This window comes from Suncus etruscus, chromosome 5 (genome assembly GCF_024139225.1).
Source record: "Suncus etruscus isolate mSunEtr1 chromosome 5, mSunEtr1.pri.cur, whole genome shotgun sequence".
Classification (NCBI taxonomy): Eukaryota; Metazoa; Chordata; class Mammalia; order Eulipotyphla; family Soricidae; genus Suncus; species Suncus etruscus.
The window spans coordinates 151474640-151605857 of NC_064852.1; the positions used below are offsets into that span (position 1 = coordinate 151474640).

General features: G+C 44.9%; 3 protein-coding genes, 3 non-coding genes and 1 pseudogene across 6 annotated transcripts; 3 read left to right on the forward strand and 4 right to left on the reverse strand.

The window, feature by feature from the left end:
- Positions 1-21165: 21165 nt before the first annotated feature.
- RNF19A (ring finger protein 19A, RBR E3 ubiquitin protein ligase) lies at positions 21166-53164 on the forward strand. Its single transcript, XM_049773872.1, has 9 exons — positions 21166-21926; positions 31436-31644; positions 35868-36012; positions 37172-37334; positions 39820-39934; positions 40396-40557; positions 48491-48704; positions 49674-49817; positions 51000-53164. Exons 1-9 carry the CDS (start codon positions 21253-21255, stop codon positions 51676-51678), a joined length of 2505 nt encoding a protein of 834 aa, XP_049629829.1. The 5' UTR covers positions 21166-21252; the 3' UTR covers positions 51679-53164.
- Positions 53165-57843: 4679 nt separating this feature from the next.
- On the reverse strand, positions 57844-57948 carry LOC126009839 (U6 spliceosomal RNA). The gene has a single exon (XR_007496029.1). It is a non-coding gene; the product is annotated as a U6 spliceosomal RNA (small nuclear RNA).
- Positions 57949-60011: 2063 nt separating this feature from the next.
- Positions 60012-115902, reverse strand: SPAG1 (sperm associated antigen 1). Its single transcript, XM_049772954.1, has 17 exons — positions 115757-115902; positions 111803-111962; positions 110391-110519; positions 106492-106559; positions 104656-104765; positions 101045-101150; positions 99692-99822; positions 97124-97230; positions 77149-77692; positions 76939-77038; positions 71308-71460; positions 68817-68992; positions 67760-67892; positions 64573-64699; positions 62807-62971; positions 61454-61813; positions 60012-60958 (listed from the first exon to the last, which is right to left on the reverse strand). Exons 1-17 carry the CDS (start codon positions 115900-115902, stop codon positions 60776-60778), a joined length of 2898 nt encoding a protein of 965 aa, XP_049628911.1. The 3' UTR covers positions 60012-60775.
- On the forward strand, positions 70610-70713 carry LOC126010247 (small nucleolar RNA SNORD88). Its single transcript, XR_007496349.1, has one exon. It is a non-coding gene; the product is annotated as a small nucleolar RNA SNORD88 (small nucleolar RNA).
- Positions 71634-71732, reverse strand: LOC126009810 (uncharacterized; annotated as a pseudogene).
- A 5643-nt stretch (positions 115903-121545) lies between the features above and the next one.
- On the forward strand, positions 121546-121651 carry LOC126009859 (U6 spliceosomal RNA). The gene has a single exon (XR_007496041.1). It is a non-coding gene; the product is annotated as a U6 spliceosomal RNA (small nuclear RNA).
- Positions 121652-123021: 1370 nt separating this feature from the next.
- On the reverse strand, positions 123022-124804 carry POLR2K (RNA polymerase II, I and III subunit K). The gene is made up of 4 exons (XM_049773955.1): positions 124723-124804; positions 124426-124495; positions 124000-124092; positions 123022-123058 (listed from the first exon to the last, which is right to left on the reverse strand). The coding sequence occupies exons 2-4, from the start codon at positions 124484-124486 to the stop codon at positions 123036-123038; spliced, it is 177 nt and encodes a 58-aa protein (XP_049629912.1). The 5' UTR covers positions 124487-124495; positions 124723-124804; the 3' UTR covers positions 123022-123035.
- Positions 124805-131218: the final 6414 nt, after the last annotated feature.

Here is a 131218-nt window from a genome sequence, read left to right on the forward strand (position 1 = left end):
ATTTTCAAGAAAGATTACGTGATGCTTGGGTAGAATTGCATAAATCCGTTGAATTTATTATTCTTATACAACCTAGACATTTACAATACCCCATTGATCAAATTGCTGGCAGCCTGCAAGTAGTATTGAAAGAAATACATAACTCTCAATAAATGAAAATATAAAGAACCATCTTGATTCCTTTGGAAATATGCAAAGTCACTTCCAACTAAACCACCTGACATGTTTAGCCTTGGAAATGGTCAACATTTCTCTGACTCGTAAGGCTATCCAGCGCCATCGGAAAGACCACTGCTCCTTGGTTTGTTCCCAATTTAAACGAGACACACTAAAATAGGGAGTGAAGGGGTGATATATTTAGTTAACAGATGGCAATGGACAGTCAGTCTGTACAGCACTGATCCCATCCATTTTGGTTCTTGGCATCCCATGGAAGAGAGGCTCTAAATTGGAAGAGAAATTCTGTTGGAGGGAATGGACACGGTGTGGATTGAAGGGAGTCATTTAATTTTTATTTATTTATTTATTTATTTATTTATTTATTTATTTATTTAGTTAGTTAGTTAGTTAGTTAGTTAGTTAGTTAGTTATTTGGTTTTGGGTCACACCCGGCAGCGCTCAGGGGTTACTCCTGGCACCAGGCTCAGAAATCGCTCCTGGCAGGCTCAGGGGACCCTATGGGATACCGGGATTCGAACCAATGACCTTCTGCATGAAAGGCCTTACCTCCATGCTATCTCTCCGGCTCCTTTATTTATTTATTTTATATTTTTTAATAATTTTTATTTTGACCAAAGTGGATTCCAAATCATTCAGAGTCCAATTTTAGGTATTGAGTGACATTGAATCAGGGGCACTGCCATCACCAATGCAGTCCTTCCTCTACCCCTATCCTCCTTCTTTGCAGCCCCGGGCTGAGTTATTTAACTTTATTTTTCTTTTTAATAATTTTTATTTTCACCAAGTGGATTCCAAATCATTCAGAGTCCAACTTTAGGTATTGAGTGCCATTGAATCAGGAGTATTCCCAGCACCAAGGTTGTTCTCCCTGTAGCCCTGTTCCCAGCATGCATCCCATATCCTCCTCCTTTGCACTGGGGGCTGGACTCATTTAATTTAATTTAATTTAATTTAATTTTTTTGGTTTTGGGACCACACCCGGCGGTGCTCAGGGGTCACTCGTGGCTGTCTGCTCAGAAATAGCTCCTGGCAGGCACAGGGGACCCTATGGGACACCGGGATTCGAACCAACCACCTTAGGCCCTGGATGGGCTGCTTGCAAGGCAAACGCCGCTGTGCTATGTCTCCGGGCCCAAATTTTTAAAAGAAAACAAGAAAGAGTCAGCAGCCCGCAAACACCCGTCATACATATGTCACGCGCAGGGTCAAAGAAATGCAAAAGAGGGGCAGGCCGGGAGGCTTAACCCGGAGGGGCGGGGCCCGGCGGCTCGGGGGCGTGGCCCGCGCGATGACGGCACGACGCAGGGCGCGGGTGGGCGTGGCCTCGCTCACGCACGCGCGGGGGCGTGGCCGGGCGTGGGGGCGTGGCCGGGCGCGGGCGGGGGAGGATGGCCGAGGAGGAGGCGCCGCCGCCGCCCCCGCCCGGGCACCAGCGAGCGATCGAGCGATCGAGCGAGGGATCGAGCAACCGTCAGGGCGCGCCGGGCGAGCGCGGCGGGGCGCGGCGAGGGAGGGAGGAGGGAGCGAGGCCGTTGCGCCCGGCCCGCTGCGAGGCGCGTCGGCGGGGCCGCGGCACCGGGCCGGACGTCGTGTTGGCCGCGGCAGGCCCGCCGGAGGGGCTGGGCCTAGCCGCCCGCCGCGCCCGGAGCCCAGGTACGATCGGGGGACGATCGGCCGCGGGGGTCGGGGCGGGTCGGGCCGGGAAGGGGCCCCGGGCGCGCCTCGCCTCTCCGGGACCCGCCTGGGCGCGCTCGGGCCGACGCCCTCGCCCCTCGCCCGCTTGGGCTGGGCTGGGCCAGCTGGGCCGCTGGCTCTGGCTCTCTGGCTCTGCCTGTCTCTGGCTCTCTGGCTCTGCCTGTCTCTTCCTGTCTGTCTCTAGCCCTCTTTCTCTCTCTCTGCTCTCTGGCTCTCTTTGTCTCCCCGTCTCTGTGTCTCTGATTCTCTCTCTGTGCCTGTCTCTCTCTCTGGTTCTGTCTCTTTATCTGTCACTGTTTATCTCTTCATCGCTGTCTCTGCCTCTCACTGGGTCTGTCTCTACCTCTGTGTCTCTGACTGTCTCTTTATCTGGCTCTGGCTCTCTGGCTCTGGCTCTCTGGCTCTCTGGCTCTGCCTGTCTCTTCCTGTCTGTCTCTAGCTCCCTTTCTCTCTGCTCTCTGGCTCTCTTTGTCTCTCTGTCTCTGTGTCTCTGATTCTCTTTCTGTGCCAATCTCTCTGGCTCTGTATCTCTGGTTCTGTCTCTTTATCTGTCACTGTTTATCTCTTCATCGCTGTCTCTGCCTCTCACTGGGTCTGTCTCTATCTCTGTGTCTGTGACTGTCTCTTTATCTGTCTCTGGCTCTCTGGCTCTGCCTGTCTCTTCTTGTCTCTAGCTCTGTTTCTCTCTCTCTGCTCTCTGTCTCTCTTTGTCTCCCCGTCTCTGTGTCTCTGATTCTCTGTGCCTGTCTCTCTGTCTCTATATCTCTGGTTCTATCTCTTTATCTGTCACTGTTTATCTCTTCATCTGTCTCTGCCTCTCACTGGGTCTGTCTCTATCTCTGTGTCTCTGACTGTCTCTTTATCTGGCTCTGGCTCTCTGGCGCTGTCTGTTCCTGTCTCTAGCTCTGTTTCCCTTTCTCTGCTCTCTGTCTGTCTCTGTCTCCCCGTCTCTGTGTCTCTGATTCTCTCTCTGTGCCTATCTCTGTCTGTGTATCTCTGCTTCTGTCCCTTTATCTGTCTCTGTGTATCTCTTCATCTCGTCTCTGCCTCTCACTCACCGTGTCTGTCTCTATCTCTCGGTCTCTGTCTTCTGTGCCTCTATCTCCTTATCTTCGTCTGTCTCTGCCTCTGTCTCCCCGTCTCTCTCTCTCTCTCTCTCCTGTCACTCGCCTCCCACCGGGGCCGGGGCGAGGGAAAGGAAGTTGGGGTCCAAGTCGGGGTCCGACTAGGGCAGGCAGCCCGTCGGAGAGCCGCGAGAGCCTCGTCTCGTCCGTCTCCTCTCGGGGTGTCGTGGGGCGCCGTGCCCTGCCGGTCTCCGGAGGCCTCGACCCGCCGGCGGGTTGTGGCGGATCGGACCGGGGTCGGGAAGTGCCGCCGCCGCGTCGCTCTTCGTCGCTCTTCGTCTTGTCTGCGGGCGCCGCCGTTGCCAAGCCGGGCGTGGGCTGCAAACGCTGGTTTCGGGCGTGGGGAAGCGACGAGGCGGAATCGGGTCCCTTTCCCCGGCCACAAGTTTGGGCTTTCCCCTTCCTACTCTCTCTCTCTCCCCCCTCTCTTTCTCTCCCCCTCTCTTTTCCTCTCTTTCTCTTTCCCTCTCTCTTTATCTCCCTCTCTTTCTCTCCCTCTCTCTCCCTCTCTCTTTCTCTTTCTCTCCCTCTCTCCCTCTCCCTTTTTCTCTCCCTCTCTCTCCTTCTTTCTCTCTCTCTCCTCCTCTCCCTTTCTCTCCCTCTCTCTTTATCTCCCTCTCTTTCTCTCCCTCTCCCCTTTTCTCTCCTTTCTCTCTCTCTTCTCTCTCCCTCTTTCTCTCCCTCTCTCTTCTCCTCTCTCCCTCTTTCTCTCCCTCTCTTTATCTCCCTCTTTCTCTCCCTCTCTCTTCCTCTCTTTCTTTCTCTCCCTCTCTTTCTCTTTCTCGCCCTCTCCCTTTTTCTCTCCCTCTCTCCCTCCCTCTTTTTCTCTCCCTCTCTCCCTCTCTCTTCCTTTCTCTCTCTTTCTCTCCCTCTCCCACTCTCCCCCTCTCTATCTCTGCCTGTCTCTCTCTCCCTCTCCCTCCCTCCCTCCCTCCCTCCCTCCCTCTCTCTCTCTCTCTCTCTCTCTCTCTCTCTCTCTCTCTCTCTCTCTCTCTCTCTCTCTCTCTCTCTGCGAAACCGTAGTTGTCTACACCCCCCTTCCTTCCTTATTTTTTTAATCTAAATTTGTTGACCCTTTGGCTGCTTACACTTCATTTTCAGGCTTTGCCCTCCATCATAAGCACTTCTGTTTTGGATTCCGATCCATTACCATATTCGCTTCTTGGTTACTTTTAGTAAACAAACGTCGGGGCTGCATTAAAACGTAAATGCTGCCTTTTGGAAAAGGCGATGATGTCGGGGGGAATGAGAGGCTCCTCCTTGGCCACATGGGAAGGAAATTCCATGGAAAAGGTTTAGAACTCTCGGTCTTTGGACTTAATGCCAATTATGCAAACTCCACCCTCCACCCCACCCCACCCCCCAAGGGGGGAAAAAACAGGAAAAACGTTTTGTTCAAATAATAAAGTTTTCCTTTTCTTAATAACTGGTTTCTATTATCATTGAAGTTTTTGTATAACTGAAGTTTGATTCGTGTCCATGGAAGCTGTTTCAGTCATGAATGTTTTTCTGGGGGAAAAAAAAATCTACATTTGGCAGCTAACATAAGTAAATTTTCCAGTACCTTTAACTTTTAGGATTCCAGTCAGATTACTTTTGAAAATGCGATTGTTATTTTTAGGAATTGGAACACAACCCAATTCTAGTCCGCAAATTGCTTCGGGAAATATTGTTTCATTGGGGATGGCCCCAGTCAATCTTTAAAGTACAGATAAAGAGCTGTCCACTTTCCTCCTGTCATTTAACTCGTTTTACAGTGGCTCTTAAAGTTTTTTTGTGGTGATTTGCAGGATGTGGGTGCCTTTTCATTTGACAAAGAAAAGTCAAAAATTCTTCCAAAGATGAAAGAAATAGTAAGATTAGTATGTTTTCAAAGATTCCCTCCACTTAAAATGAATATAGGTGAATATATTATTTGTCCTTGTAGATTTATTCCATAGAATTAGATTTTGGTCTTTTGAAGCAAATATTTTTTGTTCGTTTGCTTTGCGGTCACACCCGGCAGTGTTTAGGGGTTACTCCTGGCTCTACACTCAGGAATTAACTCCTTTTGGCGCATGGGGGACCCTATAGGATGCTGGGGATCAAACCAGCAAACCTGGTAACTGCCCTCCTATTTTTCCAGCCCCTACATCTTTAAAATTGTATATTCTGGCAGATTCTGATTTTATCTTATTTAGATAAATATAAATCTTTTGGTTTCTAATCATCCTCTTAAGTTTTTATTTATTTTAGAGGGGTACTTGGTGAAGGATTGAAAATGAAGTTTTCTGAATTTTCCACAGGGAAGAGAAGGAAAGGAAGACATTTATTTGCCATACCCCTAAAAACATCCCACCACCTCAGAGTAAACATGTGGCCAAGAAGGAGCATCTCAAGTGAAGTATTCCCACTATGTCATCAGATGTTCCAAACAGAAGCATTTACATTTTAGTGCAGCCCCTTCCTTCTGGTGTTGACAAGCAAATATGATATTGGGCCCAGAAAAACAGGATACATTTTGTTGCGTTTACATCTGAATCGCATCTTTGGGGTACTTTCCACAAGTCCTATTTCTGTTAAGGCACATGCAAAAGGTAGGTCAGTAGCTCTGAGAGAGAGTCCAGAGGTTAAGGTACTTTGCTTTGCATGCGGCCAATTCAGATTGACCCTAACTTGATATCTAGTATAATCCTCTGAGCTTCACCAGGATTGATCCCTGAGTGCTGAGCCACTTTATAAGCCCTGAGTACTGTGAGGTGTGGCCCCAAACCAAAAATAATAATAGAAATAATTAAGTAGGCTGTTCGGAGCTGAAGACCAAAGAAAAGTTGATTTATATATTCTATTTATATTCAGATTTATTTTTGTACAGAATGACGTATTGCATTGTGTTTGATAAGCTAGTGACCAACACTGTAAGCTTGTTTTAAAAGGATCTTAGAAGTACTTTGGCTTAGAGACATTGGTTGACTCCTTTTTGGCAAAGAACTAATCAGGTCTTGTTTATTTATTTTTTTAACTCATAACCTCACATGTGCAAAGCAAATGCTGTACCCACAAAATGCTAACCTATAGAGAATAGTGAATAAATAGTGAATTTTCCCACGGGTCATTTCCTGCCCCTTTCTTGAATCAGGAATAATTATTACTTTGATTAAGCCCTTAAAAATTATGACAAATCAATTCCTTGTTAGGTTAGAATTTGTATAGCCTCAAACCACTATGTATCTGACCACCTGTGCACTGCCAGATATTGAGGGATAATAAGTTTTTATTAGACACATCTGTACTTCAACTGGTGGTAGACTTCAACCAAAAAAAGGCAGTGGAATCATTTTGGGTGTTAAAATTCTGATAACAGCATTTGTTTTCTATGTCAGTTATATTTTCTGTACTGAAGTAGGAAAATCAGTACCTTCTGATAGAAGTTTTGCTTCTATTGCTCTTTTGTGCTACCAGTAAAACCTGGATAGCTATTTTGTTTATTGGTAAATGTTTTCTTGAAAGATATGTAGTTAGCCTTAAAAGCATTCTATGCTCTTCTCTTAGTGTTCCCCAAGTTTGTTTTAAAAATCTTTTAAGGATTTTGTCTTAAAAATACTTTAGGGCGGTGGTGCAGGTGGTAGGGTGTTTGCCTTGCACGTGCTGACCTAGGACGGCCCATGGTTCGATCCCTGTGTCCCATATTGTTCCTCAAGCCAGGAGGAATTTCTGAGCACACAGCCAGGAATAACCCCTGAGTGTCATGGGTGTGGCCCCAAAACAAAACAGGAAAATAATTTAGGAAAGAAAGGATGCAAATTTTTTTCAAGAGTCCTATGGAGAGAGTTCTTTTGTGTAATAGCCTCAGTGGACAAAGCTAAAAAGGAGTTGTTTTAGTCTACAAAAAAGTAGGTGCCTAGAATTAGGAAGCAAAATCCTGCCCAGAAATCCAGTGGCTTTTTTTTTTTTTTTAAATCGAACATAAATTCATTCTAAAAGAAACTCAGTAACATAGCCTTGAATTTAAAAACTGAAATTTATCTCATAAAATTATGGACACTTCACGTTTTCAACCTCTGTCATAGCTGCAGACCCCTGAAGGTATAAATATCTCTTCTGTGGTGTGAAAAGCAGGCATGTTGCCAGTTGAAGGGAATTCTGCTGGGAATGAGCCAGAAGGGGTGAGTGACTAAGTAGCAAACTAGTTAGAAGGAGCTGGAAACCGGGAGGAGCTAATAGGAATGGGATAATATTAGGCTCCCAAGTAAATGTTATGTAAATACTATATTACAGAAATAGCTAACTGTTATCATGAATATTCTAATGATGTCTATTTTGTGATTTCTACATCTGGGCATTTGTTCCCCCAAATGGTGTAATGTTCTCTAAATTGTTCTTATGCATTCTCACAAATGAGGTTATATCTATGAGATGTGGAGTTGATTCCGGAGGCGATAATAAACTCTGTGAAGACTGTTCTTTTGTTCACTCTTAAGGTGTCAGCACTTAGTGAAAGTAAATAATAACTGAAAAAAATCTTGACAGTAAGGCCTATCAAAAAAGCATTTTCTTACAGCATAAATTAGGGGAAATGTAAGTTGCCTGTTTGGCAACTTTTCGATAGCAGGACTATCTAGTAGAAATATAATGTGAGTCAGAAATATCACATTAAAAAAAAGTAAAAAGTAGGGGCTGGAGAGATAGCATGGAGGTGAGGCGTTGCCTTTCATGCAGAAGGTCATCGGTTCGAATCCCGGCGACCCATATGGTCCCCCGTGCCTGCCAGGAGCAATTTCTGAGCATGGAGCCAGGAGTAACCCCTGAGCACTGCCGGGTGTGACCCAAAAATCACACACACACACACACAAAAGTATAGATGTCAGCATACTACATTTTATTTAACCCAAACTATTTCTAAAAGTTTAATGCATATAATGCTATTTCTTTTTTTTCTGCCCCGCCCCATATAATGCCATTTCAACTTTACTTTGATTTTTTTTGCAATACTGTCTTTGATTCAGTATGCATTTATATCAATAATGTAACATTTAGGTTATTTTATATGATTTGTATGAGGGAAAATGTATTTTTTCCACAGAAATTCATTGTTTTTTTTTTTGTTGTTGTTGTTAATGTTGTTGTTGTTTTGGTTTTTGGGTAACACCAGGCAGTGCTCAGGAGTTACTCCTGACTTTGTGCTCAGAAGTCACTCCTGGCAGGCTCGGGACCATATGGGATGCCAGGATTTGAACTCGGGTTCATCCTGTGTTGGCCTCGTACAAAGTAAATGCCTTAACTGCTGTGCTATCGCTCTGGCCCCCATTGTTTTGTTTTGTTTTTTGACAGTTCTTTATTATTGCCATGTCCTTTGCCAACAAGTATAATAGTACACATGTAATTTAGTTGGAATTTCTGTAATGAGCTAAAAGATAGCGTATGGTTCCTGATTTTTGCTATTGACTTTCTGACTTCCCCAAAATGATTGCCTCTATCTTTACCATTCTTTAAAATGATGAAAATTCTACCATATGATGTCATTGGATTTGAATAACTTACGTCTCTGAAATAAGAATAATGGACCAGAGTACACTGCGTAGAGTGCTTGCCTGTACTTGGGTGACACAGGTTCAGTCCCAGGTAACTTTTATGGTCCTTCAAGCCCAACAGGAATGATCCCTGAACACTGCCTAGTGTGGCCCCAAACCAAATCAAATAACTTTGACAAGTCTATGACTAAAGAGTGTTTTTTGTATGAGTAGTTTGAATAGCAAATTTTCATTTAAAAAAAAAAAAGGAAAAGGGGCTGGAGAGATAGTGTTGTAGTGAGTGAGGCCTTGTACACAGCTGACCCAGATTCAATCCTCAGCACCACATATGGTTCCCAGAGCCTGCCAGATTTGATTCCTGAGTGCAAAGTCAGAAGTAAGTTCTGCACACAGCCAGGTGTTACACCCTCCCAAAAAACTTAGAACACAAAACCAAAAAAAAGAAGAGTTGATTGTATTTGAAAGTCCTCTTATTTCCTACATTGGAATCAGTTACAAAGAATAAATAAACAGTGCTCTTATAATAGCTAGAACCGACAGAGGGACCAGGTCATATAAAATACCAGAATTTAAATCTCTGGACTGTAAATATTGCCATAATTAAACTTAAATTGTATGAATAACCAATACTTTTGATTTTTTTGTTTGGATTTTGGGCTACACCCGGCAGTGCTCGGGTTATTCCTGGCTGTGCTCAGAAATTGCTCCTGGCAGGCACGGGGGACCATATGGGATGCCGGGATTTGAACCACCGTCAGTCCTGGGTCGGCTGCTTTCAAGGCAAACGCCCTACCACTATGCTATCTCTCTGCCCCCCTGAATAACCAATACTTCTTACATTTATGCCCTTGAATAAAAAATCATGGAGCTGAATAAATAGTACAGTGGGTAGGACACTTAACCTTGTATGTAGCTGGCCCAGATTTGATCCCTAGCCAGATATGGTCCTTTTGTGCTCACTAGCAGTGATCCCTGCATGCAGAGCCAGGAATAAGCCCTGAGCACAGCTGGGTGTATCCCGAAAATGAACAAAAATAAAGTACTAGAAAGAGTGTGAATATGGAGAAAGTAGGATAGTCACTTAGAAAATTTGTCATTTCAGGTTTTTGATGTGATAGTAACTAATTCTTTTATCCAAACCCTGGTGGTAGTAGTTGCTTGGTCACAGCCAATATAGACAGTCATGAATAAGTTTAAAATTAAAAATGAACTTTAAGTACCTTTTGTCTTTAACTTGCTTTACTGTGCCCTTAACAAATATTCTTAGAGTCAAGTTATATAGATAATGGGTTGAGTGAATTTATCGTCAAAAGATAAATCTATATTCTAGTCTCTTACTTGGGAAAAAGTCTTTGTAAGTGTAATTAAAATAAGGATCTTGAAATGAGTTGCATAATCCTGATTCTCTGAGTGGGTCCAGAATTCAAGGGCAAGGGGAAGCTAAGGGCAATTACAGAAAATGAAGTAATATGACCAGTGTGGCAGACATTGAAGTGATGTGACCATATACAGCCAGTGAATCCTTGTCCCCAGAAGCTGGAAGACGCAATGAACAGACTCTTCCCTCATGTTCCCTGAAGGGAGTGTGGTTTTGGTGGCGATTGGATGTTTATCCCCCAGAAGTATAAGAAAATAAATTGCTGTTGCTTTCAGCCACAAACTTGGTGGTACTTATAGCAGCCCCAGGAAACCAATAGACAAACAAAAGTCTTTAGTAAGCTAAAGCTCTATTCTTATCTTTGTGTGGAGCCTGCTTTGTGAATGAAGCTAGAAGTCTTAAGTCCTTCCTTTAGAATTTTAGTCTTTTCTTAGAAACACTAGAGGAAGTGTCACAATGCCCTAAGTCTCAACAGGCCTTAGAAATAGACCCTAACCCGTAAGATATTTTGTGGTTATGTCATTCCCTCAATCCCCATAGTTGGTCTTTTTCCTCTTTAGGATCTAGTTTATATATGGGGGAAAGGTGATTAAAATACTGGAACCAACTTTCTAGTGCCTTTAGTGGGATCCCTTTTTCTCCCTTAGATCTTGGTATTGGAATCTGTAGGACTCAGTCCCTATCTTCCTGTTGACTTCTTTGGTTATTGCATCCATGCATATGCTTTCACGCACCATCCATATAACAGAACTCACTTTTGTATCTCTAAGCCAGACTTCCGCCTGAATTGCAAAACTACTTGATTTGCCAAGTAGTATAAATACAATAGTTGTATATATATAAACATAGTATTTATATGCTTACATATGCATACATAGTATATATAACAGATACATGTGTACATATGGATAAATTCCTAGACAAGGTACTCAAAAGACACTTCGTATGAAGTGTCAGTGGACTCTTGTACTTAGTTCCACTCTGAAAGGGCGTTCTTTTCTCAGTATTTCTCCTCTTCTCAGTACTTCTCCTTTCCTTCTGCTAATCAGACCCAAATTCTCTTGGAATTACCAAGAAATGCCACCAGTTTTGCCTTCAGAACTTTCTTTAAAATGTATCTTTATCACCTCAATTGATTGTCCTCTTTCCTTAGATTATTGCAGTAGACTTCAAGTTTGCCATGTCACTCACTTCCCTCCCCTCCTTCCTGCCCCGTGTGCTCTTGAGGTATTTCCAGTAGCGGTAGGCTCTGTCCCAATGCGCAACCTGACTAACTTCCCCTGACCTCCTTTTGGTCTTTGCTTTATTGTCATCTTTCCACTAACCTCTGACACCCTTTAAAAGACCACCAGCACAGTTTTCCTTTGTTTCTAATTACTGACTTAGAATGATTTGCAGATATGAGATGGCAGTTGGTCTCTGGAATAGTAGAAAGATGAGCAGAGACGATGGAAAAGGGAGTATTTCAGGCAGAGACGATGAGGGAAGAAAACCACAGAAGTGACACTAGCCCAGGCTTTGTTTCATAGAGTGGTTTTTATAAAGGAGAGATGAGAGACTCCCATTATTTTGTGGAGGACTTGTCAGTGCATTTTACTATGTAGGAGGATGGCGAGAGACTGCGATTGTCTCAAGAAGGACTTTTCACAAAAGGAGAACAGTGAGAGACTAGCATTATCTTGTGGAGGACTTTCCAGTGTCAGGTTTGAGATGTATTTGCCTTTTGAGAGGGATGGGGATTCCTAAGAAGACCGTAACATTAAAGTGGATGATATTGTCCAAATACCCAGTGAAGGGGAAGATAGTCGTAAAAGGATCTAGACTGGCTCCATCACAGGAGCTGTGTGACCCACCACTCACTTCCTGGATGGGGGCTGTGTCGTAGAACTCACAGTGCGGGCCCCACGTATAGCCATTTGTGTGGTGACGAGTGAGGAATAAAATCTAGTTTCCAAAGTTTCAGTCAAACCTAAGTAGCCTCACGTGGCTAGTGATACTGTTAAGTAGCTCTAGTTCTCTCACTTGTAAAATGTATCAAGGCTTTGAGATTGAGTGGTGTCCCCATTGTCCCCCCCATGTGAAGAGTGTGGCCCTTGCTCCCCAGTGTCTTGACAGAGTACACAGTCATGGTGCAGCAGTGTGTCTCAGCTCCAAAAGTAATGTTTGACCACCTAGAAAGTACATGGGTACTATAGCAGCCCTCAGTTGTGTGTGCAGGCTAATGCATGGGATATCCTCCCACGCACACACATACTAAGCATAGCACCCTAGTATGTGGGACTCTGGGGTACAGGGATAGTGGTAGCAACAATGGGAAAAGAAGGGAAATCATGATGCTCTTAAATAAAAAGACTAAAGAAATATGGGCTTGGAAGAGAACACAGAACCAAGAAGTGAAAGTCCAGAGGTTAGATTAGAAAACCAGTGTCGGGGGCCGGAGAGATAGCATGGAGGTGCATGCGGAAGGATGGTGATTCAAATCTCGGCATCCCTTATGGTCCCCCGAGCCTGCCAGGAGCGATTTCTAAGCGTAGAGCCAGAAGTAACCCTTGAGCACTGCTGGGTGTGACCCAAAAACTAAAAAGGAAAGAAAAGAAAACCAGTGGCACCAGAAGATTTCACAGTCAAGTACATTTTATTTAGTCTTCAGAGATTGTAAAGGGGGCAGAGTGGTTGGAGCAACATGTGGCTGACCTGGTTCCATCCCCAGCATCCCATATGGTCCCCTGCACCCTGCTAGGAGTCATGTCTGAGCACAGAGCCAGGAATAATCCCTGGATACTGCTGGCTGTGTTCCTTAGACAAAAATTAAATAAAATGAAAATACTGAAATTCAAATAAGTTGACAGACTTGGTTGGTCCTGATCACAGAGTAGGCTAGTGCTTCTGTAGCAATAAATAGCCACCTGAAAAAATTTTTTGACTGCTATATATCTTTATATAGCCTGTTTTGAAACATTTTGTCTCTGCATAGTTCATATAGGCCACAACCTGCATGCATTTTTCACTGTGCTTTTTCTATCATTACCCTTTTGTTTCCAAAGAGTCTGGAATGAGTTAAGCAAAGTGCTTTAAATCTGTTTTTCTTGTAAAAATGGAATGGATAATGCTTTTCCTTTCTGCCACAGCATACGTTTTTGGTAATGGCTTGAGTAATGGATATTTATAATGACTATTAAAATTGCCTACCAGAGAATGGAGAGATAGTACAGCAGGTAGGCCGCATTGCATGCTGGGTTCAATTCTCTGCATCCATGTGGTCCCCTGAGCACCACCAGGAATAATTCCTGAGCACAGAGCCAAGAGTAACCTCTGAGCATCTGCTGCTATGACTCTAAAACAAAAATTACTATTGCATAGCACTATTCTGTACTACCATTCAAAGAGATAGTACAGTACAGTGGTTAGGGCATTTGCATTGCAGGTGGTTGCCCCTTCTACCCCATATGGTCTCCCAGCAATGCCATTAGTGATTCATGAGCACAGAGCCAGGAATAACCCCTGAGCACCAATGGTTGTGACCCAGAAACCAAAAACAAACAAACAAACCCCACTTAAATAGGGTGTGTTTGTGAATCTTTTAAGAGCTAGAAACTATGTTTAAGCTTGTGCTCAGTGGTAGTATAATTTAGTATAATTGGTAAGCTTTCATACTTTCCAAAATAATTGCAGAAAATGCATGCAAATGATGATTTGAAGTATCCCCAAGCGCTCTAGGTAGTTGAGTTGAAATTATTATTATTATTTTTTTTTTTTTTGGTGTTTGGGTCACACCTGGCAGCGCTCAGGGGTTACTCCTGGCAGGCTCAGGGGCTGGGGGAGGGGGGACCATATGGGATGCCGGGATTCGAACCAATGACCTTTTGCGTGAAAGGCAAACGCCTTACCTCCATGCTATCTCTCTGGCCCCGAGTTGAAATTATTTATCCCATTTTTAATATTAGAACCTTCTCTTGAGATAGGTTTGTAGCTATATCAACTTGAATGAACAGAAAACATTGTATTTGCCACAGCGAAATTAATGTACACTGATGATGAATTCCAGAATCCCAAGTTCTAAGAACTATTCTGATTGCATTAGAAAAGCCTTATAGAGCCAACAGTTGTTCATTTTATTTCTACTCTGTGATCTTCATCCTTTCAGAGGCTTTATCCAGTTCATAATTTATATGCATTTGTACCATCATAAATATTTACATGTATATTATTATAGCTTTTTAAGAAAGCCATTAAAGTGATAAGATTCCCATTTACAAAAGGTATTTTGCATCAGAGCTTATGTTCAGACCCATCATTTCTGGTACATTTTGTACTTATCTGATCAAAGGGTGGCTTCTTTCACCGTCGATGCTTTCTAGTCCCACTGCCTTAGGAACCTGGAGGGAGAAGCAGAGCAAAATAACCAGAAAATCAGCCGTGGAGAATTTTTCCTCTTCCTTAACTATATTGATTGCACACTTAACTACATTGATTCCCTAAGTCCTGCATAGTGAACACTTGAATATTCTTTCTCTCAGCTACTCTTTTGGTTAGCTAGCTAGTGATTTCTCTTTCTTTGGCTTAGATTGCTTGCTGTGTATGGTGTTAAAAAGCCATCTTTACTGTGAGAAAGTAAGAATCCATAGGTTATTAGAAAGCTTTCAAGTGGATTTTGAGGTGAGGTGGGGTGGGCCACACCTCAGCGCATAAGCTTTATTACTCTTGGCTATGACTCAGGACTTACTCCTGGCAGAACTTGATGGGGGACCATATGGGTGCTGGGGATCAAACTTGGGTTGGCCACATCCTACTCATTGTATTCTCTTTGGCACCCCTTTCATAAATATTTGTTGAGCTTTGAGATATTCCCAGTTATAAAGCTAAGATTCTTGTTGTGGTTGTTGTTGTTGTTGTTATTGTTTTTGGGTCACACCCGGCAGCGCTCAGGCGTTACTCCTGGCTCTACGCTCAGAAATTGCTCCTGGCAGGCTCGGGGGACCATATGGGATGTTGGGATTTGAACCACCATCTTTCTGCATACAAGGCAAACGCCTTATCTCCATGCTATCTCTCCAGGCCCAAAGCTAAGATTTTTTTGTTTGTTTGTTTGTTTGGTTTAGATGCACAAACATGAAGGTTCTGCAGAACAGGATCCTTGTTTATTTTGCTCACTAGTCTGTATCTACCATTTAGACTTCTGGAACATGATAGGTTCAGTGCCTATTTGTTGAAAAAGATAGTGAATTAATATTTATATTGGTTATTTGTGACCAAAAAATAAAAGGTCAAGAAATTTAACACATTTATCTAATCAAAGGGTGGCTTCTTTCACAGGCGATGCTTTCTAGTCCCACTGCCTATAACATTTAGTTATTTCTAGAAGCTGTTGCAGTCACAGATGTTAGATAATGCAAGAAAATCTTTTAAGGACTTTTTAAAAGCTAAGTGTAATTGATGATATTATAGCAATAACAAGTATTTAAGCTTAGTTAAGATTAGGCTACCATTTTCTGGCAGCATCACACTTACACACATCTAAGAATCTCAGCCTGATGAAAATATGAAAATAGTCTTTGAAAATCTGCCAAATGTACCCTCCCCCCCAATTTTATATAGCATTCCTCCCGAGGAAAAACATCCATATTGCTGAAAACTACACAGCCTGATTCTCCATGGTTTAGGATGTCAGGGTGGCATCTGGGACTGCCAGCCTTGCTGAAAATTGAGTCACAACTCTCAGGATGGAAGGCCAGGAGTCTGCTTAACAGAAGCTCTCAGGTGTCTGGATGACCTCTGAACTGTGCATGGGAGACTCTAAGGAGCTCAGTGGAAAATCAGCAATAATGCTGAAAAAGCTGTCTACAGAGATTTCCGATGCGAGGGAGACAGAATTCAGTGTTTGATTTCCATCAGGCTAAAGGGGTGTGGTTAAGCATTTGCGCTTTCTACAGTCCATTCTTTAGAAAGCACAAAAACAGGCCTCCACAAGCGCAGCTGGATTTGCCGTGATTAAACTGCCAGGTATAATAAAAATCCTCACTCATCACAAGAATGTAAAAGGCTCTTCTTTACTTGTCTTAAAGTCTCTACAGCATGCCACTCCCAGTATCCAGTTTGTAATAAGCAAGTACCCTCTACGTGAAGACTCAGAAAAATGTGGTATGTCAAGACCCTCCCCTCTAGAATGCTAGCAGGCCTCAAAATAGCAGACTTAAAATTAACTCACAGTTTCGAGGACTAGAAGGGATATACGTGTTTTCACAATGATGAAATGGACTATCTCAGTAGTGTAATAAAAACTAATAAAAAAATTAGACATTTTAGAACTGAAAAGTACAGAATCTGAAATGAAAATCTCACTCGTGGATTTAAACAGATTGGAGAAGGCAGAGGGAAAGTGAAACTTGAAGCTGAATTTGGCCATTCCAAAGAAGAGGGGGAAAAGATGACACAAATGGTTATTGAGACTGTATTAAACTAACATGTCCTTAGCGGAAGAAGATCAATTAGCACTGGGAGGAAAAGATCATAAGGAAACACAGGTGTGCCTTGGGTAATGCTAGAAAGTGAGATGCTCACTAGCCAGCAAGATCTGAAAGGACTTCGGAGATTCTCTGAATTTATTCTGTTTACTTCTCACCTTGGGGGCCAGAGAGTATAGGATTAAAGTACTTGCCTTGCATGTGACCAACCCTGGTCTCACCACTCCCAGACATAGCTCTTGAGCACCTCTCAGTGCTGAATGTGACCCTGATACAGCAGTGCCAGCAAGTAGTGTTGCATTATTATTATTATTATTATTATTATTATTATTATTATTATTATTATGCATTATTATGCATTATTATTGCATAAGTATTACATGTGTGCTGTAGTGATGCTGCACGTACAGCTGTTGTACCAAATCAGTAAAAGCTATATTGCAGGCTGTACGTACTCTGCTCTTCCTTCCTTCCTTCCTTCCTTCCTTCCTTCCTTCCTTCCTTCCTTCCTTCCTTCCTTCCTTCCTTCCTCCCTCCCTCCCTCCCTCCCTCCCTCCCTCCCTCCCTCCCTCCTCCTTCCTTCCTTCCTTCCTCCTCCCTCCCTCCCTCCCTCCCTCCCTCCCTCCCTCCCTCCCTCCTCCTTCCTTCCTTCCTTCCTTCCTTCCTTCCTTCCTTCCTTCCTTCCTTCCTTCCTTCCTTCCTTCCTTCCTTCCTTCCTCCCTCCCTCCCTCCCTCCCTCCCTCCCTCCCTCCCTCCCTCCCTCCCTCCCTCCCTCCTTCCTTCCTTCCTTCCTTCCTTCCTTCCTTCCTTTCGTTCGTTTTTCTCAATTCTGGGCCATACTTTATTCTTGTACCACGGCTGCTCCTGGAGATGCTTAGGGGCGATGTGCAGTACTGGGTATAGAACCTGCCTCCTGCATGCAAAGCTTATACTGCAGGCTGTTAGCTATCACTCCTGTCCCATACATTGCTTTTATACTTAGTATAAGTATGTGGTATAATGTCAAGAACCTCCCCTTCAGAATGGTAGCAGGCCTCAAAATAGCAGACTTAAAATTAACTCACATTTTTGAGGACTAGAAGGGATATACATGTTTTCACAATGATGAAATGGACTATCTCAGTAGTGAAATAGAAACTATTAAAAATAATTAGACATTTTAGAACCGAAAAGTACAGAATCTGAAATGAAAATCTTACTGCATGGATTTAAACAGATTGGAGCAGGCAGAGGGAAAAATTAAACTTGAAGCTGAAGTTGGCCACTCTAAAGAATGGCCATAGTATATGGACATATGGACTGGCTCAGAATTACTGGATTTTCTCAGTATTTTAATTTTAAGTGTGTATTTTGAGCCATACCCCAGAGGAGCTCGGGAGCTACTCCTGGCCTACTGCTTCAGGATTGCTCCTAGCAGTATTGGACAGCCAGTTGGTATCAAGTAGCAAACCTGAGTCTTCTGCTTGCAAAGCATGTGCAGACAGTCTTTTGAGTTCCCTTTATCTCCTATGTGTGTGGCCCAAAATATCCTGATTAAACACTACACACAGTCAAAGAAATATTTCACTCTAGAGCCATGCAGTCAATCAAAATGAAGGTAGGGGCCAGATTATTTTTTGGGCGGGGAGGTGGGAAGGGAGTGTCCAGTTGCTCAGGGCTTATTCCTGACTCTGCCCTCAGGGATCACCCTTGACAGTCTTGGGGGACCTGTTGCTGGGGATCAAACCTTGGTTGGCCACATGCAAGCAAATGCCCTCCCCACTGAAGGCCAGATCTTGTCTCTTTTGAAAATGTTTTTGTGTCTTTATAGTATTCTTATTATAGCATATAGAAATATTAGAATATAGAAGATATTCTATATAGAAATAATAGACATATTAGAGTTCTAGTATTCAAATTACTATTCCTTTAAGGCATATCTGTACATTCATTTGCACACTGTTCTAGAAAGGGTTCCTAAGTAGGTTGACAGTACATTGTGCTGTGTGTTCCTTAATCCTGTTGTGTCTTCAGTCACGCCTGCCAGCTCGTAGAAGGTTCTCATTTGGATAATAAGTTATGTGGGGAACAAATTTCCAAGTGTTTGTTTTGAGAAGCTCCCCAAGTGATACTGATGAAGTTCTACTGATCTAAAATTTAAATGATAAATTCTTAGAACAGATTCCCAAAATTGATTCCCTCTGCAGTTCTCTTCTGTGATACATATATTGAGCTCTGAATTTCTGTAAGCATTTTGAGTTGTGAGAGAAAAGAAACGTATATAATAGTGAGCAGATGCACCTTATTTTTAGTAAAATCTGCCCATCCACTGTGTGTTTTCCTCAGAAATAAGGGGAAGTGCTGCAACAATGAGAAAAAAATTAACGTATGGCTGTGCCTAAAGTTGGCGTGAGTGAAATGTTTTCCTAGAGTTTGTCTTGGGAAATCATCGATGTTTCTCAAGCATACGTGTGGAGAGCAGCTGGAAGCATTTTTATTTTCTGAACTTCAGTTGTAGTTTAACTGTCCAGAAAAGTGCTTAGTCATATGTTTGTAGGTCAGTGCTTTATAACAAACGGAACATTCTTGTGTAAATATAATACGTTTTTAAAATTCTTTTTTGTATCTCCCACCAAAATTAGTCATGGTCCTGACGTTTTTGTGTGTTTGTTTTTGGTCACACCTAGCAATGTACAGGGGTTACTCTTAGCTCTGCACTTAGGAATCACTCCTGCTGGTGTTCAGGGAACCATGTGGGGATACTGAGGATTGAACCCAGGTCAGGTCAGCCATGTGCAAGCCAAGTACCTAAACCACTGTATTATCACTCCAGCCCCTGATTCCTGACTTTTATCATAAATTAGTTCTTTCTGTTTTAGTGCATTTGATTGTATTTTGAAGGTATTTGAATATATTTAAATAGCATTTCATAATATGCACATTTTGGTGTGAGATTCATTTTTGTTTCGCATGTAGCAGTATTTTGTTCATCTTCATTATTTCTGGCATATAGATGTGAATAAATTGCGCCTGTTTATTCCGCTGTTAATGGAAATCTGTGTTGTTTTCAGTATAATGTTTTGGTTTACTATGGCCAATGCTGCCATTATTGTTTTTATCATTTTGATTGCATGTATGCTTTCATTTCCCTTGTATACTTATTTTTAGGAATATAATAGAGTAAGAATGGGCTATATTTTCAAGTTCAATATATATTGTTAAACAGTTTACCAAAATGGTGTGACATCTTACATTATCATCAGCAATCTACATCTTGGAAATGTCAGTCTGAATTTTAGCCATCTCGCTGAACAGCCTTAATGTCATTTCCCTGCTGGTTGATGAGATCAAGCATTTTTTCATTTCCTCTTGCAAAGTGTCTCTTAGTCCTTTGTTTAACACACATTGCAATTTTTTTTGCCCACTGGCTTAATACTGCATTTGGATTTAATTGTACTCCAATTAATCAGTCTTTTGTTGTTTTGGGCCAACCCTGGTGGAGTGCAGTAGGGTGAATATATGCCTTAGGAATAAGCCTAAGTAAAGCCTCTCACATGCAGTGCATAGGCGTTTTTACAGCTTTACTACATCCCTGCGCCCAGTTTTTTGGTGTTGGGCCAACCTGGTGATGCCTGTGATGGATTACTCCTGACATGCTGCTTGGGAGTTGACTCCTCACGAGGCTATGGATCTAACCTGGGTTTCTAGCATGCAAAGTACATTGCACATTTCAAACTGTCCCCTCAGCCTCAGGCCTATGGTTTTACTTTTTCACTTAGATCATGAGCCATATGGAATTGACATAAATGGGGTGACCAGTAGGTCAAGTTATTTTTTTCCGTGGCAACCAGTAAATAAGTACTGTGCTGTTTTTTGTTTTATTTGTTATATGTCAAATTTGATATGTGGTATCTGTTTGTTATCTGTTCTTTCTTGGACTATGCTCTGGCCAACTTTTTCTTTATGCCCATCCGTGTGATATGCTGTCTTCTAAATTTCTATACCTTTATTTTTATTTATACTTATTTAGTTATTGTTTAGGGGTCATACCTAGCAATGCTTAGCGGTTACTCTTAGCTCTGCACTCAGGAATTGCTCCTGGTGGTGCCGAGGGGACCAGGTGAGTGGGATACTTGGAACTGAACCTGGGTCCTCTATGTACGAGACAAGCACCCCACCCATCTCTCCAGTCCCGGCTGTAACTCGATAACAAGTCACTCTATCTGATAGGATAAGAATACTCTCACAGAAAAACTTTTTATTTAAGATTGCATAAGTTGTACTTGGCCCTTTGCATTAAATGTATGTTTAAGTGTCCGTTGAAAATAGATAAAAATATTTATGTCAGTCTGGAGAGATAGCACAGCAGTAAGGCTTTTGCCTTGCATGCAGCTGATCCGGGAAGAATGGTGGTTCGAATCCCAGCATCCCATGTGGTCCCTCATGCCTGCCAGGAGCTATTTCTGAGTGCAGAATCAGGACTAACCCGAGTGCCGCCGAGTGTGACCCAAAAACTAAAAAAAAAAAAAAAATGTAGCCAGAGGGGTGAGGTCTGAGTAATAGTATAGTAAAAGTCTGTGTACAGTTTTAATAATAAATAGGTCAGCTAAAATCTAGTCTTTTATTAAGATGAAAGATTGTTTTTGCTATTTCAGCATTGATTTTTGTATTCTCTTGTAGACCTGACTACTAACTAAATTGGCTTTGGCTTTGTTTAATAAAACTTAATAGCTAAAGAATAAGTTGTAGGATGTTTCGTAGTAAGTTTATAAGCTGATTTTTAATGCACACTAAGAATACAATTAAATGATCTTCTATTTATTTTTGTTTTTCAGAACATCTATAATAGTCTTCTGCACATCAAACCTTTTCAAGAATTTCTGACGGAACCAAATAATCTTTTCTTACATCATGGCTTAATCTGAATGCAAGAACAAGAAGTCAGTTCTATCTCTAAATATAATGAGGGGCTGTGTATAAGCACAGACCTTGACTCAATTCTAATGAACATTTTAGACATGAGTTTACATCGGCAAATGGGTTCAGATCGAGATCTTCAGTCCTCTGCTTCGTCCGTGAGCTTGCCTTCCGTCAAAAAGGCACCCAAGAAGAGAAGAATTTCAATAGGCTCCCTGTTCCGGAGGAAAAAGGATAACAAGCGAAAATCACGGGAGCTCAATGGCGGGGTGGATGGAATCGCAAGTATTGAAAGTATACACTCAGAAATGTGTACTGATAAGAACTCCATTTTCTCTACAAATACCTCCTCTGACAATGGATTGTCTTCCATCAGCAAACAAGTAGGAGACTTAATAGAATGCCCTCTGTGCCTTCTGCGGCATTCTAAAGACAGATTTCCAGACATAATGACTTGTCATCATAGATCTTGTGTGGATTGCTTACGGCAGTATCTGAGGATAGAAATCTCTGAAAGTCGAGTTAACATTAGCTGCCCAGAATGTACTGAACGTTTTAATCCCCATGATATCCGCTTAATTTTAAGTGATGATGTCTTGATGGAAAAATATGAAGAGTTTATGCTTCGAAGGTGGCTTGTGGCAGATCCTGATTGTAGGTGGTGTCCAGCTCCAGACTGCGGGTAAGAAGTTACTGTTTGACTTTTCTTGAGTTAATTCTTTTTCCTCCATGGCTCAATTAAGATTTATTGATTATTGTTAGAAAGAAAAATCTTATTGTGCCAGGACACTCATTTGTTGATTCATTAGGCAAACATATATTAAGTTTGTCGTATGCATCAGGCATGGTGAATGTTGCAGGACTCGTTATGGCCTATCACGTACGAGCATTTTCAGAAGAAAAGTATCAGATCAGAGAGTACAAGATTCAGTTGTAAAACAGAACTGATTTTCCGCATTGATTTAGAGGACATTATTTTGATTGAACAGAGTCAATATTCAGGAGGTTATTTTGGCTAATAGGAGAGAGTATTATGGTTATAACCTTAAATAACTAATAAAAAAATATCTTAATATGTAAAGTGTCTGTGTTAATATTTACATGTTGATATAAGCATTTGCTAGTCACAAAATTGAATTGACATAATCCTTTACTTACCTCAAGTTTTTAAATTACAAATACCATTTTTCCCAACATCTAAAATAAAATGACTTAGCTCATACATTTGATTTTTGTGAATGGACTGTTGGTATTGCATTCACTATAGATGGTTGTCAGAATTAGAAAGAAAAAATGATAAGTGCCTTAGGAACAATAAGCCAAGGAAATGGCTCAAATGATATGCATGTACTGTGAGGCATATTATGTTGAGCCCCAGCATTGCCTGGCCCCAGAACCTATCAAAAGATAAAAAGCTGCAAGGATGAGAAATTACAGATTTTTTTCTTTATTTTTGATATTTATTAATAAGGCCTTTCTGTGCTAGGAATAAGTTGTACTTACATAGTTCTTAATACAGTAGGAGAAAATGCTCCTTTAGAGCAAAATGGAAAACTGACCTGATTCCTGTTTAACACCTCTCAGGGTTTCTGACACAATTGCCTGTCTGCTTTATTGTGGGTCAGGCAGAATAAGCTTGTCTGAAGGCCAGTGTTTCTAAGAGATCCTGAAAGTCAGGTTGGTTTGTAGTATGTCAATGGAGCTAGAGCTAGCCAGACTGCTTCTGGAATATGCCTGTTTATACGGTTTCAAGAACAATCTTACATGACTGGGAAGAAGGATTGAAGTGAAAGAAGCATGAAGTCTGTCTTGGATAATTCTCTCTGGTCAGTAGTGCAGCCTTCTTTGTGCTTTGTAGACAAAGCAGATGGCAAAAAAAGTGGTCCAGTATCCCCAGCACCTTACACACAGAGAAAAGTTTAGTGTTAGTTTAGTGTTAGCTACTATATTCTGATATTTTTTTGTTGTTGTTTTTGGGGGGGCCACACCTGGCTATGTGCTCAGAAATTGGTCCTGGCTTGGGGGACCATATGGGATGCTGGGGGATAGACCCATGGTCCGTCCTAGGCTAGCGCCAACAAGGCAGACTTTTTACTGCTCCTCACCACCGCTCTGGCCCCTATTTTCTGATATTTAAATGATTTAATTCTAGCTTATTCTGGGTCCCCGGAGGTAGCCCCACAGGACAGCAGCTCATGCTTAAGTATGCACACGAATTTGATCCCCATTACAACATGGCCTCCTCAACACTGTGGGGGTGTCATGCTGGTGGCCCCTAGCACTACTGGGAGGACCTACCAAGAAACAGCTTATTCTGATAGAAGAGACTCTTATGGTTCCCCCAAACACCCAAGGCGAGTACTCCATCGCTGAGTTACATCCCCAGTCCTGTTAATGATTTTTTGCTGGGCCATAGATTTGGGGACTAAAGAAAATATTTTAGTATTCTAGCTACTGGACTATATGAGTTTCAATCTGCAGAGAAAGACTCTAGCTTTAGCTTTTCAAGTGCCTTTGACATGCTGAAAATGCTTTTCTGGCTATTTGTTTTGAAGTGTTATACAGGTGACTGATTGCGCTTTGATTCTCTTCAGAGAAAACAATGTATGACTCAGAAAAACAGCAGATTTTGTGTTAGAGGAAGCTCAAATGAATCAGCTAGGTTTCAGGGGAAGTTGTCTTTCATGACTGTTGGTAATGTACATGTCTCACAATAGAGTCAAAAGCATTCTGAGTTAATAGCTTAAGCCGAGAGTTTAAGAGCTTGCTCTCTTTATTCTTTCGAACCGTGACATTAGTCTATTTCAGTACAGCTAACGTATCCTATCATATTGTAGCACCAGAGTTGTTGATGCCAAGACTTACCTATAAAAATAATATTCTTAGGCTGGAGCAGTGGTGCTTCGTACGCACCTACCTAGGATGGACCTCGGTTTGATCTCCCAGCATTCCATATGTTCCCCCATGCCAGGAGTGATTTCTGAGCATATAGCCAGGAATAACCCCTGAGCATCACCAGGTGTGGCCCAAAAACCAAAAAAAAAAAAAAAAAAAAAAAAAATAATGATAATAATATTCTTCTCCTCTCACTCTCCTTCAGAACAAGTTGATAGATAAAACACAAGTGTCAGCCTTCTCTACTTAATCTGCTAAAGAATGTGGCTTTGGCAGGCTGCAGATAATGGTGTAGTGGGTGGGGTGTGTGCCTTGCATTCAGCTGAGCTGACCTGAGTTTGATTCCAGTACTACGTAGGGTTCCCTGATCGTGACCAGAGTGATCCCTTAGTTTAGAGTCAGGAATCAGCCCTAAATACCACTGGATGTGACCCAAAAACAAACAAATGGAATATGACTTTCGATTTGTAGCCAGAAGGACTTGCTCACACTCCCCCAAACTTCTCCAGAGAGCCCCATGTGCTTCTCTGCAGCTGTCAGCTTTCCTTTCAACTTGAGGTGAGCAGAACAGAATGCATTCTTACAGGAAAGCAGAGCCTGAGGAGTCAATCAGAGGGCGAGCCCCTCTTCCAGAGGTCCCCAGATGTACTTGGCCTCTTTTGATAAACAAAATGATCACAACCACTGGCATTCTACCTGCTTTAAGGAAACAGAATGCTCTCAGTTACTTACCACCTCTCTGGATGGTTCCAACACCCTGTAGAGGAATGGCTTATGCTTTCCCGAAGGTATTAACCTAGTTAAGTCAGTCCTTTCCTTCTGGGTCCTTAGCAGCTACTTTTAAGTGTGGCAGTGTGAATGTAGTGATTTTGGTATCAAATTTCCTGTTTTCCATTTACCAGATCAAATCTGCTGTTTCATCTTATATTTGTTTAGTTCCTTAAAGAGTTGTTTTTTAACAACAACAACAACAACAACAAAGTTACCTTTGTTGCCTATGTAGTCATCATTCTTTTATCTCAAAAATAAAATGGAATTTAAGATATAAAGCCTAATTTGTGGAATTTCAGGAGTTTTACTCTGTGCGTCTATGTGTGTGTAGGTGTCACCACCTCCATACACACAAAACGAGATCTCTCCCATATGTTGCTTAAAAAGGGAAACACAGTAAGGGAACAACAAATGGTCAGAGTCATTAGAATGGAAGATTTTGTCTACAGAACTGAACTCACATGGGGTTGAGAGGGTTGGGAAGGGTCCCTGGACACTGGTGGAGAGAAGTAGGCCCTTTTATTGTTGGTGTGGCATTTTCGTGTGTACATGAAAAGTACAAGGAACAGTAGTTAAAGTTCTGGCACCTCAATTAAAAAATTTGGGAGGGCTGGAGAGATAGCATAGTGGTAAGGCATTTGCCTTACATGCAGGACAGTGGTTCGAATCCCAGCATCCCATATGGTCCCCTGAGCCTGCCAGGAGCGATTTCTGGGCATAGATCCAGGAGTAACCCCTGAGCACTGCCGGGTGTGACCCAAAAACCAAAAAAAAAAAAAAATTTTTTTAGAGACCGGAGCAGTGGCGCAAGTGGTAAGGCATCTGCCTTGCACGCCCTAGCCTAGGACGGACCGAGGTTTGATCCCCCGGTGTCGCATATGGTCCCCCAAGCCAGGAGCGACTTCTGAGCACATAGCCAGGAGTAACCCCTGAGCGTCACTGGGTGTGGCCCAAAAACCAAATAAATAAATATATATATAATTTTTTTCCAAAGATGTCAAATTTAAACTTAAATTTTAAACCCAGGTGAGTTACTGGAGTCAGAGTGATAATACAGCAAACAGGCAGGGTATTTTTCTTGCCTGTGGCCAACCTGGGTTCAATCCCTGCATCCGATATGGTCCCTCAGAATTTCCTGAGTGTGGAACCAGGAGTAACCCTTGAGCTTTGCTGGGTGTGGCCCCAAAACAAAACAAAAGGTGAGAAACTTTAAAAGCAACAAATCCATAAATGTAGGAACATCTTGACACATTGATCTAAGGAAGCCTTCTTGACAGGAGATGTGTGGTCGATGCAAAGACAAGAGCAATGTTTTCATTCTGTGGCAAAATTTTCAGCTTTGAATATGGCATATAATAGGCAGTAGGCAGTATGAGTTGTACTCAAACTTATTTTGAAACAAGTGTATAGTTCTCCTTTTTTTTTTCTTTTTTTTTTTTTGCAAAGACCATATGTGCCAGGCACTGGCTGCCTGGGCCGGGGGTGTTGTCGGAGGTCCACCAAGGGACACCAAACTGTAGTGAACTGAATTGCCTCCTGAGCTATGTGTATGTGTGTAGAGGAGAAGATGGAGAGAGAGAAAAGAGGAGAGGAAGAGATGGGGGGAGAGAGAGAGGGTAGGAGAGAGAGAGGGTAGGAGAGAGAGAGAGGGTAGGAGAGAGAGGAGGGAGGAGAGAGAGAGAGAGAGAGAGAGAGAGAGAAAGAGAGAGATAGAAAGAGAGAGAGAGAGAGAGAGAGAGAGAGAGAGAGAGAGAGAGAGAGAGAGAGGCACCTGTGTAGATCACAGCTCTTCAGCTGGGAGGAGAAAGGGATCTGTAGCTGGTGGAGGTGGAAAGAGAGAGAGGAGTCGGGGAGAGAAAGAGGGAGAGGGAGGGAGGGAAGGAAGGAAGCATTTTGCCAATGCTTTGGCCTGGGCCTCTTCTCAACCCCCATCCCCCATCAGCTGTCTCTGCTTTTTTCTCTGGGTCTCCAATACCTGCCAGGCTCTCCTTTTTATACTTCTGAGGCAGTTGTCACTTAAAGGGAGAGGGAGTGTCCCAATCCAACTGCCTTTTGGGAGGGGTGTCCATCACCCCTTAACGGTTCATTGGCTCATTCCCTTAAATATATCAACACATAGGCAGTGGTAATGATTGAGCCAGGGCCTCTGGCATGTAAAAGCATGGACTCGGCCTTGAGACTGGGTTCTTTCTGCAGCCCTAACATTCTTAATTAGGAAGTTATAAGATAATTGTACTTATAAGTTATTCTAAGCCATACAGAGAAATTCTGTGTGCTCGTCACAGTTTGCCCCAATAGTACCTTTTCTGTAGAGTTTAGAGTTTTAGCACAACCAAAATATTGGCATTGATTCAATATAGTGGTGCTCTTTCTGTTTTTTTCAGTTTAACTTGAGTGTATTTGTGTTACTGAGTATATAGTTGTCTGTTATCTTAGCCCAAGTCTTGGTGCGGAACATCCTTCAAAAAATGTGCTGTCAGCTTAATCCTAATCACTGTCAAATCCTGCATCCATTTCCAGGGCCACAGAGGTCCCTTTCTAGACAAAGTACATGCTTCATATGCATGGGGCACTTTATTTTTATTTCTTTGTTTTGGGCGGTCACACCCAGCAGTGCTCAAGGGTTACTCCTGGCTCTGTGCTCAAAAATCATTACTGGCAGGCTCGGGGGACCTTATGGGATGCCAGGATTTGAACCACCATCTGTCCTGGGTCAGCTGCATGCAAGGCAAACACCCTACCACTGTGCTATTTCTCTGACCCTGCATGGTGCACGTTTGATCCCTGGAACCACAAAGTCCCCCAGACACTTTTTTTTTGTGTGTGTGTGGTTTTTGGGTCACACCCGGCAGTGCTCAGGGGTTATTCCTGGCTCCAGGCTCAGAAATTGCTCCTGGCAGGCACGGGGGACCATATGGGGCACCGGGATTCGAACCGATGACCTCCTGCATGAAAGGCAAACGCCTTACTTCCATGCTATCTCTCCGGCCCCCCAGACACTTTCTTTCTTTTTTTTTTTTGTTTTTTTTGTTTTTTCAGACCACACCCGTTTGATGCTCAGGGGTTACTCCTGGCTAAGCGCTCAGAAATTGCCCCTGACTTGGGGGGACCATATGGGACACAGGAGGATCATAACGAGGTCCTTCCTTGGCTAGTGCTTGCAAGGCAGACTTCTAGCACCACCTCACTGTCTCCGACTCCAGGCACTTTCAGAGGCAAACCCAAGCATCTAGTTTCAAATAACTTTAACACTGAGGGTTGTGACCCCGAAATCTATAGCAAAATAATCAGCTGAATGTTTCCCATTTATAAACGCATATGTGTTTCATTTTCCATGTATTATTTCAAAACGTTATTAAAATGGAATCATACAGTATATGACTTAAATTGATTTAAGGGCCAGAGTGATAGCACAGCAGCAGGGTGTTTGCCTTGCATGCTGCTGATCTGGGACGGACCCAGGTTCAATCACTGGCATCTCATACAGTCCCCCGAGCCTGCCAGGAGCAATTTCTGAGCACAGAGCCAGGAGTTAGTCCTGAGTACTGCTGTGTGTGGTCCCCAGAGCAAAAACCAAAAAAAAAAAAAAAAAAGTTGACTTAAAATTATCCTGCATTTTCTCTTGTACCAAGTCCATACATAAGGAAATCTTTTTTTTTCTTTCTCCCCTATTTTTCTCTCTTTTTTATTTTTGGTTTTCAGACCCCAAAACACCAGGTTGCACTCGGGTTACTCCTGGCTCTACACTCAAATCACTCAGATCACTGGCTCTGGGGATCACATGGGATCCTGAGGATTGAACCTGAGTTGGCCATGAGCAAGGCAAATGCCCTATTTGTTGTGCTGTTGCTCAGGCCCCTCCTTTATTTTTCAATGAACTGTTCTATCTTCTAAAACAAATCAGCCTCCCAAAAACTGACTGGGCTACAAACTTGTCCCCTGCACCCCTAAAAAAGTTTTTCAGATTTCTCCAGTTGATTCGGTTTGTCAGGCATACCTTATTTTTTGGTTGGATGGTATTGCACATTATGTGTACCGTAGTTTATTACTCACCTGTTGAGGAAGGAAATTTATTTCAAGACACTGACATTTAGAAATACATTGCAAGCATTGTGCACACATCTTAAAAACGATGTTTTTATTTCTCTGGCATAAATTATGCCAAGAAGACCCAGAATTTAGGTTTCTCTTTCTTTCTTCTTGTTTTTTGTTGTTGTTTTTTTTTTTTCTGTTTCAAGTGATTTATTATACATTACGTTGCACAATTTGAGGCTGGCTAAATACGCTTGGTTTTCAAAATTTCTCCGAGTCTTTTCTAGATGATTACAGCCAGTCACACAACCAGATGAGCTCAGGAGTCATTCCAGTGGTATTAGGAGGACTGAGCAACGATGTGTGCAAAGCGTGCACTCCAGTCCTTTAAGTTATTTCCTGAGTTCTTGATTTTTTTTCTTTTATATGAAGCAAAAAACAAAACAAAACAAAAAATATTTCTAACTAAGAAACTCAGAAATTCATGTTATGTACTTTTGGGTCAGAGATTGTCAACAAAAACTATTTCTGTCATATCCCTTGGAAACAGAAATATAAGAATGTATGCATCAATAATTATTTTTAATAGATTGGTAATTTTTGTCTCTGATTTTAAAAGAAATAATTGCTAAGAAATAAAGAAAATCCTGCGTGAGGTTTTCGTCATGGATGGGGGGGGGGTGGATGGAACCTCCAGACGTTGTTTCTACCGCTCCTGTTTGCATGCAAAGAGTGGAGGCTGGGATGACCTAAGTGGGGGGTTCTAAACTTGCCCTAGCCCAGGTGGGGCCTTTGGAATGTTTTTGCACCTCATTGTACTGGTAATTTTCTAAGTTGCAAGTAAAATGTGTCAAACTTAAAAAATAAATAAAAAATGAAACTGGTGCTTGGAAAACTAGTCAGATTTTTCTTTTTTTGGTGTATTTACTTTTAGTCATTTCTACTTGCCTACAATAATTTAGAAAATTGGGCTCATACCCATGGTGCTCATGGCCTGAAGCAGGGACACATAAAGCCAGCCTCTCACTCCCAAACTCACACATGATGCATGTGCCTTACTGTGGAGCCACATCCTTGCCACAAATTTTTTTTTAGTTATTTAAACACCATGGTTACAAAATTGTTCATGATTGAGTACAATGTACACCACTAGTGCACATTTCCTGCTATGTCCTCAGTTTCCCTACAACCCTTACCCCTTCCTGCCACTGGGGCAGACATTTTACCCCCCCCCCCTCTCTCTCTCTCCTCTCTCTTCTCTCTTTCTTCTCTCTCTCTTCTCTTTTTTCCCTTTTAGACACTGTGGTTTGCACTATTGTTAATGAAGGGGTACCATGCATATCACTTTATCTCCTTTCAGCACCCAGTTCTTGGCCACACTGATCAGTTCCAACGATCATTGTCTTGTGGTCCCTTCTCTACCATAACTGCATTGCTTCACTATGTGTGGCAAACTTCCTTCTGGCCTTCATCTCTATCATCTCTGGATATTATTACCATGCTATAATTTATTTTTCTTATATTCCACAAATGAATGAGATTGTTTCATGTCTGTCCCTCTCTCTCTGACTCATTTCACTCAGCTAAGTATTCTCCATATCCATCCATTATAAGCTCACCATGAATTTTTATAAAATGGGCATCAAGTTTTGATATATAGAAATTTTGTTTTGGAGGGGCTGAGCAGTGGCACAGTGGTAGGGCATTTGCCTTGCATGTGGCTGACCTAGGATGGACTGTGGTTTGATCCCCCGGCATCCCGTATGGTCCCCCAAGCCAGGAGCAATTTCTGAGCACATAGCCAGGAGTAATCCCTGAGCATCACTGGATATGGCCCAAAAACCAAAAAAAAGAAAAGAAATTTTGTTTTGGAGCTACTTTGGTAGTACTCAGGGGTTACCTCCTAGCCCTGGGCTCAGTCACGGTCACTCCTTGACGTGCTCAGGGAACCTGATGGTGTTGGGTACAGAGCCCAAGACTACTATAGGCAGAGCACGTGCATCAGCCCTTTGAGCTCTTTTTCCTGCTCTATAATTATATACATAATACTATGCACATACAAACATTTTAAAATTAAACTTTAGAAATATATTTTGCCATTTTTTGGGCCACACCCAGTGATGGTGCTCAGGGGTTACTCCTGGCTTTGCTCTCTGAAATTGCTCCTGGGGCAGGTTTGGGGGACTATATGGGGTGTTGGGAATTGAACCCAGGTCCGTCCAAGGTCTGCCGTATGCAAGGCCAGAGCCCTACTACTGTGCTATCTCTCCAGCCCCCATTTTGCCATTCTTATGTCTTCATTACGGGTCTAGAGTTTGGGGGAGGGGGGGGTTGGGTGTATTTTTTTTCTATTTTTATGCTGATGAGATAATGTTAGGATTTAGGATGAGAATTCATGTGCAAGTGTGAAACTTTCTCAGAAGTGACTTTTCAGTTGGAAAATCCGCTTACCTCTTGTTTGATGCACACTAAACTTTATCTTTTTTTTTTAAGGTATGCTGTGATAGCGTTTGGATGTGCGAGCTGTCCCAAATTAACCTGTGGGCGCGAAGGCTGTGGCACTGAGTTTTGCTACCACTGTAAACAGATTTGGCACCCCAACCAGACATGTGATGCCGCTCGGCAAGAGAGAGCCCAGAGTTTACGACTGCGGACTATCCGCTCCTCATCTATCAGTTACAGTCAGGAATCTGCTGCAGCAGGTATTGATAGCTACTCTACATTTGACATGTATGTGACTCTTTTAGTTATTTTGGTTTGGGGGGTTCCATACCTGTCTGTGCTTGGACTTCTCCTGGCTCTCTGCACGGGGGACAATATGTAGGTGCTGGAACTTGAACCTGGATTGGCCGCATGCTAGGTCAGTGCCTTCCCTACTGTGCTGTCTCACCTGCCCATGATCACACTATTGTAGTGAATCATCAGTCTTTGCCTTTTACCTTTTGCCCTTCATCTTTTCAGAGATTTTCCGTATTGACACTTCTATTCCAGAAGTATTTATTCTTTCTTATAGGTAAAAGCATTGAAATTGGGTATTATTGTCCAGGAAGTGTGATTATGTAACTGATAGCAAAAGATGGTTTAAACTACATTTTTTTTTACTTTTTAATTTTAACATCATGATTTGCCAAGTTGTTTCCTAATATAGTCATTTTAGGCATTATATGTTTCAACCCACCGGTGTTCCCAATTTCATACCTATCACCCTAGACTGCTCCATTGCAGACACAAACAAACTTACTTCCTCTGTTACAACACAAAGCCAAATGGAATAATCAAAATTTAGATCAACAAGGGTCAGCTTGAAATAAATGTTCTATATCTCCATGATGCTACTAAAGTCAGTGTCTTAAAGATTGGGCGGTGGTTTGGTTGGTGCTAGCTCAGCCTTCTTCTTTTTTTTTTTTTTTTTGGTTTTTGGGCCACACCCGACATTGCTCAGGGGTTACTCTTGGCTGTCTGCTCAGAAATAGCTTCTGGCAGGCACGGGTGTGTGTGTGTGTGTGTGTGTGTGTGTGTGTGTGTGTGTGTGTGTGTGTGTGTACACGTACCTTTGGTCCTGGTGTGTGTGTGTGTGTGTGTGTGTGTGTGTACACGTACCTTTGGTCCTGGTGTGTGTGTGTGTGTGTGTGTGTGTGTGTACGTACCTTTGGTCCTGGATCGGCTGCTTGCAAGCAAACACCGCTGTGTGTGTGTGTGTGTGTGTGTGTGTGTGTGTGTGTGTGTGTGTGTGTGTGTGTACGTACCTTTGGTCCTGGATCGGCTGCTTGCAAGCAAACACCGCTGTGCTATCTCTCCGGGCCCCTAGCTCAGCCTTCTAATTAGGCTCACTGACAAAGCTATTTGTCTCTCTGTATTACAAGTATTTATAATAAAATAAAATATATACCCTTAAGTACCACCAGGTACAGAGGCCCCTTGAGCACAATTGGGAATGACTCTCTCTTCCCACAATGAATAAAACTAAAATTCTAAATCTGTTACCTCTAGAAAATTACAGATTTAAAACAATGCCATTGAATGCTTGTTAGTAAAGTTTTGGTGAGTACACTTTTAAATTGAGAAATATCTCAATATCTCATCCAATTTCAGATCAAAAATAAACACCCTAAGACCAAAGAGACAGTTCAGGGGTTAGGCTCTTGCCTTGCCTCTGTGGCAGATCCTTGGTAGCACTGAGTGGTCCCTTGAGTACTGTAGGGAGCAACTCCTCAACACAGCTGGGAGCAGCACCCAAGCACCGCCAGGTGTGGCTCCAAACAAACAAAAAACAAAGCAAATGGATAAACAGAATTATACTCTAGTGGGGAAGGCCCAAACAACTTTAAGTCATTTTTTTGAATATTCATGCCTAAGTCTTGAAATTTTTTTAATGAAGACTTTATATGATTTTGATCACTTAAATGATGATTTAATCTATCATGGGAGGTCACTGTCTCTGGATGTTGGAGTAACTGGTTTTCACTTTATTCAGGATAATGCTTCTTTGTTTGTGCTTGTCACTCATAGACTGAAAGGACCGCTGGATTGCTTCTTACTCTCCATGTTCTCCATCCATAGGAGTGGTCCTTCTCTTCCCAATAAAGAGCTTGGGTCACAGGGAGAACCGATTGTGGTTTCAGTTTCCACAGCTAATCTATCTGCTTGCTGGTTTCTTTTGCTAGTGAGCGGAAAGCTTGTGGTGGAAGTTTCCTCAACCTGTTTTATTCTCTTCAACCTTCTGTGGATTATTTCCTCTGGGATTGGGCCATCTTTCACCGGGAATTGTACAGGTGGTGCTGGGGAGCAGAGGGCTTCACCTCCTGACATACAGATCTAGTTCACATTCTAGAGATCAAGCCAAGCCTTGAGTCTGTCCCTGCATATTCCTTCAGCTTCTCAGAGTGCTCTGGACTGTAAGGAAACAAACCATGCAGGAAACAATTAAATATATAAATAATGATTTCATAAATATTGAGTATTTGTATTCTAGTAATTATCTGTCCTGATTTAGAATTAACAGTTGTCTCAAAATTGCTCAAATCATTAAAACACTATTAGGAGCACTGATCAGTTCTTAAGTTAAAAAACATCTTTACCCTCAAAGAAACCCTCCGGAAACCTAATTCAGTGATAAATCACGGGTAAAATTTGATCATAAAACTTTAGAAAGGAAGAGAGAATATGACTTAATGCTTATTAGATAATTGGCACAAATTCTTGAATTCAGTGGCTAATATATTAAATATCTTTTCTTAACTCTCTGTAAAGCTGGAACAAATAGCTAATAAAAGCAATAAAATCATTAATGGCTGTTATCTAAGTAGAAGTTGAAGTTCAAAATACTTGAGTGACTTAAAATAATTTATTCTGTGTCAGTGATTCCTTGGCATCTTAGTGTATTTGAGTCATATCATTATACTAGGAGCCATAGAAGAGCCTTTGAATAGTGAATAAAAGTGACAAATTATGGGCCCAGAGCAATAGCACAGTGGTAGGGCAGTTGCCTTGCATGCGGCCGTCCCAGGATGGACCCAGGTTCCATTCCCGGCATCCCATATAGTCCCCTGAGCTTGCCAGGAGCAATTTCTAAGCACAAAGCCAGAAATACCCCCCTGAGTGCTGCCAGGTGTGGCCCCAAAACAAAACAGGTTGGAGTGATAGCACAGCAGGCAGCATTTGCTTTGCACGTGTCTAACTCAAGTTTGCTCCCTAGCATCCCAAATGGCCCCCAAGCCTGCCAGGAGTGATTTCTGAGCTCAGAGCCCAGCACTGCCAGGTGTGCCCCCCACAAGACAAATTAAGTGTAACTAATTAAAAAGTCATAAGCATAACTAATTGATGTTTGCTTTCATCCTGAAACTCTTCTCCGTTGTTTCTTAACAGTAGTATTTATAGCTTATACCTCCTCTAAACTGGTACCTCTTTATTCTGGACATTTTTCTCTATTTCTACAGATAGCACACAGCAAAGAGCCTTCTTTTTGTTTGTTTGGGGTTTTTTTGTTTGGTTTGGTTTTGGTTTTGGTTTTTGGGTCACACCCGGCAGCGCTCAGGTGTTACTCCTGGCTCTAGGCTCAAAAATCGCTCCCAGCAGGCTAGGGGGGGACCACACGGGATGCCGGGATTTGAACCACTGTCCTTCTGAATGTAAGGCAAATGTCTTACCTCCATGCTATCTCTCTGGCCACAGAGCCTTCTTTTTAAAGACTTCTGTGCTGTAGTCTCCCAGTACTTACAGTTGAGGTTACTTGGAAGCAAACTCAGTGCTTGGTGTATAGAGCTTCAGATCAATGTCAGATTGATCTTGGTGTTCTTTCACTAATGAAAGAGTGAACAGATAGCTACTTTTTTTATTTTTTTCAGATAGCTACTTTTTAATTAAATGGAGATGGTTAAAAAAGATCTTGAACTTGAAGTGCCAGGCAGCGAAAACAGTTATGGAATACAGACAAAAAGAAACTTAGTGTACCGTTCACAGTAATCTTGTCCTTAGCTCTCCTTTATTATTTTGTGCTTTGTTTCTCCCTTGCTCTATTGTGTTTGAAAAATGGTTATAATTTTACATTTTCAGATTTTTTTTTTTTTTTTTGGTTTTTGGGTCACACCTGGCAGTGCTCGGGGGTTCCTCCTGCCTCTATGCTCAGAAACCACTCCTGGCAGGCTCAGGGGACCATATGGGATGCCGGGATTTGAACCACCGACCTTCTGCATGCAAGGCAAACACCCTACCTCCATGCTATCTCGCCATCCCCTATAATTTTAGATTTTAATATAAATTTTACATTTCATTTTCTTTCACAGAAGAGAAAAAACATGCCATATGTACTTAAAATTGCAGGCTAAAACGATCACAAACTATACATGTTAAGATTTGTAAGTTACAGTTGGAATTGTTTGCTAGTCAGTTTTATGTGCTTAAATAGGTTTCTTTCTCTCCCTAATAGCTGATGATATAAAGCCATGTCCTCGCTGTGCAGCTTATATAATAAAGATGAATGATGGGAGCTGCAATCATATGACCTGTGCTGTCTGTGGTTGCGAGTTTTGTTGGTTGTGTATGAAGGAAATCTCAGATTTGCATTATCTAAGGTAAGCTTTTAGAAGTAGTTGTGTATACCTAAATATAAGTTTACATTGTAAAATAAAATGATTTTTACTGAGGGAGAGATTAACCTCTAATTTTTCTTTTGGGGAAGTAGATATTATCTGCCTTTTGCACTGGGAGACGGAGAGATGCGGTTCTGGTATTTGGGATACTGGGGATTGAATCTAGGACCTCATGTGTTCTAAGCATGCACTCTACTACTGAGCTAAATTCCTGGCTTTTTAAATCTTTTGTTTGCTTATTTTTGGGTTTGGTTTTTTTGGGCCACACCTGGCAGTGCTCAGTGGTTACTCCTGACTCTGTACTCAGAAATTAATCCTGGCACGCTTGGGGAACCATCTGGGATGCCAGGGATCAAACACGGGCAGCATCGTGCAAGGCAAAAGCCCTATCTGCTCTACTATTGCTCCAGCCCTGGCTTTTTAATTCTTAAATTATAAGATGTTTAAAGAGATTCTTTTTCTTTGTTTCTAATTAAACAAGTTTAAAAGCAACCCAATTTATATTAGTGAGTTGGGTTTTCTAACTAGTCAAAAATTTTAAATGGAGATTTTAAAATAAAAATCCTAAGAAAGGGTACTGGAGAGATAGTGAAGAGATATACCTGCCTTGCACATGACAGATCCTGGTTCGATCCCTCGCACCATATACAGTCAGTCCCCAGCATCTCCAGCAACAATCCTTGAACCAATCCCATCTCTATGAGCAATACCTGATGTCAGGCATCAGCCCTGAGTACCACCCCTAAATGAAAAAATATTCTAACCTGAATCCCAGTTATTAGTTCACTTCAAATATAACTTCTTTTACTTGTTATTTACAATTCAAAGAAAGAAAAAAGGAAAGCATTCCTAAATTATAAAAATCTTCTTTGGGGGTCCAGAGGGATAATACAGTGGGTAAGGCATTTGCCTTGCATGCACTTGACCGGGGTTCCATCCCTGGCATCCCATATGGTCCCCAAGCACTACCATGAATAATTCTCAATAATTCAGTGCCAGGAATAACCCCTCAGAATTGCTGGATATAGTCTAAAACTTAAGTATTAAAAATAGTCTTTTTTAGCTACTACTTTAAGGTATTATAGATCTTTGTTGTTAGACATTTTGTAACATTTGCATTACATCATATTTTTTCCATTAGTCCATCAGGATGCACTTTCTGGGGAAAGAAACCCTGGAGCAGAAAGAAGAAAATCTTGTGGCAGCTGGGAACACTGGTTGGTGCCCCTGTGGGAATTGCTTTGATAGCCGGCATTGCCATCCCTGCGATGATCATTGGCATTCCTGTGTATGTGGGGCGGAAGGTAAATGGGGGCCTGTTCACTCACTATCTGATTCGAAATCCTGATTAGTAAGACTAATGACGGTAGCTTTTGATTATTTTAAAACTTTGTTTTGAAGGGGCCGAAGCGGCAGCGCCGGGCATAAGGCATCTATCTGCCTTGTGCGCGTTGTCCTAGGACGGACCGCGGTTCGATCCCCCAGCGTCCCATATGGTCCCCCAAGCCAGGAGAAACCCCTGAGCGTCACCGGGTGTGACCCAAAAACCGAAAAAAATTTTTTTGTTTTGAAGACAAAGGTAATTTTTAGTGTCCAGTGTAAACCAATCATTTTTTATAAGATTAATTTGTAGTGTTTGGCAAATATGTATGTATGCACAAGAAATACTGTTGCTTTAAAAACTGTGGATCTGTCTGTATTAGAAATCAGTTTTGGGGCCCACGCGGTGGCGCTAGAGGTAAGGTGTCTGCCTTGCCAGCGCAAGCCTAGGATGGACCATGGTTCCATCCCCCGCTGTCCCATATGGTCCCCCAAGCCAGAAGCGACTTCTGAGCACATAGCCAGGAGTAACCCCTGAGCGTCACCAGGCGTGGCCCAAAAATAAAACAAACAAACAAAAACAAAAAAAAAAAGAAATCAGTCTTGTTAAATTTAAAATATTTAAAACCATAGTGCTAATACAGCATATAAGGCATATATGCCTTGCACATGCTTGACCCAGGTTCAGTCCCTGGCATCCCATATGGTCCTCTGAGCACTGTCAGGAGTGAGTCCTGAGTATATAGCCAGGAGTAAGCCCTGAACATAGCCTGGCATGACCCAAAAAACAAATGAAGTCCCATCAAGGTGATTATAATAATTTTTCATGAGTTAACCAAAGCAAGCTTTTGCTGACAACAGAGCTGTTTTGTCTGGGTACTTTGAAATAGAAGTAGAAGGGAAAGAGACTTGTTCTGTGTGTCCCTATGAATAATTCATAAAGGAGAGATAATTTACTGTATTGTTCAAGTCTTAGATGCTCTTCCACTTGTTCCTACCCAGTAGTAGCAAGTTGATGCATTAATTTCCTATTGAAACTGTTGTTACGGTGTTTAGGAATCCACATCATGCAGGAACACCTGTTAAGTTGATAAAGAACCAAAATGCTAAGCCTTCATTTATAATAACAAATTGAAAATGTGGCAAGGAATGGTCAAAAATCATTAATTTGACCCAGAAATAACAGTAATGTGGTTTCTGTGTAGTGAACATTGGTACTTATTGAGGACATTTTCCCCAAGAAGGTTCCTTTCTCTTGGGAGCTTGTCCTTGCAAGTCCTCCTCTGTCTTGTTAGTTCTGGGTTTTTCTGCATTAGGCTGTTTTCCAGGAATGGGAGTGGGAGGAGACAGAACTGGCCTCAGTTCATCCTGAAGGGGAATAGGAGTGCCTTGGAAAGGTCTCTGCCTGTAAATAATTGAAGTGTCAAAGCTGGGGATGGTTGGGGGGGGGGGGTGCTGGAGAAGATGGTACAGTGGGAAGGTCACTTGTACATGGCTCACCTGGGTCTGAGCTCGGCCTCTTCAAGCCTTCTTTGAGTGATCGCTGTACACAGAGTCAGGAACAAGTCCTGAGCACTGCTGGATATGTCTTAAAAACAAAATAATAATTAAAAAAATGTAAAAGCTGAAAAAGATAGGACTTGAGCAGGAGACTGAAAATAGTCTTGTCCCAACCAGGCTTCCTCCACCTTCCACCCCAGTCTGTACTGTTCACCCTATCTCATGGGATTCATTTCATTTTATAGCCTTCAAAATGGACACATAATAACAGCAGCTTATTTATTCTACTTTATCTGTAATATTGTTTATAAGTCAAATATTTTCATTTTGAGATCACCTGCACAGTATGAGGCTATTCTTGAAACAGAAGAGGAAATGTAATAGCCTTATCTCTTGTAAACCATAAGAACAGATAACCAAACTATTTCTCAAATAACCTCACAGCTACTTTTCATAAATAGATTAATTTCTGTTTATTAGTACTGTTCCATATAAAGATGTTAGATAGATTTAACTCCTGTCTTCTGGAACATTGGTTTTTCTTTTCTACCTCTTCTATCTCCTTCAGCTTGTAAATGAGGGCCCAAGATCCCAAGTTATTTGCTATTTCTTTTCAGAAAGGAATCTAAGAAGAAATTGATTCCAGTTGTGATCTTTGGCCTATTAGTACTAGTTTTTGAAGGTTAATTTAAAAATGAACATGGGTGCTGGTAAGATAGGACAGGGATTATCAGAGTGCTTGTCTTGCATCCAACAAACCCCAGTTTGATCCCCAGTAATTCATGATCTCCCAAGCACAGCTGCAAGGAGTGACCCCTGAGCACAGAGCTAGAAGCAACCCCAGAGCCATACTATGTGGTCCCAGTCCCCCCTAAAATAAATAAACTTACTAGAGAAAATTGTAGAGTATATAAATTAAATGCTTACTTTCTCCTTAACCTTCACTCTCAATTTTATTTTTAATTCAAGATTCATAATCGATATGAAGGCAAGGATATTTCCAAGCACAAACGGAATTTGGCCATAGCTGGAGGCGTGACATTGTCCGTAATTGTATCTCCGGTGGTAGCTGCAGTAACTGTAGGTAAGAAAATACCTAAAATTATTCAACACCTCATAGTCATACAGACAAGGTTCATAGAGGAAGTTTAAAGGGCAGGGCATCACACTGTTGATGGTGAGAGAAATGTGAATTCTTTAGCATGGTTTTAGCCAAGCCTCTGGGAAAAGTCAGTCAATATGAGGAAAGTCAGTAACTGTCTGTTAAAAGTTTTATAGACACAAGAGCCTATTCCTAGGCTACAGCCTATTCTTGAGGGGAGGTGCTCAACTGTTCCTGTGTGTCCTGCTTCTTTCCCCATCCTAGCTGTCACATAAAAGGCTAGGCAGCAGTTTAGAATTTTCTCATGTTCCTTGACTGGTCTGACCCACGTTTGACAAGGTCTCCAAGCCCTAGGACTAGCCTTCATGCTCTTCTTTTGTTTTTGAAAAAGACTCCAACTTACTTTCTTTTGGTTTATAATGACTAACTTAATTCCTTTTTAGGTATTGGTGTTCCGATTATGTTAGCTTATGTTTATGGCGTTGTTCCAATTTCTCTCTGTCGAAGTGGAGGCTGTGGAGTCTCGGCCGGCAATGGGAAAGGAGTCAGGATTGAATTTGATGATGAAAATGATATAAATGTTGGTGGAACCAACACGGCTGTAGGTAAGTGCTTTCAGCAGCTGAAGAAAATTACTGTCCTTTTTAAGGGAAAGGGGAAGGCTGTGGATAACATGCAAGGCAGGATTTTGAATGCTGGCGCTCTCCTTTACTAGCCTTAAGGTCCAACCTCTGTTGGTAACTACCAGTGAAAGTCTGTGGGTGGGAGGGGCTGGAATAGGTTCTGGGTTCCTAATCTCTAAGTGAAATCAGAAATTCAAGACTTTTAAAATATGCCTAGAGCATTACAAATCAATGCTGTCAGAAAAGAAATACAGATGGCAAGTGAGTAGAAAGTATCTTTAATCCATTGTTATTTTTCAGAGGAATGGGAATTAGATAACTGACAAATGAAAGGCCCTCAGAATACAAGAATACAGTCTGTGCATGACTGTACTGTGTGTGTGTGTGTGTGTATGTGTGTGTGTGTGTGTGTGTTTTAGCCATACCTGATGGTGTGTTCACTCCTGGTGGGCTTGGTGGATGATATGAGATTCCAGGAATCTAACCCAGGTCGGCTATGTGCATGACAAATGCCTCCATGCTGTACTATCAGTTGGCCCCAATACTCTTGAATTCTTAATGGAATTTCTCTGGAGATAATCAGGCACATGTGCAAAGGGAATGTCCACTTTCTGATCTCTCCATTGCTCTTGAACTGACTTAAATCAGATCTCCGTTCCTGCCCCTCCACCAAAGCAGAGTCATCGGTGCCGTCTGCATTCCCAGATCAGGGCAGGGGGTCAGTTACCCATCTTCAGACTAGACTGCTTTACTTCTTGTATCCTTGATTTCTCTCTGTTTTTCTCTGTCTCTGTCTCTCTCTGTCTCTCTCTGTCTCTGTCTCTCTGTCTCTCTCTCTCTGTCTCTCTCTGTCTCTCTCTCTCTGTCTCTCTCTGTCTCTCTGTCTCTCTCTCTCTGTCTCTCTCTCTGTCTCTCTCTCTCTGTCTCTCTCTCTCTCTCTCTCTCTCTCTCTCTCTCTCTCTCTCTCTCTCTCTCTCTCTCTCTCTCTCTCTCTCTCTCTGTCTCCTTGATTTCTGTCTTGGGACACTCCTCAGACTTTTCTGCTGATTGGTTTTTCTCTCCTGACTTGTGAACTTTAGGGTTTTCAGGCTTCAAGTCTTTTATCTGTATCCACACCTAGACCTCCTCATCTATATATATTGAGTATAATGTAGGAGAACTGCTCTTAAATATCTACCTAGTCTGGAATTCTCCTCTGAACTTTGTACTTGTGTATCTGACTCTCCTCTTTAATACGCACTTACCTCAACAAGAATTTCAAGCCTCACCTGTCTGTAATAAGATTCTCCAGTCGAAAGCCTGTTATTCTTACTTTAATAAGCAACTTCCCCATTCTTGCTGTTGCTTGGAACTAAAACCATTACTTACACTGACTCCCGATTTTCCCCTGTTATATCTTGATCTGTCAGCAAAGTCTGCTTCGTCTCTCAGTGTGCAACTATGATCCAGACATTCTCATCTGTCCCCACTACTACTCCATTTGTCCAAGCAATTGTCCTTTTTTAGAAACTCCTATAATAGCCCCTTACCTGATCTGTTAGCTTCTGTACTTCAACTTAACTATTCCACAGCACAACTGAATTAAACTTCTTTTTTGGGGTTTTTTTTTTTTTTGGGGGGGGGGGTTAGGTCACACCCAGCCGTGCTCAGGGGTTATTCCTGGCTCCAGGCTCAGAAATTGCTCCTGGCAGGCACAGGGAACCATATGTGGCGCTGGGATTAGAACCAATGACCTCCTGCATGAAAGGCAAACGCCTTACCTCCATGCTATCTCTCTGGCCCCTGAATTAAACTTCTTTTTTTTTTTTTTGGTTTTTTTTTGGTTTTTGGGTCACACCCGGCAGCGCTCAGGGGTTACTCCTGGCTTCATGCTCAGAAATCGCTCCTGGCAGGCTTGGGGGACCATATGGGACGCCGGGATTCGAACCGATGACCTTCTGCATGAAAGGCAAACGCCTTACCTCCATGCCATTTCTCCGGCCCCTGAATTAAACTTCTTTTCTAAACCATATCCATTTATAGATTGCTTGGTCTCTGGACCACATCTGGCAGTGCTCGGGCCACTCCTGGCTCTGCACTCAGAAATTGAGTCCCCCTGGCAGGCTGGGGGACAACATGGATATCGGGAATCGAACCTGTTTCTTTCCAGGTTGGCTGAATGCAAGACAAATGCCCTATTGCTGTGCAAATGCCCTACCTTTGGCCCCTGAATTAAAATTCTTAAACATGGGCTTGGAGAGATAGCCCAGCGGCATTTGCCTTGCAAGCAGCCGATCCAGGACCAAAGGTGGTTGGTTCGAATCCCGGTGTCCCATATGGTCCCCTGTGCCTGCCAGGAGCTATTTTTGAGCAGACAGCCAGGAGTAATCCCTGAGCAATGCCGGGTGTGGCCCAAAAACCAAAAACCAAAAAAAAAAAAAAAAAAAAAAAAAAAATTCTTAAACATAGGTAAAATGTGTATGTCTAAGACTCATACAGTGACTTTAAGTTGAGGGAAAATTCAAGACCCTTGTTCAGTCCATAAGAATCCAGGCTGCCTCTCTGAAGTTGCCTTTGTTAGTCTCCTGTTTCATACCATCTCTGTGATGTTTTCTAGGAAGCCAAGCACACTCACTTCTTACTTCTAGGGACTTAAACCTGCAGTTCCTTGTTTGGAATATTTTCCCCCTCAATCTCCAGCTAGTTTCATGGCTTATTCCTTTGCTCACTTTAATTGGTGGGGGGCTGACGGGGGGTGTGTCACACCTGACGGCACTCAGGGGTTACTCCTGGCTCTACACTCAGAAATTGCTCCTGGCAGGCACAAGGGACTATATGGGATGCCGGGATTCGAACCACTGTCCTTCTGCATGCAAGGCAAATGCCCTACCTTCATATTATCTCTCCGACCTCTTACTTTATTTATTTATTTGTTTGTTTGTTTGTTTGTTTATTGGTTTTTGGGTCACACCCGGCAGCACTCGGGAGTCACTCCTGGCTCTAAGCTCAGAAATCGCTCCTGGCAGATTCAGGGGACCATATGGGATATCAGGATTCGAACCACCTTTCTTCTGCATGCAAGGCAAATGGCCTACCTCCATGCTATCTCTCTGGCCCCTCACTTTAATTTTTTTTTACAAAATTAAAACATTGCAAAATAGTACCCTAGGGGGCCATAGAGCTAGTACAGGGTTAAGGCATTTGCATTGAACACAGCAAACCCCAATTCAATCCCTAATATCATTTATGCTCCCCTATGCCCTACTAAGAATGATCCATGAGCACAGCTGAGTGTGGCCCCCAAACAAAAATCCCCAAACAATAAAACTAACAAGGTAATAGAATGGACCAGAACAAAAGTATAGCATGTAGAATGCCTGCCTTGCATGCAGCCGCCTCCGATTCCCCCAGCCTGACCAGGAGTGGTTCCTGAGTCCAGAGCCAGGAGCAAGCCCTGAGCAGTGCCAGTAGTGACCCAAAACACTAATGATAATAAATATTATCATTATAAAATAAACAGTCATGAACTCACCAATCAATAGATACAAAGTGGCAGGATGAACCAGAAAACAAAAGCCAGCCTACTCACTATGGGAAATTCATGAACTCTGTTGATAATATAGACTGAAAATAAAAGATTAGAATATTATCACACAGGTAAGTGATAGCCTAAAAAGGAAAGGGAGAGCCATAATTTCTATCAGATAAAACAGACTTCAATTTGAAAGAAGTAACGAGATAGAGATGGATGTTATGTAATGAAGGGATCAGTCCATATAAGAGCTAAGTCTTCCACTTGTACCTGACAAAGGAGCATCGGCCTGTGTAAATAGTAGTCAACAGCCTGGACCAAACAAAGACAACATGGTAATAGGACTTTGACACCATCTCTCACCAGGAGCCAGATGAGCCAGAAACCCTTCGAGTAAATAGCAGGTTTAAAGGAGGAATTGGATCATATAGTCTTAACAGACACTTCCAGGCCATTTTCTATGTAAAGCCTCATATATGTAAAGCCTCGTCTATATTCTTCTCAGGTTCACATAAAATCACTTGACAGTCTAGATCACATGTTGATACCTGAATCCATGAAGATTGAAACCTTAATATAACTATCTTTTCAGATCACAGTATTAGAAAGTAGAAATGAACCATAAAAGGAAAACAGGAAACACCTGCAGTGATTATTCCCAACATATTGTATGAGGGCAACATTGCCCTGATACCAAAAGCAGATAAGGAATATCAGAAAGAAAAAGAAAAAAAGAAAACTATACACTGATATTCCTGATAAATACAGATGTAAAAATTTTGTGTGTGTGAAATAGTTTTTGTTGTTCTTAGTTTTTATTTTGGCGGAGTGGGGTATGCCACACCCTGCAGTGTTCCTCCAGGGTTACTCCTAGCTCTGATCTCAGGAATAACTCCTCACGGGCTTAGGGGATCATAGGGGTGCTGGGGATTGAACCTGGATCAGCGTGAACAAACACCCTTTCCATTGTACCGCCACTCTGAACTATAATTTTTATTGAACAAAACTTGCTCAGAAAGACATGAGGGGAGGTAAAGAGAGGAGGATATAAGTATTCAAGAGAGAATATGAGATTCTCTAGAGCAGGAAAAGTTAGATAGTGGGGGCTGGAGATAGCACAGCGATAGGGTGTTTGCCTTGCAAGCTGCCAACCCTGGGTGGACCCGGTTTTGAGTCCTGGCATCCCCTATGGTCCCCTGTGTCTGCCAGGAGCAATTTCTGAGCACAGAGCCAGGAGTGACTACCCCAAAGAAAAGCTAAATAGATACAGGAAAACATGGTGGTGTTCAAGAAGAATATCTTCGCTGAAATCTTAATAGAAATCTTAACTGAGTTCACCAAAACTGGGAAAATGCATCATGATATAGTCCAGAGAAATGAAATCACTCTACAGTCTTAAGATGCTTCTTTTGCTGATCCCAGTTTGTTCTCCCTCAGTACTGTCAAGTGTGACATACCCCTCGTCAAATAAATTAAAAAATGAAATAAAACTTATTATGATTAAGTGGGATTTATTAAATGAAGGATGGCTTAACATGCACAAGCCATGTCCTATGTCGAATTAGCAAAAGAAAAGATGTTTAAAATCATGATCAGATCAACAAATACAGAGAAAGGTTTGATTTGACATTTACTTAGGATTAAAACCTCAAACGAGAACAGAAGGGCATCAACATTATAGAAACAGTCTGTAATAAACTCACCACTAACAATAGTGAAAAACTGAAAACGTTTTCCGTAGAGTGGGCACAGAAAAAGAATGTTCCCTCTCAGCATATTATTAGAAATTCTAACCAGAACAGTAAGATAACAGAACAAAATGAAAAGGAGCTAAAGAAGCTAGAATTGTCGCTATTTGCTAGTGAGGCCAAGATTACATAGGAAATCCCTAAGTACTAAGAAACAGACAGTAAGCCACTACAATGAAATGTCAGACTAGAAAACCTTTTTTTTTTTTCATTTTGATATGTGAGCAATGAATTAGAAATCAAGAAACTCCCCATTTACAAAGTTCCTAGAAATGAACTTAATCAAGGACTGTAGTATATGAAAAAGTTTCCATAAGATTATTCTTGGGGGCCCGGAGAGATAGCACAGCGGCGTTTGCCTCGCAAGCAGCCGATCCAGGACCAAAGGTGGTTGGTTCGAATCTCGGTGTCCCATATGGTCCCCCGTGCCTGCCAGGACCTATTTCTGAGCAGACAGCCAGGAGTAACCCCTGAGCAACGCCGGGTGTGGCCCAAAAACAAAAACAAACAAAAAAGATTATTCTTGGAATTGTTGTATATAAAAATATTTCCTTAGGATTGTTCTGTGACTATTGCCCGACCTAGACCTTCCAGGTGGGGGCGCTGTGGAGTTGGCAATAAATAGCTTGGTGGACAGGGGAGAGGGGTCCATTTGCAAAAGCTGTTTGCAGGCTGCAAGAGGATTCTCTCGCTCTCTCTCTTTGCCCAATCTTTTACACCCTATCCTTCTTGTCTGTGTGGATTATTATTTGCTGCGGATAAATATTACCAAGGTCTCTCCCCAAAAGGGGACAAAGGGATGGAAAGTAATTTCTCATTCTGGGAACTGTTCTTGGATTCAAAACAAAGGATTTAACAGCACAGATACTTTACAAGGGGCCATCCTTTTTTTTTTTTTTTTTTTTTGAGCATCACACCCAGTGATGCTCAGGGGTTACTCCTGGCTATATGCTCAGAAATTGCCCCTGGCTTGGGGGACCATATGGGACAGCGGGAGATGGAACTGTGGTCTGTCCTAGGCTAGCGTGGGCAAGACAGACGCCTTACCACTAGCACCACCAGTCGACCCCCCCTCCTTTTTTTGTTTTTTTTGGGCCACACCCAGTGATGCTCAGGGGTTATTCCTGGCTATGCACTCAGAAATTGCTCCTGGCTTGGGGAACCATATAGGATGCCAGGATTCGAGCCACTGTCTGTCTGGATCGGCTGCGTGCAAGGCAAATGCTCTACTGCTGTGCTACCGCTCCAACCCCCAAGGACCATCTTTGTACATTGAAAACTAAGTCGCTGATGGAAAGAAATATGACAGTTAGCTCTAGAAAGATCATTTCTCATGTATTAGAAGAATTCACCTGACAAAATTGACCATTCGATTCTAGAGATTCTAGCAGCTTCTTTTCAGAGTCCCAGTGACATTCTTCAAGGAAGTAGACTAAATATGACTGAAGTTAAACGGAGTCACTAAAGATTCTATCTAAAGCCGTACTAAGATCAAAGAATGGCAGCATTGTACACCCCGTTTCCCAACTTCAAACTGTACCCCAAAGTGATAGTCATTGAAAGCAACACATGTCAGTGGAACAGAATTGGAAACTCAGTGTTAAATATTGGCACACATGGGCAGGTAATTGATGAATGAAGGCATCAAGAGTTGTTTTTGTTTTTTGTTTTGTTTTGTTTTGTTTTGTTGGGTCACACCTGGCAGTGCTTAGGCATTACTCCTGCTCTACGCTTAGAAATCGCTCCTGGCAGGCTTGGGGACCATATGGAATGCCGGATTTGAACCACCACCCTTCTGCATGCAAGGCAAATGTCCTTGCCTCCATGCTATCTCTCCGGCCCCTGGGCATGAAGAGCTTTAAAGAAGGAAACTCTGATAATAGTGCTAGGAAAGCTGAATGGATAGTACAGCAGGTAGGGTCTTGGCCTTGCACATAGCCAACCCAGTATGGCTCCCCATACCCCAGCAGGAGTGATTTCTTGAGTGCACAGTCACACCAGAGCACAGCTAGAAAAGGAACAAGAGGGGTCATCTTCATAAAAATAAGCCCATGGCAGAATCTCTCACTCTGACATGAAACATAAACAAAGAGAAGGAAGGGACAGACAAAGCCAAAGCAGAACTAATCTTTGGACTCTGAACTGCAGAGCTAAGGTTTGGGGGGGGGAAGGGGGGAGGGATGTAGATCCTCCCGGTGAGTGTGGTATGGTAACACGTTTTGGATATATTGAAACTGTACTACCACATAGTCCTGTAAGCCAAACTTAAATTAGTTTTGGCCTTTGGGGTCTTGTACTTATAATCCAATACTAGTCTCAGAGAATGCAAGGGAGAGAGCAGTGGGCTAAACACAGGCTTTGCTCTCTGACACCCCAGGGTTCCCTAAGCACTGCCAGGAATGACCTCCAAACACCAAGTCAGGAATAGTCCCCAGGTACCACCAGGTATGGTCCCCAATGATAGCAACAATAAAAATGTCTCTCTACTCTCCCCCCTAGCAGTCACTTGACCCTGAATCCAGAGAGCTTCACTGCTCCTTGTTTGTTTTAGACTTGTTGAGGTTGAAAAGTGATGGTGCCTGTTGAAATTATGGGGAACTTAAGAGAAAAGTAGTAAATGGACTTACATAATATCCTTCAATATGTTTGCATTTAGATACAACTTCTGTAGCAGAAGCAAGACACAACCCGAGCATTGGAGAGGGCAGTGTGGGTGGGCTGACCGGCAGTCTGAGCGCCAGTGGGAGCCACATGGACCGCATTGGAGCCATCCGTGACAACCTGAGTGAGACAGCCAGCACCATGGCCCTGGCTGGGGCCAGCATCACAGGCAGCCTGTCTGGGAGTACGATGGGGAACTGCTTCAACAGGTACCCTGGGGTGGGGCTGCTTTATCATCTTACTTTTATGACAAATGATTTATACAGTGTGGACGATTTTGAGCACAAAAATGCACAATTACATGTGACCCTATAATGTCAGCATGGAACATAGTAATGTAAAAAATTGTGGGGAAGAGAGGGAGAGAGCAATAGTCTCCTTTTTCTTTTAGAAAAAAATATGAGGGGCCGGAGAGATAGTATGGAGATAAGGCATTTGCCTTGCATGTAGAAGGTCTGTGGTTCAAATCCCGGCATCCCATATGGTCCCCGAGCCTGCCAGGGGCGATTTCTGAGCGTAGAGCCAGGAGTGACCCCTGAGCGCTGCCGGGTGTGACCCCCGCCCCCCAAAAAAAAGATACTCAGTACCTTATTTTGCAGGCAGTAAAATTTTTTTTTGTTTGTTTTTTTGGGCCACACCCAGTGGTATTTAGAGATTACGCCTGGCTTTGCACCCAGAAATCGCACCTAGTAGGCTCACATCATATGTGATGCCGAAGATCGAGCCTGGGCCCGTCCTGGGTCAGACACCTGCAAGGCAGATCTGCCCTACCATTGTGCTATTGCTCCAGCCCCAGTAAGATTCCTTTTCTTTGGATAATGGTACTATTTGGTGCATTGCAATGGAATTTAATGATAGAAAAGTTAAAAAAAAAATCTGTAGTTGTATCTAAACTTGCTTTTATTACTTAGATTTCTTAGCTGATATAATTAAAAGATTATAGGGACCGGAGCAGTGGCACAGTGGTAGGGCGTTTGCCTTGCACGTGGCTGACTTAGGACAGACCATGGGTTCAATTTCCTGTCATTCCATATGGACCCCCCAAGCCTGCCAGAAGTAATCTCTGAGAGCATAACCATGAGTAAAGCCTGAGCTGCCAGGCATGACCCCAAAACAAACCAAAACAAAAATACATATTACAGTAGAGCTAATATTATCAATAACATTTTTTCTTGAAGGCTGGAAGTACAAGCAGACGTACAGAAAGAACGTTCTAGTCTAAGTGGAGAATCTGGCACCGTCAGCCTGGGAACTGTTAGTGATAATGCCAGCACCAAAGCTATGGCAGGATCCATCCTGAATTCCTACATCCCACTGGACAAGTAAGGAAAGAATTGTTAGAAAACAGAAACGTGTTTTTGGGGGGTTGGGGGAGGCACTTGCCAGCAACGCTCATTTGGGGAGCTACTCCTCACAATACTCCCTTCAGCTGCAGGGCCTGTCCTATCAAATATTCTCTCTTTTTACTAATTCTATTTTGGTTTTTGGGCCACACCCAGTGATGCTCAGGGGTTACTTCTGGCTATGCACTCAGAACTCACTCCTGTCTTGGGGGACCATATGGGACACCGGGGGATCAAAATCGCAGTCTGTCCTAGGTCAGTACGTGCAAGGCTAACGCCCTAGTGCTGCATCACTGCTCCGGCCCCCAAAATTCTCTTTTTTTTTTAACATTTTTTTATTTTAAAAGTATTAACGCTAGGGCCGGAGAGATAGCATGGAGGTATGGCATTTTCCCCGCATGTAGAAGGTCAGTGGTTCAAATCTCGGCATCCCATATGGTCCCCTGAGCCTGGCAGGGGTGATTTCTGAGCGTAGAGCCAGGAATAACCCCTGAGCGCTGCCAGGTGTGACCCCAAATCCAAAAAAAAAAGAATAAAAAGGAAGTATTAACCCTATAATTAGACAATTACTATGTGTGATTTATAACTAGTAAATTCTCAGAAAAAATAAACTGTTGAGAGGTCCAGAAAGCTTAAAGTTTGGAAAATTGGAGTCAGAGCTGCCCAATTTGGGAAGGAAGGGAATTGACTGCTAAGTGACGAGTGTCTTTTGAGGGGTATGAGGATGTTCCGAGGTGAGACAGAGTTACATACATTGCGTAGCTCTGTGAGGTACTAATAGTCACTCTTGGAACAGATGAGTTTTATGGTACATGGCAGCGTGTAAGTTAGACCATGAGTGTAGGTCGGTTGTAAGAAATCAAAACTGTCAGGGTATCGTGTGTGTAAGCAATAGATGGAGCAGAACACAGCAGAAGATGTAGAGTTAAGCACCAAGAGCAGCATAAGCAGTAGATGTGGCTGCTGCTTTTTCCTCTTCCTTCAGTTGAAGCATTATTAGAAAGGCAGACCCACCTCTGGTTTCATGCAGAGCTTTTTAAACTGGGGCGTATCCCAGGCATTTATTCTGAGAACTTTCTTCTAGTCTTTTAGCATCGATCTCCCCACTTGACAGCCATCACGTAAGTCATGTGTGCACCCTCTCTCTCCGCACAGGGACAGGGATAGTAGCAGCATGGAGGTGCAAGTGGACATTGAATCCAAGTTTAGGCACAACAGTGGGAGCAGCAGCGCAGAGGACGGCGGAGGCCCCCGCAGTCACCTGGCAGGTTCTGCTACTGGTGTGCCAGAAGGTAAATCCAGTGCCCCCAAGTGGTCCAAAGACATGTCGGGAAAGAAGCCCAAGAGTGGTAAACTGAGGAAGAAGAGCACCATGAAAATAAACGAGACACGGGAGGACATGGACGCGCAGCTGCTAGAGCAACAGAGCAGGAACTCGAGCGAGTTTGAGGCACCGTCCCTCAGCGACAGCATGCCCTCAGTGGCCGAGTCCCACTCCAGCCACTTCTCCGAGCTCAGCTGTTCCGACCTGGAGAGCATGAAGACTTCCTGCAGTCACGGTTCCAGCGACTGTCACACGCGCTTTGCCACTGTCAACATTCTCCCCGAGGTGGAGAATGACCGTCTGGAGCACTCGCCTCACCCCTACAGCATTTCTGCCCTCACCAAAACAGCTTCATGCTCTGAAGGTCCGCAGCCCAGCCACAGCACCGAGGAGCCCAGCAGCCCTGGGAGGAGACCCAAGGCGGATTTACACTTCGGTGAGGAACTTAAAGAGACCAATAACAACCACTCCCATCAGACAGTGGAGTTGAAAGTTGCAGTCCAGACTGACATCTAGGCCGACACATGCTGAAAAATCAGTACCACCGAATAGCCACCTTGTTTAGAGCTAGTTGAATACGGATGTGACAACTTCATGTGTTTCAAGTTACCAGCAAATGCCAGGTTACATGACTATAATGCAGATTCCTTTTCTGTGTTCAGCAGAGCATTGTCTTTCACATGGATCTTAAGTTACCATCTTAAATTACCATGAAATGAAGGCTTTAAAAAGAATTCTTCTAAGGGTAATACATCTTTAGAGAAGTTCTGTGTTTTGTGGTTTTTGCCGCAAAGCATTGCTTGAAGCACATGTATATTTAGATATAAATTTGGCTTAATTTAAAATCGGTATAAAATACTAATGCAGTTCTGCAGCGTGCTGGTGGCAAAAACTTGAGGCGTAGGGTGAAGTGGTTGGTGACATTTTATTGAAACCACTAGTGGATACTGGGTAAAGAACCTTGCCAGGTTATCCTCGGTATATGATCCTCTTTGTAATTTTCTATACCTGGACATAAAATTCATTTCTTCATATGCAATGTGGACATATAAAGCTTCGCAGCCCATTTGCTACCATTGGGATACTTGGATGCTTTGAGCAAGATTGTGGCAGTTTTTGCACAACTTTACCATAGAAATACCTGGTACTCCTGTGTATCTTGTAGAAGCAAAGTATAAAAATAGTTATAAGATCCATAAAAACTGCAGAGTAAAATTTTATTGGCTTATGAGTATTACCAAACCAAACAAAAAGAAGTCCCCTTTCCTGAAGGGGAAGTTCTGCTCCGGGACCCTCTTGGTGCCTTTGGGACTGACAGGACTTGAAGGGCCTCAATGCTTGAGAATGTTGCTGTATTGTTTTCTGTAGTGTCCTCTGTAGCACCTGGGATTATGTAGAAAAATACAGGAAAACCCAAGTATGACTTATAACAATGCTGAGACAAAAAAGTGTTAGCCTACCAAAGACATACTCAGGCTTTTGTGACTATTTTGACACAACCTCATTTTTTAAATAAATGCGTATCTTTTCCAATCATGAACCCAGAGCTTAGTGCAGCGCTTGTACCAGGAACCCGGGAGGGTCCAGATAGGGCTGGCTATCTTTGCGTGCGCTTTTGTTTATGGACCACGTTCAGCTGACGTAAGCAGAAGTTGGCCAAAATACTGCCTGTACTGTTAATTTCCTGTATAATTTTACTTACAGAAAACAGGTTAACCTCAATGACAGCAGTGAAAAAAACGTTCCATCTTATGTGTTTCTTTTAAGTGTTATCATGATGGTGCTACTGAGCATTTTCTTGTAATAAAAAGAAAAATGCCGTGGGCTGCAGTCTCCTTAATCACTTTTTCTCACAGGTCCGTCCATTAATCAGCTTAGAACACTAGGGCCAGTTATTTTATTTGATGACGCTTATTGTATTTGTATATTTGTTGGCATTCCAGTTTTGTTCAGTAGCAAGTGTGTAAACTGCAGACATGAAATAAATGTAAATACTAATGTAGTTCTGCTTTACGGTTTGTGCACAGGCGTTTTTCTAAATTCAGAAATGGTTATTCATATACATAGCTATTCTTGAACATCGCGAGCCCTGGTAATAAGTTTTTATTTGAGTGGAAGGGAAGCTGGAGCTGACGTTCTGGACAGTGTTACAAAGCAGACTTCCTTCAGGTGTTATTCCCACCTTTCCTCCAGGAAGGAGCCGCTTTCTTCTTCAGCATGGTATGAATGGGTTGGAAAGTAAATATTCTAACGTTAGTGGTGAAGAGATAATAATAAATCCACATTAAAAATTGCTCCTAATTACATCACCATGAGTTAAAAAGTTGTTTGGTCACACGATGACCAAAACTAGTACTCTTGTAGTACTCTTCACCAGTGCGCATTTCCCACCATACTTACCCATTTACCTTCCCGTCCTCAGACCCTGCCTCTATGGCAGATACTTCCCCCATCCCCTCTCCCTCTCCTCTCCCTCCCTCCCTCCCTCCCTCCCTCCCTCTCTCTCTCCCTCCCTCTCTCTCTCCCTCCCTCCCTCTCTCCCTTTCTCCCTCCCTCCTTCTCTCCTCCCATTCCTCCCCTTTACTTCCCTCCCTCCCTTTTTCCTTTTAGACCTTGCCTCTATGACAGATACTTCCCCCATCCCCTCTCCCTCTCTCCCTCTCTCCCTCCCTCCCTCCCTCCCTCCCTCCCTCCCTCCCTCTCTCTCTCTCTCTCTCTTCCTCTCTCTTCCTTTCTCCCTCTTCCTTTCTCCCTCTCTCCTTCCCTCCTCCCATTCCCCCCCTTTACTTCCCTCCCTCCCTTTTTCCTTTTAGACACTGGTTTGCAATACTGTTCCTGAAGAGGTATTATGTATATCACTTTCCCTCCTTTCAGCACACTGTTCTCGTTATAGTGATCCCTTCTTATTAGGTAGTGCCCTAACTACACTCCCCCCAACCCACTTTACACACACACACACACACACACACACACACACACACACACACACACACACACACACACGCACACATAATTTCTATTGTCTTTGGGTATTACTCTCATACTATGGGTTCTTTATTTTTTTTTAATCCCACAGGTGAGTGTAATCATTCTATGTTTGTCCCTATAAATCCTCATTTTAAAAGTAAAAAAAAAAATCTTAAAAGACTAAGATTCTACTCCTGGTCTTAAACTATGGAACTAGAGCCATTTAAGCCCGCAGTGACCCTGCTCCTCATTCACTTCTATAATAAACATACATGTTTTTTCTGTTTAATATTTCAGGGAAACTTGGGGCCCCAGGTAGGGCACCAATCTTTGCACTGCCTCCAAAGTAAATTAGGTCATGAAAACTGTTTGAAGATACCCACTGCCTTCACATTTTTGTAAGGCTAAAGATAAAAGCAAAATGACACTGGAAATTTGAAGGGTCTGAAGCTATTGCACAGCAGGTAGGGCACTTGCTTTGCACAGCTGGCTAGGGTCCAATCCCCAGCATCCATATGGTCCCCCAATTACCACCAGAAGTGATTCCTGAGTAGAGAGCCAGGAGTAACTCCTCAGCATCACCAGATGTGATCCAAATAAAGCAAAAAGTAGGATTGTAAAGATAGTTTGGCAGTTTCCTATATACCTATGTATGTGTTAATCTTTTTGTTGTTTTGTTTCTGGGCCACACCCGGTGACGCTCAGGGTAACGTTTCTCCTGGCTATGTGCTCAGAAATTGCTCCTGGCTTGGGGGACCATATAAGATGCCAGGGGACCGAACTGCAATCTGTCCTAGGGTAGCGCGCACAAGGCAGATGCCTTACACCCTGCGCCACCGCTCTAGCCCCAGTGTGTTAAATTTTTTCGCCATATGAAAGCTATATTGATTCTTTAATTATATTTTACAACTTCTAGTCAGCATTAAGGTCTCTCTCCTACTAAAATATGCTTTCTTTTTGCAAAACTTATTTTTGTGTTTGCTTAAATTGAGTAGCATTTAGTAGACTATAAAGATCCATGGGGTCGGAGCAATAGTACAGTGGTGGGGCATTTGTGTCGCACGCAGCCAACCTGGGATGAACCTGGGTTCAATCCCCAGCATTCCATGTGGTTCCCAGAAACTGCCAGAAACTATTTTTTTGTTTGTTTGTTTTTGGGTCACACCCGGCAGCGCTCGGGTTACTCCTGGCTCTATGCTCAGAAATCGCCTCTGGCAGGCACAGAGGATCATATGGGATGTCAAGATTCGAACCTCCATCCTTCTGCACGCAAGGCAAACGCTCTACCTCCATGCAATCTCTCCAGCCCCGTGATTTTTTCTTTCTTTTTTTTGGGGGGGAATGTTGGGCTACACCCAGCAGTGCTCAGGGGTTACTCCTGGCTCTGTGCTCAGAAATCGCTCCTGGCAGGCTCAGACAATATGAGATGCCGGGAATCAAACCCAGGTTTGTCCTGAGTCAGCCAATTGCAAGGCAAATGCCCTACTGCTGAGCTATCTCTCCGGCCACCAGGAGCTATTTCTGAGCACCATCAGGTGTGGCCTAAAAAAACAAAAAAAGAAAAAATTTTACTTTCTCCCAAATAAAAGGCCATTTTGGGACGGGGGACACACCTGTTGGTGCTCAAGGATTTCTCCTGGCTCTGTGCTCAGGAATCACTTGTGGTCAGGCCTGGGGAACTATAAGCAGTTCTGGGGATCGAACCTACATACAAGGTAAGCACCCTACCTGCTATAGTATCTCTCTGGCCCAGAAAGCCATATGTGATGTCTCTGTACATGAAATCATCTTTCGTTTTTCCAATTGAATACTGCCTTTATTATTAGAATTTCTAGTTCTCTACTGAAAAAGCCTGAGAGCAAGGCCAGGAGTAAGCCCTGAGCATGGCCAAGTATGGCCCCAAATCAGGTAATGTATCTGAACACGTGCAGTGAAGACTTTTACCTCCATTTTGACCGTCTAGTCTGTAGTTTGTCTAGTTTGCTAGAAGCTTGGCTGTCTATCTTCCTCTGGGCTTCCCGGGCCTGGAAGTGAGTTCTGCCAAGTCTTCACTGGGCACTGGCAGCCTCTGTGCCTTCCCATTTAAGTGACTTTCATGTAGGCAGCAGCTGAGACTTGGATCTTGCTTTTCTGGTTTTTAATGCATCCGGACACCTGATCCTTTGGCTTGATAATTTCAATTCATTGATGTGTCTTGAAATGTAAAAGGGCTATTGGGGCCGGAGAGATAGCATGGAGGTAGGGCGTTTGCCTTGCATGCAGAAGGATGGTGGTTCGAATCCCAGCATCCCATATGGTCCCCCGAGCCTGCCAGGGGCAATTTCTGAGCGTAGAGCCAGGAGTAACCTGAGCGCTGCCAGGCGTGACCCAAAAACCAAAAAAAATAAATAAATAAAAGGACTAGCTATTGGTATTCCATTGCTTTCTGGATATTTTTTTATTTCCGTTGTTTCTGTGCTTATTCTTATTGTTACTATGATTATTCTTATTTACCTATCTTTATTCTTTCTCACACAGTGGTATGCTATATTCACCACTACCACTATCCCCATTTAAAAAAAAAAATCTTTCCTGAATCTGTTCTAGATTTTTTGTTTTTGTTTTTGTTTTTGGGTCACATCCAGCAGCCCTCAGGGGTCACTCCTGGCTCCACGCTCAGAAATTGCTCCTGAGGGGCCGGGCGGTGGCGCTAAAGGTAAGGTGCCTGCCTTCCCTGCGCTAGCCTTGGACGGACCACGGTTCGATCCCCCGGTGTCCTATATGGTCCCCCAAGCCAGGAGCAACTTCTGAGCGCATAGCCAGGAGTAACCCCTGAGCATTACCGGGTGTGGCCCAAAAACCAATAAAAGAAATTGCTCCTGGCAGGCACGGGGGACCATATGGGATGCCAGAATTCGAACCACGTCCTTCTGCATGAAAGGCAAATGCCTTACCTCCGTGCTATCTCTCCGGCCCAGTTCTAGATTTTTCTTGATGACTTTGCTGGTCAGAGCATTCCTGGCTGGCAGTTGATATCGTTCAACATTTTGGTGTGTCATTTCATGTCACTTGGCCTGTAGGGTTTTTGCCAAAAAATAGCCTAAAATGGAGAGAGGAATTCCTCTGTAGGAACACATTTTTTTTTTCCATCTGACTGCCTTTGTTTTTTTCTTTGACTTTGGGGGTCCAGATATGGGGACCTATCAATAGAGCTTGGGCCTGGTAGTGCCCAGAATATGCAAATGATTAAAATCAGGGTTTCACACATACAAGGCCTATCCTCTTCCTTGCTACATACCAACATGTCATGTACTCCACCACTGGAGCTGTCTTGTAAGCTGATTTCTTTTTCTTTAGGGGGACATAGCAACGATGCTTGGGAAAACACAACCAGGATCAAACCCAAACCTCTTATGCAAAGCATGTTCTTCAGTTTCCTGGTCATGAGTTTTTAAAACTTTTTAATCATTGAAGTATGCTGCTTTACTAAGCAGACACTACTATGCAACTTTATAACATAATTTTTCTTCTTTTTAAAAAAATATGGAACGTTGGGGCCGGGCGGTGGCGCTAGAGGTAAGGTGCCTGCCTTGCCTGCGCTAGCCTAGGACGGACCACGGTTCGATCCCCCGGCGTCCCATATGGTCCCCCAAGCCAGGAGCGACTTCTGAGCGCATAGCCAGGAGTAACCCCTGAGCATCAAATGGGTGTGGCCCAAAAACCAAAAAAAAAAAAAAAAATATGGAACGCTTCATGAATTTGCATGTCGTCATCCTTGCGCAGGGGCCATGTTAATCTCTATCGTTCCAATTTTAATATATGTGTTGCCAAAGCAAGCACAATTTTTCTTACTTTATTTAAACACCATGGTTTACAAGATTGGTCATAATACAGTTATTTTTTCCCCACACTTCCAAAGCTGCTTATGATTTTCAGTCATAGTGTCCTTCACCTGTGCATATTTCCCACCACCAATGTCTCAGTTTCCTTCTTGCTTTCTCTGCTACTTTCTCTCATGCCTGTCCGTGGCAGACATTTTTCTTTTCTTCTTCTTTTTATCTCCCCATTTTGCTTTTAGATTCTGTGGTTTGCAATATTTTTACTAAAGAGGTATCATGCATATTGTTTTCTCTCCTTTCAGCACCCAGTTCTTGTCCAGAGCGATCATTTCCAACTATCACGGTCATAGTGGTCCCTTATCTGCCTTAACTGGCCTCCCCTTCTATTTCTATTTCTATTTCTATTTCTATTTCTACGTGGCAAGCTTCCTACCATGAACTAGTTCTCCTGGCCCTTTTGCTTCATATTCATTCATCCAATATAATTTTCTATGGTTTTGTTAACATATGTCTTGGAAATGTGTTCGCATTGAAACACATGATGCTCTATTAGCTCCATGGATTTGGATATCCCAATCTTTTTCAGGTTGGCAAAATGTTCAGATCTTTATAGAAATAAGCTTTCAATTGTTTTAATAAACACCCTTGTGGTGGGGCTTCATAACTCACACAAGCTTTATTCACTTGCTTCCTTTCTTTATTCTTCTCTTTTACTATGTCCACAGTAAAAGAAAAAGTTCAACTAGCTTCTAACTCACTTGTTGGGTCTCGCACTGTCTCCTCTCTATTCCATTTATTCATGGCCTCACTTGTTAAATTCTTCAGAGTTCATTCTAGTCACCTATTCTCCCCAGACTTGCTGAACTCTCTTAGCCTTCCATTCATTCTCTGAGTTTCCTCAAAACGATGGCTCTCCATTCTTTACTAGTTATATCCAGTCCTCCAAGTCTTTGACCTGGGCTGTTGGGGAATCACTGTTTGGGGTAACCATATTATTTTTGTTTTCCGGTTCACATCTGGAGGTAGAGGAAATTTGAACCAGGGTCAGCCACATGTATGAAAAGCACCTTACCTCCTTCTGTCTCCTTGGTGACCCTTTTTTTTTTTGTTTGTTTTTCATTCTTCATGTGCCTTGTCTTTCCACATGCCTTTTGTGTCTTCAGCTGAGATTTCCTGATGAATGGGCTGAATGGGCACAACTTGGCTGCTCTTCTGGCTCCCCCTGATGGCAGAAATCATAACTTTGTCTGCATGTTTTCAAGTTCAACTCACCGGGCAGGCTACAGGAGACTTGATTCTCTCCAAAAGGTGCCGCTGTAGCTCCTGGGGACTTTTCCCTGGCCCACAAACTCCAGTCATTCTAAGACTCATTTCTCACTGCCAACCCAGAAACCTTGAGGATTCAACCACATTGGGAGGCTGAATGGAAGGAACACTGAAGGAGCTTATGGACCACAAATGCGATACACCAGACACTTGTGGGTGGATGTCCTACACTTGAATCATTTTCCTTTTATCCCAGAACTTACATTTTCTTTTTCTTTTTAGTTTTTGTTTTGGATCACACCTGGCAGTGCTCAGGACTTGCTCCTGGTTCAGCACTTGAGGAATTACTCCTGACAGGGATCAGGGACTATAAAGGGTTCTGGGAATAGAACCCAGGTCCACCACTTTTAAGGCAAGTGTCCTAACTACTGTATTATCACTCCAGTCATTTCACCCCTCCCAGTGAATTTTAATAGTCTTCAATTATTTAAAAATTAGATTAAAATATGGGAACTCTGGAAAGTGATTTTTTTTTTTTTTGGTTTTTGGTTTTTGGGTCACACCCAGTGGTGCTCAGGGGTTACTCCTGGCTGTCTGCTCAGAAATAGCTCCTGGCAGGCTCGGGGGACCATATGGGACACTGGGATTCGAACCAACCACCTTTGGTCCTGGATAGGCTGCTTGCAAGGCAAACGCCGCTGTGCTATCTCTCCGCGCCCTGGAGAGTGATTTTTATCTTCACAAAAAGTTCTCCCGAAAATGAGAATGATTCATGATTATAAGAAATGACAGAAATAATACAGATCTTAATCTTTTATTAAATACCTTTAAATTGAGCAGTTAGCAAAGAAGCTTCAGTATGAGAAAGGCTTCTTCCCTCCCCCTTCACAATGAAGGGGGTGCATGTAGTCATGCTTAAAGGGAAAAAAGAGAGGTAGTTGACACTTAAATACTCAGGGGAACGGTAAGTTGATCATTTAAACAGAAACCAAGGCTTAGGTCTTGCTTTCATGGAGTGGCTACTTCGTGATTGCTTATATAAATAATATCGAAGGAAAAGCAATCTTTCAAAATCTAATGTGATAATTAGAAGTTTTGGCCATTTCTGTTCTTACTGATTATACAAGCTTTCATCTTAGAAAATAATTTTTTGTTGTTGTAGCGTTAGATATCGAAATGAATAAGTTCCTTTTATAGCCCTAATAACCATAATAATTCTATATTATAGACTTAAGTGTTGCATTTCACCATGGCATACTGTAATCCACTGCAATATAAAATAAGATTTCTATTTCTTTTTCAGCAGAAAGTAATGATTTCTACTTTTAAACATTTCTACCAGTCCTGAGGACTGTGTGCTTTAACACAAAATTGAAACAGACAAATTATTATTAAAACAAAATGTAGCCCATAAATTAAAATGCAATTTAGCCAGGTCCAAATATACTTATTCAATATAAAGATGTTAGTTCTGATATATAAGAAAATATTTACAGTTAATAAAAGCAGATCATAGAATAGACATGTTCTCGGTATAAAAATAATGTATCCATGCAACACAGTTATGCTTCCTTTCCATCAGTTTTCTGAGACGTGGATGTTTGGGAAGACACAGAGGAGTAGTATTCGCTGCTTAAGGCCTGCGCCTCTTCTGCGGTGAAATGCTCATTCGGTGTGGCCGTGAGGGCATCAAACAACTGTTTGATTTGCTCCTTCTGATCCTTGCCAATGAGCGTTAATACCATCTGAAAAGAGGGAACAACAAAACCCAAGCAGAGCACTTTAAAAATGACAGAGCCCTTAAATAAAGATTTAAAAAACAATGACAGAACCCCTTTTCTCTCCCACAAAGAAAACCTCTGCAACTTGGATCAGGGAGAGAATATAATGGGTCAGACAATGGCCTTGCTCATGGCCAACCCAAGTTCGACCCCAAACACCAAAGAGAGACCCCTGAGCACAGAGCCAGGAGTAAGCTCCGAGCCCCACTGGAAGGGTTCCTTAGCACAGAGCCAAGAGTAAGTCCTGAGTACGGAGCACAGAGCCACACCAGGAGTGATCCCTAGCACAGGGCTAGAAGTAAGCCCTAGAGCTGCCAGGAGTGATCGATCCCTAAGCCCAGAGCCAGAAGACCCCCCCAAGCACCTAAGCACAGAGCTCAGGAGCAAACCCTGAGTACGACCAGGTGTGGCCACCAAATTAAAGAAAAAAGCAGAGAATAAAGAAAGCCTGCGACTTACCCTGAACCTTTCTGCCTTGCTCAGGTAGAAGAGGTGCTGGTAGACCAGGGCAGGGTCTTTGCCCAGGAGGCCATTTTTCAGGGCCTGGATGAGCAGGAGGAGCATGTCTGCCTCCAACTTGTTGCTCAGCAGAGCTGGCAGGTGCTCTGGGGGTGTGGAGGCCAGGAGACTGGCACAGGTCACAGCGTCCTGCCGGGAGCAGGCAGCACTGAGGACCTGGCCAAACTCGTAAGCGTTGCCCGGCACGACGAAGGGTAGTGGCTCCGAGCTTCCTGGTGGTCCATGGCTCTTGTCCCCGTTGTCAGAAGCCAGGTGGTGGGGGGAGACCCCCTCTGGGGTGCTCTCAGGCTCTTCACTCACCTTCATGAGAAAGGTTACAGTGTCACACAACAGACAGTCCCTAAACACCTGCATAACCGGTTAGTGGGTCATGGGAGAAGTGGACAATGTGGGAGAAGGTAGTTGAGTTGAGTTCTTTGTTCTGTTTTATTTTTGTTGTTTTGGGGCCACACCCAGCAGTGCTCAGGGCTTACTCTTGGCTCTGTACACAGGAATTGCTCCAGGCGGTACTCGGGACACCCCATGGGATATGCCAAGGATTGAATCCGGGTTCACTGCATGCAGACAAATGCCTCCCCACTGTCCTAGGGCTTGGGCTTTAGCCATGTTCTAAGTGGAAACGTGCATCTGAACTGGACTGGAGTTAAGTCCCAACACAGACTCCGGAAGGGAAATATTAATGTGCTTGCATCCCATTCATAAGAGAACTCTTTCAATGCTTCAGGAAACATGACCAAAATTATTTTAATAATTTTCCAGGACAATGGGTATGATTTTGCCATTGGCACGATTTTCTTGGATAATACAGTAGAAGTGATGCCTCAGACAACTGCATCTCTGGGTTCATGATAAATCACAAAGCTGGCTTGTTCGCTTTAGCAGAGATGTGAACACGATCAGTTGAATTGTGCTCCATCACTTCCAAGTTCCTCTCACTAGCCTCACACTTATGGTTTGAAATACCACAGCATGGCTGGGGGGCTCTAACTTCCTTCCCCAAAGCCAGGCCAAGCCACGAGCCCAAGCAGAGGGACTCCTAATCAGGCAGCTGGCAGGAGAGAGTGAAAAGGACTCTATTCAGCTTATGGGATTTTTGGATCAACCAGAAGCAAGGTTCTCTTCTGCCACCAGGTCTCCCAGGGCACTGGAGGGCACACACTGCACAGCAGGTTGGCAGTGCCCCTAGGACCCCAGCGTGTCTGTGGACCCGTGGCCAGTGCCCTCAGCAAAAGCGACATTTCACCCTTTGCTCACGGCTTGTTCCTTGAGCATGGGCAGAGCCTCGGCCAGTACCTCCTGGATATCGATCTTCCGCCTGACCCTGTCCTTGCTGTTGGGAGCCGACGTCTCCTTGCTCTTCAGGAGACCTGTTACCTCCTCCAGCTCCCTCTGGGCCTCAGCAATGCTGGCATCCAGCTGGAGAACTTTCTGGAGATCGTTAAGGCTCTGCTGATAATTCTGTAAGGAAAAAGGCCAAGAAGAAGGCCCTTCTCATCAGCCCAGGAATGCACTGGGCAGGACTGAGTGCAAGTGAGGACCCAAGGCAGGTGATGAGGCGCATTTCTGGGGCTACCACATCACAAGCCTTGGTCCAGCAAGGCTGCCAGGGAGAGCGCTGGGTGTGCGCTTCAAGTTCAAGTCCAGCGCCACACCTATGGCATGACTGTCCCTCCCCGAGTGGCATCACTCTGTGTGTCTGCTTGGGCATTGGCAGGACAGGCTCCCAGCATGACCATGGTTTCTGCTCTCTCATTAGGCTCCACCCTAGGTCCACCCTTGACTTTTTGAGGGCCATACTTGGCAGTGCTCAGGGATCACTCCTGATACGGCTTGGAGGACCATATAGGGTGCCAGGATCAAGCTCAAGTGGGCAGCATGCCAGACAAGTCTTTTCCTGATCAATTCGATGCTCTCTCTCTCTCTCTGTCTCTTTCTCTCTCTCTCATACACAATTCTCACTTTCTTTTTTTATCTCTTATACTAGAATTGACATTCTTTTATATTTTATTTAAGTACCATGAGTTACAATACTGATAGTAAAGGAATTTCATATTTATAATCACACTGCTTCTAGATCCCTCAATAGCCACCATACCCCATACCCTAACCTACCCCATGCCCTAATCTACCTGTCACCAACATTCTCTCTGCTATGCTCCACCATGGTACACTCTAGTCTGCAGACCAATTCTTTTTTTGGGGGGTTGGGGGGGTCCACACCCAGCTTTGTTCAGGGATTACTCCTGGCTCTGTACTCAAAAACCATTCCTGGCAGGCTCGGGTCCATATAGGATGCCAGGAATACAACTCTCACTTTCACTCTCACTCTCATTCGGCTTTACTTTCTCTTCAAAGAATGTATGTTCTAAAAAATTTTTTTTATGTTCTGGGGGCCAGAGCAATAGCACAGCAGGTAGGGTGTCTGCTTTGCACGCAGCCAGCCTGGGTTTGGTCCCCGGCATCCCATATGATACCCTGAGCCTGTCAAGAGTGATTTCTGAACACAGAGCCAGGAGTAACCCCTGAGTGCTGATAGGTGTGGCCCCAAAACAGAAACAATCAAAAAAATTTATGTCTGGGTTAGAGCCACAATAGAGCAGATAGGGCACTTGCCTTGCACATAGCCAACCCAGGTTCAATCCTTGGCATTCCATAAGGTCTCCAGCCCCACCAGAAGTGATCCTGAGTGCAGAGCTAGGAGTGAGCCCTGAATACCACTAGGGAAGAAGGCCCATGCAGCAACAGATACCAGATTGCCAATCTCTAGGCACATTGACCGCCAGTTTAAGGGGCAAGGCAAGGCCTTTCTGGTCCCCGGCATCTCTACCAGCTTTCTTTGGCCAGTCCTGTGTCCTGCCTCTCACCCACCCCCTCACTCACCTCGCCAAAACTCTGGAGGGAACCAGTGGCACTATAGTGGTCTAGAAGCAGCTTCGGGCAGCACAATTGCAATGTGGGGGCTCAGACGGTCGGGTGGCCCCCATTCTCCAGCTCCAAGGTGTCTGAGCCCTCCCCTTGGACCCCGCTGCCCCCCACCTGGACCTTGAGGGAGGGCTTACCTGTAGGCCTTTCTGGGCCAGGGCACGGCGGTACAAGGCTTTCACATTCCCAGCCTCCATGCCCAGTGCCTGCTCGCAGTCCTGCTTCGCCGCCTCAAATAAGCCCAGCCTCAGGTAACACAGAGCCCTGGGTGGGAAGCAGCGATCAGCTGACCCTGGGACAGGCACCCGGCCTGCCAGCCTCAAGCCTCGACTCCGTGGGTTCTGAGACCACAGACCCCCTTGGGCATCTCACGAAACCTCACTAACTCCTGAGAGCCCCCACAGGCTCCCACAGACATCCATGGGCTCTGACCCCATAACTGCCATCAGAGGAGCCTACAGTTTCCCAGCATTTGCTTGTAGCTCAAGTCATCAGGACAGCAAAATGCAGCCCTGGCTCCCTTGAGGACAAAGATTTATAATCAGTCCCCCAAGCCCCACTAGGAGTAATCCATGAGCACAGAGCCTGAGTCAGCACTGAGCACTGTTGGGAGTGACACCCCTCTCCTCACCCCCACCCCCAAAAATAATTGTGTTAGAACTATGCATGCTTAATAAGTAGGAGCATCAGCATCACATGAAAGAAGGGTCTTAGTGCACAGGCAAGAGACTGTGGCAACAGAGGCAAAGGCTGAGCATAGTCAGGAAACCCTGCAGAGGGGCTATGGAAGCTGGTAAGTCAAGAACTGCCCTGTTGGGCCGGCACAATAGTGCAGCGGTTGGCGTTTGCCTTACATGCGGCAGATCCAGGACGGACCTGGTTCAATTCCTGGGCTCCCATATGGTCCCCCAAGCCAGGAGCAATATGTGAGTGCAGAGCCAGGAGTAGCCCCTGAGTGTCACCGAGTGTGGCCCAAAAACCAAAAAAACAAAAACAAACAAAAGTGCCCTGTCAGGACCTGAGTGGTAGTACAGCTGTAGTGTGCTTGCCTTGCACGCTGCTGACCCAGGATGGATGAGAGTTTGATCCTCGGCATCCCATATGTCCCCCGAGCCTGCCAGGAACGATTTCTAAGTGCAGAGCAAGGAGTAACCACCAGGTGTGGCCCATAAAGCAAACAAACCAACAAAAAGAACTGCCCTGTCACTGAACTTTCAAGCAAACGGCCCAGGGTGAGGAGCTAGAGAGACACTACAAGGAAGGCGGGGAGGGTGCTGGCCTCGCACTAGAGAATTCCTGAGTGCAGAGCCAGGAAGAACTCCTGAGCATTGCTGGGGGTAGCCCCAAAACAAATAAAAAGAAAAGTTGAGGCCGAAGAGTGACTGGGTATGTTAGAAAGTCCAACCCATTTCACGCCACAAAGACTGGCGTACATCACAAAAACCAAGAACAATCAGTGCTGGCGGGGATGTGGGAAGAAAGGAACTCTCATTCACCATTGGTGGAAATACTATCTAGTCCACTAGTCTTTATGGAAAACAATATGGAGAGTCCTCAAAAAAATGGAAATTGAGCTTCCATATCATTCAGCTATACCACTCCTTGGAATATACTCTAGGAACACACAAAAAAAAAAAAAAAAAAAAAACACAAAAATGCCTTCTGCACACCTATATTCATTATAGTGCTATTTACAATAGCCAGAATTGAAAACAACCCAGATGCACTTCAACAGATGAATGGCTAAAGAAACTGTGGTACATATATGCAATGGAATATTATGCAGCCATAAGGAGAGATGAAGTCATGAAATACATGGATGGACATGGAAACTATAACTCTAAGTGAAATAAGTCAGAGGGAGAGAGACAGACATGGAATAGTCTCACTCATCTATGGGTTTTAGAAAAAATAAAAGACATTATTTAATAATGCCCAGAGACAATAGAGATGAGAGTTGGAAGGACTGGCTCCCGGTATGAAGCTCACAGTAAAGAGTGGTGAGTGCAGTTAGAGAAATAACTACACTAACAACTAACATGACAATGGTAGTGAATGAGAGAAATAGAATGCCTATCTTGAATACAGGTAGAGGTGGGGAATGAGGGAGATGGGGCATTAGTGGTGGAAAGGTTGCACTGGTGAAGGGGGTGTTTTTTTTTCTTTTTGGGTCACACCTGGTGACACTCAGGGGTTACTACTGGTTATGTGCTCAGAAATCGCTCCCGGCTTGGGGGACCATATGAAACACCAGGGAATCAAACTGCAGTCCATCTTAAATTAGCACATGCAAGGCAAACACCCTACCTCTTGCACCACTGGTCCGGCCCAGGGGGGTGTTCTTTTTATGTCTGAAACCCAACTACAAACATGTTTGTAATCATGGTATGTAAATAAAGATTTTTTTAAAATTTCTTCCATAGTTTTAGGCCTTTCAGCAAAAAAATAAAAAATAAAAGGAAGGAAGGAAGGAAGGAGGAAGGAAGGAAGAAAGAAAGACAGACAGACAGAAAGGAAGGAAGGAAGGAAGGAAGGAGAGAGAGAGAGAAAGAAAGAAGAAAGAAAGAAAGAAAGAAAGAAAGAAAGAAAGAAAGAAAGAAAGAAAGAAAGAAAGAAAGAAAGAAAGAAAGAAAGAAAGAAAGAAAGAAAGAAAGAAAGAAAGAAAGAAAGAAAGAAAGAAAGAAAGAAAGAAAGAAAGAAAAATGTGATCAGGTTGGAAAAAAGGAAGGAAGGGAGGGAAGGAAGAAAGAAGGAAGGGAGGAAGGAAGGGAGGGAGGGGGTAGAAAGGAAGGAAGGGAGGGAGGGAGGGAGGAAGGAAGGAAGGAAGAAAGGAAGGGGAGGAAGGAAGAAAAGAAGGAAGAAGGGGAGAGAATGAAGGAGTGAAAGAAATATTAAGGCAGAAGGGGAGGAAATGAAGGCAGGAAGTGAGGAAGAATGGAGGAAGGGGAGGAAGAGAGGAAGGGAGTGAGGAAGGAGGAAGAGGAGAAAGTGAGAGAGAAAGTGAGGAAGGGCATCCTGGAGACTCCACTCTGAAAGGCACTTGGCCACTGCTCTGGCCACCCTGTTCCCACCATGGGACTGACGCTGCAGGAGACAGGTACTCATGAGCATGGGGGCCAGCAAGAACCACGGCAGCTAAGTTCCTGCTCCCTCTCTACTATCCCAACACCATTTCCAGCCTCTCTGAGCTCTTGGACCCCAGATCTGGAGAACAGAGGAAGCTCAATGTGCTACACATAAACAGGAAGATGAGAGGAAACAGTTTAGCAATCCATCAATCTGCACTTTGATCTAAAATATGAGTGGACATAGAAAGAAACTTGCCTGTTTGTATAAATGGCACATTCTTTATCATTAATCTTCAAGCAGGCACTGTATTTGCTAACTGCCTCTGTATAGTTTTTGTCCTTTACATGCTGATTTCCTTCTTCTTTGAGGGTTTTGAACAGGTTTTCATCTATGAGCAAAAACAAATAAATACATAATGATAATGAGTAAGAAGCAGCCTTCATACCAGCAGCTGTCTAACTCTCAACCCCTTCCATAAGGGGTTGGTTTGTAATCTCCCGTATTAAGATTTGTAATCTTCCAAATTTACTCAACAGGACATCATGCCAAGCTCAAGTCTAAAAGGAACACAGGGGCCGGAGCGATGGCGCAGTGGTAGGGTGGCATTTGACTTGCACGCTGCTGACCTGGGACGGACCTCGGTTCGATCCCCTTGTGTCCCATAAGGTCCCCCGAGCCAGGAACCATTTCTGAGCACACACCCAGGAATAACCCCTGAGTGTCATCAGGTGTGGCCCCCAAAACAAAAACAAACAAAAAAATAAATAAATTAATAAAAGGAACAGAACTTTGTGCACAAATGAAAAGGATAAGGTGGCCATAAAGATGGCTCTACTACACTTTTCAACACCACCATTCCCAATGAGAAAATAAGATGCAAGTAATGTGATCATTTCTACTTGCTGTCAGGAGAGAAATAGTCTTTTGGCCCAATAGCTCTTGATTAAATTAATCTATTTATTGGTTGATTTATGAGATTTAGATTTAGGGCCCACACCCTGTGGTTCTCATGGGTTACTCCTGGCTCTGTGTTCAGGGATCACTACTGGCAGGCTTAGGGACTGTAGGTGGTGCTGGAGACAGAACCCGGGTTGGCCGTGTGCAAGGCAAGCGCCCTCCCTGCTGTGCTATCGCTCCAACCCACGACCCAGCACTTGGAACCCTCAGCCACTGGGTGGGTGGGAGGCCACTTCAGATAATTCTAGAATGAGAGGACTCCATGTAAGCCCCGAGCTGCACCTGAGTCCCTGGGGATTCCCCTGGACAGTGACTGCCCGCCTGAGGCTCAGCTCACCCCCATAGGGTTCTAGACCAGACATGGGGATGTAGTCACCTGGAGCTTTTGCAGGGCTCATTTGATCCTGATTTGGGGGTTGCTCTGGGCACGGCTGCCAGACTTGCAGCTGCACTGACGCAGGCACCACAGGAATGGGTGGCAGCTTCTCCCGCCAGCCAGGGCCATCTAAGTCCAGCAAAACTCTCGTTAGTCTATGGAGAAAATAAGCACTGAGTGAATTTTCTCTACCAAGAGTTTTCTCGTGAAGAGCCGCAGCTGACTTCGTGCCTTACAAACAACCATGATCTGGGGCCAGAGAGAAGAGGGGAAGGGCCAACCCAAGTTCCCCTCCCACACCCCATATGATCCCCTGAGCACTGCTAAGAGTGACCCCTGAAAACAGAGCCAGGAATAAGTCCTGAGCACTGCTGGGTGCACCCTCCCTCCACCAATAAACAGCTGCAGAGAGCTCTAAAGTGAAGACACCACCTCGAATGCAGCCAACCCCAGTGCAGCCATCTCCAGTGCTATACATGGTCCCCGCACCCCTTTAAACACACCCAGTATTTTCTCTACAACAGCCTCAGTCCACCCAGCCAAGCCCCCCCCCCCCATCGCCATGGCAGGACAGGCTGTGTCCTGAGTTCAGGTTCATCTCGCATTGCTCCAGGGACTCAGGGATACACCCCCGCCCTCCTCTTCTCCTCACACGCTGCAGACAGTGGCAGAGCCCAAGGAGGTGCACAAACACTTGGAAACCTTCTGCTCTGGACAAGTGACATTGGGGAGCATAGGCACAATGAAAGGAACCCATGATTTCTCACTGAGCCCTGAAAACCACTCAAGGAAGCTGGGGGTGCTGCTCCTGTCACTCAGAGTACAGGACTCTTCACCAGACCAGGCATCCTGCCCCACCCAGGAGGATAAGGCAGACCCCAAAGATCCAGCAGCCTCCCCCAGAGGAAGGAACTGGACAGAGGTGGACAGAGAAAGTAGGGAGGGAAGGAAGGAAGGAAGGAAGGAAGGAAGGAAGGAAGAAGGAAGGAAGGAAGGAAGGATGAAGGAAGGAAGGAAGGAAGGAAGGAAGGAAGGAAGGAAGGAAGGAAGGAAGGAAGGAAGGAAGGAAGGAAGGAAGGAAGGGGGGAGGAAGGAAGGAGGGAGGGAGGAAGGAGGGAGGGTAGAAAGAAGGAAAGAAGGAAGAGAGGAAAGAAGGAAGGTAGGAAGGGAGGGAGGGAGGAAGAAAGGAAGGAGAGAGGGAGGAAGGAAGAGAGGAAGGAAGGAAGGGAGGGAGGGAGAGGAAGGAGGAAGGAAGGAAGGAAGGAGGGAGGGAGGAAGGAAGGAGGGTAGAAGGAAGGAAAGAAGGAAGAGTAGAAAGAAGGAAGGTAGGAAAGAAGGAAGGGAGGGAGGGAAGAAGAAAGGAAGGAGGGAGGGAGGAAGGAAGAGAGGAAGGAAGGGAGGGAGGAAGGAGGGAGGGAGGAAGGAAGGGAGGGAGGAAGGAAGGAAGGAAGGAAGGAAGGAAGGAAGGAAGGAAGGAAGGAAGGAAGGAAGGAAGGAAGGAAGGAAGGAAGGAAGGAAGGAAGGAAGGAAGGGAAGGAAGAAGGAAGGAAAAATGGAAAGGAAGGAAGGAAGAATGGAAGAATGGAAGGAGGGAGGGAGGGAGGCAAGCAGGCAGAGTGGCTGGAGAGGGGCAACAGTAGGGAGGTGTCTGCCTTACATATAAGCTAACCGAGACTCTATTTCTGGAACTATATATAGTTCCCTGAGCACTGCTTGGTGTAGTCCAAAAACTATGGAGACAAAAAAGAAAATAAAATGCAAAAGAAATGAAGTCACCTCTGTGATGGCAAAACACTGGGCTCTGATCTCATATGAGGACAGTGTTCTCCGGGACCTTTGACACAAGGTTCTGCTCCTTCTGCTCAAAAAGGGGGAATGTGGGGTACAGCCCTCCCTGATGCTTCTCTGTGTCCCCTGTACACTCTCCAGGCTTTCCTGGCATCACCCAACCCGGATTGGAGGCAGGCGTCTCTTCCCTTGCATTAGCTGCTGGATGGCCAGGTGGTTCCGGCAGAGCCCAGACATGGAGGAGGTGCTCATAATCATGGCTGAGGGGTCCCGTCTTCACCTACTGCTGGACCCCACGGTCGTCTCCAGACACTGCTCGCTGCTATGGAGCTGTGGTTCTGGCCTGGGAGCACTGAGCTTGGGTGGAAAGTGGGCCTGCCCAAGGACACACCCTTCACACTTCACAGCGGCACCCTCAGCTCCAGGGGTCCTGGATGCCCTGGCTATAGGGGGCAAATGACCCCTCACTGACCACCCTGCCCCTGCTTGGCCAATGTTCTACTGGTTTGTAACACCAGCCCTAAGCCCAATAACACTGGCTGTGGATAATGAAGAAAAGAAAAGAAAGAAAGAAATGAAGCCAGAGAGCTAGCCAGTGCTGATGAAGCAAATGGCCGAGTCCCTCTGGGCTCAGAGGACAGAAGGACAAAGCCTGGAGCAGCCAGCCAGCCAATTCACTCACCGGTTCGTGCCATCCTTGGCGGCCTGGATTCCAAAGTCCACCCTCAGGGCCGTTTGATAATCCACGTATGCTTCCCGGTACCGCTCCAAAGTCTCGCAGGCCACAGCACGCCGCAGCAGGGGCTTAACGGAGAAGGGCCGGAGCTCCAGAGCCCTGAGGGGCCAGACACGCCATTTACCTAGAAGACCATGCTACAGGGGGCCAGGACCATAGCACAGGGAAGGTACCTGCCTTGCACGCAGCTGACTCGGGTTCGATCCCTGGCATCCCAGATCCCAGATGGTCTGCTATACCCCATCTGGAGTGATTCTTGTTATTATTATTCAAAAACAATGGGACACTTCACGAATTTGCATGTCATCCTTGAGCAGGGGCCATGCTAATCTCTGTATCATTCCAATTTTCCAATTTTAGTATATGTGCTGCCGAAGCGAGCACCAGAGTGATCCTTGAGTATAGAATCAGAAGTAGCCCATGGGGCCAGAGAGATAGCATGAAGGTAGGGCGTTTGCCTTGCATGCAGAAGGACGTTGGCTCGAATCCCAGCATCCCATATGGTCCCCCGAGCCTTCCAGGAGTGATTTCTGAGTGCAGAATCAGGAGTAAATGTGGACTCCCCCCAAGTAAAGAAAATTATGCTATTGGAGGGCAGGGGGTGAGAGGTTTGGCACAGCACAGCTGAGGGCCCCAAGGTCACTAGTATCTGGACCCTGCAATATTCTCAGACTCTGAAAATATCTTCATTTGAGGGTACAGAGCACTCTAAATAGGGCTCAAGAGCCCCAGGGGCCCCACTAGTGATTCTAGCCAGCCTAGTCAGAGGTTGAGCATGAGAGTCTGGGGATGTGGTGGTGCTTGGGTGCTACAGTGTTGGGGACCCCCCAGCCACACCCCATGGTGCTAGGGGGACCAAGTATTGCCAGGAGTCTAAGTACAGCTTCAAGGTCCTCTTTTTCTGCCCTGATGGATGCTATAAGTACTTTCGGGAGTGTTCACTGGGGCCCTCAAACCCATCCTGATCTGCCACATCATGAGTGGCGGGTGGGCCTAGAAACCCTCTAGAAAGGCTGAGCAGGGAGGCGGCCACCTGGTACCACTAGCTAGGCCTCAGCCTGCAGCCACAATCCCGGGCACCCTGAGATCAGCTGTCACTCTGAGCAATCCCTCAACAGATCCTGGTTACTGCAGGATTAAAAGGCAAAAGCAGGTTTGCATGAAGAATTCAATCAGGCACTGAGTAGGGGCCACAATAATTCGCTTTATATTGGGGAATGAACTCTGAAAACTGATCTCACCCATCCTCCAGACACAGGAGCAATAAGGGAATCCGGGAACTAAGATCAGCCCAAGGGGTGAGTTGTGCCTGGTACTTTTTGGGGGGATGGTGTTGGGGATGCACCAAACAATGCTCAGGGAACCATATATGGTGCTGAGGATTAGAACAGGGGCCAAGGCAGCTGCTGCTGCTGCCTGCAAGGAGGCCCGTGCCTTGATTCGCTCTCTGGGAGCTGGTCTGTGTTCACTTGGAGTCCACATGGAGCTGCTGTGGAGCTTTCACAGCTGCCAGACCCTCGTCTCTGTGGGATGAAGCGCTGCACCCAAGTGACTGCACCTATGGCCACCAGGGGCCCTTCCGGGGCCCTTCCCTGAATGCCCCTTTCTAGCAGGGCCCCCAGTGACCTGTGCCTCCAGCTCACTCCAACCTTGACTCTGGCTGTGCCTGGGGGGGGGGACATTTTTACCTGCTTTAGCACCCCCTCAGCCAGTGCCTGGGATTCTTAAAGGGGCGAGCACCCCAGCACCCGGCACCCTTGCTGGCTGCTGAATGACTCAGGCATCCTTATCTGACATTTCCCAGCTGTTTCCACTGAGGAAAGAGCTTGGCCAGCATACATGGGTCAGTCCTAGAACTGAGTCCGCAAGAAGGTGAGGCCACAGCCTGAAGCCCACTCCCTTACAGAAGAATCTCCTGAACAAGCCTCTGGTAAGACTTCTGTTTTGGACAGGTACAGGGACAGACAACCCCACTATCCACTGTACACATGTCCTACATGTATACGTTCAAGCGCCCCAAACCATAGCTTCCATACCACACCTAACATACAAACCACACACCTCACAAACCGAATGCCTCACACACAAGTAATACATATACCAGACCCCTCACATACAAACCATACCACCCAAACATACCTCCCACACAACCCACATGTCATACCCCTGACACACAAACAATATACACATACCTGACAAACCATACAAACACAACACACTCTACTGACAGTAACCACACCTCACACCCCCACACATGCCTACCCCATATCCTACACACACCCACACAGTAACCCCATCCCTACCCATACTGCTTTCCACCCAATACCATGGTTCTGAGTCATCCCCAGGCTCCTTCCCTCACCCCAGTCCCCCTGCACAAAGACTCTGGGCACCCAGGCTGAGACTCTAAACTCTGTACCCCATGCACTCTCCTCAAAATATCCTTAAACCCAATTAGCTTCATTTCTCTGCAAAATGACCATTTTTTCTCTGCAAAGATCATTAACCCACTGTGGTCGGTTTAATGATCTTCTGTGCTGCACTGGGCTTTAAAATGGTTTCTCTGGAAATAGGTGTGTTTTGCTTTTATAACCAGTAAAAGTTAAAGAAGAAACTCTAGGGGCATGAAAGATATCCCAGGATGGAAGGCCCTTGCCTTGCACATAGCCAACCCCAATTAGATCCCCCAGGGTCCATGAGCATTGCCAGGGGTAATCCCTGAGCATAAAGCTTTGAATATGGATATACTTCAAAAAACTAGACCTTGTTTTTGTTTTGGATTGGAGTTTGGGGTGTTGGGGCCACTAACGGCTTACTTCTGGCTTTTCTGTTTAGGGATCATTCCTGGTGGAAACCTATGGAATGTTAGGATCTACAGGATTTGACCCAAACCACCTCACCCTAAAAAAATCTTTAGGGCTTAAACTATCCTAAACAGTTCTCTGAGAGGGGCTAGAACAAAAGTATGGTGGCCAGAATCATCACTGAGTCAACAAGTTTCCACCACCTTCTGCTGGTATCCACCACCGGGCATTGGAGAGTCAACACCAGCCAGAGACATTGACAGGATTGGGTTCCCAACACCCATAAATACAGCTCTTCTCCCCCTGGCACCAGACCCAGACCCCAGCCATCCCATGCTCTCATCTGCAGGCCACCCCAGAGCTAGGCACCCCCAAATTCACTTGCTTGGGGTCAGGCAAAAGTAATGATATGTGGCTTAACAAAGAAAAGGCAGGGGCGAGAGTGATAGCATAACAGTAGGGCATTTGCCTTGCACGCAGATGACCTGGGATAGACCCAGGTTCGATCCCCAGCATCCCATATAGTCCCCCGAGCCTGCCAGGAGTGACTTTGGGATGCAAAGCCAGGAATCACCCCTGAGCACCACTGGGTATGACCCAAAAACCAAAATAAAAAACCAAACAAACATAGGATGTCCCTTCTTGGGGAGGGGGGCACAAAGGTAAAATTTGTTGCTCTTGCCAACTTTCACCGTAGAAATATCCCAGCCAGGGCAGATTTTGGGGGTTAAAAATCTGGATGTCACAGAATCCTAATAATCAACAATTGACTGGAGGGAGAGTCAATGCAGGTAGAGGTTAGGTAGTGAGTTGGTCCGTAAGTAAAGGGTAAGTGCTTTGTTTTAAAGGTGAGGAGAGAGTGAGAGAGAGAGAGAGAGAGAGAGAGACAGAGGACAGAGACAGAGAGAGAGACAGAGAGACAGAGACAGAGACAGAGACAGAGAGACAGAGAGACAGAGAGAGAGGAAGGAAAGAGAGAGAAAGAGGAGAGAGAGAGAAGCAGTATTCCCTGCATGTGGCCAGTGTTCAGATTCTGAGAGCCACACTGTATCCAGTGTCCTGAGTCCCCACCATGACCTCTGTGATCTCTGAGCACAGAGCTCAGGAGGTAATCCCTGAGTACCACCAGGTATGGCCCAAACTCCTAGCCCCTAAGTTTGCTTTATTTTTTATTATTATTTTTTTTTTTTTGGTTTTTGGGCCACACCCATTTGACGCTCAGGGAGTTACTCCTGGCTATGTGCTCAGAAATCCGCCCCTGGCTTGGGGGGTACCATATGGGACACTGGGGAGATGGAACTCTCGTTCCGTCCTATGCTAGCGCTTGCAAGGCAGACACCTTACCTCTAGCGCCACCCTGTCCCCGGCCCCTAAGTTTGCTTTAATAAGTTTGCTAACATTAAACAGAATCTTCCCTCACTTCCCTCCCCACAAAAATTAAATTAACATATTTTAATTAAAAGCGATGCCAAAAGGGCCAGAACAAATACTACAGTGAATTAAAGACATTGGTCTCACACACAGTTGACCCAGGTTCAGTCGCAGGCATCCCATATGATCCCCCAAGGCCCCACCCAGAGTGATCCCTGAGCACAGCCAGGTGTGTCCATCCCAATACCAAGAGCCTCAAGTTTTCTTTTTTTGAGGAGTCACACCACCGGGTGAGCTCAGGAATTACTTTCTGTCTAGACGCTCAGATAATCACCCCTGGCTTGGGGGGACCATTATGGACGTTGGGGGGAGCCAACTCGGGTCCCGTCCTAGGCTAGTGCTTGCAAGGCAGATGGCCATTATGCCCTGCACCACTGCTTACAGCTGCTCCGGCCCTCAAGTCTTCTTTTTAAATTACAGACACAGATCTAACAAGTTCTTAACCCTCTTGAGAAACTGTAGTTATTAACGGTTAAATACAATAAAATGACGTGTTCACCTCTGAACCAAGTGAAGGGCAGGACACTAAGGCGGGGAGGCTAAGGGGACAGGTGACATCAAAGGTCTACCGCAGTCAGGGAGAGGTGGCAAGGACAGAGCGGTCTTGCAGAAGCGCAAGATGTGCGGGGTCTGACTGAGGGGTCATTGAGGGTCAAACGCTCTCAAAGGACCCATAAAGCATGTATGTGGAGGGGGAGCAGTGGCAGGCACAAGCATTTTTCGTGATCAGTCTCGGAACAGCTTGTTGCAAAGTCTGAACACTATCCCCTGGCGTCCAGCCCGCCTCTCCACCCAAAAAAACAAGTTCCAAGTTGTGCCAACTTCTGCAACCAGACTGGAGACAGCAGACCCTGGAAGGCCTCTGGGGCAGTCTGGTGCTTTGATAAGAAGGTGGGTGCCAGCCTTGGGGAGGCGCGGGGGTGGAGTTGGGGAGAATGGCAGTCACCTGCGAAATCATATTTGTACACTCTTGGGACTGGTCGGTCTCCTGCGTTATGAGTTATGGAGGAGGGTCTGGCTGTCAAGTCTTAGTGAGACACAAATCTGCCTTCAAACAAACAAACAAACAAGCAAACCAACCCACCCACCCAAAAAAAAAAAAAATCCAGAACTGGGCTCCCTGAGTTAGCTGCCCTGACCTTCTGGGGCCTCTGCTCTGGGCTCAACTCAAGCGCAGACAGAAGCTAGCCATTCCGCAAATGCAATGACAGCTGGTGCCAGGGCAGCAGCATCCCGCAGCCAGGGACCGGGGTGTGTCCCGCAGGGGTAAGGGAAGGGGCGCGGGGATGGAGGAGGAGAAAAAGGAGGGGAAGGAAGATGAGGAAGGGAGGAGAAGGCTCACCTGGAGCAGTCCTGGACGCAGCCCCTGCAGTCCCCGTCCTTCAGGTGACAGGCGGCCCGGTTGGCGTACAGGATGCTCAGCTCCTCGGCGCTGCGGGTCCCTGGAAGTGCGGTGCGGTGTGGATCAGAGCGCGGACGAGGGTCCCGGGGGTGGGGTGGTGGGGTGGGGTGGGGGTCCCCCGGATCTCGATCTCGCCTCGCCCTCGCCTACCTGCGGGACTCCAGCTGCGCAATCGCCTCCGAGTACCTGGCGGGCTGGCCTCGGGCGAACCAGGCCGCAGCTGCGAAACAGCTCGTCTCCCGCGCGCTGAAGGCCGGCGGGTGTCCTCGGCGGGGCTCTGCGGATCGCGGGGCCTCCGGGGTCTGCGGGGCGCTCGGGGGGCGCGGGCCGGTGCTGGCGGCCCAGCGTTCTCCTGGCCCCGAGCCCCCGGGCCGATCGCCCGCACCCCGGCCCCCGGGCCCGGGCCCGCCGGCCGCTCTTCTGCAGGTTGCCCATGGTAGCCCGCTGCAGAAGGGCGTGCGGGAGGGACGCGGTGAGCCGGGGGCGGGCGGGAGCCGCTGGGGGCCGCGGGGGCGGGAGCGCGAGGTCCCGGCCCCGTCCGGCCACTGCGGGAACCCCCGATGGGCAGCGGGGCGCCGCCCGCCCAGCCCCGCGCCCCAGGACCCGAACCTCCTGCCTGCCTTAGGAGCCACGAGGGACTTTCACCCACCTGCCTTAGATTGCGCAGTGGCATTCTAGGCGCCGCGCTATAGGGCTTGGGAAAACAGACAGTAGCAAAACCCTGCCCTGATCTTTGATTTTTATATTATTTTATGTTATTTTTGCAGGGGGCGTGTTTCAGAGCAAGCCTAGGACTCCTGGCTCTGCACTCAGGGGATGTGCGATTCTGCATTTTCTGCAACTCAGGGGTACCCCTCTCCCTCCTGTCTCTGGAGGGACCCTATAGGATGCCAAGGATAGAACCCAGTTCCGCAGTGTGCAAGGGGGGGTGCTCTTCCGTCTCTGAACTATCTCTCCCCCCAGCCCCTAGGGTCACAGCAGGCCAGCGCTCAGGGCTTACTTCGGGCTCAGAAAAATCACTCAGCAATCAGAAATCACTCACTCAGAAATCACTCCTGGCAGCCTCAGGGTTGCAGGCACAAACCATGCCAGGGGATCGAGCCTGGGTCGGCTGGGTGCATGGCAAAGGCCCTCCCCACTGTGCTATAGCTCCGGGTGCTGTCCGAGGCATTTTTAAGTGAAGTCACATAAAATAAGTCACCCAGTTTGGGCTTTGTTTTTTATTTTGGGGGTTTTTTTTTGGGGGGGGGGGCACACGCAGTGGTGTGCTGGGGTTACTCCTGACTCTGTGTTCAGAAATTACTCCTGGCAGGCTTGGGGGGCCTATGGGATGCTGAGGATAGAAAGGACCTACCTACCCGCTATGCTATTGCTCCAGCCCTATGAGCTTTGTGTGTGTGTGTGGGGGGGGGGGGAACATTTGTTACTGAGTCTCTCTCTGGCCAGTTTTTTAAGGTTTAAAGCACGTCTTAAAATACATACACAGGGTATTGGCCATTTGCCTTACATGTTAAGCTCAGTTCCCAATACCATCAGGAATGATCTTTGAGCAGTGCCAGGAATAGGCCCCTGAGCACCAATGTTGTGTGGATACACATAAAGCAACTGTTTGGGGCTAGAGGAGATAAATAGCCCAATGGCTAGAGCTCATTCTTAGCATGTGGCAAGAACATGAATCTATATCCCTGGCTCCCTGGCCTATTCCCCTGAGCAGATCTGCCTCACTGGATCAAATCTCACAGGGAGACTTGACCTCTCTCTAGAGAAGATCCTACGGAAATTAAGTTTCTAGTTTAAAAGCACATTCTACAATCACAATACTTCACTTAAGTGCAGACATGACTTTGATCCCAGTGGAAAACTTTCCAGTGAGCCATCAGAATTGAAATCTACCATTTCTGGATATGAAAATGAGGTGGGCATATTCCTTTGATTTGAAGACGAACACATTTTAAAATACCACCCAAAAGCAGTCAGAACAGGAGTCATCCACGCTTTGGCTTTGAACCACTTCCGAGTTGACCCTGGTTTGGTTGGATTTTGCTCTGCTGGGCCAGGGATCCAACCGAAGGTCTCACACCACACAAGGCGAGTGGCCATCACATACCTGTTCCACATCTGAGTTTCCCTCTTTGGGTTTATGGGGCCACACTTGACTGGCACAGTTCAGGGGTCACTCCCTGCTCGTTGCTGGGGGGAGGGGTGAGCAGTGAGCATCAGCTCCAGGCAGACCCAATAGCACAGGAGTGAGACCAAGGCCTCCATGCAAGATACCCACCAGTCCCTTGAGCTCTCTCCCCAAAGCCCCCTCTCCCTACCCCATCTCCTGATTGGAGTTTTTGTGGACTCATTTCTAGCCTAGTTCATGAATGCTCAAGCCAGATGAAGACAGGGACAGAAAAATCACATATATAAAAATCAAGCTGGGTGCTACAAGGAGGTAAAGTGATATGCATAATATACTTTCAGTAATAAACATAATAACTACGATGCTTAAAAAGAAGAAAAGGGAGAGGAAGAGAGAGAGAAGAGAGGAGAGAGAGAAAGAGAGAGAGAGAGAGAGAGAGAGAGCCAGAGAGAAGAACAGTATCTGTCATAGATATAGGCTAGAGGGGAGAGGACAGGAAGGAAAGTGGGGACATTGATGGCAGAAAATGATTACTAGTTGGGTTTTGGAACATTGTATCACTGCAACTCAATCATCAACAATTTTTTAACTCTATCTCACAGTGATCAATAAAATAAAAAAATCCAAATATGAAAAAATCAATGGATAGGGGCCGGAGCAATAGCACAGCAGTAAGGCATTTGCCTTGCACACAGCCAACACAGGATGGACCCAGGTTTGAATCCCAGCATCCCATATGGTCCTCCAAGCCTGCGGAGCAACTTCTGAGTGCCGCCAGGTATGACCCAAAAACAAACAAGCAAAAAAACAACAACAAACAAAACCCCCCAAAAAAAACATCAGTTGACAGGAACATGAAAAATAGTTCTCAGAGACAACAGAGCAACAGCCAAGGTTGGGTCACAAGCCAAAGGAGGCTTGATTTTCCAGCCCATCCAGATGTAGACACAGGAGGATTATAAGGACAAGGGTTCTGACCTTCTTCTACCTTATCTCCTATTCAAGAGTCACCCTGCCCTGGCATAACAATGGAGGACAGCACAGTGCTGAGTCCCCTCAGCACTGTCCAGTCCCTCCTGCTGGACCCACAGACACTGCCACTGCCACCGAAGCCTTGCACATTAGTTAGATATTAGTTAGAGTGTGACATGGCTCAAGCACTGTCCAGGCATAGTCCTTCCCTTTCAGTAATTCTCGAGCCATTTGTCATCTTCTTCACTTCACAAATGGAGTGGTGACAGACACTTGAGCAGTGGTCCTCAAACTATGGCCCGCAGGCCACAGATTGTATTTGTTCCCATTTTGTTTCTTTACTTCAAAATAAGATATATGTAGTGTGCATAGGAATTTGTTCATTGTTTTTGTTTTTACTATAGTCTGGCCCTTCAACGGTCTAAGGGACAGTGAACTGGCTCCCTGTTTAAAAAGTTTGAGTACCGGGGCCGGAGAGATAGCATGAAGGTAAGGCATTTGCCTTGTATGCAGAAGGACAGTGGTTCAAATCCTGGCATCCCATATGGTCCCCTGAGCCTGCCAGGAGCGATTTCTGAGTGTGGGGTCAGGAATAACCCCTGAGCACTGCTGGGTGTGACCCAAAAACAAAAACAAAACAAAAGTTTGAGGACCATTGCGAGGAAGTCACTATGTGCTCCACGAGCACACGCAACTATTATAAGTAGATAGGACACACAAACACACACACACACACACACACACACACACACACACACACACACACACCCTAAGAAGAGATGCCCTAGCCTTGACACAGCCCAAAGCCATGAAAAGACTACTTCCCACTGAATAAACAAATCCTGAGGTCTTTGAAACTGAGAAAAGGGGGCCAGAGAGATAACACAGCAATAAGGCAATAGGGTGTTTGCCTTGCATGCCACCGACCTGGGATGGACCCAAGTTCGATCCCTGACATTCCATATGGTCCCCTAAGTCTGCCAGGAACAATTTCTGAGTGCATAAGCTAGGAATAACTCCTGAGTGCTGCTGTGTATGGTCCCAAAAAATAAAAACAAAAACAAAAAAGAAAAAAGAAAAGAGAATGAGGCACCACACAAATGCAGAACTGCAAGCCTCACTCAGAGAAAAATGGGACCCCTGAAAAGAAGAAGCTACAGAAGAATCCATGAGATTCAGAAGCTCCATCAACGGTAGACGGCTTTCCTATTGACAAAGGTCAAGGTTGACATTGATGTAAGCAAAACTCCAGGGAAAAAATAAACATTTGATGGAGAATAATATCAAAGCTCCTCCAAAAATCACTCAGGGACTCTTCTAAGCCCCGTGTTCCCCCACTGAACATGTATCTTGCTTGCTTGTTGCTCTGTATCTTTGCTTGCTTTTTCTCCAGTGAGGAGAAGCCAGTGTTCTTGAACACATATTTCTTCTCTTTCTCTCATTTCAGGGCAAGTTTCCTTCAATAGAAAATGCTCTTGCTTCACTATTCTGCCTCCTGAAATTCTTTACTGGGAGAGAAGGCCATCGACAAGGAATGCCTATGTCGAGGGAAGGGAAAAATCAATTCCTGGCTCCAGCGTGAGTCCTCGATTCCCTAAGCTCTGGAGTGCTGGGGATTATCCCCCATGTAGGACAGAACAAGCCAATTCTGGTGCAGCTTAGCAGCTGCCTTGTGGAGCTAGTGGCACTTTCCCAGCCCCCACTGAGCTTGGCATTTCCCAGCGGTGTGGGTGGCTGAGGTCAAAGCAGTGAGGTCACCTCCTTTGCTCCCCACTGTACCAAGTCACCTCATCAGCCACATCATAAGCACAGTGACTGCTAAACTGGCCCTGAACAACCAACTCTCCTGGTCTTTGCAAAGGTAAGCAGAGGGCAAGACAGACAGGAAAAACCTGTGTGTCTTGCTGGGTATGACAGGAACATTCCAGACGTGCTCTTGAGATTCCAAATGTGGGGCAGAGGACACTGGCCTTGGAGTGTGGGGATAGGGGTGGGAAGCATCGGGTTTTCCTGAGGATCCCCAAGAAATAATGGTACTGAAAAAGATGCTCAGAGGCAGAATCTCCACAGAGGAAGTATAAAGAAGTGACCACCTCAGACACCAGTGTGTTTTGGGAAGCAAGAAACCAGCAGCAGATTTTCTGAAAAAACACCCATAGCATCACCCACTTGGGCACGCAAAAGAGCCATTGGGGCTGGAGCAACCGCATGGTGGGAAGGGTGTTTACTTTGCATGTGGCTGACTGGGGTATATCCTAGGCACTCCAGGAGTGATATCTCTCTCTCTCTCTCTCCTCCTCCTCCTCTCCTCCTCCTCTCTCTCTCTCTCTCTCCTCTCTCTCTCCTCTCTCTCTCCCTTCTCTCTCTCTCTCTCTCTCTCTCTCTCTCTCTCTCTCTCTCTCTCTCTCTCTCTCTCTCTCTCTCTCTCATATTTACTGATTTATCTGATGACCTAACAATTCTCCTCCAGGTATTTGCTCCAGGCAAAAGAAAACAGAAAACACTCTGGCCAACAAAAACCTGTAAGAGAATGTCAGCTCTCAAACTCTGGCAACAATAACTGCCCTTGAACAAGAGAAGAAACTGGTCTATCTATATAAGTCATGCAAGGAGATGAGTCAATCACCTCAATAAATGACTCAATGGCTGGACCCCAGTGACATGGTACTAAGGGAAGCAACCTAGAGGTACAACTTCCTGTAGTCTTGGATTACATTTGCATGTTCTGGGAAATGGTTAAAAGCTACTAGAATAGTGAAGGAACCAAAGGTGACGGAGGGCTGTGACCAGGGAAGGATTAGTCTAAGAGAGACACAGGAGGATATATGGACATTTCTAACCTGAATCTAGACGGAATAGGGGCCAAAGTGGTGGCACAAGTGGTAGGGCATCTTCTTTGCACATGTTGACCTAGGACAAACCACGGTTTGATCCCTCCATGATCCCATATGGTCCCCAAGCCAGGAGTGATTTCTGAGTGCCTAGCCAGGAATAACCCCTGAACATCACCAGGTGTGGCCCAAAAACAAACAAAGAAAAAAAAATAGAGGGAATAACCACACACACACACACACACATACACACACACACACACACACACACACACACACACACACACACGAGCACTAACACAATGGAAAGGGCATTTGCCTTGATTGTGGCCGACCTGAGTCAAACCTTGATCCCTGAGAGCAGAATCTGGAATAAGCCACTGAGGGTTTATAAATACATGTGCCCCCCTGCCCACCCCCACCCCCCACCCCCCCACCCCCGATAAAACAACTTTGGACCCAGGGAGATAGCTCACATAGACTTTGCATGATGGACCCCAAGTTTGATCCCCTGTACTCCATGATTCCTCAAGAATCCCAGGAAGTGACCCCTGGAACTGAGCTGAGAGTAGCCCCTGAGCATCTCTGGATGTGGCCCAAATAAAAAACAAAACTGAATAAAAATCTAATGTAAATGCAATGAAGCAGCCCTTACAAATGAGATTAAATTTTGGGTTGTTTTGGTTTGGGGGCCACACCTAGTGGTGCTCATGGGTTACTCATGACTTTGCACTAGAGAAACCATATGGGATGCTGGGGATGAACCCAGGTCTGCTGTGTGCAAAGCAAATGCCACTGTGCTGTCACTCGAGCCCAAGATCATTTTCTTTATTTGGAATACACTTGACTGATTAGCTGTTGTTGTTGTTGTTGTTGTTGTTGTTGTTGTTGCTGTCTGCTTGCTTTGGGGCCACACCCAGCAGTGCTCAGAGCTCACTCTTGGCTCTGTGCTGAGGGATCACTTATGGCTATACTGGGGAACCATATATGATGCTGGTTTGCACTGGTTTGTTGCATATAAGGCAAGTTTTACAAGCTTTTAGTCCCATCTCTCTCTCTCCCCCCCCTCTCTCTCTTCTCTCTCTCTCCCCCCCCTCTCTCTCTTCTCTCTCTCTCTCCTCTCTCTCTCTCTCTCTCTCTCTCTCTTACTTAATCCCAACTTACCTGATCTGACAAAATTGAAGTGTAGATTTTCACATGATTATTTTGTTTTGTTTTGTTTGGGGCCAAGGGTTACTCCTGGTCCTGCGCTCATTAATTATTCCTGGCAGGCTCTGGGGGCTGTGGAATGCTAGGAATCGAAGCCAGATAGGTCCTGTGCAAGGCAAATGCCTTACTTGCTGTCCTATCATTCCAGGCCCCAATTTTCATGTTTTCAATCATTCATAAGTTTAAAGTTATACAAATTTGAGTAAATTCTATTTTTTGCTCAAGATTACAATCATCTGTTCAATGACTCACAATTAATGCTCGTCTGATGAGGATTTTGAAAATTAACTTTTGAGTTAATTTGAAAATTAACTTTTTTTGGGGGGGGCACACCTGGCGGCACTCAGGGGCTACTCCTGGCCCTGTGCTCAGAAATAGCTCCTGGCAGGCTCAGGGGACCATATGGGATGCCAAGAATCAAACCCAAGTCTGTCCTGGGTTGGCCACGTGCAAGGCAAACACGCCTTACCCTGTGCTATCTTTTTTTTTTGGGGGGGGGGGGTTGGGTCACACCTGGCGGTGCTCAGGGGTTACTCCTGGCTGTCTGCTCAGAAATAGCTCCTGGCAGTCACGGGGGACCATATGGGACACCGGGATTCGAACCAACCACCTTTGGTCCTGGATCGGCTGCTTGCAAGGCAAATGCCGCTGTGCTATCTCTCCCGGCCCACCCTGTGCTATCTTTTGAGCCCCTGAAAATTAACTTTTTTTAAACTTCATTTATTGATTCATTGATTGATTGATTGGTTTCTGGGCCACGCCCAGCGGAGCTCAGGGGTCCTCTTGTCTCTGCATTCAGAAATCACCCCTGGCAGGCTGGGGACCATATGGATGCCAGGAATCGACTGGGTCCCTCCTGGGTTGGCCGCATGCAAAGCAAACATCCTACCACTGTGCTCTCTCTCTGACCCCTGAAAATTAACTTTTGAATTTTGAGCCATACCTGGCAGTGCTCAGGGCTTATTCCTGGCTCTGTGCTCAGGGATCACTCCTGGTGTTGCTTAGAGAAAAACATACAGTGCCCAGAATAATACCTTACTGGCTGCACTGTACATATGCAAGGCAAATTTCTTACCTGTTGTACTATCTTCTCTTGCTGGTGCCCAAATTAATTATTTTTCCCTGGGTTGTTTCAGAGACACTCAAGGGTGAGGAAAGATTCCCTTATTCTCCCCAAAACTGGTTAAGAGAATAGGCAGATTTTTTTTCCCTTAAAGGTTCACTGTTTAACATTATGAAGATAAAGCTTGATCTAACCTAGATGTTTGCTTGGGGGCCACACCAAGCTATGTGTTAGGGAGGTTACCTCAGTTAAATATTGGGTGGGGAAATTGCTCCCTACAGTGCTGGGTGGTGTCTAGAATTGAAATGGGATCTAATGCATGCAAAGCAATGCCTCAATCCCTGTACTAACTCTTGGACCCTCATCTATGTAAAAAGTAACATTATACCTATATTTTCATATTAAATTTTTTGAAAAGTACATACAACATTTTTCTGAAATATTTTAGGCTATTTATTTAATTTATTTATTTATTTATTTATTTATTTATTTATTTATTTATTTATTTATTTATTTATTTAGGTTTTTGGGCCACACCCGTCGGTGCTCAGGGGTTACTCCTGGCTGTCTGCTCAGAAATTGCTACTGGCAGGCACAGGGGACCATATGGGACACCGGGATTCGAACCAACCACCTTTGGTTCTGGATCGTCAGCTTGCAAGGCAAACGCCGCTGTGCTATCTCTCTGGGCCCAGGCTATTTATTTTTTGAGGCTTAATTTCATTGTTTTCAAGCTATACTGTCTTGGGGATGGACAGATATTATAAGACTAAAGATGCCTGCCTTATGTGGATTATCCTGAGTAGCCCAGGCCGGCTGCTGTGACCCACAAAACCAAACCAAACTAAAAATCATTCTGTAATGAAAAAAGATTGTACTTTAATAGTTAACTTGCAAATTCTTGGTGTTACATAGACAGAACCACTGTGCAGTTAGAACTGATAATGGAAAATGAGCAGCATAGAAAGATATGCGAGTAAATTAGTGGGGCTTGCAAGTGCCAAAAGATAATACTAGAGGTTAATTGTAGAGTTATGTTGTGTTGCTCTCAGGTTCGGCACCTAGTTTACCCCAGGACAGAGCTGAGTAACCCCACCAACAATGCTCAGTGGACCCCAACACATAAAATAACAATAAAGATTGATAGATTTATTTAAAAGATAAATATTTAAAATAAAAAAGAGGGCCAGAGAATAGTACAGTTGAAAAGGGCACTGGCTTTACTTGCTGCTGACTCAGGTTTGATCTCTGGCATCCCAAGTGGTCCCCTTAGCACCAGTAAAAGTAATTCCTGAGTTCAGAGCCAGGAGTAAACCCTGAGCATTGTTGTGTAGCCCAAAAACAAATAAACAAACAAAAAATGGGTAAGGTACTTGGCCTTGCATGTGGGCCAAACCAGGTTTTGATCTCCAGCAACATATATGGTCCCCAAGTTGCCAGGAGTAAGCTCTGAGGACCACAAAGAGTGGTCCAATAAACAAAGAAAAAAGTGATAGATAAGGGGCCAGAGAGCTAGTACAGTGGGTAGGGCAGTTAGCTTGACATGTGCCATGGCCAATCCAGGTCAAGTCCCCTGATATCCCCATATGGTACCCAAGCACCACAGGAATGAGACCTGAGTTTGGGGCCAAGGAGTAACCCCCGAGCATTGCCAGGTGTGGCCCAAAAACTAACTAAATATATTTGCAAGTGATAGCACAGCAGGTAGGGCGTTTGCCTTGCACTGCAGGCCAACCTGGATACAATTCCCAGCATCCAAATGATACCCCGAACCTGCCAGGGAGTAACTTATTAATACAGAGCCAGAGTAACCCCTGACCACCACCGATATGGCTCAAACCCCACCACCCCTCAAAAAGATAAATAACTAAATAGCCTGAGAGTGTAGGAGGCATTTGCTTTTTATGTGGCCAATGTAGATTCAATATCCTGCATCAACTAAGATCCCTGAATACCACCAGATGTCACTTCTGAGCACAGAGCCAGGAACAGCCCCTGAGCACTGTAGGATGTAGGCCCAACCCCCTTCTTCCACACCTCCATTGAGAAAAAATATGCTGTATATTTACACAGTAAAGCTAGAAAAGGTTTGGCATCTTAAAAATCTATCCAGGGGATGCACCTGGAGAACACTGGGTGGTGGAGATCAACATTGTGGTGGGATTAGGCCCTATTCATTGTATAATAAAACCCAACTATGAAGGACTTTGTAAATCACAATGGTTTCAGTAAAATAAAAATAATTAAAACAAAAAAAGCCTGGGCCCAAAAACCAAAAAAAAAAAAGCCTATCCAAACAGAAACCTGGGCCAGGCTGGCCCTAAGGAAGTCTGCGACACCAGAAGGGAAAGAAGCTTTACTTGTATCTCCACTGGCTTCCTCTGCCTTTCCCTGCTGTCCTTCCCGTCTTCATCTTCAAGAGTTTTCTACCTTCCTGAATGGTCAGTCTTTGCCCTTTTGGTTGTGGCTTAGACACGGTTCAGAATTTCTCAGATCGCTCTCAACTTCCGCCAACATTTCTGCAACAAATATCATCATTTTAGAGAAAAACATCCCTCTTGAATGAATGATAACCCTTCTTTCCAATTAGTATAACATCAAGAGTTTGGCTGGAGAGAGAAAGAGTTCAGTTGGCTGGAACACATGCATTACATGTAGGGGATCTGGGCGTCAACCCCTGGTCCCCCAAGTATTATCAGGGGTGAACCCTGTGTACAGCAGAAACACATAATAAAACAAAAAGATATTTAGATTGTGTTTTAGGGGTTTTGTTTTTTTTGAAGGGGGACATACGTAGAGTTCTTAAGGCTTACTCTTGGCTCTGCATTTCAGGGATTACTCCTGGTAGTTCTAGTGGTGTTAGTGAGGTGGAGGAAACCATATGGGATGCTAGGAATCAAACCTAGACTGGCTGCATGCAAGACAAACACCCTACTCTCTATATATTCCTCCTGTCCCAGAATATATTACTAAAAATTAAGTAAACTAAGAAAAGTTTTTTAATTTTTGGGGGGGGCTCACACCCAGCAGTGCTCAGGGGTTACTCCTGGCAGGCTCGGGTGACCATATGGGACGCCGGAAATCAAACCATGACCTGTCCAGGGTTGGTCACGTGCAAGGCAAATGCCCCACGGCTGTGCTATCTCTCTGGCGCCAAGTTTTTAAGATTTTTTTTTATTTGAACACCTTGATTACATACATGATTGTGTTTGGGTTTCAGTCATAAAAGGAACACCACCCATCACCAGTGCAACATTCCCATCACCCAAGTCCCAAATCTCCCTCCTCCCCACCCAACCCCCGCCTGTACCCCTAAACAGGCTCTACATTTCCCTCATACATTCTCAATATTAGGACAGTTCAAAATGTAGTTATTTCTCTAACTAAACTCATCACTCTTTGTGGTGAGCTTCCTGAGGTGAGCTGGAACTTCCAGCTCTTTTCTCTTTGTGTCTGAAATTTATTATTGCAAGAATGTCTTTCATTTTTCTTAAAACCCATAGATGAGTGAGACCATTCTGCGTTTTTCTCTCTCTCTCTGACTTATTTCACTCAGCATAATAGATTCTGTGTACATCCATGTATAGGAAAATTTCATGACTTCATCCCTCCTGACAGCTGCATAATATTCCATTGTGTATATGTACCACAGTTTCTTTAGCCATTCGTCTGTTGAAGGGCATCTTGGTTGTTTATAGAGTCTTGCTATGGTAAATAGTGCTGCAATGAATATAGGTGTAAGGAAGGCATTTTTGTATTGTATTTTTGTGTTCTTAGGGTATATTCCTAGGAGTGGTATAGCTGGATCGTATGGGAGCTCGATTTCCAGTTTTTGGAGGAATCTCCATATTGCTTTCCATAAAGGTTGAACTAGACGGCATCCCACCAGCAGTGGATAAGGGTTCCTTTCTCTCCACATCCCCGCCAGCACTGTTTGTTCTCATTCTTTGTGATGTGTGCATTCTCTGTGGTGTGAGGTGGTATCTCATTGTTGTTTTGATTTGCATCTCTCTGATGATTAGTGATGTGGAGCATTTCTTCATGTGTCTTTTGGCCATTTGTATTTCTTCTTTGTCAAAGTGTCTGTTCATTTCTTCTCCCCATTTTTTTGATGGGATTAGATGTTTTTTTCTTGTAAATTTCTGTCAGTGCCTTGTATATTTTGGAGATTAGCCCTTTGTCTGATGGGTATTGGGTGAATAGATTCTCCCACTCAGTGGGTGGCTCTTGTATCTTGGGCACTATTTCCTTTGAGGTGCAGAAGCTTCTCAACTTAATATATTCCCATCTGTTAATCTCTGTTTTCACTTGCTTGGAGAGTGCAGTTTCCTCCTTGAAGATGCCTGAAGTCTCAATGTCCTGGAGAGTTTTTGCCTATGTGTTGTTCTATATATCTTATGGTTTGGGGTCGGATATCGAGGTCTTTAATCCATTTGGATTTTACCTTCGTACATGATGTTAGCTGGGGGTCTAAGTTCATTTTTTTGCAAGTGGCTAGCCAGTTGTGCCAACACCACTTGTTGAAGAGGCTTTCCTTGCTCCATTTAGGATTTCCTGCTCCTTTATCAAAAATTAGGTGATTGTATGTCTGGGGAACATTTTCTGAGTATTCAAGCCTATTCCACTGATCTGAGGGTCTGTCCTTATTCCAATACCATGCTGTTTGATAACTATTGCTTTGTAGTAAAGTTTAAAGTTGGGGAAAGTAATTCCTCCCATATTCTTTTTCCCAATGATTGCTTTAGCTATTCTAGGGTGTTTATTGTTCCAAACAAATTTCAAAAGTGCCTGATCTACCTCTTTGAAGAATGTCATAGGTATCTTTAGAGGGATAGCGTTGAATCTGTATAACGCCTTGGGGAGTATTGCCATTTTGATGATGTTAATCCTGCCAATCCATGAGCAGGGTATGTGTTTCCATTTCCGCGTGTCCTCTCTTATTTCTTGGAGCAGAGTTTTATAGTTTTCTTTGGATAGGTCTTTCACATTTTTAGTCAAGTTGATTCCAAGATATTTGAGTTTGTGTGGCACTATTGTGAATGCGGTTGTTTTCTTAATGTCTATTTCTTCCTTATTACTATTGGTGTATAGAAAAGCCATTGATTTTTGTGTGTTAATTTTGTAGTCTGCCACCTTGCTATATGAGTCTATTGTTTCTAGAAGCTTTTTGGTAGAGTCTTTAGGGTTTTCTAAGTAGAGCATCATGTCATCTGCAAACAGTGAGAGCTTGACTTCTTCCTTTCCTATCTGGATTCCCTTGATATCTTTTTCTTGCCTAATCGCTATAGCAAGTACTTCCAGTGCTATGTTGAATAGAAGTGGTGAGAGAGGACAGCCTTGTCTTGTGCCAGAATTTAGAGAAAAGGCTTTTAGTTTTTCTCCATTGAGGATAATGTTTGCCACTGGCTTGTGGTAGATGGCCTTAACTATATTGAGAAAGGTTCCTTCCATTCCCATCTTGCTGAGAGTTTTGATCAAGAATGGGTGTTGGACCTTGTCAAATGCTTTCTCTGCATCTATTGATATAATCATGTGGTTTTTATTTTTCTTGTTGTTGATGTGTATTATGTTGATAGATTTACGGATGTTAAACCATCCTTGCATTCCTGGGATGAAACCTACTTGATCGTAGTGGATGATCTTCTTAATGAGGTATTGAATCCTATTTGCCAGGATTTTGTTGAGGATCTTTGCATCTGCATTCATCAGCGATATTGGTCTGTAATTTTCTTTTTTCGTAGCATCTCTGTCTGGTTTAGGTATCAAGGTGATGTTGGCTTCATAAAAGCTATTTGGGAGTGTTTCCACTTGTTCAATTTCATGAAAGAGTCTTGCCAGGATTGGTAGTAGTTCCTCTTGGAAAGTTTGATAGAATTCATTAGTGAATCCATCTGGGCCTGGGCTTTTGTTTTTGGGCAGACTTTTGATTACCATTTTTATTTCATCAATGGTGATGGGGGTGTTTAGATATGCTACATCCTCTTCTTTCAACCGTGGAAGATTATAAGAGTCCAAGAATTTATCCATTTCTTCCAGGTTCTCATTTTTAGTGGCATAGAGTGTTTCAAAGTAGTTTCTGATTACCCTTTGAATCTCTGTCATATCAGTAGTGATCTCTCCTTTTTCATTCCTAATACGAGTTATCAAGTTTCTCTCTCTCTCTTTCTTTGTTAGGTTTGCCAGTGGTCTATCAATCTTGTTTATTTTTTCGAAGAACCAACTTCTGCTTTCGTTGATCTTTCGGATTGTTTTTTGGGTTTCCACTTCGTTGATTTCTGCTCTCAGCTTTGTTATTTCCTTCTGTCTTCCTATTTTTGGGTCCTTTTGTTGAGTACTTTCTAGTTCTATTAGCTGTGTCATTAAGCTACTCAGGTAAGCTCCTTCTTCCTTCCTGATGTGTGCTTGCAAAGCTATAAATTTTCCTCTCAGTACTGCTTTTGCTGTGTCCCATAAGTTCTGATAGTTTGTGTCTTTATTGTCATTTGTTTCCAGGAACCTTTTGATTTCCTTCTTGATTTCATCTTGGACCCACTGGTTATTGAGTATGAGGCTGTTTAACTTCCAGGTGTTAAAGTTTTTCTTCTGAGTCCCTTTGGAATTCACAAATAATTTCAGAGCCTTGTGGTCAGCGAAGGTAGTCTGCAAAATTTCTATCCTCTTGATATTATGGAGGTATGTTTTATGTGCCAGCATGTAGTCTATCCTGGAGAATGTCCCATGTACATTGGAGAAGAATGTGTATCCAGGTTTCTGGGGATGGAGTGTCCTATATATATCCACTAGGCCTCTTTCTTCCATTTCTCTCCTCAGGTCTAGTATATTCTTGTTGGGTTTCAGTCTGGTTGACCTATCCAGTGTTGACAAAGCAGTGTTGAGGTCCCCCACAATTATTGTGTTGTTATTGATATTGTTTTTCAGATTTGTCAACAGTTGTTTTAAATATTTTGCTGGCCCCTCATTTGGTGCATATATGTTTAGGAGAGTTATTTCTTCCTGCTCTACATACCCCTTGATTAATATAAAATATCCATCTTTGTCCCTTACAACCTTCCTGAGTATAAAGTTTGCATTATCTGATATTAGTATGGCCACTCCAGCTTTTTTATGGGTGTTGTTTGCTTGGATAACTTTTCTCCAGCCTTTTATTTTGAGTCTATGTTTGTTCTGACTATTCAGGTGCGTTTCTTGTAGGCAGCAGAAGGTTAGATTGAGTTTTTTGATCCATTTAGCCACTCTGTGTCTCTTAACTGGTGCATTTAGTCCATTGACGTTGAGAGAAAGAATTGTCCTGGGATTTAATGCCATCTTTATATCGAAATTTGGTGTGTCTTTTGGTCAGTCTTGTCTTAGATTAGGTCTTTCAGTTTTTCTCTTAAGACTGGTTTTGAGTCTGTAAAGTTTCTGAGCTGTTTTTTGTCTGTGAAACCATGTATTCTTCCGTCAAACCGGAAAGTGAGTTTTGCTGGGTACAGTATTCTAGGTGAAGCATTCATTTCATTCAGTCTTGTCACAATATCCCACCACTGCTTTCTGGCATTTAGTGTTTCTGGTGACAGGTCTGCTGTAAATCTCAAGGATGCTTGCTTGAATGTAATTTCCCCTTTTGATCTTGCTGTTTTCAGAATTCTGTCTCTATCTGTGGGATTTGTCATTGTGACTAGGATGTGTCTTGGGGTGGTTTTTCTTGGGTCTCTTTTGGTTGGTACTCTTCGAGCATGCAGGATTTGATCACATATATTCTTTAGCTCTGGGAGTTTCTCTTTAATGATGTTCTTGACCATTGATTCTTCCTGGAAATTTTCTTCCTGGGTCTCTGGGACTCCAATGATTCTTAAGTTGTTTCTGTTGATCTTATCATAGACCTCTATTTTCATCTGTTCCCATTCTTTGACTAATTTTTCCATTGTCTGTTCATTTGTTTTAAGTTTTTTTTCCAATCTCTCCTGTTGTATGGAATTGTTATGTATCTCATCTTCCACAGCACCAAGTCTATTCTCAGCTTCTGATACCCTGTCCCAGAGCTTATCCATTTTGTCATTCACTTTGTTTACTGATTTTTTCAGGCCTGTTATTTGACATGTTATTTCAGTTTGGAGTTTTGTGATTTCTGTCTTCATATTTTCTTGATTTTTATTAGTGTTCTGTTCTATTCTATTCATGGTTTCTTTGAGTTCTTTGAGTATATTCCATATTGCTACTCTAAAGTCCTTATCTGAGAGATTGATTAGTTGGTTGGTCGTTAACTGGTCATCAGAATTGTCATCTTCATTCTCTATGTCTGATGCTGGCCTGCGTTGTTTCCCCATTGTCACACTTGTATTGTGGGTTTTTCTACGTGTTGTGGTGGTATTCATTGGTTATATGATGCAGGCAACACACTTCTCTGGCTCCGCCCTTTCTGGATGGGCCGACTTGCCTCCAAGGTAGGGGAGTCCTCCGTGGATGAAGCCTCACACAGGATCAAATCTTAGGCCCAAGCACGCAGCAGAGAAGACAGTCTGGAGAGAAATTCTTGCTTCTGTGATCCAGTACAGTTCTTGGTGTGGTTTTTTTCTTCTTGTGATGGTGTTCTTTTTTTAGAAAGAGCGCACGGCTGCGTAGCGAAGTGGAGCTAAGTGCCTTCTGGAGCCTCTTTTCAGCCCACTCTCAGGAGGTTCACGCAACAGGATAGCAGAGAGACACACACGCAGCACTCACAGTTTTTCACAGTCGGGCCCCACTGGTCAGGCGTAGTTTTCACTCGCTCGCTGGGCAGCTTCAGAATGCTGTATTTTTGGGGTTCACTTCCCAGGACTCTGAGGAGAGTCACTGGCTCGCTGGGTAGCTTCCGAATGTAGTTTCTTTGGGGTTCGCTTCCCAGGGCTCTGAGGAGAGCTTCCAGAGTTCAGGAAAGACAGAGAAGGGTAGGACAGGGCTCCCTTCCGGTGCTCAGTTTCCTCAGAAGAAGCACAGCTGGGTGGAGACTCTGCAGGTAGAGCAATCAGCACTCTGCCTGGAGACCCCCACATCCAGCCATTTCTTACTCACTCACTGGCTCGCTGGGTAGCTCCCGAATGTAGTTTCTTTGGAGTTAGCTTCCCAGGGCTCTGAGGAGAGCTTCCAGAGTTCAGGAAAGACAGAGAAGAGTAGGACAGGGCTCCCTTCAGGTGCTCAGTTTCTGGTTCGCTGGGTAGCTTCCAAATGTAGTTTCTTTGGGGTTCGCTTCCCAGGGCTCTGAGGAGAGCTTCCAGAGTTCAGGAAAGACAGAGAAGGGTAGGACAGGGCTCCCTTCTGGTGCTCAGTTCCTCAGAAGAAGCACAGCCCGGTGGAGACTCTGCAGGTAGAGCAATCAGCACTCTGCCTGGAAACCCCCACCTGCAGCCATTTCTCACTCACTCACTGGCTCGCTGGGTAGCTCCCGAATGTAGTTTCTTTGGAGTTAGCTTCCCAGGGCTCTGAGGAGAGCTTCCAGAGTTCAGGAAAGACAGAGAAGAGTAGGAAAGGGCTCCCTTCCGGTGCTCAGTTTCCTCAGAAGAAGCACAGCCCGGTGGAGACTCTGCAGGTAGAGCAATCAGCACTCTGCCTGGAAACCCCCACATGCAGCCATTTCTCACTCACTCACTGGGTCGCTGGGTAGCTTCCGAATGTAGTTTCTTTGGGGTTCGCTTCCCAGGGCTCTGAGGAGAGCTTCCAGAGTTCAGGAAAGACAGAGAAGGGTAGGACAGGGCTCCCTTCCGGTGCTCAGTTCCTCAGAAGAAGCACCAAGATTTTTTTTTTTTAAGATTTTTAAAAGTTTTTAAACTTTACTGTTTTATCTAGTTATAAAAAACACAGAATGGTCTCGCTCATCTATGGGTTTTAAGAAAAATGAAAGACATTCTTGCAATAATAATTTTCAGACACAAAAGAGAAAAGACCTGGAAGTTCCAGCTCACCTCAGGAAGCTCACCACAAAGAGTGATGAGTTTAGTTAGAGAAATAACTACATTTTGAACTATCCTAATAATGAGAATGTATGAGGGAAATGGAGAGCCTGTTTAGAGTCCAGGTGGGGGTCCGGTGGGGAGGAGGGAGACTTGGGACATTGGTGATGGGAATGTTGTACTGGTGATGGGTGGTGTTCTTTACATGACTGAAACTCAAACACAATCATGTATGTAATCAAGGTGTTTAATTAAAAATTTAAAAAAATTATTATAAAAAAAAAGATTTTTAAAAGTTTTTAAACTTTACTGTTTTATCTAGTTATAAAATTTTAGCGGGGCCCGGAGAGATAGCACAGTGGCATTTGCCTTGCAAACAGCCGATCCAGGAACAAAGGTGGTTGGTTCGAATCCTGGTGTCCCATATGGTCCCCCGTGCCTGCCAGGAGCTATTTCTGAGCAGACAGCCAGGAATAACCCCTGAGCACTGCCGGGTGTGGCCTAAAAACAAAAAAAATCAACAACAAAAAATTTTAGTTTAGCAAGTATACAAAATATCTCATAGGGAATATTTTATGATATACAGATATAAAAATGCTCATTTCTTTAAAATAAATATTATCTTTATTTAAACATCATGATTACATATGATTGTAGTTGGGTTCCAGTCATAAAAAGAACACCCTCACTTCACCAGTGCAACACTCCCACCACCAATGCCCCTCCTCGACCACCTCCACCTGTATTTGAGACAAGCTTTCTACATCCCTCACTCATTGACATTGTTATGATAGTTCTCGGTGTAGTTATTTCTCTATTGCACTCTTTGTGGTGGGAAATACGTTCATTCTAAAAATGTAAATTTTATCTTTTGGGCCTTCCCCCCAAAATAAGCGTTTGGGGGTACTTGGACATATGATCAAGAAAGAAAGATGGGATCCCCATCTCAAAAACATGCTCAGCTATGCTACACTTCTTTTTTTTGTTTTGTTTTTGTTTTTGGGTCACATGCTCAGGGGTTACTCCTGGCTCTCCACTCAGAAATCGCTCCTGGCTCAGTCCATCCTGAGTCAGCCACTTGCAAGGCAAATGTCCTACTGCTTTTGCTATCGCTCCAGCCCCTAAAGAATCATTTTTAACAGTATTGGTGGCAACCATATGGATGCTGGGGATAGAAACTCAGATCGGCTGCATTCAAGGCAAGACTTATCCGCTCTACCAATTAAAAAGATTGGGGGGTGTGGAGCAATAGTTCAGCAGAAGGGCATTTGCCTTGCACGTGGCCAACCCTGGATGGAACCCGGTTCGATTCCCAGGATTCTATACGGTCCCCTGAGGCCTGCCAGTAGCGATTTCTGAGCGAAGAGCCAGGAGTAAATCCTGAGTGCAGCTGAGTGTGGCCCAAAAACAAAAAAGGAGAGAGAGAGAGAGAGAGAGAGAGAGAGAGAGAGAGAGAGAGAGAGAGAGAGAGAGAGAGAGAGAGAAGAGAGAGAGAAGAGAGAGAGAGGAAAGAGAGGAGAGAGAGGGAGGGAGGGAGAGAGAGAGAGAGAGAGAGAGAGAGAGAGAGAGAGAGAGAGAGAGAGAGAGAGAGAGAGAGATTTTTTGGGGGGAGGGGTTTGGGCCACACCCGGCAGCACTCAGAGCTTGATACTGGCTCTGCACTCAGAAATCACTCCTGGCAGGCTCAGGGACAATAAGGGATGGAACCCAGGTTGCATGTACAAAGCAAATGCCCTCTCTGCTGAGCTCTAGCTTGTGAGGCCACAGTTATTGTGCTAGGGATTGAACAGTCAGCTGTATACAAAGGGCCTGTGTCTGTCCTGTCACTCTGGCCCTACAAGAAGAACACTTTACCACAGACACTAAGAAATAGACAACCAGAAAGAGAGAGACAAAGAGACAGAGTGAGAGAGATATACACCACACACACACACACACACACACACACACACACACACACACACACACACACACACAGCATCAACTACAGAATCCGGCATGAAATGCCTTCTCTGCTTACTTTGGCTAATTCGTCATGAGGCTCAGCAGCCAGCACTTGGCACAAATCTTCTTTGGCTTCCAGAAGCTTGTTCTGATGCTTGTATGTTGTGGCCCGACGGAGAAGAGCTGAAATTGTTACCACAATAATAATTATCTTTTCTGACCTCCGGGGTAATACTTATTTTTCCCAGAGAGGAATACAAGTGGCACTGAACAGTTTAGGGTGTCAGGGGATTGGGCAGAGTGCAGCTTTGACCATTTTTCTGGATGTAAGAAGGAAGGGGTTGGAGGTGAGGAGGGAGAGAGACAGACAGAGAGACAGAGAGAGATAGACAGAGAGACAGAGACTATAACAGAGAGCCTGGCCCCCGGGCAGCTGAGCAGCTTCCCTGAAGCTGGAAGTCCCACATGCCTCCACCTCCACCCCACTCTCATGCACTGACCACAGGCAGCTTTGCATTAAGCAGCCAGGCTAGCTTCCCTTATGTGTCATCACCTCACACTTATAGCTGTTGCCTGACAATCATGCCATTGCCTTAGGAAAAGGCAGGGTATCCTTTCTTCCATTTGAACCTATTATCTGACCAACACCGTGGCTCAGCACATGGGGCATTCTGGAAATCTTTCTAAGATGATTGCTTGGGAGATATTTTCCCCCGGGGCTGGAGAGATAGCACAGTGGTGTTTGCCTTGCAAGCAGAAGATCCAGGACCTAAGGTGGTTGGTTCGAATCCCGGTGTCTCATATGGTCCCCGTGCCTGCCAGGAGCTATTTCTGAGCAGATAGCCAGGAGTAAACACTGAGTGCTGCCGGGTGTGGCCCAAAAACCAATATATATATATATATATATATATATATATATATATATATATTTTCCCCCAAAGAACTGGAGAGGCTGTAACCATGAAGCCAATTAAGGTCAAAATAGAGTCTTTGGCTTGTTTGCATCAGATTTTCTTTTCTGGTTTCAACATAGCACTTGTTAATGACCAAATACTAAAAATGAATCTCCTTAGTGCCATTCTGGTTTATGATATCGCAGCGTTTTTTCTTATTAGGCCACTAGGTTGAAAAGAATCAAGTAAAAGATGGGGAGGGCGACTCGGCGGTGGGGAACCTGCCAGTGGTGCATGCAGCCCTGGCTTTGATCATTGCAGCCGCAAACAAATAACAAGAGAGTAAAATAAAATCACAAAAACAGGAGATCTAACAAACCAGCAGAGGGTAGACTTTGATTGAAAGAGGGATGCTCTGCTTATGGTCCCCAGAGCCACTACAGGAACAACTCCTGTGCACAGAGCTGAAAGCAGCCTCTGGACAGTGCCAGGTATTGGCAAAATAAGTAAATGAACCAATAAATAAAGTTGCAAGTTATCCTCAATAACTATTTTTGAGGCTAGTGGTGGTCAGGGATTATTGCTGGCACTGTACTCAGGAAACACTCTTGATAAGGCTGAAGGAATCACATGTGGTTCAGGGGATCAAACCTGAGTAGGGTACATGCAAGGCAAGCACCTTTCCCTTTCCGGTCTCCTCTACTCAATAGCTTAAAACAAAATTTGGAGCCAGAGAGCTTTCTCATGCATGTAGGAGACATGCATTTCTTAAATATATCTATATATAAAGAAGTACCCCCAGCTTGCCTTTTATATATATATATATATATATATATATATATATATATATATATATATATATATATATATATATATATTCCTTCTTTAGGGATTAGTTACCTGAGTGCAACTAAAAGATCAGGTGTTTATGTGTGTGGGTGGGTGGGTGGTGTGTATGTCTCTCTCTGTCTCTTTGTCTCTCTTTCTCTTTCTGAGTGTCTGTGGTAAAATGTTCTGAGTTAAAATTGTACTTTAAAGCAGTTTTATGAAGGTAATGATTCACCCTGAGAAATCTGTATGTAGTTGAAGGAGTTTTATTTTATTGCCTATTTATTGGGTTGAGGACTATGCTAACTGTGCAACGTGTATTTTCATTTTATTATTGATTAGTTCATTTGAGGCTGCACCCAGTGGTTCTTGGAATGCGCTGTTCAGAGGTCACTCTTGATGGTGCGCAGAGGACCACGTGGTTGCCGAGAGTTGAACCCTGGCCTCAAGCACCCAAAACCTGTATTCTGTCCTTTGATCCTTCACATTGGTCCAGCACCTTTTTGTTTTAGTTTGCTTTGATGATCACATCTGGTGGTGGTCAGGGATCATTCCCACGGGGCTTAGGGGGATCATATAGGGTGTCAGACACTGCACCCAGGTAGGCCATGTGCAAGACAAGCATCTTAACTACTTACTGTACTATCTCTCTGGTCCCTCAATTTTATCTATTGTTGGTTTTTGTTTGTTTTTTTTTTTTTTTTTTAGGGGGAAGAGAATTGGGCCACACTTCCTGGTGCTCAGGGCTTACTCCTGACTCTGCTCTCAGAGATCAATCCTGGTGGGGGCTGTGGAGGACCAAATGGAATGTCAGGGATTAAACCCTCATCAATCAAATGCAATAGAAGTGCACTACACACTGTACCATCACTGAAGCCATTTCTGCTTTCCATTTTAAAGCATCCAGAAGATGTTCTATTTACCCTTTATGTTTCCGGGTTCTAATTCTAAGACCTTTTCACAATCCAGAAAAGCACTGTTCCAGTTTTCCAGTCTGATCGCGGCTTGAGCGCGGTTGTTGTAGGCTGCTACACTGGGCAGTGCCGACAGGCTCCTGTAACAGAGACGCTTATTGGTACCACAGAAATGAGGGCAAAGGAAAAAAAGACAACATGGCAAAAAGATTGGAACTGGTGCTATGGACAAAACAGCTCACCCCTTCTCTCCCCCACCCCACCCCCCCGTTCATACAGCAAAGACCCATTGAGCAGAACAGAACTATAACTGAACCAGCCTGGTCCCTCCAGGCTGCAGGAATGATCCCTAAGTGCAGAGCCAGGAGTAACCCCTGAGCACTGCCACGTGTGGCCCCAAAACAAAAAGAAACAAACAAATGTAAAACAGGGCTGAGGCTGGAATGATAGGACAGCAAGGAAGTTGTTTGACTTGCATGTGGCAGACCGAGATTCAAACCCATTCTTGGCATCCCATATGATATTCAGAGTCAGCCAGGATTAATTCCTGAGTGCAAGGCCAGGAATGACCTAAGCACTGCTGAGTGTGATCCCAAAACAAAAACACAAATAAAAAAGTGTCTCAAAACAGCCAGGGCCAGAAAGATAGTATAGTGGGTAGGGTGCTTCTTTGCACACAGCCAACCTGGGTTCAATCCCTAGTAGCCCCTATAGTCCTCTGAGTCTATCAGTAGTTATTCCTGAGTGCAGAGCCAGGAGTAACCCCTGCACATCCACCAGTGTGAGCCTAAAACAAAACAAAATACAACAGAAACCAGACAAAAATATAACAAAAAACAGGGGGCTGGAGAAAGCTCTGTGGGTTGGAGCACATGATCCGCATGAAGAAGGCCTTGGTTTCATCCCCCAGTACAGCCAATGGTTTCCTCAATCACTGCTGGTGTGACCCCTGAGCACTTGACCAGGAGTAGCTTCTGAGCACTGCTGGTTGTGGCCCACATACCAAAAAAAGGCAAACACAATGGTTTTTTCATATTAAAAAAATTTTTTTGAGAAGCATATACAACATTTTTTTCCAAAATATTTTAGGCCATTGACCTTTTGAGGCTTAATTTTATTGTTTTCAAGCTATACTGTCTTGGGGGATGGACAGATATTATAGGACTGAAGATGCCTGCCTTATGTGAATAAACAGATTAAAATTAACATAAATAGATTAAAATTAAAATTAAAATAAACAGATAAATCACCAGTCCAATATCTGAAGGGATTCTGTCATAGATTAATTTTCTGTCAGAAATCAAACCAAAAATGCAATCAACTCTGAAATGAAAGGTTAAAACACAGCCAAGATCCACTTGCCTTGTGTAATACATAATGGCTTCTTCATAGTCTCCAGAGTTGAAGGCTTCATTGCCCTTTTCCCTTTCATGGGTAGCAAGAAAGACCCTCTCCTTCTCGGTCAGACCTAGAAATAGATATGAACTGGTATTAAGTGACAAAAAGGTCTTGGGGCCAGACAGATAGTAAGAGTGCTTGCATTGCATGCAGCTGACCTGGATTCAATCCCCCAATATCCCATAGGGTCCCCTGTGTTGAGCACCATTGAGTCAAGCCCCAAAACTAAAAGAAAAAAATACTAGCAGGGCCCAGAGTGATAGCACAGTGGGGAGGATGTTTACCTTGCATGTAGTTGACCCAGGTTCAATCTCAGGCACCCCATATATTCCCCCAAGTTCCACCAGAAGTAATTCCTAAGTGCAGCACATGGAGTAACTCCTGAACATCACTGAATGTGGCCCCCAAACAAAGCAAAACAAGATTTTTAAAGGGTGAGGAGATTTCTCATGGGGCTAGTGCACATGTTTTGCATGAAAGAAGAGCAGGCTTGATCTCAGAACCACATACCTAGTATTTCTGGGAAAGGCAAAAAAAAGTAAAAGAGCAAAACAAGAAATTAAGAGAACTGAAAAAAATGTTTTATAAAAAATATTTATGTGTGCATTATTTGTTTTGTTTTGTTTGAGGGCCATCCAATGCTCACGGATTACCTTTTTTGGGGGGGATGCCGCACACACCCGGCCGTGCTCAGGGGTTCCTTCTGACTCTGCGCTCAGGAATCATTCCTGGCAGGCTCGGGGACCATGTGGGATGCTCGAGATCAGACCCAGGTTGGCCGTGTGCAAGGCAACTGCCCTACCCACTGTGCTATCACTCTGGCCCTCAGGGATTACTTCAGCCTCTACATTCAGGGGTCACTTCCTGGTAAGGCTCAGGGGATCATATGGATACCAGGAATAGAACTTGGGTCAGCTGTGTGCAAGACAAGTGGCCTACCAGCTATACTATGACTCAGCCCCAAAAATACATATATTTACAGAAGTACACTGTTTTAAGTCAGGTTGAATGTTCCACAGTCCCCAATATGGAAAGGGGAATCCCATACCCCCATCCGGGCATGATAGAAGCAGGTCCGGTAGTAATTCCCCACAATAAGTAATCCACACAGATATGGAGGTTTTAGCAGGCAAGAAAACCCACACTGCAAGTTGTTTACCCACAAGCCAGTAGCTCCACCATGTGGAACCACGAGCCAAGATGGCAGCACACAGTTAAGGTCTCCTGACTAGCATTTATGAGATCAAAAACAACGCCCCATACCAAGGGGAGGGGAAAAAGCCAGATGAAAAGGCAATGGGGAAACAAGACCCATGGAAAACAAGATAAAAATGAGGGCTAATTCAAAGGCTCTATTTGCATCACATTGCCCACTTCTTAATTCTTTAAAAAAATTAAAACAAAATGGAAAATAAGTAATAGGTCCTGAAAAGACAAGGGAAAAACTAAACGAATAACAGAAATTTGCATAGGGGCATCAAAAGGAAAAATGGAAAGGTATCTCCTCCCCCAACTTCTTGTTTATCCCAGGGCAGAAGCGGTGGCATGGTCGATAGGGCATTTGCTTTGCATGTGCTAACCTAGGATGGAGCTAGGTCCCCGGTGTCCGATATGGTCCTCCAAGCCAGGTGCGATTTCTTTCTTTTTTTTTTTTTTTGGTTTTTTGGGCCACACCCGGCATTGCTCAGGGGTTACTCCTGGCTGTCTGCTCAGAAATAGCTCCTGGCAGGCACGGGGGACCATATGGGACACCAGGATTCGAACCAACCACCTTTGGTCTTGGATCGGCTGCTTGCAAGGCAAACGCCGCTGTGCTATCTCTCCAGGCCCCCAGGGGCGATTTCTGAACACAGAGCCAGGAGTAACCCCAGAGCGTCACCCGGTTGTGACTCAAAAACAAAAAACAAAAAAATCCAAACAAACCAACTTTTTGTTTATCCACCTGAATGATCAGAACTTCCCACACCTGAAACAGGCAGGTAGAGGAGTCTGCCTGGGGGGAGTGAGGGGATAAGAAAGGGAGATGGGGGAGCCAGAGAGAGAGCATAGGAGGTAGTGTGTTTACCTTGCATGTGGAAGGACGATGGTTCAAATCCCAGCATCCCCTATGGTCCCCCAAGCCTGCCAGGAGCGATTTCTGAGCGTAGAGCCAGGAGTAACCCCTGAGCACTGCCGGGTATGATCCAAAAACCAAAAAGAAAGAAAAGAAAGAAAGAAAGAAAGAAAGGAAGGAAGGAAGGAAGGAAGGAAGGAAGGAAGGAAGGAAGGAAGGAAGGAAGGAAGGAAGGAAGGAAGGAAGGAAGGGAGGGAGGGAGGGAGGGAGGGAGGGAGGGAGGGAGGGAGGGAGGGAGGGAGGGAGGGAGGGAGGGAGGGAGGGAGGGAGAGAAGGGAAGGGAAGGGAAGGGAAGGGAAGGAGGAAGGAAGGAAGGAAGGAAGGAAGGAAGGAAGGAAGGAAGGAAGGAAGGAAGGAAGGAAGGAAGGAAGGAAGGAAGGAAGGAAGGAAGGAAGGAAGGAAGGAAGGAAGGAAGGAAGGAAGGAAGGAAGGAAGGGAAGGAAGGAAAAAAGAAAAGAAAGAAAAAAGAAAGGGAGATGGAGAGAAAAGAGAGGCAGCAAAAAAAGGAGCATGGAGAGCAGCTCAAAGGGAGAGAGATAGAGAGCTCCTGAGAGAAAGAGGCAGAAAGCCAGAGGAGAGCAGCAGAGAAGAAGCTGCTTGGAATACGCTAAGCATTGAAGCCATGTGAGGAAAAGCATCTGGCGGACAGGGCCATAGAATAAACTGAGCTGTCTCAAATAAAACTTTAAATGATTGTGAATTAATCTCGCTTCCCATTACCCTGCAATCTTCAGACCTGTCTGCTAAAGGGGCTAGAGGTGCCAAGCCAGGCTGGGCTGTGCTTTGAAGAGAAAGGCCTCACCTCAGACACATGGACCCTAGACTTTATATTTAATAATTAAAACGACAGTATATACAGTTATGAACACAAGGGCACACTCTTCAGCAGTCATTCACATTTGATTTTCTGTCTGTGGGAGGTGTGTTTTGACCACACCTGGCAGTGCTCAGAACAAACCCCTGGCAGTCCTCAGGGGAAGTGCCAGGGACAGATGGAGGTTAGCAGGCCTTTTTCCAAGACTGGCAGATTTTTATTATTAAATTTTGGCTTTATTTTATTTTATTTCTTTCTTTTTTTTTTTTTTTTTTGGTTTTTGGGCCACACCCGGCAGTGCTCAGGGGTTACTCCTGGCTGTCTGCTCAGAAATAGCTCCTGGCAGGCTCGGGGGACCATATGGGACACCGGGATTCGAACCAACCACCTTTGGTCCTGGATCGGCTGCTTGCAAGGCAAACGCCACTGTGCTATCTCTCCGGGCCCTGGCTTTATTTTATTACCACAAACAATATGTTCAGGGCTTATCCTGGCTCTGCATTCAGGGATCTCTCCTGGTGGACTCAGGGGACCATATAGGATGGTAGGGGTCAAGCCAGGATCAGCTGCATGCAACACAAGTGCTCTTCCTCCTGTACTATCACTCTGGACCCAAGACTAAGTCATTCTTATTTTACCCCCAATCACCTGTTATGTCTATGCTTGTCTTGATTTTAGACAAATGCAACTTGTTGTTTACCACAGTTTTCTCTTTGTAATCTTCATCAAGCTTTGAACATTCTTTTTCCACGTCAAATCTTAAATTAAAGGAGAATAATTTTTAAGTATGTTATAAGCAAGAAACTAACATTCATAAATTATTATGTGTGTATATATATACATACATATATATATATATGTATATATTGTTCATTTGTTTGCTTTTGGGTCATACCCAGTGGTGCTCAGAGGTTACTCCAGGCTCTGAGCTCAGAAATAGCTCCTGGCTTGGGGTACCATACAAGATGCTGGGAATCAAACCAGGGTCTGTCCAGGGTTGGCCATGTGCCGCCATGCCATCGCTTTGGCCCCTAAAAGCACTTTTTTTTTTTTTTTTGGTTTTTGGGTCACACCTGGCAGTGCTCAGGGGTTACTCCTGGCTCTACACTCAGAAATCGTTCCTGGCAGGCTCCAGGGGACCATATGGGATGCCGGGATTTGAACTACCATCCTGCTTGCAAGGCAAACACCCTACCTCCATGCTATCTCCAGCCCCAAGAGAGCAGAGTTGTGAGTAGCCTCTGAGCAATGTTGGGCCTCCAAACCAAAACTAACAATGTACTTAGATAGGAACTAAAAAGTAGGCCAGGTAGAGAGCTCTGGGGAGGAGCACTGCCCAGGTCAATGTGTCATCTGCCTCAGCACCACTGCTGGGTACACTGAGCTCTGCCTGGTGACCCCAGGCCCATGGGCACTGCTGGAGGGAGGGGATGGGACTAGGAGAAGGAATGGGGCAGGGGAAGGTAGAGGAGGGGGAAGGACAGAGGGAAGGAGAGGGGAGGGGCAGGGAGGGAGGTAGAGAAAGGGAAAGGGGCTGAAGAGATAGTACAAAAGGCAGGCACTGGGGCTGACCAAAATTCAGTCCCCTCAGGCATCCCATAGGGTGCCCAGTGAACTGGCTGGAGTAATTACTGAGTACAGAGCCAGGAGTGACCCCTTAGTACCATCTTACAGTACCCCCTTACTTAGTAATTACTGAGTACAGAGCCAGAAGTGACCCCTTGGAAGGAAGGAGGGAAGGAAGGCAAGAAGGCAGGCAGGAAGGAAGGCAGGCAGGCAGGAAGGCAGGGAGGAAGGAAGGAAGGCAGGAAGGAAGGAAGGAAGGAAGGAAGGAAGGAAGGAAGGAAGGAAGGAAGGAAGGAAGGAAGGAAGGAAGGAAGGAAGGAAGGAAGGAAGGAAGGAGGGAGGGAGGGAGGGAGGGAAGGAGGGAGGGAAGGAAGGAAGGAAGAAGGGAGGAGGAGGGAGGGAAAAAGGAAGGAAGGAAAGAAGGAAGAGAAGAAGGAAAGGAGGGAGGGGGAGGGAGGAAGGAAGGGAAGAAGAAAAGGAGGGAGGGAGGGAGGGAAGAAGGAAGGAAGGGAAGGAGTAGAGGGAGGGAGGAAGGAAGGAAGAGAAGGAGGAAAGGAGGGAGGAAGAAGAAAGGAAGGAGGGAGGGAGGAAGGGGGGAGGAAGGGAGGGAGGGAGGAAAGGAGGGATGGAGGGAAGGAGGGAGGGAGGGAAGAAGGGAAGAAGGGAGGGAGGAAAGGAGGGATGGAGGGAAGAAGGGATGGAGGGAAGAAGGGAGGGAGGAAGAGAGGAAGGGAGGGAGGGAAGGAAAGAGGGATGGAGGGAAAGAGGGAGGGAGGAAGAGAGGAAAGGAGGGAGGGATGGAGGGAGAGAGGAAGGGAGGGAAGGAGGAAGGAAGGGAAGGAAGAAGGGAGGAAAGAAGGAGGGAGGGAGGAAGAAAAGAAGAAAGCAAGGGAGGAAGGGAGGAAAAGAAGAACATACTTATCCCATTCTGCGTAATCCCTTGGAATTTTCTTTTTAGCTGGTTTACTGTTAGAAGAATATTTTCCCTGTAACAGAATCATATTTCATATGGTTAATAAGTTTCAGCACAGGTGCAAGTATTGGGGGACATGATTAAGTTAGAAAAGGTGAAGTATAGAGTTTATACTTGAATGTGAAATATTGGGTAGTAAAACTTAATGGATGATGGTGATGAAGACAATATAGTAGCACCACTCATAGGAAACAATATTGGTTAAGAATGCTATAAATCCCTAGGAACACAAAAATACAATACAAAAACCCCTTCCTTACACCTATATTCATTGCAGCTCTATTTACCATAGCAAGACTCTGGAAACAACCAAGATGCCCTTCAACAGATGAATGGCTAAAGAAACTGTGGTACATATACACAATGGAATATTATGCAGCTGTCAGGAGAGATGAAGTCATGAAATTTTCCTATACATGGATGTACATGGAATCTATTATGCTGAGTGAAATAAGTCAGAGAGAGAGAGAAAAACGCAGAATGGTCTCACTCATCTATGGGTTTTAAGAAAAATGAAAGACACCCTTGTAATAATAATTTTCAGACACAAAAGAGAAAAGAGCTGGAAGTTCCAGCTCACCTCAGGAAGCTCACCACAAAGAGTGATGAGTTTAGTTAGAGAAATAACTACATTTTGAACTGTCCTAATATTGAGAATGTATGAGGGAAATGTAGAGCCTGTTTAGGGTACAGGCGGGGGTTGGGTGGGGAGGAGGGTGACTTGGGACTTGGGTGATGGGAATGTTGCACTGGTGATGGGTGGTGTTCCTTTTATGACTGAAACCCAAACACAATCATGTATGTAATCAAGTTGTTTAAATAAAAAAAAATTAAAAAAAAAAAAAAAAAAAAAAAAAAAAAAGAATGCTATAAATGTCACAAACATCACAAATAAAAAAAACAAATTTAATGGATAACAAAAATAGTATCCTTGAAATCATAATATTATAATTAACATGATATTTACAGCAAGTTTGAAAGGAATTTAACATTTAAGGGCAAAAGAGATCAGACAGGAGTTAAGATTCTTTTTTGAGGGGGGGTTTGGTCCATCCTAGGCTGGCGTGGGCGAGGCAGACATCTCACAGCTCACACCACCGCTCTGGCCCCTGGAGTTAAGATTTTTGCATGAAGTCAGCCCAGGTTCAATCCCTGGTACTACATAGGGTCCCCTAAGCACTTCCCTGAGCACAGTCAAGAGTTAGCCCTGGGGCCGGGCGGTGGCGCTAAAGGTAAGGTGCCTGCCTTGCCTGCGCTAGCCTTGGACGGACCGCGGTTCGATCCCCCGGTGTCCCATATAATCCCCCAAGCCAGGAGCAACTTCTGAGCATATAGCCAGGAGTAACCCCTGAGCATTACCGGGTGTGGCCCAAAAATCAAAAAACAAACAAACAAACAAACAAACAAAAAGAGTTAGCCCTAAGCACAGCAAGGTATAGCCTCCTCCAAAAACAAAAATTGTTGGGCCAGATAGATAGCACAGCAGTAGGGCATTTGCCTTGCATGCAACCAACATAGGAGGAACCCGGTTTGATTCCTGGCATTCCATGTGGTCCCCCAGCCGGCTAGGGGCAATTTCTGAGTGCAGAGCCAGGAGTAACCCCTGAGAACTGCTGGGTGTGGCCCAACAATCAATCAATAAATTAAGTTTAAAAATAATTAAAATTTTTGGGGGGCCACATCAGTGGTACTCAGGGGTTACTTCTGGCTCTGCCCTCAGAAATAATTTCTGGCAGGCTTAGGGGACCATATGGGATGTCAGGAATTGAACTCAAGTCTGACCTGGGTTGGCTGTGCGCAAGGCAAACGCCCCACTGCTGTGCTATCACTTGGCACAACAAAAATAAATTTTATAGCTAATTCTAAAAACAACCTATAAGACTTAGAGTACATACATAACATTTTCCCCCAAACCCCCATACATAGCATTTTAGAACTCACATATGTGAGACATGATTTTGAATGATTTATACTTAAAAAAAACTATTACTAAGCTGGCATTGCTTCTTTAAAAACTAGACATTGGCAAGCCAGAGGGATAACTCAGCAGTTAAATCTCTTTCTTGCCTTGCACGTGACTAACCTCAGTTCTATCCAGGCACCTGAGCACCACCAGGAGTGATGAGTGATTCCTAAGTGTACATCCAGGAGTAACCCCTGAGCACTGTTAAGTGTGGTCTCAAAACCACACACACACACACACACACACACACACACACACCTAGACAATGGAGAATCAGAGAGAGAATAGAAATGTGCTAAGGTGCTGGCTTTTCATGCAACACCACTGGAGTCATTCCTGAGCCAGGTATAATCCCTGAGCACCACTGGGTATAGCCCTGCTCCCTTCCTCCATTGTTAGTTAGAAAAACCAAGCTAAAAAAAGAAGAAAAGAAAAGAAAAACCAAGCTAGACACTGGGGCAATAAAAAGGCAATGTCACATTAGACTGGATTAGCTTATAACGATTGACACTCAACTTGTACTAACTCTACATCAAAGAAGACTGAAGTGCCAGCCAAACTGATGACAGCCAGAAATCATTGGTGGGTAAGGGGTTCACTGCGTGTTTCTTGAGCTCCTGCTCTGTGTTCTTTCCTGGTGGGGGGACACATGGTCACAGGCATCTTGGACAACTCAGGCCAGCCTGGGCCACCTTCTCAGCCCTGACCAAGCAAATCCCAGCATGTTGAGGGCTCCATTCATTTAACTTCACTATCCAAATGTTGGCTTGCTTTACAGAGTCAATGTGATAGTGGGGAGGGTGTTTGCCTTGCACATGGCCAACCTGGGTTCAATCCACGGCATCCCAAATGGTCCCCCCAAACCTGCCAGAAGTAATTCCTTTTTTTCTTTTCTTTTCTTTTCTTTTTTTTTTTTTTGGTTTTGGTTACTCCTGGCTCTTCACTTAGAAATCGCTCCTGGCAGGCTCGGGGAACCATATATGGGATGCTGGGATTCGAACCACCATCCTTCTGCATGCAAGGCAAATACCCTATCTTCATGCTATCTCTCAGGCCTCAGCCAGGAGTAATTTCTGAGTGCATAGCCAGGAGTAAACCCTGAGCCTGGGCACCACCAGGTGTGACCCAAAACCAACCAACCAAACAAAATGTTAGTTTAGGATATCTGTGCATACACTCTACAAGTGGCATGGACTATGTTATTTAGATCTGGTATGACTGGGCCTATTTGTACAAACTGTGAAATCATAAATTTAGACATTTCTTGTTTTTGTTTTGGAGCCACACTTGGGAGATGCTCAAGGCTTATTCCTGGCTCTGCACTCAGGAATCACTCCTAGAGGTACTCCAGCAACCATATGGGATACTAGGGATTGCAAATCCTGGTTGGCTGTGCAGGTCAAACACCTTACCCACACTTTACCACTCCAGCTTCTAAATTTAGAAAATTTTGTAAAAAGTAAAAAAAAATTAAACAAAACAAAACATACATATATCCACTTAGAGGCGTAAAGTGAGCCTACCCAGGACCCAGGCCACTGAAAGTAACAGAGGGCATGAAGCAAGGCAACTGCCAGGTGCCCACAGAGGTTTTTTTTTGGGTGGAGGACCTAAGTAGTCAGGGAAGATAATAGCAATAGTTGGTTAACCTGGAGGAGGGCACCATATGTGTTGCTGGGGATTGAACCAGGGTCGAGGGCATGCAAACCAAGCACCTTACCTCTGGTCCCCAAATTTCTTTTGTGATTCAAGAAAAACTCAGCTAAGCTCCTGGTGAGAGCGGGGGACTTTCCACTTTGGTCCCCTGATTGAATGCTTTTAATAAACAATAACAATCTTGCACTCCCCCCCCATTTATACCTTGCCCCCCAAATGACCCACCTTCCCCTTCTCATCATGGAGCTGGTGGTTAGAGCCACGCACTGGAGGATCCCTCCTGGCTGCTGGGAGGCGCTCTGAGTCTTTGCACTGAATTCTATCTTCCTCTTCTTTAATTTCTGATACCCAGCTCTGGAAAGAATGGAGGTGAACAAAGGAATTTGAGAAGTGTATGGGCTTACTCCTGACTGTTCAGAATGATCCTAGCAGTACTAGGTGGGGCTTGGCAGGGATAGAACCCTGGCCAGTCACATACAAGGCAATGCCCTTCTCACTCGTTCTACACACTTAACACTAGAGTGATTGTACTGGGAATAGGCTACTTGCCTTGCATGTGGCTGACCCAGGTTTGGTCCTCGGCATCCCATATGGTCCCTGTGCACCGCCTGAGTGCAGAGACAGGAGTGATCCCCTGAAAAGTGCAGACCCAAATACAATTCCATAATTTCAGATATTTTTTTTTTAACTTTATTGGTTGAGTGAGTGGTTTTTGGGCAGGGGCAACACCCAGCAGCGCTCAGAGGTTACTCCTGGCTTTGCACTCAGAAATCGCCCCTGGCAGGCTGGGGGACTATATGGGATGTCAGGAATCGAACCAGGTCTCTTCAGGGTTGGCCACCTGCAAGGCAAATGCCCTACTGCTGTGCTATCTCTCTGGCCCTAAAATTTTAGATCTTTTAATCAAGCAATTTTAATTTTCTGGGTACCTCTAGCAGTGCTCAGGGTTTATTCTTGGCTCTGGGATCACTCATCAGTGCCCGGAAGCTTACATGAGATTCCAGGTCTGAACCAGGGTCAGTGAATGCAAAGCAAGCATCTTACCCACTAGACTAAGATCAAGACCAACTGCCCTTGTAATCTGAGTTGGAAGCACTGAGCACAAGCAAATAGCCCTCCAGCACTAATCAGAGGATCTGTGCTCAGGAGTGACCCCTGGTGGTGCTGGCATGTCTGAAACTGGAGCTGCTGCATGCCTGACTTCCCCTCTTCTCCATCCTTTTCCCTCCCCTCCCCTCCCCTCCCCTCCCCTCTCCTCTTCTCCCCTCCTCTCCTCTTTCCCTCTCCCTGCTCTCCCCTCTCCTCTCCTCTCCTCTCTCTCCCTCTCCCTGCTCTCCCCTCCCCTCTTCCTCCTCTCCCTTCTCTCCTCTTCCTCCTCTCCCCTCTCCTCCCCTCTTCTCTTTTCCTCTTCTCTCCTCTCCCCACTCTCTCTCTCTTTCTCCCTGCCACCCCCAATCTTGGCTGTTTCCAAGCTATTGTTACTACCTAAGGATTACCACTACAAAGTCTCTACAACAGAAAGAAACCTGGGGCTCCAGATGACACATCACCAAACCCCACTGATTGGCACCTCACAAGGAGGCTGCAATGTCCCCTAGAAGGAAGCACAATGTTCCCAACCAAGGGTGGTTCTGGACCTTTAGATCCCCGTGGATTTTTTCCCATTCTTCTGCTGCAAAGCTGGATGCAGTCGCTGCTGGCTTTTCTTTCCGCAGGGCTCGACTCTGAGGGGCCAATTTTGTCAGGCGCTTTTCACAAAATTCTGTAAGTTCGGGGTAATACCCTTCGTCACCAGACCTTTAAAAAAAAAATCAGAATCTCACTTTATGGTGGATCATCTAGACCAGTGGCTGTGTGCTTGGTTTAAAGTGCAAGAGTTTCAGAAAGATCTCAGGGACTCTTTCTGCCTCCCACTCTCCCCCTCAACCCCGTCATCCCCATTTCCATCTGTCCCCCCAGGGAGTGCAGTAGATACAAAGGAAGGGGAAAAGAGAGAGCCCACTGGAACACCAATTCACATTTTCTCCTACTTCATTTATTTTTATTTAGTTGTTGTTTGATCATGCCTGGTGGTGCTCAAGGGACCATATGGGGTGCATGGGATCAAAACTAGGCCAGCCATGTGCAAGGCAAATGTCTCATTCATTATGCTATTGCTCTGGGCCCTGCTTTTATTGCTTTTGAGTCAAGGAGTGAAAAACAGGTGCAAAGTCATTAGTGTTGATTTTGTGCCTGGGGGTTGCTCCAGCAAAGTGCTCAGGGGTCTTGCAGTTCCAGAGATCGAACCTAAACCTCCTTCATGCAAAGCATGCTCTTGGCCCATTTTGCTATCTCTCTGGCTCACATAACACATTTTATTTTATTTTATTGGTCTTTGGGCCACACCCAGCAGCACTTAGGGGTTACTCCTGGCTCTGTGCTCAGAAATTGTTCCTGGCTCAGAGGACCATATGGGATGCTGGGGATTGAACCCATGTCCATCCTGGGTCAGCCACGTGCAAGGCAAGCACCTGCTGTGCCACCACTACGGCCCCACATAACATTTTTTTTAATTTTTTAATTTTTGGGTTTTTTTTTTGGGGGGGGGTCACACCTGGCAGTGTTCAAGGGTTACTCCTGGCTCTACGCTCAGAAATCACTGCAAGGGAAATGCCCTACCTCCATGCTATCTCTCTGGCCGCCTACATAACACATTTTAAAAGTTACAATAATGGGATTGAAATGATAGTGCAGATTACCTGCTTTGTACGCAGCTGACCCAGGTTTAATCTGTAGTGTCCCATATGATCCCCGGTGATCCCCATATTGTCCATATTTGGTCCCATATGGTCAGAAGTAGCTCCTGAACACAGAGCCAGGAGTAAGCTCTAACTACTGCTGGCATGGTCCAAAAAAAGGAAAAAAGTTACAATGAATAATACTTTCCCTCCCTTTTAATACATATACGGTTCATTTTGTATAGAAGGTCTTCTAAATTATAAATGGAGGGCTGGAACAATAGTACAGCAGATAGTGGGCTTGCTTTGCAAGCCACCAAGCTGAGCTTAATCCCCAACGTCCCATATCGTCCTCTGAGCCCACCAGGATCAACCCCTGAGCTCATATCCAGGAGAATGCCATGAGCACTGTTAAATTTTGATGGCTCAAACTCCAAAAAATAAAAAATATACAAGTTATGAATGGATCCTGAAAAATACGTGTACCCTATGTTCACTGCAGTAATATTTTATAATAGCCAAGATCTGGAAAGAACCAAGGTGCCCAGTGATGGATGAGAAGATGAAGAAAAGTGTCTTATGTGTGCCTCTTATGTGTGGTCTACTCATGCATGAAAGGGACAATGAAATCCTACAGTTTGCTGCAGTGTGGCTAGAGTCAGTGGGGCCATGGCCAGTGAAATGAGTCAGAAGAAGCAGGACAAACACAAGATGATCCTGCTCAGACATAAAGAATCAAAGTAAGAGAATAGTTAATGCCCAAACCTTGAGATAGTGTCACAGGACTGAGAGCCGAGGCTGCAAATGGGGATAGCAGAAGGGACCTAGGGACAGTGGTGGAGAGACACTGGCACACTGGGGGGCTGACCCTGATGCAGTAGAACAGTAAGCATTGCACAATATTAATAAGGGGGCTAGAGAGATAGGACAGCAGGGAGTGCACTTGCCTTGCATGTGGCCAACCTGAGTTTAATCCCTATCATCCCATATGGTCCTCCAAACCCTGACAGTAATGATCCCTGAATACAGACAGAGCAAGTGTAAATTCTGAGCATCATCGATTTGGCCCCAAAAAGCAAAATGATGGAAAAATAAAAAAACCAGGGCCCAGAGAGATAGCACATCAGTGTTTGCCTTGCAAGCAGCCGATCCAGGACCAAATGTGGTTGGTTTGAATCCCGGTGTCCCATAGGGTCCCCCGAGCCTGCCAGGAGCTATTTCTGAGCAGACAGCCAGGAGTAACCCCTGAGCACCGCTGGGTGTGGCCCAAAAACAAAAAACAAACAAAAAAAAATTAAAATGGATCATATAGTTGCAAAATCAAAAAAATTTTAATTGTTCTGTTGAAGATCATACCAGGTAGTACTTAGATGCTAGTCCTGGCTCTGAGTTCAGGGGTCATTCCTGATGGTGTTTTGGGGCTCACATGTGCTATGGCTTTGAATCTGTAAGACAAGTGTCTTAAATACTTGGATTATCTCTATGTTCTTGTTTCCTTTTACCTTTTTCTTTCCTTTCTTTTCTTTTTCTTTTTTTTTTTTTATTTTTGGGCCACACCCAGTGATGCTCAGAGGTCATTCCTGGCTATGCGCTCAGAAGTCACTCCTGGCTTGGGGGACCATATGGGACGCCGGAGGATCGAACTTCAGTCTGTCCTGGGTCAGCTGCATGTAAGGCAAATGCCCTGCTACTGCACCATCACTCCAGCCCCTATGGCCTTGTTTCTCTTTAATTTACTTGTTTATTTGGAGGGGAGGAAAAACTTTATTTAGGAGGTCTGAGTGCCCCTTCAAGTCAGCAATGTTTGGGGACCATGTTTGGGGCCAGAGAATCAAATAGAATCAAATAAGGTCTGCTCCTTAATCCCATACTCCCTCTCAGGCCAAAAACACTTGGCTCTTGAGGGGGAAAGATATAAATGGAAACTCAACATGAGGCAGAATGTGAGATGTCGCACTTTCATCCCAATAACATGTTTCTGCTCATTTTCTTATCACATGGATAGAAGAAAATGGCAGAGGAGATGGGGGATGGAAAGACAGTGCAGGGGAAGGATCTTGCCTTGTGCAAGATTTATTTTGGGGGACACACCTATTGATGCTCAGGGATTACTTCTGGCTCTGCACTCAGGGATTACTCCTAGTGGGTCTCGGAGGACCATGTAAAGTGTATTGGCAGCATGCAAGGCAAGTGCACTCCTCTGCTGTACTATTGTGCCAGGCCCTGCCTTGTATGTCTTACACCACCTGAGCTGATCCCTGGGCACAGAGACAGGAGTAAACCCAGAGCATTGGGTGTGGCTCAAAAACAAACCCCCAAGACAGAGGGTACAATAGAAAACTAAATCCATCCACCCAGGGAGCTCAGTTTCTTCCTTGCTCAGTGGAGATCTGTGTGTGCTCTTTTTGGCTCACTTCTTATGGAAATCCATCACCACCCTCTGCCCACCCTCTCTCCCCTCTTCTCTCCTTCCCTTCATCCCTCCCTCCCTCTGCTACTTTTACCTGCTCTGTTCACTTCCCCTCCTTTCCCATAAAAATCCCAAGTGCCGTCCTGGAAGCAAGATGACTTTTGGGAGACACATGCCCACCATCTTCTAAGTTCTTAGCATATGATTAAACCTATTTAGCTCTCCCCTTTCCCCCTCTTCTCCCTTTGTTCTCCACTACTGGTTTCCAGGGTGAGCAAACAGACCTTGGCTTCAGGAAGAACCCCAGGAGCAAACCACTGTTTTAGACTCTAAACAGGATGATTACAATAAAGATCGTCAACATTTGAAACTGTTTTACTATCACTAAAGTGGTTTTAGCTTGGCCACACCCCCAGTTTTATTCCACTTGGCAGACTTGAACATAAATGATTTTCAGGGCTTACCGGAGTACACAGAAAATTTTTTCCAAATGTTTAACATCTGAACATTTTTCTATATACTTGAAATCCAAATGTTCCACAGGGATTTTAAAAGTTTTTGTTGTTCCAAAACCCCACAGTGACGGACAAGCTTCAGCTTCAGTGGTCATAGCTAAAACAATGTAAGACAGACAGTTGAGGATTTTATTATACACACACACACACACACACTTTTTTTTTTTTAGGTCACAGGTGGCAGTGCACGGAGGTTACTCCTGACTGCGCTCAGAAATTACTCTTTGGGGCCCGGAGAGATAGCACAGCGGCGTTTGCCTTGCAAACAGCCGATCCAGGACCTAAGGTGGTTGGTTCGGATCATGGTGTCCCATATGGTCCCCCGTGCCTGCCAGGAGCTATTTCTGAGCAGACAGCCAGGAGTAACCCCTGAGCACCGCTGGGTGTGACCCAAAAACCAAAAAAAAAAAAAAAAAAAAAAGAAATTACTCTTTGCGGGGCTGGTGAGGTGGTGCTAGAGGTAAGGTGTCTGCCTTGCAAGGGCTAGCCAAAGAAGGACCATGGTTGGATCCCCCGACCATATGGTCCCCCCCAAGCCAGGGGCAATTTCTGAGCGCTTAGCCAGGAGTAACACCTGAGCATTAAACGGGTGTGGCCCAAAAAACCAAAACACCAAAAAAAAAAAAAAAAGAAAGAAATTACTCTTTGCGGGGGCCAGAGAGATAGCATAGCGGCAGGGTATTTGCCTCGTACACAGCAGACCCAGGACGAATGGAATCCTGGCATCCCATATAGTCCCTTGAGCTTGCAAGGAGCGATTTCTGAGCGCAGAAATCCCTAAGCACTGCCGGGTGTGACCCAAAAACCAAGAAAAATTACTCCTTGCAAGCTCAGGAGACCATATGGGATGCTGGAGATAGAACCTAGGTTGGCTATGTGTAAGGCAAATACCCTACCTACTGTGCTATTGCTCTGGCCCTTAATAAATATATTCTAAGATTCAATTTGGATAATATTTGGTAACCATCTAGACACTCCTAATATATTTTCTTATTTCCATAGAAAAGGAAGTGGATTACATATTTCCAAAGAGAAACTTTAAACTCTCCAAGAACAACAATGACATTCAATGATTAGGCAAAATTGAAATAACAATATCAAAATATTTCTGGCTCTTTAGGGGATAAAAAAAACAAACCAAGTTTACCTCTACCCTTTTATGTTCTGTTCCTGGGTCCTGTAAATTAAACTGGAAAAAAAGATGCAACAAGTTATTATTGTTTTGTTTTGTGGGCCACATCCAGCTGTGCTCAGGGTTAACACATGTCTGCTTTCAAAAATCATTCCTTAAGATGCTTGGGGGACCATCTGGGGTGCAGGGGATCAATGGCATACAAAGCAAGTGCCTTGTCTGCTGTACTATCTCTTCCTAATAGTTTATGAAGAGAAAACAGTTTGTTTTTTATGCACAAAAGGGCTTCATAGAAAAGTGAAAAAGCAAAGATATTGTTAAGCCTGAGACATTAACTGTCATTCTAAAAAAAAAAAAGGGTGATAAGACCAAAGGAAAGGGGCGTGGGTGTTCAGGGAAGGTAAATATATGGGAGAAACAATGTAAGGTGGAAATTATTTTAGGACTGATTCCTCAGAAGGTTTCATCTTGATGCTCACTATGCATCCATGCAATTAGAGATGGAGAGAAAAGGTGAATACAGTTTCCTAAGGGAAATGCTGCCTTGGGCAGAGTTCTTCCTGGCTTTCTGCTAAAATCATCCTGACAGGCTGGTGGTCAAATAGCTCTTTGACTTGGAATTCTGCCAGGCAAGTCCATAGCCACAACTGTCCTGGTTCCGTGGGGCAGGAACCTGGCCCTCCTGTTCAGGGCTTGGCAGCTCCACTTCTCATGGTCACAGCTTCTTAAGAGCATTCCAGCTGCACACACACACAGCCAGGTGTGTGCCCACCTATCTGCACAAAAAGGTGGTACACTTCCCCTCAACCCTAGTTGTGTCATGGCCAGGAAGTGATTCCACAGCCATAACTTGTGTGTTTCTTACATAACTTTGTGTATCTCCTCCCTCAAAGCGCATGTATGAAGCTCAGTGAGCTTCTGGGAGCCCCAGAGTCAAATGCTCACACAGTTCCCAGGCATTGGCTATCACAGCAACAACAGAGCAAAGGAGATGGAAGAAAGACTTTTGGAAAAGAAGCCGAAGGGGCTGGAGCGACTTACCTTGCACACAGCCGAGCTAGCTCTACACAGACATTTTTTTTTCCAAATGCACATTTTTCTATATACTTGAAATCCAAATGTTCCACAGAGATTTTGTTTGTTTGTTTGTTTGTTTTGGGCCACACCCAGCGGCGGTCAGGGGTTACTCCTGGTTCTGTGCTCAGAAATTGCTCCTGACTCAGGGGACCATATGGGATGCTGGGGATCAAACCCAGGTCCGTACAGGTCTGCCGCATTCAAGGCAAATGCCCTACCGCTGTGCTATCGCTCCAGCCCCCACCATCCTTACCTTAAAAGTGAAGGTTATAGAAAAACAAGGTAAGAACTTTTTTTCTTTGGGGCCAAATCTTGTGTTAGGTCACTCATTCCTTGGAGCTCAGAGGAACATATTTGTCAGTTGGCGGCAAGGCAATCACCTCAACACCTTTACTATGTGCCTAGCCCTGCTAGATGAAAATTTTCAAATGGCCAGAACTGAATCTCTCTGATGAACTATTAGCCATCATTAAGTATCTGATGAGATAAAAATAAATTACCTTGAATTGAAAGTATCTGGCAGGGACTGGAGAGATAGCATGGAGGTAAGGTGTTTGCCTTTCATGCAGAAGGATGGTGGTTTGAATCCCGGCATCCCATATGGTCTCCTGAGCCTGCCAGGAGCGATTTCTGAGCATAGAGCCAGGAGTAACCCCTGAGCGCTGCCGGGTGTGATCCAAAATCCAAAAAAAAAAAAAAAAAAAGAAAGAGGGGCCGGGCAGTGGCGCTGGAGGTAAGGTGCCTGCCTTGCCTGCGCTAGCCTAGGACGGACTGCGGTTCGATCCCCCGGCTCCCATATGGTCCCCCAAGAAGCCAGGAGCAACTTCTGAGCGCATAGCCAGGAGTAACCCCTGAGCGTCACAGGGTGTGGCCCAAAAACCAAAAAAAAAAAAAAATAATAATAATTTTGGGGCCGGAGAGATAGCATGGAGGTAAAGCGTTTGCCTTTCATGCAGGAGGTCATCGGTTCGAATTCCGGCGTCCCATATGGTCCCCCGTGCCTACCAGGAGCAATTTCTGAGCCTGGAGCCAGGAATAACCCCTGAGCACTGCCTGGTGTGACCCAAAAACCAAAAAAAAAAAAAAAAAAAAAGAAAGAAAGAAAGTATCTGGCAACCACAGAGACTTTAGGATTGGAATTTTTATTGTATGTTTGCAGTGAAAATATCCTCATTCAATTAATCTCATCCTAAGGTTTGGGGCAGTACAGTACAGCAGATAGAGGACTTGCCACAGAGCCCACCTGGTTTTGATTACCTGGGGCCCCCAGGGCATAACCAGGAATGATTCCTGAATGTAGAATCAAGCATAATCCTTGAGCATCATGAGTGTGGTCCAAAAACTAAACAAGCAAATAAACAAACATCCTCAGCCAAAAAATTCATATGATGTCAGGGACTGAACCCAGGTTGGCCGAGAGCATGGCAAACACCCTGCCTGCTATAACTTCGGCCCTCTTTATTTTATTTTTTTAAAAATATCTTTATTTAAGAACCGTGATTACAAACATGATTGTAATTGGTTTCAGTCATAAAAAGAAGACTCCCCCTCTTGACCAATGCTTCATTCTCACCAACAATGCCCCCCATCTCCCTCCTCCTCACCCCCTGCCTGAATTCAAGACAGGCATTCTACTTCACTCACTCATTAACAATTTCATGATAGTTGTTAGTGAGGTTATTTCTCTAACTGCACTTACCACTGTTTGTGGCAAGCTTCATATCATGGGTGGAACCTTCTAGCCCTCATCTTTATTATCTTTCTTCTTTTCTCCTTTCTTCCTCCTTCCCTGCCTTCCTCCCTCCTTCATTGGGAGGAGTTACTAGAGATGGAATGCAGGTCAGCCAGATAGAAGACAAACACCCCGCTGTACTACCTCTCGACCCCATTTATTTTTTCCTTTTTTTTTAATTATGTTTTTATAAACCATATAGACATTTCTGAGGCTCTTCTTTGGAAGTCAGCAAGTTTGCAAGTTTGCTTGCTGCTTGGCGAGATGCACTTTCTCACCACCACTACCTACACGTGGCCACTTCAGTTGGAAAAGAACTTAGCCCCCAGTGCAACACTTTTCTCTTTGATCAAGGGGAAATTTCGGGCCCCAGGGGGAGCACAAGTGTCCCCCCCTTGCTGGACCCACCCGCACCGCCCCGATCGATCCCCCGACTAGGGCGCACCTTCCCGCACAGGCCCGCCCGGCGCCCTCTGCAGCCGGATTGGAGCAAGAGCGTCCTCCGGCCTAGCAACGGTTTCTATGTACGGCCGGGGGCGCGGGGCAGCCGGGTCCTCAGCACCCCGGCCATGGCCAGGGCCCACCCGGGGACCCCGATCCCGCTCCGAGGCTCCGCGATCCCCCGCTGGGGTCTCCGGGACTGTGACAGCGGCCCCTGGCCCCTGCAAGGCTCGCTAGTCGGAGCGGGGAGAAGGTCCCGGTTGCCCGCGCCCCCCAAGCCGGGCAGCAAATTCCTCGCCCCGGACTCCGGCCTGCCTTGGCGCCTCCAGCCCCACCTGCCAGCCCGACCCCAGCCCGGCATCCCCGATCACTCACCTGCCAGGACCGATCCAGCGCAGCGCAATTCCAGCCCCCGAGCAACCTGGCCCGAGGGGGCGTGGTTGGGTGGGCGGGGCTTACTTAAGCAGCCTGCCGCTGATTGGCTCCCCTCGCACCCGCCAGCTCGCTGATTGGACGCGAGGCGCTCTTCCGGCACCGCCCCCAAGCCTTTCTGGGACTCGGTGAAAGCCAGGGAGGGTTCCACCTCCTCTCCTTGCAAGGTGCTCAGTGCTTGAGGGTGTTGGGCTACAGGCCAGGTAATACCTACCCACCGCGTAACTACGGATGGCAAACCTGGATTAATTTAACCTCTTCCTTTTATGCACAAAAGGTAAATGATAGAGTGTTTTATCCTTAATCATTCAAAAGTTTCTGAGTGCTGGTTAGGAATTTAGTCCTGGTGCTGTGTACTCTGATATAGAGCCCCGACTAGATGATGCTATTTAGAGGAATAAAAACTAGAGAGAATGTGCGAGGCTTGTGTCTTTTCCTTTGATGACTTTCAGATGAGATCACATAAAGTACCTAGTCTTTGGCACAAAACGGTTCACGAAATATATCTTTTCCTCTTTGAAATTTTAGACTATTAGGCACATACAGTTGCAAAAAGTCCAATGCAAATTATATCTGGATGTACAGTGCCAGTGCAGGACTGTTAAATTTGCATGTCTGTGGACAAAGATTCAAACCCCTCAAGCTTCTTGTGTAAAAATGGGAGATTATTTGTTAAATGTTAACACAGCCATTGTTAGGCTATATATAATTTTCAAAAAATGGGAAGCAGTGCTCGCTTCGGCAGCACATACACTAAAATTGGAATGATACAGAGATTAGCATGGCGGGCCCAGAGAGATAGCACAGCGGCGTTTGCCTTGCAAGCAGCCAATCCAGGACCAAAGGTGGTTGGTTCAAATCCCGGTGTCCCATATGGTCCCCCGTGCCTGCCAGGAGCTATTTCTGAGCAGACGGCCAGGAGTAACCCCTGAGCAACGCCGGGTATGGCCCAAAAAACAAAACAAAACAGAGATTAGCATGGCCCCTGCGTAAGGATGACTCTCAAATTCGTGAAGCTTTCCATATTTTTAAAAGAAAAAAGAAAGGGAAGCAGATGCAGATGTAACTATCCATTTTATAACCTTAGAAATTGGTGTGAAGTGTTGTGTTTATTTAGTAATTCAGTGTAAGCCAATCCTCTTATATCCAAAAGCAGAATCTCTTCCTTTGTTTATAACTATATCCGAGGGCATATGCTTAGATATGCTGCTTTCTCCAGTAACTTAGGGTTTTCTTTTTAATATAGTATATATATTTGGGGGGGCTGATTTTTGCATCACACCCAGCAGCACTCAGGGGTTACTCCTGGCTCTGCGCTCAGAAATTACACCTGGCAGACTCAGGGAAGCATATGAGATGCTGGGAATCGAACCATGGTTCATCCTGCGTTGGCCACATACAAGGTAATCTCTCCTCCACCACCCCTTTTTTTTTAATTTATTAGTAATATATATATATATATATATATATATATATATATATATATATTTTGGTTTTTGGGCCACACCTGGCAGTGCTCAAGGGTTACTCCTGGCTGTCTGCTCAGAAATAGCTCCTGACAGGCACGGGGGACCATATGGGACACCGGGATTCGAACCAACCACCTTTGGTCCTGGATCGGTTGCTTGCAAGGCAAACACTGCTGTGCTATCTCTCTGGGCCCTATTAGTAATATATTTAAGCACCATGGTTATAAACATATTTGTAGTTGGGTTTCGTTCTACCTTAGAGAAATAAGCGGGGCGGGCAAGGTGGCACTAGAGGTAAGGTGTCTGCCTTGCAAATGCTAGCCAAGGAGAAGGACCGTTCGATACGCCGGCATCCCATATGGTCCCCCCAAGACAGGGGCAATTTCTGAGTGCTTAGCCAGGAGTAACCCCTGAGCATCAAACGGGTGTGGCCCCAAAAAAACAAAAACAGAAATAAGCCATTAAGGCTTCTTTCTGCCCAAGTTTTAAAACATCAAGTATCATAAAAGCATGTCTAGTCAAATGACAGAGAGCACAACCTTGGGTATGTTTACATAATAAGAGTAAGAATATTGGCAGACTTTATTAAAAGTGATGCTCAAATTCACAAAATTGGTATTAATTGAGTGGTTTCAAAGTCTCCTGAGATCTTCAGAGCCCCCAAGGAATCCAAATTGTGATTACAAGTGTGGCTGGTGAAGCACCTTTTAATTAGCAACATGTTGGATTACAGACCAAAAATGCCATCAACCATAAAATCCAACAAAAATAACTCCTTTATTCAAAGGACTAATATATTTATAAAGATTACATGTTTTATAAGGGAAATAAACAAAATCATAATTCTGTTCATAACAGTAAGTATATTAACTACAAACTATATAACACTGTGATAAAAATAGCAAATTCAAATGTAAATGAAGATAATCCTCTGAATCCCATGTTTCATCGAGCATCAAAAACCACCACTGTGAAAAACTATGTTAAGGAAAAATTAATTTTAAAATAATGAATGAGCTAATATTTCCAAGCCACCTTAACTCTGCAACAAGCTATTTAAAATACACAAAGTAATTATTATTTGCCATCAACTGGAAATAGGCTATATTTTTTTTATCAATTTCTACTAATTCATTTACTATGATATAAAAAACAATATACCAGTTTTGTTTTGTTTTGTTTTTGTTTTTTGGGCCACACCTGGCATTGCTCGGGGGTTACTCCTGGCTCTGTGCTCAGAAAACATTTCTAACAGCCGTGGGGGACCATATGGGATGCCAGGAATCAAACCCAAGTCTCTCCTGGGTCAGCAGCGTGCAAGGCAAACAACCTGCCACTGTGCTATCTCTCTGGCCCCCAAATTATTATTTTTTAAGTGAAAGATGACAACTTGCTAGATCAGGATGTAGCTCAGCAGGAGACCAGGGCTAAATGCATGTTTCCAGAGAGTCCACAAAAAGCTCAGTCTGGAGCAGCCATGTATGGTAAAACTACACAAAACAGAATCCTTTAAAAATAAAAAAGACTCCAGGCAGGAGTGACAGCACTGCAATAGGGCATCTATTTGCCTTGCACACGGCCCAGTTGGGACAGACCCGGGTTTGATCCCCTCTATGTGGTCCCCCGAGCCTGCCAGAAGAGGTTTCAGAGCCAGAAGTAATCCCTGAGAAACTTAGGGTGTGGCCCAAAAACCTAAATAAATAAGACACACATGAACTAAATCAGCTATTGGATTCAGAGCTTACATGCTGGCATACTTAGTGAATCATGAAAATGCCAATCATATTTTTTCCTAAGTAATCCAAAGCTGACAATTTTTACCAGAAACCTGTCTCTATTAATCCCCACACTCCTGTTTAGATTTTCAATTCCCCTTTCTCCTGTTTAGAAAGCTTAGTTGAAAGGATACATCGTTTAGTCCTTTTCTTGTACATAATTCTGTATCCACATTCTCTGCATCTGATTGGATCCCTGGACTTTATTTCATTTTCTGTGTGACACTCTAGAAAAAAAAATATATTCAATATTTAAACGGAAAGTATTACGGGCAAGCAAATTGTTTGAAATATAGCTAAAATATACTCGATACCGTTTGAAATATAGCTAAAATATACTCGATACCAAGGTTATGTTACTATTACCAAATAAACTAAGGAGGAAAGTAAAAAAAAGAATCATGGACAATGCAATTTCAGGTGAGACAGTAAAGCCTTAAACACAAGGATCTTTGATAGTTGTGAAAAGTGTTTGGTTTCAGAACTTTAAAGAAAAAAAAATTATGAAACATACAACCTGAAAAAGGACAATCTTCTCTCTCTGAAAATGCTCTTCTTACCTCCACAGATGTAGATCATCGGTTGCTGCTTTGGAGGCTGAACATCTTTCTGGGTGTCCATTCTTAGTCCCTGAAATCAGACATCGGTATTTCATGTGACAAAAGGGCGCGCACCTCACAAACCCAACCCGGTTCCATTTTTCTCAGGGGTTCCTCCTGGCAGGCTCAAGAGGAGGACCCTATGGATGCAAGATGGGATTCGAACCACCGTCCTTCTGCATGCAAGGCAAACGCACCACTGCCATGCTCTCTCTCCGGCCCCAAGGAATCGTGCTAGTCTTGTCCCCCCTCGCTTACCTCCAAACCCCAAGTTGCAACTCAGGTCTTTGCAGCAGAGAGGAACTCCTCCACGCTCCACCTTCCAGACGCTGGCTCCAGGCTAGGTCGCTCGCGGTCAACTTCCGGCGCCGGGAGATGACGTCACGCGCCCGTTGGGTCGCTCGCGGTCAACTTTCGGCTCCGGAAGATGACGTCACGAGCCCGCCCGGCGGTTTCCAGGGAAACGGGGCCGACGCCGGGGCTGTTGTAGATGTTGTAGATGATCCCCAGCATTTTGTTTGCTTGTTTTGGGGAGGCCACACCCGGTGTGGACGCTCAGGGGTTCCTCCTGGCTCTGCACTCAGCAATCGCCCCTGGCTTGGGGACCTCAGGGACGCCGGGGGATCGAACCGCGGTCCATCCTAGGTTACCTAGGCTAGTGCGTGCAAGGCAGACGCCTTCCCGCCTGCGCCACCGCTCCGGCCCCTCTCCCAAGCATTGGGAGCCGGGTCCCCGGGGTCAGGCTTGTCTTTCGGACTCCTGAGGCCGCTAGGAAGGAGCAGTGCCCCAGAGCACAGAGGGTGGCAAGGGAAAGCGCTATGACAGGCCCTTAGAATGCTCGGTGAGCCCAGCCCTTACTCCGAGGTGCAGACAACGGGCTCCACCTCTGGGGTTCACAGGGAACAAGAGGGAAAAATAATTACAGACATACACAAATATATAATCATATATACATACAGACATATATGTATATATGGAGCCCCATGCTGGAACATGGGGGCAGTGGCCCCTTAGCCATTTCAGAGTTTCAATTTTCACTGTTCCACCTTTTGTCTTAGTCCCTCTCGCCCACCCTTGCAAAGCTGGTGTGGGGGCAGCCACACCATTATTGCCTCTTAAAACTAAGGGATTTAGGTGCCAATGATCAGCCATTCATTGCTCTATGGCCCTGTGTATTTTCCTCGAGAAGAGAAATCCACCCAGGGGAGGTTTTTTCTTTTCCCCCTCAAACATCAAAATTGCAGCTACGGACCAGGAGATAGCTCAAAAAAAAAAAAAAGGCTGGAGCACTTGCTGTGCACGCAAGGAGTTCTGGTAGGAACCCAAGCACTGCGTGGTTCTTGCTGAAGCAGGACAGGGTCAAGACCAGAAACTAAATATCTGTATATATTTGGTTTTATTTTTATTTTATTGGAGGGGGCACACCTGACAGTGCTTAAGTGCTTATGGCTGGCTCTGTGCTTAGAGTTCACTCCTGATGGTACTCAGGTGGACCACGTTGGATGCCAGGGATGAAAACCCAGGCTGGCCACGTTCAAGGCAATGTCCTATTCACTGTATTATTTCAGCACATATATATATGATATATATATATGTTGTATTCAGATGGTATATGAAATATTTATGGTATTAAATTGCAGTAAGATACATGCTGTTGGGAAAAAGTAAAAAAAAAAGAAAAACATAAATGCTGTTGGGTTCACAGCACTTAAACTTGTTTTCTTTGTAGTATTCTATATCAGAGAAGAAATTAATTTACACTTAGAACACTATTATGAAATGCCATTATAATGAAGCAGAACAAAAAATTTCCCCAAAACTTTGTTGTTGTTGTTGTTCGAGCCACACCTGGCATCGTTCAGGGATTACTCCTGGCTCTGCACTCAGAAGTCAATCCTGGATGGGGCCAGAGAGATAACACAGCTGTAGGGCGTTTACCTTGCATGCAGCAGATCCAGGACATATGGTGGTTCAAATCCTGGTATCCCATATGGTACCCCCAGCCTACCAGGAGCAATTTCTGAGCGCAGAGCCAGGATAACCCTTGATCGCCACCGGGTGTGATTAAAAAAAAGAAAAAAAAGTGTGTGTGTGTGTGTTTTTTTAATGGTCTCCTGGCAGGCTCTGGGGACCATATGGGATGCCGGGAATCCAACCCAAGTTCAGCACCCTACCGCTGTGCTCTCTCTCTGACCCCTTTTCCCCCAAACTTGAACCTTACTTTGTTCTTTCAGAAGGAAATCCAGTTATCCACTTTTTGTTGTTGTTGTTGTGGGTTTTGGGCCACCCCTGGTGACGCTCAGGGGTCTGACCTAGGTCAGCCACTTGCAAGGCAAACGCCCTACTGCTGCACCACCGCATTGGCCCTTCCAGTTGTCCAGTTAATTTTATTTATTTATTTATCTATTTATTTATTTAGGTTTTGGGACCACACCCGGTGATGCTCAGGGATTATTCCTGGCTCTGTGCTCAGAAATAGCTCCTGGATTGGAGGACCATATGGGGCACCAGGGAATTGAACCGCGGTCTATCCTAGGCTAGCAACAGCAAGGCAGATGCCTTAACGCTTGTGGCACTGCTCGGGCCCTCCAGTTGTCCACTTTAACAGGAAAATTTAGCTTGATCTTCTTAACTGCCAATTTGTTTTGGTTTTGTTTGTTTTGTTTTTTGTTTTTGGGTCACACCCAGCTCTTGGCTTTACGCTCAGAAATCGCTCCTGGAAGACTCCGGGGAACCTTTGGGATGCCAGGATTCGAACCACTGTCCTTCTGCATGCAAGGCAAATCAGGTTATATCAGGCACAAATATTCTGACCATTAGCTTTGTTACAGAGAGCCTCTCCTCTCATTACAAGAGTAGTTATCCAAAAGCTGAGTCTAAAGAAGCTTCCCTATAAGAAGTATGAGATAAAGCCTAGTTATGAAAGGAGGTGACTCCAAAGTTTTGAGATCACTATGGATCTTGTTTAGTGGATATAATGATCAATGATAACAGATCATCTCTCTTGAGCACTTACTCTGGGTTGGGCATCAGTACGTCATCCTTTCCTTTTAAGGTAGTTCTGTTATCCTGAATATTAGCGCCTTATAAAACTCTCAGAGAAGGACCAGAGCACTTGCCTTGCATGTGGCCAACCTGAATTCAATCCCTGGCACCCTACTTAATCCCCTGAACCCTACCAGGAATATCCATGAGCCTAGAGCCTGGAGTCAGTCCTAGTCACTGGCAGATGAGGTTCAAAAAATTAACAAAAATAAACTTTTTCTTTTTATTTCTTTTTGAAATTTTTATTTAAATACTATAGTCACAAGTTGTTCATACTCTAGTATTTTTTCCACAGATAAAGTTGTTCATAATTGAGTTACAGTCATACAATGTACAAACCCATTTAACGGTATGCATTTCCCACCCCCAATGCCCCCAGTTTTCTTCTCACTTTCCCTGATGCCCTCTTTTCTTCCACCTATCCTCCCCACCTACTTCTGAAGAGGCATTTTTTTTAATATATAAAATCTTTATTTAAGCACCATGTTTGAATTGGGTTTCAGTCATTAAAAACTTTTAATGAATGTTTTTGGAGATACAAGTTTGTTATTTCATCCCTGAAAATCTGGTTTCCTTTTTTCATAACTATTTATGCATAGCTGTGTAGCTGACTGTCAATGTGATTGGACTTGTGTGTGGTGGAGTGGGGATCTGGGCCACGTGATGGGATCAATGTTGGGATAACATGCAATCCAGAGAGGGAAGCAAAGAGTTCAAAGACTAGTGGGTAAACAGCAAGAAAATAACATGCTGCTATCCTAAATCTGGACATGTAATCTCTGTAGCATTTCGCCCCCAGGTTGTCTGTGCATTGTCTGTGTCTGTGTGTCTATTGTCTGTGTCTTGCCCCAGGTGGTGGTGGTGGTTGAGATTTTGGACCACATTTGGCTCTGGGCTTCAGAGTTACTCTAGGTCTAGATCTAGGAGGTGCTTTAGGGATCATGCAGTGTCAGTGAAATCACCGGAGTTGCCATGTAAAAGGCAAGTGCTGTCTGTCATTCCAGTTCATTAAAGAGATCTCTTAGCAGTTCTTTTTGGCAGCGCTGCTACACGAATCCTTTCCCTGGTGTTTCCAGATCTTTAAAGATGGCATGCGCAGATGAGGAGCAAGGGATCCCTAGAGTCCTCTCTCTAGGTTATTTTAGGTGATACTTTTTCCTGAGTTTGCCAATAAGAAGCAGGCTTTGAAGTCTAGTAGGATTGGTCAGGTTCCAGCTCAGTCTAATAAGATGTCTCATGTAGGGACTAGACAGAGAAATAACACACACACACACACACACACACACACACACACACACACACACACAGAAAAAGAGACCTGTAAAAGGATCCATAAACAGAAGGATAATAGCTAGTATATCTTAGGTAGGTACCCTAGCTTTATAGATGCTCTAATAGGCATTTTTGATGTTTAAAACTGGATGTTTATAATTACTCTTTTCTCCCCTTTTCTTTTTTCTCCTTTTGTTTGTTTGTTTTTGGATCATACCCACCTGTGCTCAGGGCTTAACTTGTGTCTCGGCACTCAAGGGGATCACTCCTGGGATTAGAGATCATATGGGGTGCGGAATAGGAACAAGTCGTACATGTAAGGCAAAGACCCTACCGCTGTCTGCTCAGAAATAGCTCCTGACATGCACGGGGGACCCTATGGGACACCGGGATTCGAACCAACCACCTTTGGTCCTGCATCGGCTGCTTGCAAGGCAAACGCCGCTGTGCTCTCTCTCCGGGCCCTCCAAAAACCATTTCTAGGAACAACACTGGGGAAAGACCCAGCTCGAGCGGGGCGGGGCGACCGTTTGAAGGCGTGTCCGGGCTTGTGGAGTGGGCGGGGCGTCCAGCCGGGGGGCCGGGCCGACGGAGTGGGCGGGACGTTCCGTCGGGGGCGCGGCGGGGCATGGTGAGACGGGGCGGGGCCTGTCGGGAAGGGCGTGGCCAAGCGGAAGGAGCGGCCTTTCGAGGGCGGGGCCTGCCGAAAGGGGGCGGGGCGTGGGCGTGGCCGGGCGGTCCGGTCCTCTCGCGGGCAGTTCAAACCGCACCGGGGCGCGCGGTGGCGGCGGCTGGCTCCGGCGTGGGGTTGCCATAGCCCCGGGGCGCTCCCTGGGGGCGGGCGGGAGAGCGTCACTGCGGCCCCGCACGCCTGAGGCGCCATCAGGGCCACGGCGGCCCCGCCACCCGCCACCCGCCACCGACCCCGGCTCAGCGGCCCCCGCGCCCGGTAACGGCGCCCTGCGGCCCTGACGAGGCGCCGGTAAGGCCCGCGCCTGCCTCCCCGACGGTCGCACGCGGCCCTGGCTCCCACCCGGGGCGACTGGAGGTTGGCCCCGGGCCTGTGCGCTGGGCGTGCGCCCTCCCTCAGCCCCCAAGTGCCTTGTTGGTTTGGGGGTCGCCCCTGGAGGGAAGGGCGCGGTGGGTGGACACAGGCGACCCATGTCGGTTGTAGATGACATGTAGGGTGCTCTTCATCGTTGTTGTTCGCTGTGGGCTTTTCACATGCGATCAGACACATGTGATGCGAGTTGTCTTGCTGCCATAACAAGTGGCATGTGACTGGCAGAGAGCCTAAGTGGTTTCTGCACACCCCCACTTGATTCCTGCGTTGGTCCCTCAAGTCTTCTGAATTCTACCTTCCTGGGACTCCTAATGGTGAAGAAGCCCATCTTTTGGTTTGAAGGGAAAAACCCTTTTTGGCTTTGGGGCCACACCAGCAGGGCTCACTTCCAGCTCTTCCTTCGGGGATCACTCCTGGCAGGGTCCAAGGAGTCCTACGGGGTGCTAGAAATAGCATCATTTCTGCTGTACTAGGCCTCTGTGCCCCCCCCCAATTTTAATCCTACCAAATGCCATAGTGAAAAATGTTTCTCCTCCTCCTCCTCTGTTCTTCGTTCTTTTTTTCTTTTTTTCTTCTTTTTCTGCTACTGCTGCTGCTGCTGCTGTTACTCCTTGGACCTAATCTTAATAAAGGGAAATGATTTATTTGGTACAGAGAAAACTTTAAAAGAATGACTGTTTTAGAGTTGAAGCAATAGCACAGCAGGTAGGGCATTTGCCTTGCTGACAGAACCCAGATTTGAAGCCAAAATCGCATATAATGACCCCCAAGCACTGCCAGGAGTAATTTCTGAGTGCAGAGCCAGGAGTAACACCTGAGCACTTCTGGGTGTGGGGGAAAAAAAAAAAAGAAATGCCTATTTTCTTAGTGCCCTTTGAGTAATCCAGAAAAAAGAAAACTGATTATAATTTTCATTGCTTTGAGTTAAGATTTAATTTGAGTTTCTGAAAAGAAACAATATGATGTATTGAAAAGGACAAAGTAAAATATTTCATAGTTTTATTCCTTACGTAAGTTCATTATTACAGTAGTTCTTTAAGTGGTTGATTTGGAATCTTTGCATTTTCAAGACAAAGGGCACATTTCCCATCAATAGTTGTCTGTGAATTCAAACTTACAACTGGACTTTGTCTTATGGTCAGGTCCAGTCCCTGGTTCTACGTATGGCTTCCCAAGTCCTACTAGGAGTGATTCCTGAGCACAGCCAGGTGTGCCCCCTAAATTAAATAAAAAACTATATGATAATGTTTTGGGCTTTCCTTTTGTTTGGTTAACTGGGTAATGCAATGCCCCAGAATTGCTCAGAGCTTGCTCCTGGATCTGCACTCAGGAATTACTCCCGAGTGACTCAGCTGACTATATGGAATGCTGAGG

What these genes read in the sequence shown, in the direction of transcription:
- SPAG1 (XM_049772954.1), bottom strand. Translation starts at nt 115,902, where the DNA reads ATGACCACTGAAGCTGAAGCTTGTCCGTCACTGTGGGGTTTTGGAACA. An exon ending in AAATCCACGGGGATCTAAAG is followed by an intron (nt 110,520 to 111,802) that starts GTCCAGAACCAC and finishes CATTCTTTCCAG; the next exon opens with AGCTGGGTATCAGAAATTAA. An exon ending in GCGCAGCTGGAGTCCCGCAG is followed by an intron (nt 77,039 to 77,148) that starts GTAGGCGAGGGC and finishes CCGCACTTCCAG; the next exon opens with GGACCCGCAGCGCCGAGGAG.
- POLR2K (XM_049773955.1), bottom strand. Translation starts at nt 124,486, where the DNA reads ATGGACACCCAGAAAGATGTTCAGCCTCCAAAGCAGCAACCGATGATC. An exon ending in GATGATCTACATCTGTGGAG is followed by an intron (nt 124,093 to 124,425) that starts GTAAGAAGAGCA and finishes TTTTTTTTCTAG; the next exon opens with AGTGTCACACAGAAAATGAA. An exon ending in CAAGAAAAGGACTAAACGAT is followed by an intron (nt 123,059 to 123,999) that starts GTATCCTTTCAA and finishes AGTTTTTCACAG; the next exon opens with TGGTGGTTTTTGATGCTCGA.
- RNF19A (XM_049773872.1), top strand. Translation starts at nt 21,253, where the DNA reads ATGCAAGAACAAGAAGTCAGTTCTATCTCTAAATATAATGAGGGGCTG. An exon ending in TGTCCAGCTCCAGACTGCGG is followed by an intron (nt 21,927 to 31,435) that starts GTAAGAAGTTAC and finishes TTTTTTTTTAAG; the next exon opens with GTATGCTGTGATAGCGTTTG. An exon ending in GGTAGCTGCAGTAACTGTAG is followed by an intron (nt 39,935 to 40,395) that starts GTAAGAAAATAC and finishes ATTCCTTTTTAG; the next exon opens with GTATTGGTGTTCCGATTATG.